The sequence below is a fragment of the Capricornis sumatraensis genome, chromosome 9 (genome assembly GCF_032405125.1).
Source record: "Capricornis sumatraensis isolate serow.1 chromosome 9, serow.2, whole genome shotgun sequence".
Lineage (NCBI taxonomy): Eukaryota > Metazoa > Chordata > Mammalia > Artiodactyla > Bovidae > Capricornis > Capricornis sumatraensis.
The window spans coordinates 58,210,827-58,355,005 of record NC_091077.1 but is presented as its reverse complement, the minus strand read 5'-3'; the positions used below and the strand labels follow the sequence as shown (position 1 = coordinate 58,355,005).

The 144,179-nt window shown below is 43.3% G+C and overlaps 1 protein-coding gene across 1 annotated transcript; it reads left to right on the top strand.

The window, feature by feature from the left end:
* The first annotated feature begins 31,262 nt into the window (after positions 1–31,262).
* DPYSL3 (dihydropyrimidinase like 3) lies at positions 31,263–142,716 on the top strand. Its single transcript, XM_068980010.1, has 14 exons — positions 31,263–31,643; positions 106,378–106,466; positions 111,557–111,741; positions 114,399–114,563; positions 116,523–116,584; positions 117,649–117,729; positions 124,314–124,382; positions 128,835–128,955; positions 132,790–132,946; positions 133,645–133,786; positions 135,522–135,692; positions 137,080–137,259; positions 140,833–140,995; positions 142,287–142,716. Exons 1-14 carry the CDS (start codon positions 31,263–31,265, stop codon positions 142,373–142,375), a joined length of 2,055 nt encoding a protein of 684 aa, XP_068836111.1. The 3' UTR covers positions 142,376–142,716.
* The last annotated feature ends 1,463 nt before the right edge of the window (positions 142,717–144,179 follow it).

Genomic DNA, 144,179 nt, shown 5'->3' with positions numbered 1-144,179 from the left:
TGGCTGATGGGAAGTGAGGCATGTGCTCTGTAAGGGCTGGTGGCTGATGGGAAGTGAGGCATGTGCTCTGTAAGGGCTGGTGGCTGGTGGGAAGTGAGACATATGCTCTGTAAGGGCTGGTGGCTGATGGGAAGTGAGGCATGTGCTCTGTAAGTGCCAGTGGCTGATGGAATTCTCTCTCCCTCATTCTTTCTGTTCCAACCACATTGGATAGATTAGTTCCCACAATGAACTGCATCATTCAGTTTCAACCATAAAACTTCACAGATTCCCTGGAAGCTTCAGGAAGCTCTAGTCCTTCACCTTACCAAATCTCATCATCCTTCCAGCCTCAGTTATTGGAGAACACTCACCCATTCACCTAAACCTTAGGATGGTCATAATATCTTCCTGAACCTTTCTTTTGTCAGGACTGGCACAAAACAAATGATAATTATTTAGTAATATCATTCTCTTTTTTTTGGCTGCTCTGAGTCTTTGTAACTACAGGTGGGCTTTCTCTAGTTGTGAAGAGTAGGGGCCACTCTCTAGTTGTGGTGCGCGGGCTTCTCACTGCAGTTTCTTCTCCTCTTGCTAAGCTCGGGCTCTAGGGTGTGCAGGTTTCAGTAGTTGTAGCACATGGGCTTAGCAGGTCCACGGCATGTGGGATCTTCCCCTGCATTGGCAGACAGATTCTTAACCACTGGACCACCAGGTAAATCTCTGTTTTTGTCATAAATCAAATAAATGGGGTAAAGACAGCTTTACAAAATCATGGACTCTCCCACCTCTTGTTGCAAATAACCAGTTTATAGCAAAAAGTATCATATAGCATTTGCCAAACTTCAGTAATTCTTACACTAACAGCATATTTACCCAGAATTTTCTTGGTTATATTGGTTCACTTTTTGTTCACATTAATTTGTTTTGAGGAAATATTAAATCACAGCCCATAATGAGAAACTAGAATTTGGGAACAACTAGGCTTTCATTGGGAAAAGGTCAGTTTTCATTCCAATCCCAAAGAAAGGCAATGCCAAAGAATGCTCAAACCACCGCACAATTGCACTCATCTCACACACTACTAAAGTAATGCTCAAAATTCTCCAAGCCAGACTTTAGCAATACGTGAACCATGAACTTCCAGATGTTTGGAACTTAGAAATTAGAACTTTCCAGCTTCTAAGCTGGTTTTAGAAAAGGCAGAGGAACCAGAGATCAAATTGCCAACATCTGCTGGATCATCGAAAAAGCAAGAGAGTTCCAGAAAAACATCTATTTCTGCTTTATTGACTATGCCAAAGCCTTTGACTGTGTGGATCACAATAAACTGTGGAAAATTCTGAAAGAGATGGGAATACCAGACCACCTGACCTGTCTCTTGAGAAACCTATATGCAGGTCAGGAAGCAACAGTTAGAACTGGACATGGAACAACAGACTGGTTCCAAATAGGAAAAGGAGTACATCAAGGCTGTATATTGTCACCCTGCTTATTTAACTTATATGCAGAGTACATCATGAGAAACGCTGGGCTGGAAGAAGCACAAGCTGGAATCAAGATTGCTGGGAGAAATATCAATAACCTCAGATATGCAGATGACACCACCCTTATGGCAGAAAGTGAAGAAGAACTAAAGAGCCTCTTGATGAAAGTGAAAGAGGAGAGTGAAAAAGTTGGCTTCAAGCTCAACATTCAGAAAACAAAGATCATGGCATCTGGTCCCATCACTTCATGGGAAATAGATAGGGAAACAGTGGAAATAGAGTCAGACTTTATTTTGGGGGGCTCCAAAATCACTGCAGATGGTGACTGCAGCCATGAGATTAAAAGACGCTTACTCCTTGGAAGGAAAGTTATGACCAACCTAGATAGCATATTAAAAAGCAGAGACATTGCTTTGCCTACAAAGGTCCATCTAGTCAAGGCTATGGTTTTTCCAGTGGTCATGTATGGATGTGAGAGTTGGACTGTGAAGAAAGCTGAGCACCGAAGAATTGATGCTTTTGAACTGTGGTGTTGGAGAAGACTCTTGAGAGCCCCTTGGACTGCAAAGAGATCCAACCAGTCCATTCTAAAGGAGATCAGCCCTGGGTGTCCTTTGGAAGGACTGATGCTAAAGCTGAAACTCCAGTACTTTGGCCACCTCATGCGAAGAGTTGACTCATTGGAAAAGACTCTGATGCTGGGAGGGATTAGGGGCAGGAGGATAAGGGGACAACAGAGAATGAGATGGCTAGATGGCATCACCTACTCGATGGACATGAGTTTGAGTGAACTCCGGGAGTTGGTGATGGACAGGGAGGCCTGGTGTGCTGCAGTTCATGGGGTTGCAAAGAGTTGGACATGACTGAGCGACTGAACTGAACTGAGTCTTTCATCTCATTCCTGTTCCAGGAAACTGAGGCCTGGGGAAGGGCAAGAACTTTCCTGCGGTCTTTTACGAAGTATGTGTCAATGGCTTATCAGTGAAGATAGCTCAGAGTTCACACTTTTAGCCTGCATCCATCCTCTAGAGTAGGAGTGGAGGTAGGTTGGGCGAGGTTAGATTCAAACCTCCAGAATCTAATGCCTGATGATCTGAGGTGGAGCTGATGTATTAATAATTGAAATAAAATGCACATACATGTATTGTGCTTGACTCATCCTGAAACCAGCCACCACCCCCAGTCTGTGTAAACTGTCTTCCCTGAAACTGGTCCCCAGTGCTGAAAAGTTTGGGGACTGCTGTTCTAGAATATTCCACACTGTCTCATGTGAGTTTCATTCCAGAAGGTCCTGTGTTAGTTTGGTTGACACATTTAGAAGGGACTGAGAATAATCTATGCTTATTTTTGATAATTTACAAAGCTAACTAAAGAACACACTGGCTAACATAAAATAATGCCCTAATTCAAAGAAGTAATTTATGTTTCAGAAGCCATGACTGACTGGTGATTTCCTTCCTTATCTCTTAAGATCCACTCCAGTAGCTTCTACCTACTTTAGAAAAGAAAGAAAGAAAGTGAAGGCACTCAGTCGTGTCCGACTCTTTTGCAACCCCATGAACTGCAGCCTACCAGGCTCCTCCATCCATGGGATTTTCCAGGCAAGAGTACTGGGTTGGGTTGCCTTACAAACAAATAAAAACAATATAATTAGAACAAATTTCATTATTGCAATGACAGTGTTATAATGGAAAAGCTGCTGCTTGTTTATAAAAAGTTTTATTGAGATTAATTCACATTTCATATAATTAAAGTGTACTATTCAATGTTTTTCAGATAGTCACATGGTTATGCAACCATCACCGCAATATAATTATAAAGCAATTTTCCTCCTAAAAGAAACCAGTTTCCACTACCAGAAAATCTCCATCACCCTTCCTTCCCGCTCCTAGTCCCCTTAGCACTAAGTGATCACTAATCTACCTAACCTACTTTCTGTCTCCAGGACTTTCCCTGGTGCCACATCATACAATATGTGGTCTTTTGTGACTGGCTTCTTTCACATAGCAGAATGTTTTCAAAGTTAATCATGTTGTTGCTTCTCTCAGTACTTTTTTTTTTTTGGCTGCAAAAAGCTCTATTGTTTCCATATTGTCCAAGGCTTGGGAGAGGGCTTCAGGGGCGTTAAAAAACTGCCTAGTGGTTGGAGAGAGAGGTTTCGGGCAGAAGCAATGACACCAGAGGGGCCCCTCAAAAGCCAGTAGGGGGGCTTCCCTGGTAGTCCAATAGTTAAGAACGACCTTGCAATGCAGGGGACACTAGTTCAACCCCTGGTCCGGGAAGATCCCCTGTGAGCCACAGCTTGTGAGCCACAGCTTCTGAGCCCGTGCTCTAGGGCCACCAGCTGCAACCACTGGACCCGTGTGCCTGGAGCTCGTGCCCTGCAGCAAGAGGGGCCCCTGCAATAGGAAGCCCACACAGCAGGCCTGGAGAGCGGCCCCCCGCGCAGCAGTGGAGACCCAGACAGCCAGTCAGTACTACTGATATGCGCATGGCCGAGCGAGTGGGCTTTGAAAGGTCACAGTTTACTACCACTAGCTGTGCTGAAGTATGAGGCTTTAGAAGAGATACTTGCACAGCCCTGCCTGGGGGCCAGCCAGCCTGTGGAGATCGGTTACCTGGTTGCCGTCTCCTCGATGAGTTTCACCTCTCCTCTAGGAAGTGGCTCTCCCGGAAGACACAGAGCGGGCAGACCCATGGGACATGGAGACCCAAAGGGGCCTGCTTCAAGTTCTCTCCCACCAGAAGGGTGGCTTCACTAGTGTCCTAGGTTTTACCCCACCCGTCTTGAGATGACATCTGCGCATCCTAGAAGAGGGCGCTGCCACCGAGCTGGATTGGCATTTTTCAAAAGACGCTGGGTGCCCTCACACTTCTCCTCAGCCAATTTGAAGAAAAAGTGATGTGGTCAAAATAGAAGTCCCGAGAAAGGTAGGTGTAGGAGGCCTGCAGATGCAGGTTGACCAGGTGGTTGACAGAATAATTCTGACAAATTTGGGAGTTCATGGTTGCTCTGTAATAAGTCACTCAGTTATGTCACTCAGTTATGTCTGACTCTTTGTGACCCCATGGGCTATAGCCCACCAGACTCCTCAGTCCTTGGAATTCTCCAGGCAAGAATACTGGAGTGGGTTGCCATTCCCTTCTCTAGGGGATCTTCCTGACCCAGGAATCAAACCCAGGTCTCCCGCATTGTAGGCAGATTCTTTACCACGTGAACTACCAGGGAAGCTGTAGGAGCTGAGCTCAAAAACCAGTGTCAGCTGGTCCTGGATGCGAAGACAGCCGAGTGGCTGATTCAGAAGGTTGAGACTGGAGAAGAGGTTGGGTGGTGGTTGGAGGCTTGGAACCAGGGGCACCCCTGGGTCTGCTCCGTCAAAGGCTGATGAAGAAAGAGACAGACCCGTGGGGACTGCCTTGCGCACTGTTGTCCTTTTCTGTTTGTAGCTGAATAATATTCTGTTATATGAATATATATTCATTAGTTGGTGGACTTTTGGGCTTCCCACTTTACAGTTATTACAAAGTACTACAAAGATCTAGGCAAAAGTTTTATGTGGATGTATGTTATTATTGCTCTTGGGTATAGAATCACTGAGTTATGTGGTAATTCTATGTAAAGCTATGGTTTGCCTTTCCCAAACACTTGACTCTTCCCTTTTGTAACAGTCCTTTCCACTTTCCATTTTGCTGTATAATATCTCCCACCTTGGCTACAGTTTTGGTGGAACTGTCAATCAACTCATCAAGACTGAGCCGCCTCCGCCAAGAGGTGAGCTTGTGATCCAAGTTCTGTCAATTAGATGCCCTCTCCCTGGAATTTGATTCCTTGGCAGAGCAACAGTGAGGCTGAAGGGAGAAGGAACTCATTCATCACTGTCTTTTTACTTTCTATCATCTCTTTCTATCACAGAGCTGTACTCATACATCAAGTATTTTTCTTCAAGTATTGAGTTATACTGAATCTTTCCAATAAATCCCCTGATTTTTCTTTTCCTTAAGCAGGTCGGTGGTAGCTTTGTTGTCTGCATCCGCCTGTAGCCATATCTTGAATACCTTCTTTGGTTAAATAAAAAGACATTCCTATTTCTTGCCCCAAACTAGTCTTTCTCTTCATGCTACTTTAGTCAGCTCAAATCTTCCCCCAACCCCAGTCCATCATCCAAGAGGGAAAGAAAAAACACTCTCCACTATTTGCTTTAATCCCCCAAATGAGGAATTCACACAAGTCCCTGAATTCACCCTGTGTCCCAAAGACAAACAATACATATGCCAACACTGCCAGCAATGGTGTCTTCTTTCTCGGTCACGTTATACTCTGAGGGTTTCACAGCAGGTCCCTGTTTCTTGTGTATAAGGAGGATGCAATTGAAACAAATTAAAGGTTTGTATGCCTTCATCCTGTATTAAACCACAGACCCGCAGGAGGGTTCTTCAGATCCAGAGATAGATTCTGAATTCTTCTTTCCCTCTGTGAAAGACAAAATGTACAGGACAATTAAAGAGATGATTTTATTCAAGCTGTTGCAATAAGGAAAATGTTCATTCATGAGCAGCATCTCAGAGGAAAGGACAGGGACCTGTGGTTTACAGAGGGAAGCAGACAAGGAATCCAGAGGCAGAGTGGAGGCGGATCTTAGTGAGTCATCTGGGAAGGGTGGCCCTTATGGTTAGCTCTGCCCCAAAACAGCGAAGTGTGAAAGACAATTAGATAAGGTTCAATGTAGTCCTTTCCTTCCATCCCTCTTTCCTTCCCTCCTCCATTCAATCTCCACTTTCTCCCTCCCTCCCTTCCTACCCTCCTTCTTTTTCTTTCCATATTTTTGTTCACTCAGAAAATATGTACATATCCACCATCTACTTTCATGCTGGGACTACAGCTCTGGGCTGAAGGTAGAGGATCCTGCTGGCAGGTCCTTGAGAAAGAAAGCAGGTAAGCAGGTGCCGTGATCTGCATACGCTGGAGAGGCACTGGGCTCTGAGGCACACTCTTCCTCTTACTGCCTCTCTCTTATCATTCCCCTCCCCATGTCACCCCCCCCCTTCTCAGTTTCCGTGTCTTGGATCAAACCAGGGCTCTGTAACAACCTAGAGGTGTGGGATGGGGGGGGTGGGAAGGAGGTTCCAGAGGAAGCGGACATAGGTAACTATCTATGGCTGATTCATGTTGATGTCTGGGAGAAACCAACACAATATTGTAGAGGAATTATCCTTCAAGTAAAAATAATTTTTACAAAATGTTGAGGTTTGACAGAAAACACCAAAATTCTGTAAAGCAATTATCATTCAATTAAAAAAATGAATGAATTAAAAAACTTATCAAAATGTAAAAACAAAACAAAACAAAACCTTTTTGTCTGGTTATCACCATTTTTGTACTTCTTCCCAGGTCAAACTAACTACCTTTTTCACCAAGGAATTTTTTTCTAAATTTCAAATGAAGTCCATGAAATGGCTTTAATGGCTCCTACCAAGCCCCGTGGAACTCTGTAACAGAAATGATGTCCTTTTTTGTACTTTTATGTAAATGGTATCTAAAAGCAGCATTAGGAGAGCCTCCAGTCCCCTCTTCCAACTAGACTGCCTTTCCTAAATGCCTCACATAGAAATTGTAAAAGGTTCTCAGAGCTGAATGAATCTCTCCTTCCCTTATTTACATTTAACAATCTGCCTTGTTGAAAGCATTTATGAATGTCTGCTCTGGTAGTTTGTAAGTCATTTTTTATTCATATGTCTGTCTCCCAAAATGCCTTTTATACCTGTCAGTTGTAAATCTTCCTGGGTTTGAGGCCCAAGTGTGAAATGTACTTATTGTAGGAAAAAAAAAAAACCCTGTACTTCAGTGGAAAACCACACATTGGCTATAGCACATCCTTCCAATGTTACTTTACTCTGATTCTATGGGAGTCAAAATTCTGTAAGCTGTACATAACTGAGAGTGAAGTGAAGTCACTCAGTCATGTCTGACTCTTTGCCACCCCATGGACTCTAGCCTACCAGGCTCCTTTGTCCATGGGATTTTCCAGGCAAGAGTACTGGAGTGAGTTGCCATTTAGCAAGGTAGAATAAGTCTCTCCACAGATGTAGATTCCACCCAGTGGAGGAAGTCCAACTGACTTCCGGCTCCCATTGTGGAAGAGTCCTGCTTCACCCCCATTTCAGGTTCATTTCAATATTCCTGATCTATAAATGTGTCTCTTTTTTTAGTGTTGCTTTTAATGCATACTTAGTTTTCTCATTAATGACTTAGTAAAACCTCTGACATGTGTTCATATTTATATCTATAGGAGAGTCATAATTTAACCTCTTTTTGAAAATTATACTTTGCCAAGATTGAGTTGCATTAAATTGCTGTCATCAAGGTTCACTGAGCTGATGGGTTCAGGGGAAGGAGAGTGCAGTAGTTAAGAGTACAGGATTTGCAGTGAGACTTCCTGGGTTCAACCTCTACCCAGATATACCGCTTTCCCCCCCTAAGCCATCTGACATTAGGCATACTATTTAACCTCTTGGTGCCTCAGCAGAGATAACAGAACTGATTTTACAGGACTGTTGTAAGGACTACAAGAGCTTTTCAGACAATGTGTGGCATATAGTGCGTGCTCAGTCATTTCAGTCGTATTTGACTCTTTGCGACCCTATGGACTGTAGCCTCCCAGGCTCCTCTGTCCATGGGATTCTCCCAGCATGAATACTGCAGTGGGCTGCCATGCCCTCCTCCAGGGGATCTTCCCGACCCAGGGATCAAACCCATGTCCCTTACATCTCCTGCATTGGCAGGTGGGTTCTTTACCACTTCATGCCACCTAGGAACCCGATATATTAGGGTTCAATAAATCCCAGCTATTGATATTATTACTTAATTAATTAGGAGACTTATAAGTAAATTCTGGGTCCCAATAAATCTAAGCGGGTTAAAGACAGCAAAATTTTTCCAGCCAGGTCTTAAGTAGTCACTGTCACAATTCCATGTGTAGGAAGACAAGCAGAGGTGACAGAAAGAGGTAGACTGGAATTCACTTGAGCTATTGTTCTGCAATCCTGTCTCACTTTGCAAATAAATCGTCAAGCTGTGAGTCCTGGGATTTTCAAAACAAAACCTCTTACTTGACAGACAATAGGCCCTTCCTGTTTCTCTCTTTTAGACCACCTCCCACACCCTCACTCTCCCAGGATTTCTTAACAAATCTCTTCTCAGACTGAAAATAGAAAATGGGCAGAGGCTGCAATTATCAGGGCTATTTTGGTCTCAGGAGACCCATTTTCAAGGTACCAGTTTAGAAACCTTTTCTCGCCAATTCCTGCTAATGTATTTTCTGAGACATTTTTGGGTCCTCCTGTGACCTTACATTTCACCATCTCTCTTTTTGGCCAGATGATAACAGAGCTCCTTCATGAGTATCTCTGATGGAGTGTCAGGAAGACAAAGGCAAAAAGAAGATAAAGAACCCAGAAACAGTAGGGTAGAGAGAGGAAGTGTCAGATTGAACTGGAAAGCCAGCTTGAGAGAAGCAGTCTTTATATGCACACACATGGCAATTTGCGAACTTCACTCAGGAGGAGGAAATTATATCTCAGGGAAGCAAACACAGTACTTAGGTTGTTGTTGCTCTTTTTATTTTTAGGAGGAAAGGTTTTTGTTTGTTTTGTTTTTGAAGCATAGATTGGCTTGAAACCTGGTTTTCTACTATGTGCTTGTTCATCTGCATAGGTAAAAGATGAAAGCCACAGTTACTTTTTTCTTACAGTGCCAAGTTTCTTAATTATGAATTCATGGACCCTTAAGAGGTTAAGATAGGTGAACATTCAAAGCATATATGCTTTAATACATTCTTCTGGGAGCCTTACTTTTATTAGCTACTTAAAAGTTCTGACGATTAACCCAAATCGAAGACTTACTGCTTTAGAGGATTTTAAAAGAATGGAATCATTTTATCATTCCTTCCAGTCAGTATGCAATGGGGACATGCCCATGAAGAAGAGGTTTTAACTTGGTCTTTGTTCCAACTCTGCCAAGGCCCAGCACTTTGCGTGAGTGTAATTCAGGGAGGAAGAGAGGGATTGCAAGAAGCTACAGAGTGTGTAATCATTGCAATTTCACAGACTAGCAAGGGACGACTTTTCAAAATTCTTGTCTCTTCCATGCCACAAAAACAAGAAAGCAAAGTGGGTTCATCTTTCCTTTGCAGAACTAAGCCTTCAAGGTCAACTGGTTAAGTGATGTGACCAAGTTCAGTCCAATAGTAAATAATGTTCTGATTATTTAGAATGTTTGAAGGGGTTTGTTCTCTAATGAGACTGAAAAATCACCACATTAAGGCTATCAGTGACTCATCTCAGAGGTCAGGGGGGGAAGATCTACCCCATGCCCTCAGCACAGCATAAATGGCTGAATTCATTCTCCCAGCTTTCAACCTGCTTCTGAAACATCCTGAACTGGATAAAGCAGAGGGGCATGGGAGGAGGAGGGGAAAGTCCACTGATTGTTCAGCTTCCTTCCTCAGTAGGCAGCACATATTTAAATTTTTTTAATCATGTATTTAGCAAGACTTAACAAAAGAGGCTGCTTTTGACCAACAAATTTCACTTTTAGGAATCGTTTACCTCTGAACAGCTCCGTAACATCTCTAGAAGTAGACCCTGACCATCGTTAGTTTAAAAAAGTTCTCGAAGTGATTTTAATGTGAAGCCAGAACTGAGAATCATTGGTTAGAGTCATAAAACTCTGGATTTTTAAATGCCATTTTACAATAAATCACTTCAAACTCAAAGCCTGTTTCCTTATCTGTAAAGTGGGGATATGCAACAAATATTATATAGTAGCCTTCAATGAATATGGAAAAAGGAAAAAAAGGGAGCCCACTCTTAAAATTATGTTAATCCTTTTCCATCCTACAATAGGCACTATCCCCCACAAAGAATTATAAAAGTGACAAATGTCTCATTACCATATTCAAATGTGATGAATCTAAAATAGCCGGGTTTTTTAAGGTGATTAATTCTGACCAAGCACTTTTTCCCTCTTTGCTGGGTGCATAATAATAATTAATTTACAGTAAGCAGGTGATTCACATTCTACTCACACTCCAGAGATTTCCTGACTAGAGCTAGTGTGGAAGATCAAGCCATCTTGGCTGTCTGCCTATTCATCCATGGGATTATTCTTTACAACAGACCTAGCCACAGCAAGATGGATTTATGCCCAGTGGACACAGTTGTCCTTATCACCATGTATCTTCTGGGAATGTTCTCCAATCACTGCCACATGTCCTTTGCCTCCTTTTGTAATAATCAAGCAGCCGCTTTTGAGTGCTGTCTCTGTGTCAATTTGTGCTAATTATTTTACATATAGTATTGCATTTAACCCTCACAACAGCTTTGTAAATGAAGTATATTATCTCCATTTTGCAGATGAGGAAATAGGCTTAGAGAGGTTAAAAACCTGCCCATGGGCACAGAGCTAATATTTAACACCTGAATTGGAATTCAAGTCTGTCTGGCTATTGACCACTACACTAAATTTCTGTTTGGCCTGCCCAGATTCTGTCCTTTGTTCTAGCTCAAATCAGAGAACAAATAAGGTATCCATCACAGAAAACAGCTGCTTTGTAGTTTTATTTCTCTAATAACTGACATTTTTGAGGGCTTACCAGGCACCAGATACTTTTAATGCCTTCTTCTTTCCTTTGAGCCACCTCTTCTAGAGTATCTACATGTATTTTAAAAATTTTAAACTAATGAACTTTGACAGTGAGGTACAGGTACTTATATACATAGATAATGTTTACTCCTTTTAGTACTCATACTCTCTGCTCCTCCCCCTCTGCTCACAGGAAGCTACTTGCAGCTCTAAGTACCAGCTGCACTATCTCTTACTTCTGGTCTTTTGCTTATAATCTTCTTCTGCAAGGTGCTCCTTTAAGTTCATTCTCCTTCTCCTTACTCATTCTTCAGAACTCGGTTTCCCACACCATCTGAAGATGGCTTTACCTGGCCCATGTCTCAGCTGATCTACTTGGTAGCACAAAATATATTTGTCTCCTCTGTGTTGCTGGGAGTTCCTGTACCACAGTGACTGAACTGCATCAGCATCTCACATATGGTAGACCTTTAGGGAAAAAAGTTTGTTAATAATGGGATTCATTCCGATTTTTGTAATCCATATTAAACCACCTAGGCAGCACCATAGGCCATATTTCAAATCACTGCCTTGCTAGCTTTGAAGAAGGGAACCAAAAGCTACTTATAGCAGGAATATGTAGAACTGTTTTACTTGCTCAATCGCTTTCTCTTTTCTTTTTTCAGTTAGTTTTTCCTGGGCCATTCTCAGATTTTGCATTTTGATAAATATTAGCTGAAATCAGTCTGCTGCAGATTTAGAAAGAGGACTAAGGAACAATTAGATTAATTAAATTGATAGTCTCAGTCCAGATTTTTTTGTTTGTTTTTCTTGATACCTGAAATATAATTTTTACTCTTTGGAATTAATGTTAAAATTTAAAGCAAAGTGTTACGGTTTAAAAAAAAAAAAGTGCAAACAGGATGGTGTGGTATAAGGCGCAAGATCTTTTTCCTGACTGTGAAACTGTAAGTCTTTGACTCCTGATAGAAGGTCAAAGCACCCTTTAAAAAAAAAAAAATCTTAGGTCATTCAGTCATGTCAGATTTTTTGTGACCCCATAGACTGTAGCCCACTAGGCTCCTCTGTCCAAGGGATTTGCCAGGCCAGAATACTGGAGTGGGTGGCAATTCCCTTCTCCAGGGGATCTTCCCTATCCAGGGATGAAACCCCTTGTCTCCTGCATGGCAGACAGATTCTTTACTGATGAGCCACCAGGGAAGCCCAATCAGTATGAGCTATTGCCGTTTAATCTAGGGAATCCTGAGAGTTCTGAGGATTTGCTCTTTGAAAGATCAATCAGTTTCGCGCTGCATTCAGGTGTGTGAATGGCCTTTGACAGGACCTATGAGGTGTGGTGCTGAAAGAACAGTTCCTAGGGAAGCTCCTTCACCTACACCAGCACAGACAGGAAAGTGGGATCTGGCATTCTCCAAGTTAGGAAGCATCAGTAATGTGAAGCAGAAAGAGTTCCAGGGACATGGTATTCAGTTAGACATAACAGAGAACACTGTTTCTCAGAATGTGCCCTGATTCATAACCACTTGCAGCAGAAATAAGTGGAAGATAATGCAGATTTCTTGAATATACTGGGACTCTTGCTTAGCGATTGTCAAACTGCCTTTTAAAAGTGATGCACCTACAAACATTCCCAGAAGTGATGAGAACATATCTTGCTTTACATTCACCAGCCTGAACCCACCATAGATCAAGGGTTGGCAAACTCTTACAGTGAAAGGCCAGAGAACAAATATTTTCAGTTTTGTGAACTGTGCAGTCTCTGTTACAGTTTTTCAGCTCTGTAGTTGCAGTGCAAAAGCTATACAACACAGGCTATAGGTAAATAAATGAGTAGGACTGTTTTCCAATAAAACTTTATCTATAATGGGGAGGGAGGTGGGAGGGGGGTTCATGTTTGGGAACGCATGTACACCCATGGTGGATTCATGTCAGTGTATGGGAAAACCAATACAGTATTGTAAAGTAAAATAAAGTAAAAATAAAAATTTAAAAGAAATAAATAAAAATAAAAATGTCAAAAAAAGACTTTATCTATAGACATTGAAAATTGAGTCTATAATTTTCACAGCATAAAATGTTTTCTGATTTTTTTGCTATTTTATTTTTATTGATTAAAAAATCACATAACATAAAATTCATCATTTTAATCATTTTAAAGTTTATAATTCAGTAATTTTAGTATATTCACAATGGTGTGCCACTATTACCATTCTTTGAAAATATTCCTTTTTTAAAAAAAATTGAGGTATAATTGACATTTAACATTATATTAGTTTCAGGTGCACAAGATGTCATATTTGTGTGCATTGTATAGTGACCATCATAATAGGTCTAGTTACTAATATCCATCATCATATATGGTTACAATTTTTTTTCCTTTTTTTCTTGTATTGAGGACTTTTTAAGATCAACTCTTTTAGTTTTTTTCATACTATTTTAAAAATGCCGAAAACATTTTTGTGTGTGTGTGCCACAGAAAAGTAGGCATTGAGCTTGGATTTGGTCTGTAGACTGTAATTTGCTAAATGCCAGATACATGCCACTAAATTAGCTGTGGTAGTAATTAGAGAAATTATTTTGGATTTGCAGTTAACTTTCACAACATGTATAAAAGGTAAAACTCCTAAAACTTTCCCTATGCACTTCCATCATTCTCTTTTAGAGACAGAGGAAGAGAAAAAACTTTTATTTCAACTCAATAGAAAAGGCCCCACAAGGGCATCTCCTGCAGAGGAGCTGGCTGACTTAGCCATGTGCACATAAATTAAGTCCTTAAGTCTCCAACTTTAGACTACTTCTAAGCCTCCTCATGAGGCTTATAAATATCTACATTTGTAAGCATTGAAGTCTTCAGTAATAGGAACAGAGGTCCTAAATATTATTTTCAGACAGCAATGTGAAGACAGGAGAAATCTGGGCAGAGGGTTTATGCAGAAGTAATTGTGACACCTGAAATCAGTTCCAGGAACTCACGGCTGGCTGCATGTGTGTGTGTGTTCATGTGTGTTCAGTCCTGTCCGACTTCATGGACTGTAGCCTGCCAGGCTCCTCTATCCGAGGGGATTTTTCAGTCAATACTGGAGTGGGTTGCCATTTCCTCTTCCAGGGGATCTTCCCGAGCCAGGGATTTAACCTATGTCTCCCGCGCCTCCTGCATCGGCAGGTGTATTCTTTTACCACTGAGCCATCTGGGAAGCCCTGTGGCTGGGCTGGTCCACTTTTACACAGCTTTCCAGAAGGAATAAGAGCATTAGTATGAAATCCTCACCTATTAAAGATTCTGGGATTTGTCTCTTTGGGGCAAGCAGAATTCTAAAGTGGCCTCCAGTAGCCCTACTATGTTTGTTGTATGTATGCTTCTTTCAGTTCTTTTCTGTGCTGTGCTTAGTCGCTCAGTCATGTCCGACTCTTTGTGACCCCATGCACTGTAGACCACCAGGCTCCTCTGTCCATGGGGATTCTCCAGGCAAGAATACTGGAGTGCTTTAATCAAATATTAATCTAAGTGCTACTCTGAAAGGATTTTGCAGATGTAATTAAGGTCATTAACCATTTGAAGTTAGGGAGCTTATCCTGGGTGGGTGTTGTTATTTAGTTGCTAAGTTGTGTCTGACTCTGTTGAGACCCCATGGACTGTAGCACACCAGGCTCCTCTATCCATGGGATTTCCCAGGCAAGAATACTGCAGTGGGTTGCCATTTCCTTCTCTAGGGGATCTTCCTAACCCAGGGATTGAACCCACATTTCCTGAATTGGCAGGTGGATTCTTTACCACTGAGCCACCAGGGAAGCCTGGCCTATCCTGGGTGGACCTTACTTAACCAGGTGAAACTTGAGAAGCAGTCAGAGACTGGAAGCAGCAGAGAGATTCTCCTGCTGCTCATGAAGCAGTTAACAGCCATGCTGTGAACTGCCTAGGGAGGGGAATCACATGGCAAGGACATGAAGGTGGCCTCTGGGAGCTGGGACTGGTCTCTGTGTGACAGGAAGCCAGAATAGGGCTGATGGACTTACAACTGTAAAATGAACTGAGTTCTGCCACCAACCAGTGAGTGTGGAAGAGGAGCCCAAGACTGAGATGAGATCTTGGCTTTAACAGACCCTTTGAGTTCAGCTTGGTGAGATCTGAGCAGAGGACCCAGCTAAACCTGTCCCCAAATTTCTGAACCTTGAAAACTCTGAGATAACAAATGTGTGTTTTTTATGCTGCTTAATTTGTGATAATTTGTCATATAGCAGCAGAATAGTAATACAGTGTCATACAGGGAGAATTAAAACTTTTTTTCAGGTGCCCATGGGTGTTATTTACTCTTATATTTCATCCCCCACCCTGCCTCCCAGTGAGACAGAATTCTGCTCATCTCATCAGTTACAGCTCTAAGCTTTTTGCTTTGCTGTTGAATCACTCTTTATTCCCCTACAACTATTCTCATCCTTTGACAAAAATGTTTAACTCTCTTCTTAAACACACTGCAGACTCATTTAGAAACTGTCCATTTCCATGTTGAAAATTTGCCTTTTAGTTCTAAGCCTTTCTCCAAATACTCCTGCACTTCACACTGAGATTTCATGCTGTAACATTCTGTTCGCCTCCCAGACCTACTCAACGAGGGGTGGGAAATCTCTATGCTGAAAACTGGAGGAATTATCCTTGTCACGAGCATTTCAGTGCTTTTCTGCAAAAGCATTGAAGTCTTCAGTAATCGCAACAGAGGTCCTAAAAATTATTTTCAGATAGAAATGTGAAGACAGGAGAAGTCTGGGCAGAGGGTTTATGCAGAAGTAATTGTGACATCCGAAATCAGTTTCAGGCTGACTTATGTGCATGTGTCTCAGTCATGTCCGACTCTTTGGACTGTAGCCTGACAGGCTCCTCCATCCGTGGGATTTTTCAGGCAGTACTGGAGTGGGTTGCCATTTCCTCTTGTAGCGGATCTTCCGGACCCAGGGATTTAACTAGTGTCTCCTGCACCTCCTGCATTGGCAGGCAGATTCTTTTGCCTCTGAGCTACCTTGGGAAGCCCAGTGGCTGGCTAGGTAAGATTAATACTGCGAAGCAAGTCAGGCCCAGTGCATAATTATTTTCCTAATCAAAAAATTTCTTGCTTCTCATTCAGGGACCCACATTCAAACCCTGTTCAGTCCTCCTAGCCTTACCCATTACCACCATGCAAGCCCTGTGCTTTCCAGCCAAGTGGGACTGCTCACCGTTTCCCCCATCTCTCCCTCTGCCAGAAGTGACCTCACCCATCTTTCTCTGTCAAAATCCCCCTCACCCTTTGTGACTTGCGGTTTGCTTTTCAGAAGGCTTTTGCTGATCTGTAGCTCTCTTTCCCTCTTGTTGACACTTCTTATAATCTAAGCAGCATTATATTTGAAGACTTGTCTTATCTCTTGCATTATAAACTCCTGCAACACCTTGAATATTCCCTGGCACAAAATGAGTACTCAATAAATATGTAATGAGATGAATTGATTAAACAGACTGCTTTTCTTTTGTCACTCCAGAGAGTTCTCCCCACTTAGCTGAGGGAGAGTGGACTTGGCTCAGATAGTGTCTCCTCTGCATTTGAATTATTTCAACAACAAACAGAACTGGTCTCTGGATTAGAAAAAAAGAAGATGAATAGGCTAATTCAAGAATTCACAGTCTTTTACAAGGACAAGTTCCAAAGTGATGTCTTAGACATTATTCAATGTCTTCAAAGGTTTTAAAAAAAAACCAACAAGCAAGCTTGATTTCTGTATCATCAAGTATTCTAGAACTTGGGAAAGAGTACTTAAAGATCTACAGAAACAGTTATATTTCTAATAAAATTGAATCTGCCTTCCCCATGAGGAGTTTTCATTTATGCCTTGTTCTAAGTTAAAAACTTCTCAGGAAAAAAACAAAAACAAAAAACTTCTCAGGATCCAGATGTAAAAAAACACTGGTAAAAATCCAAATGGGAAAATTAATCATCATTATATGATTTAAGATTATATTCTAATTATTGACTATTAAATTTTTAAGTAAGTAGTAGGACTTGCTGGCCAATGTCAAAAATTGTATCCATAACAAAGAATAATCCAGCTAACAATATTACATTCTTATTGTATTTTGTTACAAGGGTAATTGCCAAGTTCTACATCCACTGGAATTATCACAATACTATATACATTTTATAAATCCTATCCAAATCTTGAGTCAGTCATATTTTTTAAATTCTAGAATTAATTTTTATTTAAAATTAGACTATAAATAATTTATTAAAGATAAAATTCTTTACTAGGTAATTAATCTACTAATAATATAATTTTTGCATGGTATTTAACCTCAGAGTTTCTTTTGAAAACCCGCCTAAATTTTATAGTCAATAAATGTACAGTTTCAAGAATTGTAGTTTAGTCCATCTTGATATACTCTAGTTATTCCTAGAACAAGTCAGTCAATCTTATTGCAAAAGACTGCAATGTGTATTTTTGTAGGTATAATTCTATGGCCCCCAAATTCATTCTTCCGGATATATTATACTAATGATTTTGTAGTGTATTATTCGAGTATTATATAAAAATATTATACTCATCCTGAACACTTTTTAAAAGAAATAAACAATGTTATAATTCCTAGTTACCAGCCCACATTAAGAATTATTAAAATAAGTTATTAGCCATCATGTAGTCAATAAGAGTAAATTTTTATATAAGCTCTACTTTAACAATCTTTTAAGGAGTCCCTTGGTCTGCAAGGAGATCCAACCTGTCAATCTTAAAGGAAATCAGTCCTGAATATACATTGGAAGGACTGACGCTGAAGCTGAAACTCTAATACTATGGCCACCTGATGCAAAGAACCGACTCATTGGAAAAGACCCTGATGCTGGGAAAGATTGAAGGCGGGAGGAGAAGGGGACGACAGAGGACGAGATGGTTGGATGGCATCACCGACTCAAGGGACATGAGTTTGAGTAAACTCCAGGAGTTGGCTTTGGACAGGGAGGCCTGGTGTGCTGCAGTCCCTGGGGTCGCAAAGAGTCGGACATGACTGAGCAACTGAACTGGCTAACTGAAAAGCTTCTATCTGTATCTTAGTGTTTTAGTGTATTTTTTTTTTTTTTTTTTGACTGCACTGGGTCTTTGTTGCTGAGTGGGCTTTTCTCCCGCTGCGGTGAGCGGGGGTGGGGAGACTACTCTAGTCGCGGTGTGTGGTCTCGCTGCAGGGGGTTCTCTTGTTGCAGAGCACGGGCTCCAGGGCACTGAGCTTCAGCAGTTGTGGCACATGAGCTCGGTATTCACGGCTCTCGGGCTCTAGAACGCAGGCTTAGTAGTTGTGGCACACGTTAGCTGCTCCACGGCGTGTGGGATCGTCCTGGACCAGGGACAGAACCCGCGTCTCCTGCATTGGCAGAGGACTCTTAACCATTGAGCCACCAGGGAAGCCCAGTGTGTTTTTATATAATAACTTTTACATATACATCTGATTGTATCTCTGGCTGAGTATACCTTTGGAGACAAATGTCTTAAGAGTTTTAGGATTAGAATAGAAGGTAATCTGACTTGGTTTCCCATAATATATTTTCACTTTGGTTATGACAAAGATTGATTAGTAATTATTAGTTATATACTATATACAGTTCTATCTACAATTAAAAACAAAGGTTTCAGATACCATTAATTCAACATGTGTTTATTGTATATCTGTTGAATCACAGAAATTGCTGCCAGGCACTGAAGGAAATCAAGCAACAACATTTATAAAGAGTAGTTTTAGTGTTGGAGAAGGAGTACTGGCGACCCACTCCAGTACTCTTGCCTGGAAAATCCCATGGACAGAGGAGCCTGGTGGGCTGCAGTCCATGGGGTCGCTAAAAGTCGGACACGACTGAGAGACTTCACTTTCACTTTTCACTTTCTTGCACTGGAGAAGGAAATGGCAACCCACTCCAGTGTTCTTGCCTGGAGAATCCCAGGGACGGGGGAGCCTGGTGGGCTGCCATCTATGGGGTCGCACGGAGTCGAACACAACTGAAGTGACTTAGCAGCAGCAGCAGCAGTTTTAGTATACTACACTTCGTGGGGTTTTTTTTTGCCCCCAACACCACAGATTTTTATTCCCATTTTGTTGAGAAGGGAACATAAGTAGTTTATGCAGTTCTCCCAAATTCAGTAAACTAGTGGTGGACGGGTTCCGACTTCAGATCCCACACCTTTCTCAAACATGCCACACTCCACATGAATACTCTGATATTTCTTAATCAGAGATTGGAATTGGGGCTATATAATACATCTAATTCTCTTTCTACATTTTTCTTCATAAAAAAAATCACTATAAAACCCCAAAACATTGAAGGGATCCTGTTTCCTATTGATTCATCTTAATTTTGAAAGAACTGGAAGAATAAAGCATTCTAAGGAACTGCCTAAACAAGGAGTTATTTATTAACAGGAAAAATGAAATGAGACAAAAGCCCTGAGATGTGAAGGCACTGCCAATACACTGATATTTTCTGAATCTATACATAGATATAAAGTTCTCAATGAAAGAATTATTCATCACTTTTCCATTTGGTTCTCCCATATCTCTTAATATCTGTCATTCATACCCTTGCCAGTCAGCTATTTATGTTGGAGCCAGGATGTTTCCTAGTCTTGTGGAGCCAGCAAATTTCTGTCTGGAATGAAAGGAGCTTCTCTTTTTAGATTGTCATTTCTCGGACTACCTTTCTTTGTGCTTTACTTCATTTAGGCTCAAGGGAAAACTGAAATAAATTCATTGTTTTACATATTAAGTGTACATTTCATGGGGTCCTTGAACCACTCAAATTATGATAACAATATTTCCAGTTAGAGTGAAATGGTTGGGTTTTTTAATATAAATTTATTTATTTTAATTGGAGGTTAATTACTTTACAATATCGTATTGGTTTTGCCATACATCAGCATGAATCTACCACAGGTATACATGTGTTCCCCATCTAGAGTTTGAATTGTATATATTCTGCCTTGATGCATGAATTATGATCACCATTGTTTTAGCAAGAAATCTCTAATGTTACTCTTGCAAGTCTTGGCTTTCTAGGAGAGAGGGGCTTCTGCATATTATCTCTAAGTGGTGGTTATTTTTTAAAGCAAATAATTAAACTGGAACAGTAGTTCAATTAATAACAAAAAAGTATAAAAATTTTAATTAAAGGATCAGGTTTCAAAAGATAGCAGGCCCTAGGAGAATATGAGAGATTAATATAGGTTAGTGGTTCATTTTCATTTGAAGAAAGAGAGTAAGAACAGGTAAGGAATACACAGAGCATTTCAACTCTGTTATGTTTTATTGCTTAAAACAGATGTCATTAAAATATGATTAAAAGTTCACATTTATAAAGTCTAGGTGGTGCATTCACAGGCATTTGTTAAACTACCCTCTGATTTTCTGTAGTTTTGAAGTTTTCATCGAAAAGGAAGGAAGGAAGGGAGGGAGGGAAGGAGGGTGAGAGAAACAAATAATTCATTATTGTTATATTTTTCTCTGGCAAAAAGCAAGAGAGAATTATTTTTATTCTAAATAATCAGAGTAAGATTGTTAAATAATGTAAAACCAATGAGAGTAATTTGTAAATGAGCAAGAAAACAGGAAACGTAACTGGAAAAACAGCAAAATAAGTACCATTTTTAAATCCTTGGAAACCTATTATGAACATTGTGGCTTCTAAAGAGGTTGGACAGGTCATAAGTTTTGTTTGTTTTTTTTCTGTTTCATCCTTTAACTCGATTTGTGTCTGGGCCTTACTTAGAGATTTTCATTGAGGAGATTAAGTTGCACCTGTGAATTTACAACAAGGAAATTAGAGCATTGGAGCATTCAACAATCTGTTTTATCATCTTAGTCAGCAACTACTTCAACATTTGTCTCCTTCCCGCTTAAGGCAAAAGAAACTTCTGTAATTGAGAATGACTTTCAAACATTTGAGAACAATAGTGTCAAAGAGAGATGCTTTGTGTATGCAATGGGGAAAGGAACCCCAACAACTCCACAGTAGGAAGGTGATTATGTCTTGTCTTATTAACTAATCCTTTGGTGGAAAGGATTTGCCTCGAGGACACTTTATAAGTCCTCATTTCACACCCTGATTGTAATGAATTTTTTTCTCACTCAGCTGTCCAACTGTTGAGATATTTTGCATGAAATGACAACTTGACTCTGATGAGGAGCCTAATTTCCTTTGTTGTTGTTTTTTTTTTTCATTTTTGATAATAAATCTTCATAATATAGAGGTAACAGCTTCATTCAATAATTCTCCATCAGCAATTTTCAACATGCTCAGTAAATATATTTTGATCTAAGATAACATCTTAGACATGCATTTTAAAAATCATAAGCTTTATAATTATAAAAGTCTAATATACTTATAGAGATTTTGAGATTTTAGGAAATATAGGAATGTTTGAAGTAAAAAACTAAAACTTATTCATAATCCTACAACTCATCCTCTATTAATATTTTAATATATTAATGTATATTCTTATAGTTTTCCCCTATACATGTAGATATTCATGAAAGAGCATGAATTTTTTTCTGTGTACACAACTGAGATTATTAAAATGGCTTTAGCATTGTGCATATGTTTGAAAAATAACCTGTTTTTAGGTTTCTAATGAACACTTTGGTCACCAAATATTGAGCTAAAACTGCTAGTGGCCTGCCAAGAAAATTCTTAGGGTGCGATGCAGGTATGTTGAAAATACTAGTCATTTTAAAATATATATATGAAACATTATTATTGTGTCGATTTTCTCCATAAATTCCTGCAAAACTAAACTTGCAGGATGTGGTCAAGCTCATTATTACAAACTCTGTGTGATAAGTGAAAAGTGAAAGTTAGTGGCTCAGTCATGTCCGACTATTTGCTACCCCATGGACTGTAGCCCTCCAGGCCCCTCTGTCCATGGGATTCTCCAGGCAAGTGGGTTGCCATTCCCTTCTCCACGGGATCTTCTGGACCCAGAGACTGAACCCAGGTTTCCCGCATTGCAAGCAGATTTCTTACTGTCTGAGTCACTATTAATGATATATCTAAATATACTCTGAAAAAATGGGAAACTAATGTTTATTGAGCAAATACTGTGTGTCAGATAGAGTGCTGAGTATTTAGCAAAGATTGTCTCATTCGTATATGACATTTATAGGGTGAAAATAAGGTATTTAATGTCTGTACCCATAAAGTAGGAAAGAGATAATATGGGTTCAAATTCCTGCAGCTCAAGAAAGAAAAAGACAGAGGGTGGGTTTTGATCAGAGATATTTAAATTCACTGTTGAGTCAAAGTAAACTGCATTAAGTTCTCTATTTTCTCCTTGTTTTGAGTATGGAGGCACAGCCTTAGTGACTATTAACATTTTGTCTTCTGTTGGGTAGACTTTTGCTTTATAAGACTAGAGTGCATGACATGTATGCACCACCACGTGTAAAGTAGATAGCTAGTGGGAAGCTGCTGTATAGCGCAGGGAGCTCAGCTTCATGCTCTGAGATGGCCTAGAGGGGTGAATGAAGTGGGGGAGGGAGGCTCAAGACAGGATATAGGTATGTTTATAGCTGGTTCAGTAGCATGTTGGGCACCTACCGACCTGGGGAGTTCATCTTTCAGTGTCCTATCTTTTTGCCTTTTCATACTGTTCATGGGATTCTCAAGGCAGGAACACTGCAGTGGCTTGCCATTCCCTTCTCCAGTGGACCACATTCTGTCAGAACTCTTCACCATGACCCATTTGTCTTCGGTGGCCCTACACGGCATGGTTCATAGTTTCATTGGGTTAGACAAGGCTGTGGTCCATGTGATTAGATTGGTTAGTTTTCTATGATTGTGGTTTCTATCTGTCTGCTCTCTGATGCCCTCCCTCAGTGCCTACTGACTTACTGGGGTTTCTCTGACCTTGAACGTGGGCTATCTCCTCACGGCCCTTCTCCTGACCTTGGACCTGGAGTATCTCCCCTTGGCCTCTTGCCACTCCAGCGCGGCACAGCCACCACTTGCTTCCAGTGCCACGGAACAACCCAATTGTGGATGTGACTGGTGATGGAAGCAAGGTCCAATGCTGTAAAGAGCTATATTGCATAGGAACCTGGAATGTTAGATCCATGAATCAAGGCAAATTGGATGTGGTCAAACAGGAGATGGCAAGGATGAACACTGACATTTTAGGAATCAGTGAACTAAAATGGACTGGAATGGGTGAATGTAACTCAGATGACCATTATATGTACTACTCTGGGCAAGAATCCCTTAGAAGAAATGGAATAGCTATCATAGTCAACAAAAGAGTCTGAAATGCAGTAGTTGGATACAATCTCAAAAATGACAGAATGATCTCTGTTCATTTCCAAAGCAAACTATTCAATATCATGGTAATCCAAGTCTATGCCCTGACCAGTAATGCTGAAGAAGCTGAAATTGAACAGTTCTATGAAGACCTACAGAACCTTCTAGAACTAACACCCAAGAAAGATGTTCTTTCCATTATAGGGAACTGGAATGCAAAAGTAGGAAGTCAAGAAACACCTGGAATAACAGGCAAATTTGGCCTTTGAATACAGAATGAAGCAGGGCAAAGGCTAATAAAGTTTTGCCAAGAGAACACACTGATTACAGAAAACACCCTCTTCCAACAACACAAGAGAAGACTCTACACATGGACATCACCAGATGGTCAACACCGAAATCAGATTGATTATATTCTTTGTAGCCAAAGATGGAGAAGCTCCATGTACTTAGCAAAAAAAAGACCGGGAGCTGACTGTGGCTCAGATCATGAACTACTTATTGCCAAATTCAGACTTAAATTAAAGAAAGTGGGGAAAACCACTAGGCCATTCAGGTATGACTTAATCAAATCCCTTATGATTATACAGTGGAAGTGAGAAATAGATTTAAGGGCTTAGATCTGATAGATAGAGTGCCTGATGAACTATGGATGGAGGTTCATGACATTGTACAGGAGACAGGGAGCAAGACCATCTCAAAGAAAAAGAAATGCAAAAAAAGCAAGATGGCTGTCGGAGAAGGCCTTAAAAATAGCTGTGATTAGAAGAGAAGCAAAAAACAAAGGAGAAAAGGAAAGATATACTCATTTGAACGCAGAGTTCCAAAGAATAGCAAGGAGAGATAAGAAAGCCTTCCTCAGTGATCAGTGCAAAGAAATAGAGGAAAACAACAGAATGGGAAAGACTAGAGATCTCTTCAAGAACATTAGAGATACCAAGGGAACATTTCATGCAAAGATGGGCTCAAAAAGGACAGAAATGGTATGGACCTAAGAGAAGCAGAAAATATTAAGAAGAGGTAGAAGAATACACAGAAGAACTGTACAAAAAAGATCTTCATGACCCAGATGATCACAATGGTATGATCACTCACCTAGAGTCAGATATCCTGGAATGTGAAGTCAAGTGTGCCTTAGGAAGCATCACTATGAACAAAGCTAGTGGAGGTGATAGAATACCAGTTCAGCTATTTCAAATGCTGAAAGATGACCCTGTGAGTGCTGCACTCAATACACCAGCAAACTTGGAAAACTCAGCAGTGGCCACAGGACTGGAAAAGGTTAGTTTTCATTCCAATCCCAAAGAAAGGCAATGCCAAAGAATGCTCAAACTACTCCACAATTGGAGTAGTTTGAGCATCATCTCACATGCAAGTAAAGTAATGCTCAAAATTCTCCAAGCCAGGCTTCAACAATACATGAACCATGAACTTCCAGATGTTCAAGCTGGTTTTAGGAAAGGCAGAGGAACCAGAGATCAAATTGCCAACATCCCCTGGATCAGTGAAAAAGCAAGAGAGTTCTAGGAAAACATCTATTTCTGTTTTATTGACTATGCCAAAGCCTTTGACTGTGTGGATCACAATAAACTGTGGAAAATTCTGAAAGAGATGGGAATACCAGGCCACCTGACCTGCCTCTTGAGAAACCTGTATGCAAGTCAAAGCAACAGTTAGAACTGGACATGGAACAACAGACTGGTTCCGAATCATGAAAGGAGTACGTCAAGACTGTATATTGTCACCCTGCTTATTTAACTTCTATGCAGAGTACATCATGAGAAATGCTGGGCTGGATGAAGCACAAGCTGGAATCAAGATTGCCAGGAGAAATATCAATAACCTCAGATATGCAGATGACACCACCCTTATGGCAGAAAGTGAAGAAGAACTAAAGAGCTTCTTGATGAAAGTGAAAGAGGAGAGTGACAAAGTTGGCTTAAAGCTCAACATTCAGAAAACAAAGATCATGGCATCTGGTCCCATCACTTCATGGCAAATAGATGGGGAAACAGTGTCAGAGTTTATTTTTGGGGGCTCCAAAATCACTGCAAATGGTGACTGCACCCATGAAATTAAAAGATGTTTACTCCTTGAAAAGAAAGTTATGACCAACCTAGATAGCATATTAAAAAACAGAGACATTACTTTGCCAACAAAGGTCCTTCTACTCAAGGCTATGGTTTTTCCAGTAGTCATGTATGGATGTGAGAGTTGGACTATAAAGAACACTAAGCACCAAAGAATTGATGCTTTTGAACTGTGGTGTTGGAGAAGACTCTTGAGACTCCCTTGGTCTGCAAGGAGATACAACAACTCCATTCTAAAGATCAGTCCTGAGTGTTCAATGGAAGGACTGATATTGAAGCTGAAACTCCAATACTTTGGCCACCTGATTGGAAGAACTGACCCATTTGAAAAGACCCTGATGTTGGGAAAGATTGAAGGCAGGAAGAGAAAGGGACGACAGAGAATGAGATGGTTGGATGGCATCACTGACTCAATGGACATGAGTTTGGGTGGACTCTGAGAGTTGGTGATGGACAGAGAGGCCTGGCGTCACAAAGAGTTGGACATGACTGAGCGACTGAACTGAACTGAACTGGTACCTGGTTCATTTTGTTGTTTGGCAGAAACTACTATAACATTGTAGAGCAATTATACTCCATTAAAAAAATTTGATAACACCATTACAAGTTTAGAAAGAAAGAGAAAAATACGCATAACCTAAACACAACTGTTAAAGTTTTTGTTTATCCCTTGTTAATAGTCAACATATTTAACAGTCATATACATGACATATGCCTACTTTACATCCTGCTTCTTCACTTAAACTGCCATTGTTCACATTTTCCCATATTTGTTGAGAGTTTATGACTTTTTTTGAATTGCTGTATAGTATATTTATGGTATTATATTAGTTTCAGGTATACAACATAGTGATTCAAATTTTTTATAGATTATACTTCATTTGTGGTTATTATAAAATATTGCCTATATCCCCCATGCTGTCCAATATATGCTGTGCTGTGCTTAGTCACTCAGTCGTGTTCAACTCTGTGACCCCATGGACTGTAGCCCACCTGGTTCCTCTGTCCATGGAATTCTCCAGGCAAGAATACTGGAGTGGGTTGCCATGCTCTCCTCCAGGGGATCTTCCCAACCCAGGGATCAAACCCAGGTTTCCTGCATTGCAGGCAGATTCTTTACCGGCTGAGCTACCCGGGAAGCTGGTCCAATATATCCTCGTTGTTTGTTTCATACATAGTAGTTTGTATCTGTTAAACCCCATCCCTGTCGTATCCTGCCCCCATCTTTATAAAACTCTCTCTTCCCAAGACAAAACAAACAAAAATGACTGCAGTGCAGTTTATTTCACATCAAAGATGTCCTAGGCAATGCTATATCTGGATTGCTCCACACATTCCATTGCTTACCATCCAGGAGTCTCTGCCTTCCGCTCATCTATAGGTAATAGAAGACGCCGCCGGAATACATTTCCCTGAAGTTATAATCAGATACCCTATGGGCTCACTTCACAGGTCATCTCAATGCAAACTGGCAAGTCATTTACTACAGTTACAGAAAATGCAAATCTGATCAGGTATATGACCAGTGGAAAGCTCCATTTTGTTGCTTGGTTAGGGAAATAGCTTGCTGTTTGTATGTGGTTTTGGATAAATTTTTCACGAGGAAGTGACTTAAGGTGGCCACAGACATAATAGTCCTCTTATGTTTGTGACTGCCCTAAGTAATGTCTCCTCTACCTCCCTAGGGAGAGATGTGACAAGATCACCGTGTGTTCGTGGGGCTGTGTCCTTTGTTAGGTTGGCACTGGTAGGGTGTTTCTTTATGTGAGTGTTTGTCTGATTAAAGTTAACCTCTGCCCTGAAACAGTTGGATATTGTTTAGGTATTATTAGAATAATTTTCTTTGTTAACATCTCACTTTTAGTCTTTCCTTTATTTCTCCCTTTGGATCCTTACATCAGAACTCTGTTGTGAGGTGTTTTTTAAGAGCACAGGCTCTGAGTTAGCTGGTGAAGGATTTGAATTCTAGCTTGCATTGCTAGGTGTGATACTTTGGGCAAGAAATTTAACTTGTCCAGGCCTTGTTTTCTCCACTGGTCAAATGAGAATAATCACACCAAATTTATGGGGTTGTTATGAAGGTTAAGGCCATGCACGTGGAGTTCTCAGCACAATGTCTTACTCAAGGAATGAAGTCCTTAATCATCCTGTTAAGTGGGTGAGGCAAATACAAAGAAGAAAGACATCTAGAAGTTAAGTAAGATGCTTGGCCAGAGGCCACAGAGTTGCAGAACTGGAGTCAGATCAGCCATTCCCATTTCAGTCTTCATTTCAGGACTGCTTGGCTTTCTTAATTAAACACATATGTGTATATGCAGCTGTTGACTCTTAAAGGTGATGTTTCATCAACAAATGTAATTATGGGGCATGTACATTGCAACAGTCATAGTGGTGAGGCAATGTAACTCGAATAATGGAGCATATCTATGCCCACACATGGGAAAACAGACAAGAATGTGCTCCTCTCAAAGGAAACCTTGGACTCTTGGCACATATTTTGCTTCCAGTTACCATTCTGTCATAGCTTGGGCACTTAGGAGCCTCAGCTTCTCTAGTAAAATAATGGCACTTGACTCATAGTGTCATTAAGATTAATCAAGACACAATGGAAATCCTTAGCACTGAACTTAGCACAGAATTCCTGATAAATGTTAGCTGGTATCTTTATTGTTGCTGCTCCTGACAGTGAGGGTGCCGGTAGTGTTTATAGAAAGTCAGAGAGGGAAGACTCCAAGTCTTTCCTGGCTGGCCAATTAAAAAACTGGCTATCTTACTTTCTTCATAATTCTTGTGACTATCTGACTTAATCTTTCTTACTGTCAGTTCCCTGCCGCTAGACTTGTGTTCCACCAGGAAAGGAACCCAGGACAATCCTGGACACATAGGAAGTGTCCTCCTAACAGTCTGAAGATGAATCAATTAAAGGAGGAGAGATGAAAGCAATGGGAAAGGAGAAGAAGGTAAGGTAACCTATAGGAGCAAAGAGGGAGAGAATGGCCTGTTTTATGGATATTTCACATGAATTTCTTTTTTTATATACATTTCTTTAAAAAAATATTGATTTATATTTGGCTGTGCTGGGTCTTCATTGCTGTGTGCAGGCTTTCTCTAGCTGCAGTGCATGGGTTTCACATTGTGGTGGCTTCTCTTTTTGCAGAGCACAGCCTCTAGGGCGCACAGCCTTCAGCAGTTACAGTAGACGGGCTTAGTTGCCCCATAGCATGTGGAATCTTCCTGGACCAGAGATCAAACCCGTGACCCCTGCACTGGCAGATAGATTCTTAACCACTGGGCCACCAGGGAAGTCTCTCACATAAATTTCTGAGTCCAACATCACCAGCATTTGTTAAAAAGGAAGTATAGACAGTTTTGATGGAGTATAGACAGTCTTTAAGGTCCTGTCTCCTCTTTGTGGGGTAGGTATAACTGGTGTCAATGTACTTGTCTTTGATTTGAGTTTATGTCAACTTCTATCCTTCAAACCACCAAGGCTGTTACAGGCCTGCCACTGAGATCCCACTTCCCACAATCCCAATTTCCCCCCAAATTGATGTTCAGAGTTTCAATTCATGAACTTCAGTGTAGATGCCTTTAAAGATCATGTCTATGTGCACAAAGAAATCTTCCGAATGCTTATGGGCACTAAATGAATTAACACATATATGGGAAACAATTACATTAACAAGTGGCACACAGCAACAGTACCAATGAATGTTCCCTACTGTTGTTTTTAATGTTATCATCACCATCCATTCATTCAAAAGAGATTTACGGAGTCCCTTAAGTGCCAACAGATGCTCTCTATGCAAGATATTATTCAAAGGTAGACTAAACAGATCAAATATCTGCCTTCATGGAGCTTATGATGTAGCGGAGAATTCAGACGATGAAGTTGGGCAGGCCAGTGAATGACTGAGCTACCCAGATGGGTGGTTGCAGTCTATACTTTCAATGAGGGCAGGCCCTCATCTGCCTTGTTTTACACTGTCTCTCCAGTACCTTCTGAAGGGCAGAGTGGGCGTGCAGTTCATGTTCAATGACTAAGTAAATGCAAGAGTGAATTTCCAAGAAGGGGTCCAGTCGAAGGTGGGCATTACAGGTTTGGAGCTTAGGCAGGGTGTGCACATATGGTGTGAGCTCTGAGTTTGTGAACTCTGTGTTCAGGGGGCAGTCTGGCATAGAGTGTATGTGGGTGGACGTGGAAGAGGCTGTGGATGTGAGAGTGCGCATATGCATGAGTAATACCTGCGTGTGTGTCCGCTAATAGGAATGGCAAAGTCTTTGGTTCTCAATTTTGAGGTAAATCTGGTCTTGTGTGTGGGGCCAAGTGTAGGGTTCTGGCCTCAGTAAGTGAGGTATCAGCCAGGAAGTTGTCCGATGAGGACAAAGTATTAAGAGTACTTTGCAAGGTTTGTCTGATCAGTAGTGTAATTGTGTGTGATGCAAATCAAGTGTGGATAGGGACTTCCCTGGTGGGCCAGTGGTTAAGACTCTGGGCTTCCACTGCAGGGGGCATGGGCTCCATCCCTAATCAGGGGAACTAAGATCCCTCATGGCTGGAGGTTCGACCAAAAACAAACAAACAAAAAACCCTGACACCTTAAGAAAAAAAAAAGATGCGGTTTTCATCTTTTACCTGTTTAGGTAAGCACATAGTAGAAAACCAGACAATTCAAACCAAATAAATCTTTTAAGTGACTTGCTTGGTGGTCCAGGGACTGAGCCTCCACCTTCCAATGCAGTGGCTGCAGGTTTGATCTGTGGTCTGGGAACTAAGATCCCACATGCCAGCAAGTCATGGCCAAAAGTAAATAAACAAATTAAGGGTGGATACAAAGCAAAATCCAGGGTGAAATATATGAAGTAAGACTAGGTTGAAATGGGAATTCCCTGGTGGTCCAGTGGTTAAGGCTTCCCCTTCCAATGCAGGGGGTGCGGTTGGATCCCTGGTTGGGGGGTGGTCCGCATCAAAGAAAAATTAAAAGAATAAGTTGAAGTGTGTGAATCTGTTACAGGTTTCTTGTGATTGTCAATAAGATGATGTGTCTGTAGGGCTCTGTAAGCCAATAATTCAGGAGTTCATTATGTGAGGGTGCAGGTTTATGAGGCAGAGTCTAGAACAGGGAGCAATTGTGAGACAATTCTAGGATTAGGATGAGACAGAGTCTGGGATTACGGGTAAACAAAGTCTGAGATTGTGAGTCTGGTAAATCTGAGTTTGTGTGTGTGTGTGTGTTGCTGTAAATCAGGAGGAATTTAGAGTTTATGTCAACCCACCTGAGCCAACAAAGTTTCCTCACCTGAGTGGGGCAGAGACTTGTGTTTGGGAGGCCAAATTGGGAATGAGTGTGGGTAAAACGGAGTTTGTGCTCACATGTGAGTGAGGCGAGCTCTTGAGTGTCAACCTGGGGGTTGTTGGGCGAACTGGAGCCGTGCCTGTGTGTGTGCGCGCGCGCCAAGTTGGATTTCTCCTTTGGATGGGCGGCGGGGACGCGTGATCGCGAGGCCACGTTAGTGTCCCGGCGCGCAGGAGGTGCGGCCGGCTGGGCGGGCGAGGCGGGCGAGCGGAACACGCCGCCGCTCCGGCCCAAGCGCTGCGCTCGCTGGCTCGGGGCTCGCAGGGGACTGGCAGGAACCGGAGCAGCACTGCCGCCTCTGGCGCGAAGGCTCAGGCGCCTCCTCCCGCCCCAGTCACTGTGGCTCGGCGCACGCTGCCGGCTGCTGCCCTTTCCGCCTTTGGGGAAGAGAACCCACGGGCCGCTGTCGCGATCCAACCATGGCCTCGGGCCGCAGAGGCTGGGACAGCTCCCATGAAGACGATCTGCCCGTGTACCTGGCCAGGCCGGGCACCACCGACCAGGTCCCGCGGCAGAAGTACGGCGGCATGTTCTGCAACGTGGAGGGCGCCTTCGAGAGCAAGACGCTGGATTTCGATGCCCTGAGCGTGGGGCAGCGCGGCGCGAAGACTCCCCGGAGCAGCCAGGGCAGCGTCCGAAGCTCGGGGAGCCGACCTGGCGCCGAGGGGGATACCCCGCACCGGGGCCAAGGCCGGGAGGAGAGCCGGGAGCCCGCGCCCGCGTCGCCCGCGCCCGCTGGGGTGGAGATCCGGAGCGCCACCGGCAAGGAGGTTTTGCAAAACCTCGGCCCCAAGGACAAGGTAAGGGGGCCCGGGTTTCTCTCCGCCTGTCCTCGCTCCCTTTCCAGCCCCGGGGCGCCTTGGCCCTGGCACAACTTTCTCTCGTTCACTTTGTTGGGGGGGGATGGAGGACTAGGGGGAGGATGCCGAGTGCATCGAGACCTTCCAGCCGGAATCTGGATTATTCACGCGTGTCCCCACTGTAGCATCTTTGTGCGCGCGGGACACGGGGTGCGTGGGTCCCCTCCCCTCCCTGCCGCATCCCCGGGCCATCGGTTCTGAGTGGGTGTGTCAGCCCGGCCAGTGCAGGAAGGCTGAGTGACTTCTAGCCCTTCTCTCGGTCTGAGTACCCACCAGGCACAATTATCTTCTTGATCTCCCTTCGGACTCTAGATTAAATCTCAATCCAGGTCACCAGGGCAGAGGGCAAACTGGTCCCGGGAAAGCGGGGTCATCTCCATAGTACCCGGATGAAAGTACAGGCTGGGCGGTTTCCCCTCTCACTCTTCCAACATCAGCTCTGCTCCTGAAACTTTTCAGTGTGGAGCCACCAGACTAAACACCCGAAACCCCTTGCTTCTCTTCTGCCCTGGGTCGACATTTCACATCTGTGTTTGTTAAGTGTATATTTGTGTAGGTAGCTTGGCGCGAGGCTGGGGAGCCTGGAGGCTGGGGAGCCAGCTGTCTGGGGAAGAGTGGTATTGTATTTTTGAAAATAGGCAAGAGTATTAAGGGCGCATATTAAACTAGTACAGCTGCAAGTTCCCCACTGCTCTTCCATGTGCCAAAACCAGTTTTTTCTGTGTGTATTTTTCAGAAACTCATGTCACACTGAGCTTAAGATATGGCACTTAAGATGTGGCACTGAAACTCGGCTTGCCCTCATTTATTTCATAAAAAAGCAGGACTATAGTTCAGAAAACTCAGGGCCTGGGCGGGAGGGATTGGAGTATTCAGGAGTTCAAACTGACCCTTTTGAGTTGGGGAACAATAGTAATCAGATACCTCACCCTTGTCTAGATAATGGCTGCAAAATCCAGCCTGCATATATTGTATTGGACTAATACGGTTATGAATCATAACCTGAAATGGAAATGTTTGCCTCAGAGCAATTAAAGTTAATGCTAACCCAAGTTTTAGATGTTTTTCCATTAAAATGCAGAGAGCCAGTGAAAGGAGAGAACTTCTCTCTGCTGCTTAATTTTTGGAAGTTTAAAAAAAAAACCTAAGTTTTAAGAATTGATAACAGGAAAGAAAGGGCCAAAATGAGTATGGTTTTAAGGTGCCTTTGGGGAACAACGTCACTGTGTCTTGGAATCACTCATTTGGTTTGTGATTTTCACATCATCCTTAGACTGTGGGATTCCTCTAGGTCCCACTTAAATACCCTTTTAGGAAAAGCTTCTGACCTTTTGAGAAGGGTTTGGCTGATTTTTGAACCTGAAGAATAGCCCTAGGGAAAGATTATTGCCTCTTTTCAGATCTGACTTTGATAAGTGTTGAAATGTCCCCTTCCTGATTTGAAGGGATGGGAGAGGTGATGGAAAAGGTCGGTAACAATTGCTATGAGTCAGAGCCATTCCCTTTGCTGGAACACCCCTGATGTAAGCCAGATAATGTGCCCGGTTTGCAGGATTTAAGAATGGTAACTAGAGAAAGGGAAAATGTTCCTCTTTTAAACCCAACATGTCTTTCTTTTTCTTTCTTTTTGCAAACCCTGTACTTTTGGCTCTTAATTGAAAAATAATAATACAACCAGGATTTGTAGTGCTCTATGCTTATTTCTAAGTTCAGGCTTGCTGTCAGCTTTATCCAGACCATATTATTATCTCTAATTTAGTTGAATCACACTGATCGAAGAGACATCAGAGGTTATCTACTTCTGAACTTATTTCCTCCAGGATGAAGATAGGGTGTTTGATTTATCTTTGTGGCTGAAATGCCTGGTACATTGGAGGTGCTGGATAAAAGTCTGATAAAACCCCCATAATGAAGCCATCTTTTTCGCTATGTAGGTACAAAATCATCATCTGGTCTCTGTTTAAATACTGCCATTTACAGGGAGCTCACTTCTTCACATGAAGCAATTTTGGAGCATTTTACATTAAAAAAAAAAAAGTCCAAGTCTACCTACCTTAGTTTCTACAAACTATTCTTGGCTCTGGGAATATATGAATAACAATGTTTCCTTATGGCAAGATATTTTAATGAGTTTAAGCATGTAGGCTTGTGTATCTGTCAGAAAAGCTGAGATAATGTCACAGTAACAAACAGTCCTCAAATCCCAGTGGCTTAATCGAACAATAATGGTTTGGTTTTTGCTCCTGCTACTTGTCTATCATGGATCTTCAGGACAACTGTTAATCATTGCCCTTCAGAGACCTAGACTGATGGGAGGTTCCATGTCCTCACATCCAAGGTAGGAAAAGCACGTGGTAAATTGCTCATAGACTCTTAAACTCCCACACTAAAGTCATGTATATGACTTATGGCCATATTTCCTGGACCAGAGCAAATCGTCAGTTCATGTTCACCTTCAAAAATATTGAGAAATTAACAGTCTTACTAGGATTCTGTAAAATGGAGATTAGAAATATTTGGGAAATAGCTTTAATCTCTCTCCCAGATCTGGGGGTGGATTAGTGGGATGAAAACTGGCTCAACCATTATAAGTTATGTGGCCATAGATGTGTAACGTATTCTCCGGGCTTCAGTTTTCCTCTTTTGCAAAATGCAGATAACAGTGACTACTTTGCATATGGTACTCAATACATGTTAATTATTATTATCCTTTGCTTTTACTGCCTTTTATACGTTTTAGGGCAATTAGCACATTTGCCCTAAAATTCTCCTTTTTAGCCTTATTATTCCTAGTTTCTTCAGCTCTCCCTTCTATGAGCCTTTCACCACTTGGATTTCCTTTTCAGATACTTTATACATATTCTTTCGAAAATATAGTGCCCAGAACTGAACACAGTGTCCTACATGGGATATGGCCATGCCCAAGTGCATTAGGCTAGTTACTTTCCCTGATTTATATACAACTTATGATTCTATAGTAAAGATTACACATAATAATTCAGTAATCCATGTCCTGCTGTTGTCTCCATAGTAAATTCTATGTCATTCAAGCCTTCAGAAACTTTTCCACATAAGCCAGGATGTTGTTTTTCAGTTGCTAAGTCATATTCAACTCTTTGTGACCCCATGGACTACAGCATTCCAGGCTCCTCAGTCCTACTATCTCCTGGATTTTGCTCAGATGCCTGTCATTGAGTCAGTGATTCTATCTATCCATCTCATCCTCTGTCGTCCCTGCTCCTTTTGCCTTCAATCTTTCCCACCATGAGGGTTTTTTCCAATGAGTCAACTCTTTGCATCAGGTGACCAACCTATTGGAGCTTCAGCTTCAGCATCAGTCCTTCTGATGAATATTCAGGGTTCGTTTCCTGTCGGATTGATTGGTTTGATCTCCTTGAAGTCCAGGGTACTCTCAAGAGTCTTCTCCAGCCCACAATTCGAAAGCATCATCTCTTTGGAGCTCAGCCTTCTTTATGGTCCAACTCTCACATCCGTACATGATTACTGGAAAAACCATAGCTTTGACTATATGAACCTTTGTCAGCAAAGTAATATCTCTTCTTTTGAACAATGCAGTCTAGGTTTGTCATAGCTTTCCTTCCAAGGAGAAAGTGTCCTTTAATTTCATGGCTGCAGTCACTGTTCACAGTGATTTTGGAGCCCAAGAAAAGAAAATTTGTCATTGCTTCTACTTTTCCCCCTTCTATTTGCCATGAAGTGATGGCACTGGATGCCATGATCTTAGTTTTTTGAATGTTGAGTTTCAAGCTAATTTTTTCACTGTCCTCTTTCACCCTCATCAAGAGGCTATTTAGTTCCTCTTTACTTTCTGCCATTAGAGTAGTATTATCTGCATATTCGAAGTTGTTGATATTTCTCCCCACAATCTTGATTCCAGCTTGTGATTCATCCAGCCAGGCCTTTGTCGTGATGTACTCTGCATAGAAGTTAAGTAAGCAGAATGTCAGTGTACAGCCTTGTTGTACTATTTTCCCAATTTTGAATCAGTCCATTGTTCTATGTACAGTTCCAACTGTTGCTTCTTAAAGCCAGGATATCTGCATACTATGTTGCTACAGTTGAACTTAAAACCAAAAGAAAAGAAAAACCCTTTAACTGTAGGATTTTAAGTTTTTCCCCCTCTATAATGTTCATCACCACTTTAGCTTATTTTTCTACTATCAGGATAATTTTGAAGCTTAATTCTATAATAAAATATCCCTTATTCCAGATTTGAACTGTCTATAGATTTGATAATATCTCTTTTTGAACATTTTCTATGTGCCTGACATAGATAGTGGGAAGATCTGCCCTTGCCCTACATTTTGTTTACATGTCAAGAACAGATACACACACACACACACACACACACACCCCACACACACACAGATCTTCCCACTACATGCACCTTAAAAACCATCTACATCTCCCTGCCAGCCCATTATTCAGTATGCTTGGAGCTCAGTTGCTCAATCTTTGAGAACAGTCTTTGCTGCAAAATCCTTATTCTTGCAAGTTAATTCTGCAGCTATCAAAAGAGTTTTTTTAAAAAATACCATGATAAAATTAAAATATGCTTTATTTCTAGCCTATGTAGTTATTAATTCCCACCTGAAGGAAATCAGTTTGGTTAATAAATGAATACCTTATGAAAGGATTAAATAACAAAAGTGTTTTTTCGGAATAAAAACATAAAAAATGTCACTGAATTATCCTCCAAATGCCAAGTTCCAGGTTTGAGATATCTCTGGGTGTTTCTCTTGTGGTTCTGGACCTATTTGTAAACATTTTGTTAAATTGTATATTTACATTTTTCTCATGCTAGGCATTCATATTGCCAAAATTCTGCACACAACATTTTGTTTATAATTTCTGACAGTATAAAAAAGGCAATTCTAAGTGAAAAGAAAATATTTTTCACCATTTGTCAAGATGGTTTCCACATATGCAGAATTTTCTCTAGCAGTGAAGAAATTACTAAAGGGAGGAGAATTATCATATATGGTCTGCCAAGAGCAAATGATTCTGCAAAGACTGTCATCCGTAAAAACAAAGCAATGACATTATGATTACATAGGTCTATTGATAACTCCTTTTTGGGAACTGGGGGTCCTTTCTAGTTCCCAGCTTCTCACATGGGCCACTTTTGTGCACAATGTTTCCTTATGAATTCAGCAGGGCTTTTGGTTCTAGGAGGAGAGAATTTTGAAACAAATGAGATGTGCCTTTTACCTTTTACCGTTTGTGTTTTTGTTTTTGTTTTTTTTTCAATCCTGGGTGATGGTTTTCAAAATGATTCAGAGAAATGAAGTCTTTGTCCTTACCCTCCACAAAGGAAGGCAGCTGGCAATAGAATTCTAGGTCTCTCTGGTCATCCCGTCCACACTCTGTAATGCAAAGGCATTTGCTGCTCTGACAAACTAAAGTATACACTCAGGCTGGGGGAAAGGCTCTTCCTGGCCCTCAGGCCACACTTGAATTGAAGAGTATATTTACTTCGCTAAACCTGGAAGTGTTTGAAACCATTCAAAACTTTAGTTTAGTTTGACAGTAGGCATTTGAGGAACATAAAAACTGTGCCTCCTAAGTAATGCTATGATTGGCAAAGCTCCCTCAAAGTAATGGTCCCTGAAGACAGGGTTTTGCTGACGATGCTTGTTAGTAATGTTTTAGAAGACCAGAGGACTGTCTGTGATGCTTTTCTGTTAGTGATTTCTATAGCTGATTCTCTCTCTGATTAGTTTCCACTGAGCATTATCCCTGCAAATACTGTTCCTGTGAGACAGCAGGTAAAGCTCCCTAGGAAGAGGAAATCTGGCTGAGAAGAGTGCCATCCTTGAGTGCAAGTTCAGCCCTCCTTTTGCAGGACAAGGGAGAAGGTCCATTTGGGTGTGTAAGCACATTTTAAAAATTAAACTTTTAGGAAAATGCTAAAATTTGTCTCACGTGATATTTAAAAAACAGTTCAACTCCGTCAAAATCAGTGAAATGAGGCAGAAATAAAAAGACAACTGGGTAAAGCATTACCTTCCTTTAACCATTAGTTTTCTTCAGCTATACAGTTTAGGTAGGTTGTTAAACTTGCTTCCCAGGTGGCTCAAACAGTAAAGTATCTGCTTGCAATGCAGGAGACCTAGGTTTGAGTCCTAGGTCAGGAAGATCCCCTGGAGAAGGGCATGGTAACCCACTCCAGTATTCTTGCCTGGAGAATCCCATGGACAGAGGAGTCTGGTGGGCTACAGTCCGTGGGATCACAGAGTCGGACACGACTGACTAATAGTTAGGCAAGTTACCTCACTTTTCTGAGTTTTAGTTTCATCTTTTCTAAAATAAAGGGGCTGGACCAGATGGTCTATAACCTTTTCTGATTGTGTACCTTTATGCAGAAAATTTTAGAGCATGCTCTCTTTCTGTGTATATATATATATATATACACACACTCACATATATGTGTACACAGATGTGCATATATATATTACATATATAAATATATTAATATCTTATGGCATTATTAAATTTAAAACTACATATAGATGTTGTTGTTTAGTCACTAAGTCATGTCCAACTCTTCTGTGACTCCATGGATTGTAGCCCACCAGGCTTCTCTGTCCATGGTATTTCCCAGGCAAGAATACTGGAGTGGGTTGCCATTCCCTTCTTGAGGGGATCTTCCCAACCCAGGGGCTGAACTGGTATCTCCTGCTTGGCAGGCCATGCATATATGTAAGTTACATATACAAATAATGTATTAATATCTTATGACATTATTAAATACAAAGGAAAAGTACAAACTAAAAAAGAGATATTGTCAGAGATATAAGTATGTCCTGATATTTTTTTTCTTGTACTCTGGTGGCTTGTCTTGCCCACCCAGTTGGGTGAGTACCTGTAAGTCTGTGGTCTTTGGAACAATGCTGTAGCAGTCAGTGGTTCTAATGTTATAGTCATTAGTGATTCATTGTCAGCCTGAGTTCTTCAGGGACATATCCTCTTTTATGGACTAGCAACTAGAGAAAAGTTCACAGCCCTTGAAGGTTTGTGATGAGGCTGCAGGCCAGGTGCTGGTTAGTGCTCAGTGTACTTTATAAATGTATGTGTGGGGTTGGGCCAGTGGGATATGGATAACAAGGGTCACCATAAATATAATGAAAAGTTCCCAGGTCTCCCTTTATGCATTAATTTTTTGTTTTCTCATTGATTCAAAACCATTTACTAAGCACTAGTTATGTAGGTGCACAATCAAAAACTAGTATTGGAGGAACAAAGATGAATGAAATAGGTAAACATAAAGTGCCTTTCATCATAGTCTCCCAGAAAAAAACTGCCAGTAACAGGAGTCTACTTTCTCCATTTCAAAATACAAGTGGGAACATGCAGCATTATCTGTTTTTAAGCAATTTTTTAAACCACTTTTTGAAGCATTTATTAAACTTTATTTCTGAGAGTAAGTTTAGGTTCATAGCATAATTGGGTGGAAAGTACAGAGATTTCCCATATTTTTCATGCATAACCTCCTCCATTCTTGCATGACCACCTCCATTACCAGCATCAGAGTTTGTTGCAATCGAGAACCTATTGACACATTCTCATCACTTGAAGTCCATGGCTTACATTAGGGTTCACTCTTGGTGGTGCGCATCCTCTGGATTTTGACAAATGTATAATGACATGTATCCATCATTATTGTATCATGCAGAGTATTTTCACTGCCCTAAAAATCCTTCGTGCTGTGTATATTCATCCCTCTCTTTCCTCTAACCCCTGGCAACTACGTTCCTAAAAAACTGTTTCTATAGTTTTGCCTTTTCCAGAATGTCATACAGTTGGAATCATATAATATCCAACCTTTTCAGGTTGTTTTATTTTATCAGTAATATGGATTTAAATTTCCTCCACGTCTTTTCATTTTAGCACTGAATATTCCATTGTCTAGATTTACTACAGTGTACTTACCCATTCACTTACTGAAGGACATCTTGGTTGTGTCCAAGTTTTGGCAGTTAGGATTAAAGCTGTTGTAAACTTTTATTTGAAGCTTTTTGTGTGGACATAAATTTTTACTTTGCTTGAGTAAATTGAGTGTGATTGTTGGATTGTATGATAAGAATATGTTCTGTGTTGTTAAAAAAAAAAAACTCTAAATTGTCTCATAAAGTTTTGTATTCCCACCAGCAATGAATGAGAATTCCTGGTGCCCCACACCGTTGTCAGCATTTGGTATTATCACTATTTTGGATTTTAGCCATTCTAATAGGTATGCATGTGGGGCTTTCCTAGTAGCTCAGACAGTAAAGCATCTGCCTGCTATGCAGGAGACCTGGGTTCGATCCCTGGGTTGGGAAGATTCCCCTGGAGAAGGAAATGGCATGTAGTAGTATCTCATTGTTGCCTTAGTTGCAACTATGTTGCAGCTCCCTAATGACATAACATGCTGACCATGTTTGTATATGCTTACTTGTCATCTTGTATTATTTTCTTCTTGTGAGGTGTCTGTTCGGGTCTTTTGCTCATTTTTAAATTGAGTTGTTCATTTTATTATTGTTTTAAGCATTCTTCTATATTTTGCACAAGGATCCTTTATCATTTGTGTATCTTGCAAGTATTTTCTCCCAGTCTGTGGCTTGTCTTCTGATTCTCTTGTCATTTTGTTGTATGGAGCAGAAGTTTTAAAATTTTAATCAAGTTCACCTTATTCGTTATTTCTTTTGTGAATGTACCTCTGTTGTATCTAAAAAGTCATTGCCATACCCAAAGTCATTAAGATTTTCTTCTATCTTATCTTCTAGGGATTTAGAGTTTTGCACTTACGTTTAGGTTTGTGATCCATTTTGAACTAAATTTTGTAAAGGGTGTAAGATCTGTGTCTAGATTCATTTTCCTCTTGTGGATGTCCAGTTGTTCCAGCACCATTTGTAGAAAGACTGTCTTTGTTCCACTGTATTCCCCTCACTCCTTTGTCCAAGATCAGTTCAGTTCAGTTCAGTCGCTCAGTCGTGTCCGACTCATTGCGACCCCAAGAACTGCAGCACACCAGGCCTCCCTGTCCATCACCAACTCCCGGAGTTCACACAAACTCATGTCCATCGAGTCCGTGATGCCATCCAGCCATCTCATCCTCTGTCATCCCCTTCTCCTCTTGCCCCCAATCCCTCCCAGCATCAGAGTCTTTTCCAATGAGTCAACTCTTCACATGAGGTGGCCAAAGTACTGGAGTTTCAGCTTCAACATCAGTCCTTCCAATGAACACCCAGGACGGATCTCCTTTAGGATGGACTGGTTGGATCTCCTTGCAGTCCAAGGGATTCTCAAGAGTCTTCTCCAACACTACAGTTCAAAAGCATCAATTCTTCGGTGCTCACCTTTCTTCACAGTCCAACTTTCACATCGATACATGACCACTGGAAAAACTATAGCCTTGACTAGAGGGACCTTTGGTGACAAAGTAGTCTCTGCTTTTCAATATGCTATCTAGGTTGGTCATAACTTTCCTTCCAAGATCAGTTGACTGCATTTATATGGATCTATTTCTTGGCAATATCACACTGTCTTGATTACTGTAGCTTTATAGTAAGTATAGAAGTTGAATAATATTGGTTCCTTAGTTTCTTATCATCAAATATTCAGATTGTCCATTTCTTCTCGTGTGAGTTTTAGTGGATTGTGTCTTTCAAGGAATGAGTCCATTTCATCTGGGTTATCAAGTTTGTGGGCATAGAGTTTTTCATAATACTCCTTTATTATCCTTTTAATGTATATGATGATATCCCCCTCTTCTTTTCAGATATATGTAATTTATACATATAATTTATGTCTTCTCTTTTTCTTTAACCTGCCTAGATACTTATCAATTTTATTGATTTTTTTTTTGAAAAATCAAGCTTTTGGTTTTAATTTTCTGTTTTTTTTTTAATTGAATGGATTTGTTCTGTTTTTTATTTTCTTTTCTTCTGCTTAATTTGGATCTAATTTGTCTTTCTTTTCTAGTTTCCCAAGATGAAAACTTAGACTTAATTTTAGATCTTTCTGGCTTTCTAATATATGCATTCAATGTTATACATTTTCCTCTAAGCACTGCTTTAATTTCATTCCATGGAGTTTGGTATGTTGTGGTTTCACTTTTATTTTCTCAAAATATTTTAAAATTTCTTTTGAGATTTCTTCTTTGCCCTGTGTGTTACTTAGAAGGGTGCTATTTAATCTCCAAATATTTGGGGAATATTCTGGCTATCTTCCTCTTATTGATTTGTAGTTTAATTCTACTGTGATCTGAGAATAAATATTATGTGATTTCTATTCTCTTAATTTAGTTAAAGTATGTTTTATAGTCCAAAATGTGGTAGATCTGGGTGAATGTTTTGTGTGAGCTTGAGGAGAATGTAAAGCCTGCTGTAGTTGGATGAAATAGTCTGTAGATATCAGTTATATCTAGTTAATTGATAGTTCTGTTGCATTCAACTACGTCTTTATTGCTTTTCTGCCTACTGGATTTGTCCATTTTTAATAGGGGGGGTATTAAAATCTCTAATGTAATAGTGGATTTATCTTTCTCTTTTTGAAGTTCTATCAGATTTTGCCTGACATACTGTAATGCTCTGTTTTTAAGTACATATACATTTAGAATTGTTATGCCTTCCTGGAGAATTAATCCCTTTATCATTAAATAATACTCTTCTTGATACCTGATGACTCTGTTTCTGATGTCCATTCAATCTCTTCAAACTGTGCAGTGTGTTTGGTTTTTTTTTTTTGCTTTTAGTATGTTTTGTTATTTTTTGTTGAGAGCTAGACACATGTACTAGGTAAAAGAAACTCCAGTAAATAGGCCTTCACTAATGTGGTGGTAAGATGTGAGTGGAGGGGAAGCATTCTGCAGTGCTATGATTAGGTCTCAGTCTTTTGATGAGCCTGTACTTCTGAAATCTGAATGTTAGCAACTTCACAATCCTTCGCTGTCACCCATTAGGTGGGACAGGATGGCTGGAGGGGACTGGAGTTGTGTCCTTTCCTTCTCCCACATGGAAGGCTAGAGGTTGTTAGTACTGGATATTCCCCCCACCCCCCCCCCATCAGGTAGATTAGGCTCTGATCAAACACAGCAAGTTAGGCTCTGGTGAAGTAGTTTCTTCTGAAGTGAAGTGAAGTCGCTCAGTCGTGTCCAACTCTTTGCGACCCCATGGACACCAGGCTCCTCCGTCCATGGGATTTTCTAGGCAAGAGTACTGGCATGGATTGCCATTTCCTTCTCCAGGGAACTTCCTGACCCAGGGATCGAACCCAGGTCTCCCACATTATAGACAGACGCTTTACTGTCTGAGCCACCAGGGAAGTCCTACAGAATGCTCTGGTATAAATAAAAATACTCCTCTCCCAGCAAGAAGCCACAGGGCTTTTTCTCTAATATTCACTCTGAGGATGAGATGGAGGCAGCAGTCAGAGAATGTTCAGGGTTCTCTGATGACTGGATAACTGGGTCCCCTGGCATTTTTAACTCTCCGAGTTGGCCAAGCTGTGCCTCCGGCAATCCATCAATTCCAGGTCGGCTTTTCTTGCCTCAGCAGTGTTTCCTCTGGGAGTGTTCACTCCTGACTTTCTGCTCCGGGAAGGCATGATTCTGCACTCACTCCTCTGTTTTCTCCAGTCTGGGAGGCAGTGGTTTTCTCTGTGTCCTCTCCTTTCTGTTGGATCTAAGAACTGGTACATTTTTTTCAGCTTTTTACTTGTTAGGATGAAGTGGCAACTTCTTAGCTCCTTACATGCTGGATCTGAAATCCAAAACTATATATCTTTTTAAATCTAAGTTATTAAGGTACCTTTACAGAGCATCAAAGATTTTTCCAAAATATAACTTACAATAGCAGTATAGTACTCTGCTGTGAGACATCATGTATTTAATCACTTATTCCTTCTAACTGGACCATTTAAATTTATGTTTTGCTTTCAATTTTGACTTCATTTTTACTTTCCCCTTTTTTACTGTTGTAAATAAGGAAGTGGTAGACCTCCTTCTAGCTAAATCTTTTTGTATATCCGTTTCATTACCATTTGTCTGTGGGAATTTCCTATAAATGGACACTTGTGGTATGGTCATTTTCATGCTGCAGAATTACTGAGCATGGGGTGGTTGCTTCCGATGTGTAACTTCATGGGCAAGATTCTACAGTGTATAAAGCCAGGAAGGTGTTTTGTGTAAATTCTGTAAGAAAGATAGATGCAGTCTAGGCCAAACTGCTCAATAGCAGATGAGATTAAGGGAACACAAAGCCAAGTAAATGCGGACAAAGTAAAAGACATGAGAAGAAGATTTTAAGTCTTAGCTGGAGATAAAAACCAGTGAAGAAAGAAATCTGTAAAGCGCAATCTACCAAAATTCTCCTTGGTAGAGAATTTTTCTCTACCAAAGTAGTTCCTACCCTAATCTATAGTAATTTTACTTTTCCTTGAGTTTAGAGTACAAATATGTGCTTCAAGGTATATTCTAATGAAAAGATCATTTATGGAATACTAACTGATGCAAGATGCTGCTGTTTCTAATCCTCACAATAACTCTACAAAATAGATACTAACAACTCCATAGTCTGGAAGAGAAACTGAATCTCAGAGAGATGATTTGACTTTCTGTAGTCAAACAAAGCTATAAATGAACAAGGTAGAATTTAAGCTCTTAGGTGATCCAATTGCTTTTTATACACCACTTTGCTGTTGCCTTAATATATGTTGGCAGTTAAGAGTTAGTACTAAATAGGGCCCAGCACCTAGAACTGGTTTGGTTAAGAGGATTATCCAAAATAGACTGTCTATTGGTGAGACCTGTGGGAGAGTAAGAGGACTGTACTCCTAGAATCAAAAGAGTTTGGTAGAGTCCAAAAGGTGAACTCAGTGGCTAAAGCTGAAAATATTGGAAGTGAGGTGGCCCTAGAAAGAGACCAGGAGATAGAGCCAGGGAAGAAATGAATAAACAGGGACTCAGATAGTTATCATGAAATGCTACAAATGCCTAATAGTTATTTTTAAAATTTTATTTTATTGAAGTATGGTTTATTTATAATTTCCACTAACTTCTGCTGTATAGTAAAATGATTCAGTTATACATATACATGAAGTGAAGTGAAGTTGCTCAGTCGTGTCTGACTCTTTGTGACCCCATGGACTGTAGCCTACCAGGCTCCTCTGTCCATTGAATTTTCCACGCAAGAATACTGGAGTGGGTTGCCATTTCCTTCTCCAATACATATATACTCTTTTAAATATTATTTTCCATTATAGTTTATCACAGGATATTTAATGCAGTTCCCTGAGCTATGTAATAGGACCTTGTTGTTTATCCATTTTATATGTAATATTGTAGTCTGCATTTGCAAATCCCAAACTCCCAATCCATGCCTCCCCCACCCCATCTCCCCCTTGGCAACCACAGTCTGCTCTTTGTGTCCATGTGTCTGCTTCTGTTTCCTAGGTGAGTTCATTTGTGTCATATTTTAGATTCCACTGTAAGTGATATCATATGGTATTTGTCTCTCTGACTTGGTTCACTTAGTATGAAAATCTCTTAAGTCCATCCATGTTTTTACAAATGGCATTATGTCACTCTTTTTGATGGCATATACTAGCAATAGTGAGTGGTATTTCATTGTATATATGTACCACATTTTCTTTATCCTTTCATCTGTTGATGGACGTTTTGAGTTGTTTCCATGTCTTGGCTGTTGTGAACAGTGCTGTTTTGAACATAAGAGTGCATGCGTTTTTTGAAATACATTTTTGTCTGGGTATACGTCCAGGACTTGGAGTATTGGATCATATGGCAACATTATTTTTTTGTTTTTTGAAGAACCTCTATCCTATTTTCCACAGTGGCTGCACCAATTTACATTCCGACCAAAAATGTAGGAGGGTTCCTTTTTCTCCATACCTTCTCCAGCATTTGTTATTTATAGACATTTTAATGATGGCCATTCTGACTGGTGTGAGATGGTACCTCACTGTAGTTTTGATTTGCATTTCTCTGATAATTAACAATGTTGAGCATCTTTTCATGTGTCTGTTGAGAATCTGGAGAAATGTCCATTTAGGTATAATGCCCATTTTTTAATTGGATTGTCTGGGTTTTTTGGTTGAGTTGTGTGAGGGGGTTGTATATTTTGGAAATTAAGCTCTTGTCAGTCGCATATTTTGCAAATATTTTCTCCCAGTCCGTAAGTTGTCTTTTCATTTTGTTTATGATTTCCTTGCTGTATAGAAGCTTTGAATAAGTTTGAATTGGTCACATTTGTTTGCGTTTGCTTTTGTCTTATAATTATATTCATTGGGTGCTGTGGCTTGCTGGTTGCTTGACCTGGTTTAAAGTTGCTTGCTAAGGGCAGATAGTATTTAAAGGATGGTGGTAAAGATGGAGCTCAGATCCAGGTCTGCAGACTCCAGAGCCCATGCACCACTATTAATGACCGTCTCTTTTGAGAGCAGAATCACTTAGTTTATTTCTAAGAAGCTGGACTATATCCATCCAGAAAAGCTGCAGTCCTTACATGGAGTTGGAAGCGGGCGATGGAGGAGCTGTGTTCCTCTGACTACATCCTGTCACTTAGATAGAAATAAATAAAGTCAGTGAGGTGGAAAGTTGTGTGAGAAATGGATACTGAGAACGAAAAAAATACTGTTGACGAATGGTGGTATCTCACACAATTGGTAGGCAGGGAAAACCTCTCCAGAGATGTAGTTTTCTCCTATATACCAGCAAGGGAGAGTCAGGAAGCCAGTGAGATTACAAGTGGTGAGCAGGGAGGGGGAAATAGGTGGAAGTGATTTGAAATGAAGACAATATCTGGCAATTCTTGTTTTCAGCTAAGTGTCTGAAAATAAAAGGATGAGGTGTCACTGAATTGTCTATAATAAGAGTTTGTAAACTTTATCTGTAAAGGCCCAGGTATTAATAGTAAATATTTTAGGCCTTTCAGGCTGTAAGGTATCTGTCCTAGCTACTAAACTCTATATAGCAAAGCCATCCATAGACAGTGTGTAAATGAATGGATGTGGCTGTGTACCAGTAAATCCTTAGTTGCAAAATCAGCTGGTATGCTGGATTAGACCCAAGAGCAATAGTTTGTCAATCCCTGATCTTGAGTACAATAAAAGCAGCATAGGGGTGTGTGTGTGTGTGTGTGTGTGTGTGTGTGTTGGAATGGCAGAATGAGTCATGGCAATTTGTCAATATGAAAAGATTTAGAAATTTGAAAGAAGTATAGGAACTCTACACGATAATCTAAAAGGCTCAAAAACACCTGTCCACCTTTCAGAATGTCCAAGATTGAGGGAGAATATTAAAAATAAATGTGTATCTGACCATAAAGAGGAAAACAGTGCAAGCTATTTTGAAAAATATTTTATCTACTTATCTATTTATTTTTGGCTGCCCTGGGTCTTCATTGCTGTCTGCAGACTTTCTCTAGTTGTGGTGTGCCAGCTTCTCTTTGTGGCGGTTTTTCTTGTTGTAGAGCACAGACTGTAGCCATGCTGGCTTTAGCAGCTGTAGGGTGTGGGCTTAGCTGCCCTATGGCATGTGTAGTCTTAGTTCCTGGGTCAGGGATTGAACCTGCATTGGCAGGCAGATTCTTAACCGCTGGACCACCAGGGAAGTCCCAATGCAAGGTATGTTAGAGAATGAAATATGAAGTGGAGGCAAGGCTTTGTAAAAAAACAGACAAGAAAAAGAGGGGTAAAGAGGATGACCTGGAAATGACAGTGAGGAAGAAAGAAAGGAAGTCTGAGTGATTAGGAGGAGGAGGAGGTCAAGCTTTGCTGGGGTGCTCGAAATAGGAGAGGTGCGAGGCAGCAAACAGCCTGGAGCTGCAGAGTGGAACGGGGCTGGTGGAAAAGACCTCTTGCCAATTGTGAACAAAACTCAGCAGTACTAAGTGAACAGGGAGGACGCTAGACTCACTCACTCTTTTTTTAAAATTTTCTTCTGCCTACTTGAACCAGTTTAAAAAGAACCACCCTCCTACTCTTAAGACATGTCAACAGATTGAAAATAAGGTGCTTTGGGAGTGGACATAGTGGCTCAGCCAATAGTGTCTTTAGGAATTTTCAGGGAAAGTGTCCTTGGGTGAGTGTTTATTACCTCTTGGAAGATGTGTACTCACCGTTCAGGAAACCTGACTTTGGGGTCAGCTGCAGCCGATTACGCAGGAGGCCTGCTGGCAGAGTCAGTGGTTTTCCACTCCCTCCTTCCTTCGTTGACTCTCTCATCCCTCCGTGCGTCCAACAGATATTTACTGAGAGTCCACCATGAGCCTCTTCTGGATCACCAGCCATCAGGGGTCTGTCAGGTACTTGAAGGGACTGTGTGGAAGAGGTGCTGGCAACTTCAAAAGTGAGTGTCCCAAAGCAGGGAGCAGGTCAGAGGAGGGGAGGGCAGGAAATGGATATTAGCTAAAAGAGTTTTCCATCACTAGACAAATTCATCCAACTAGACTGGAATCTCAGTGCTAGAAGCAGTTTCAAAGATCATTTTGTCTCTTTCACTTTAGAAACAGGAAAATTGAGACCTTGAGAGGGGAATAAGGATGAAAAATAAAATTTATTGAGTGCTTGTTATATGCCAGGCACCATTGTTTAAACAGTGGTAAAATATGACATAAAATGTATCATTTTAAAACATTTTCAGTAAATTTCAGTCATAGTAAGTACATTTACAAGGTTGTACAGTTATTGCCACTCTCTAGTTCCAGAACTTTTCCATCACCCCAAAAGGAAACTCTCCACCCATTAGTCACTCCCCATTCGCCCCTCCCTCCAGCCCTTGGCAACCACTAATCGGCTTTCTGTCTCTGTAGATTTATCTGTAATGGACATTTCATGTAAATGGGATCGTACAATATGAGGCCCTTTTGTGCCTGGCTTCTCGCACATAGCATAATGTTTTCAGGGTTCATCCATGTTATAGCACCCATCAGTACTTCATACCTTTCTTATTTTACCTTTTTCCAATTCTGATGTCCAGAGTGGCCTTTTTCTACCTTCTCCCTCTTGCCTTTACTCTGTAATACTTAAAAATCTAGTAGCTGCATATTTTTAAAAGTAACACTCAATGTGTGAACTTTACAAACGAACCACCCCATCTTATTCCTTTCTGTGGCAGAATAACGTTCCATTGTCAGTTCAGCTCAGTCTCTCAGTTGTGTTCGACTCTTCGTGACCCCATGGACTACAGCATGCCAGGCCTCCCTGTCCAAAACCAGCTCCTGGAGTTTACTCAGACTCATGTCCATTGAGTCAGTGATGCTATCCAACCATCTCATCCTGTGCCGTCCCCTTCTCCTCCCACCTTCAATCTTTCCCAGCATCAGGGTCTTTTCAAATGAGTCAGTTCTTTGCATCAGGTGGCCAAAGTATTAGAGTTTCAGCTTCAGCATCAGTCCTTCTAATGAATATTCAGGACTGATTTCCTTTAGGATGGACTAGTTGGATCTCCTTGCTGTCCAAGGGACTCTCAAGAGTCTTCTCCAACACCACAGTTCAAAAGCATCAATTCTTTGGCACTCAGCTTTCTTTATAGTCCAACTCTCACATCCATACATGACTACTGGAAAAACCATAGCTTTGATTAGACGGACCTTCATTGGCAAATCCATTTATCATGTGTTTTTTTCCATCTACCTGTTGATGAACATTTGGAATGTTACTTCTTTTTTGGCTGTTGTGAATGGTGCTGTGCCAGGCACTTTTAAAAGCATTTTACATTTCTTAATTCTGTTCACAAAACACCCTGGAGAGTATTACACAGATTTTAAAAATGAGAAAAGAGAGATTAGATCACATGTTCAAGTCACACACTTAGAAGAAGGGGGTTGATAGGATGGAGCCAAGACCCAAATTTCCTTTTTCCCTAGGTAGTGCTCTTTCCACTCTGCCCAGTAGCTCAGCTCTAGGAGGGCATGACCTGCCACTTGCTCCTAACTGCTCTTCCTTAAGACCTCCACAGTCACATGTGCTCAGTGTATTTGCTGTAAACCAGGTGAACTGAACCTCTCTAGTGAGTAACATATAGGAAGCAAAGGAAGAGATGGCGCTTCCCTGGTGGCTCAGTGGTAAAGAATCCGCCTGCCAGTGCAACAGATGCAGGTTCGATCCCTGGGTTGGCAGTGTCTCCTGGAGGAGGGAACGGCAACCCACTCCAGTATTCTTTTTTTTTTTCCCACTGCAGTATTCTTGCCAGAAGATTCCCATAGACTGAGAAGCCTGGTGGGCTACAGCCCATGGGGTCACAAAAGAGTCAGATACAACTTAGCAACAAAGGAATGACTAGAGATTATTTATAGGAAGTTACTTTTTATTTTAACATTAAATGTATAGAACGTCTGATTCAATAGCAGGATACTGTAAATTATTTATGACCTATTCATGGGACAGAATACTATGGAGCCATTAAGAACAATGCTATGGAAACACAGTGGGTGAGAAGGTGTTCCTGGGTTAGTTAGGCTCACCGCCCTCTAAAGGAAGCCACCATCAGCAACAGCTCAAGTAGGAAAACTCATTTGCTGCTGCTGCTGCTAAGTCACTTCAGTCGTGTCCAACTCTGTGCGACCCCATAGACGGCAGCCCACCAGGCTCCCCCGTCCCTGGGATTCTCCAGGCAAGAACACTGGAGTGGGTTGCCATTTCCTTCTCCGATGTGTGAAAAGTGAAAGTGAAGTCGCTCAGTCAAGTCCGACCCTCAGCGACCCCATGGACTGCAGCCTTCCAGGCTTCTCCATCCATGAGATTTTCCAGGCAAGAGTGCTGGAGTGGGGTGCCATTGCCTTCTCTGGAGAATACGTTTACAGAGGTTCAATAATCTGCATGAGTGAAGACAACTTGCAAAGCCAGAATTCTGTCTGAATCCCCAAACCCGCACTGTCAGCCACAATAAAAAAATTAAACAGAAATTTAACAAAATCTTAGCAGTGAGATAACTTGTGTTTTCTTCTATTTCTTCAGAACATTTTTCACATTTTTTTTTAATCTTTTGGCTACACTGCATGGATCTCAGCTCCCTAACCAGGGATCAAGCCCATGCTCCCTGTGGTAGAAACACAGTCTTAACCACTGGACAGCCAGAAAAGTCCCAAGAACATTTTTCACATTTTTTTTTTTACAGTGAACTTGCATTGCTTTTGAAATTGAGTAAAAGCATTGCATTTTCTCTTACAAAGAAAAGAATCCTGCTTAAATGAACTTCAAAACATAGTTGAAAAAAAAGATCAAACTTCTCATGGAGGAAAATATGGGCCACAAGGAAAGTAAGGAACAGTGCTGGCAAGAAACCCTCCGTGGGGTCTGGTTTTAGGGTTGCTTTATCGTCTCAACATTTGGGAACTATTAATGGGTGCTGACCACTCCTTTTCCTTAAATAAGCTTTTTTATTTCCCAGTTCCCTTGCAAAGCTCTTCTGATGATTTGAGAGAGTAGTTAACAAACCACACCAAATCAGATGCAGTTGTAGCCTGGCAGAAATTGGACATATTCAGTTACTTAAGTTACATGCTTCAGTTCTCTAACCTATCTAAAATTTTACCTTGCTCTCACTTCTTTTTTTTTAATCAGAACTTTTTCTTAATGATGAAAACTTTGAAGATCTACTGTCTTAGTAATTTTCAAGCATACAATATAGCATTATTAGCTGTAGTTACCATGCTATATATTACATCTCATGACTTATTTTATAGCTAGAAATTTGTACCTTTTGACCCCCTTCACCCAGTTTGCCCTCCCCTGCCTGTGGCAAGAGCCACATGTATCTATGAGGTTTTTTGTTTTTGTTTGTTTGGGGTTTTTTTTGAGTCCACATATAAGTGAGACTCTCATTTCTGGTTGTTGCCAGTGAGCACTGGCTTGGGGCCTGATTTTTATCTTCTCTGTGTCATCTCCACCAGGGATTTGAGAAATAACCCTTCTTCACATTATTAGTATGAGAACAATACTAGTTTGTTATTGTTTCTTACTGTGGGTAGGAACCATATTACGAAAAACAAGCCATTGTCGCTAAGGACTTAGGTTGTTGATATTTATTTCCAGATTTCCCCTTTCAAACCCCGTCTCCTCATTCAATCGGCAGTGATGTGGCTCCACAATAGCTGTAATATTGTCATAATTTCCATAGAAACCGTCGGTAAAGCTGCAAACACAGGATTACACCCTCGCTGCAGGCTGAGGCAGGAAGGCCAGATGGGCTCTGAAGGGGAAAAGGCCCTCAGTGGGACATAAATCACTCGGTGCGGGGGTGGGAGTGGGGAGGGGATGGGGGCGGAGTGGGGAGGAGGTGGGAGTGGGGAGGGGATCGGGTGCAGAGAGGGAGGAAACCACTTCAGGAGAAAACCTGTATTGGTGCAGTCTTTGCCCCAGGGTGAAATTCCCAAATGAAGTGGCCAGCCGTGCAGGCTCCTGTCCAAGGCCAGTGTCTGGGCCTGGTTATTTGTTTGGACCCAGATGCTAAGGAGGCTGGAGACAGATTTCTTCCTGTGTGGGCTGCTGACTTCCTTGGTCTTCAGCCACAGGCAGACAGACAGACATCAGTTCCTGGTCAGCTCCTGTGTATATGAAGATAGGGACAGAAGTAACATGTCATCCCTGTGTGCCAGGCTGGACTGTTCACATGAATATCTCTTTGGACCTTCACAGGATCTCTGAGGGGAGGATATTACTATTGTTTCATTTTTCAGGTGAGGCTAACTGGGTTTCTCTCACTCCCTCTCCTTCAGATCTCAGCTTCATCTGGAGTGTTTCCAGGACCTTTTTCTGGGCCCTCAAAGCCAGATGAGGTGTACCTGTGTACTCACCAGTGTACCTCTTTTAGATACTTATCATTCTTGTATTAGAAATTCTTATTTACCTCTTTCCACTAGCCTGGACCCCACTGAGGGCAGTGCCTTTGCACAGCAGTTAACTCATAGTTACATATATTTGAATGAATGAAGAAGAACTGGTAACTTAATCAAAATTTATCTTTTTCACAGTTGTATTCTTGGCAGTTAACACAATCCCTGGTATAGAATAAGTGAAAGTCACTCAATCATGCCTGACTGTCCGTGGAATTCTCTAGCCCAGAATACTGGAGTGGGTAGCCTTTCCCTTCTCCGGGGGATCTTCCTAACCAGGGATTGAAACCAGGTCTCCCACATTCCAGGCGGATTCTTTACCAGCTAAGCCACAAGGGAAGCCTGGTATATAATAAACCCTCATTAAATACTTACATGAAATAGTGAATAAATGAACATCAGCTAATTCATCACACAGTGTCTCAGGGAGTCATGCCAGGCTATTCTAACTTTTGCGCTGTGTTTCATGAGCTGGTAGGAGGTCATTTTCATGTTTGGCCAGGCAACTCAGAGTGCATGACTTCTTGGTAGTGGATCCAGGGGATCTTCTGGACCCAGGGACCGAACCCGGGTCTCCTACACTGGAGGCAGATTTTGCCCAAATCACTTGGCCTTTATGGGCCTTCGTTTTTCTGTTTTTAAATAAAATTTTAGTTGAGTTAAATCTGAGATTTTCTCAGAGTGTACCTCTCCTTAAAAAAAAAGTCACAAGCAATCTTATCATCACCCTAGTAAAAGTGGAGCTGCTTGCATAGAGGCTTCTCCAACTTTCCTTTCATGCGTCCCACCTCCACTCTGGATATCCTTTGAGAAAGCTCAGTGGGCCCTAGGTCTCTGGTAAACACAGCTGGGGACCCACAAGACTAGCTTGTATTTCGAGCCCCTCTGCTTATAAAGTTCAAGAATTCTAGAAATATGGGCTCTGAGCCCCACAGAAACTGTAGCCAGTCCTGGGCTGAATGTATGTGCCACCTGTCTTTACCAATAGGCTTTGTGCTGGTGAGGACTGGACGTGGGATTTGGGGCATCTTGATTATGATTTTTGGACCCATAACCACCACTTCCCCAAAGGGTATTTTCATTGAGCAAGTTATTTTATGTCTCTGAGCCCTTTTCCTCAACTATGAAAGTGAAAGTGAAGTCGCTCAGTCGTGCCTGACTCTTTGCGACCCCATGGACTGTAGCCTACCAGGCTCCTCTGTCCATGGGATTTTCCAGGCAATAATACTGGAGTGGATTGCCATTTCCTTCTCCAGGGGATCTTCCCAACCCAGGGATTGAACCCAGGTCTCCCGCATTCCAGGAGGATTCTTTACCAGCTGAGCCACAAGGGAAGCCTGGTATACTTATAATAAACCCTCATTAAATACTTACATGAAATAGTGAATAAATGAACATCAGCTAATTCATCACATAGTGTCTCAGGGAGTCATGCCACGCTATTCTAACTTTTGCACTGTGTTTCATGAGCCGGTAGGAGGTCATTTTCATGTTTGGCCAGGCAACTCAGACTGCATGACAGACGCTTTACCGTCTGAGCCACCAGGGAAGTTCCTCAACTATAGATTGGAACAAATATTCCATCATGATTGGGTTTTATGAGACACAGAGTGATAACTACCACTCACTGTGTAATTGCTAAGTAGATACTTGGTATATTTTGTTGGGAGCAGTTATATTGCTTCATGTTCGTGCTGGCTTTGCCCCAAAGGCAAGGCTCTGAACACTCTTGGATCATTTCTCATGGCTATGTTTTCAAGGAGCAAGCTTGAGAGATGAGGTAACGTTTCCCCCAGACAAAGAGTCGTCTTACTTCAGCTTCCTATAAAAGTAGTGAATCCCCCAAGCACAGAATTCCCCCATAACACAACCTACTGTGTGTATAGGCACCCACAGTGGGCTCTTGGTATCATCCGTGTGAGACTTGAGATGTAAGCTCTCCATGAAAACTGACACAAAACTGTCTAATGCTATTGTCCTGAGTAATAACACCCTTTGTCTCTGACTCAGGAATCTCCTATCTTCTACCAGCATGCAGGAAATAGTAACAAGTTAGCTTATTAGGCTGTAAGCAGGATAAAATCTCAGACTCTACACATTGCTTGGCACACATTAATGTCATATATATATGACATTAATTAAATATCACAATAGCCACAGGCGGTAGGTAGTTCAAGTAACCATATTTCATAGATAACAAAAGTTAGTTTCGGAACAAAGTTCAGAAACTTTCCAGAGATCATGCAGCTATTATATGGCAGAACCAAGATATTAAACTAATATCTATCCTACTCCAAAAGTTATACCTTTGATTATATTTTCTTCCTAAAGCATATGAAGTAATGGCTAGGAAATCCCTTCCAAACTCTAAAGCATTATGCACATATGTTATTGTTATTAATGAAAATATAATTATGATGTGAGCTCTAGGAAATTGACTCATGTCAACACATTTGTATTGATTGTCTGCTATGGCCCTAGCTCCCCACGGCAGACAGAGCTGCCTATTTAAACTTCTTTGGAGAACCTGGGCTGCGTAATCTTCATGCTACTGGCTACGTGACGTTGGACAGATAGTTGACATCTTTGTATCAGTCCAGACTCAGTTACGGAAACAGACACCATAATCGGTACTTTGGACAGAAGGAATTTAATCCAGAGAACTGAGGATATACATGTTGGAAGCTGCCAGAGCAAAAAGGAACATGGCAGTTACTTCAGAGATAACTAGAGGAAATACCAGCCATCCAAGGTGGAGGGAACAAAGAGATGGGGCTGCCAGAATTGGCGTGGGGTGGGGTTGGTGTTCTCAGAGGGGCTGCCCTGCAAGATTGGCTCTCAGAGTTCTGAGGAGAGAGCTCCACCTGGCTGCTCCCGCTACCCTTGAGAGGGTGTGACAAAACAGACTACTGTGTATAAAATAAACAAGGACCTACTGCCTAGCACAGGGAACTCTATTCAGTATCTAGTAATAACTTACAATGGAAAAGAATCTGAAAAAAAGTATGTATAACAGAATCACTTTGCAGTACACCTGAACTGTGAGTCAACTATGCTTCAGTAAAACACCTAAACAAACAAACACTGGGAGTGGGGGAGTGGAGATAGGCTGGAGGCTGGAGATGACTGTAGCTGCAGGAGCCGGGGAGCACGGAAGAAACTCTGTTTCCCTTTCTTTGGCTTTCTCTTCTCCATTGTCTGCCTTCTATTTGCTGAATGGGAAACCAGCTGGTTAAGGGTCCCAGGCGATGTAGCTTGCAGACTTCCGGCTGCATAGGGATTAGCGAGCATGCAGGGTGGAAGGGTGGAAGGATGGACGTGGGGCTGAGAAGCGGTAGACATGTAACAGACACAGTTGCTTTGCCTCATCCCCTGTCTGTAAAATGGGGATAATATCTATCTCATTATATTCTTTTGGAGGATTAAATGAAATAATCCGTTGCTTGAGACTGATTGCAAGTGCCCAGTAAATGTAAGCAATTATTACTCTTATGCTAAGCTTGCTTTCTGAATAATCTGCCACCTTTGTCTGAGTTGGGGGAGGAGAGGGAAGCTTGGGTGTTATGCTTGCTTCAGGAATTCTCAGGCCAGCTGGGAAGCTGGTTTTGCTAAGCCCCATGTGGAGAACAGGCTTCAGAACACAGCACTCACCCTCGAGAGTCAAGATGGGAACCCTCTCCCCAGAGATCTTTAATTATCTGGTTGTCGGGATGGTGTTGATAGATGAAATGCCTGTCTGAGATGGACTCTGTGGTTGCTCTGATGTGGGATTCTCAGTTTACTTCATTTGTCATCCTGCTTCCTCTCTTTCTCAACATAAAGGCCCCCTAGCCTTTCACTTCCCTCTCTTGCAATTCTCTCCTCACAGAAGATAAAATGTCCTTGGCAAAGTCAGCCAGATTTGCTTTAACACCCAGCTCCTCAATGCTTCCTTCTGGAGCACCCTCTCCGAGTACACAGCCAGCTTCAGTTAGCCTGATAATTCAGGATGTCGATGGTCAAGTAGAAACAACAGAAGTTCACATCCCTACACCATGTTTTAGTAACTCTGTGACCTTAGGGAAATCACCTCTCTGAGCCTCAGTTTCCTCATCTGTAAAATGAGCATGGGAATTGTATATGTATCATAGGGTTTCTGGGAAAATCAAGGACCCTAATCCATGTAAAACCCTAAACCCAGCATGCCTCACATTTTGTAAACCCTCGATATACAGAAACTATTATGACTGCCTACCTGCACTATGTTTTCCTTACATGAATTCCTGAAATAGAGTTGAAGGTATTAATTTATTTAATCCACAGATGTTTATTGGTCATCTGTGCAAATAATTGGTGAGCCCAAAATGAGCAAGAAGCAAACCTGACTTGGTGAAAACAGAATAGTGTTCCAGCCTTTAAGGTGCTAACAGTTTGGATAGTGGTGGGAAGGAGATTGGTCACATTCACAAACACACTTGTGATATGGTGGGTGTGATCAGTGTTACAGTAGGGGTTGGCACAAGGGGCCACGGGGCTACCAGACAGATAGGAGACTGAAACAGGACCTGAGGGATAGGGAAGCCTTTCCATGGCCCAAGCGTGCATTTGTGTTAGCCTGGCAAAGTGTGCATGTATGTTATGGTAATGGACATTTATGCTGGTGTGTGTCTCTGTGTTGAGAGGGGATGGGAGGTGGGGAGAATGAGGGTGTTTCCAAGCTGGTGATCTGTAAAAGAGAAAGCATGGCATGCTGAAGAATATGGAAATCTACATGGAAATCTATCTGTCTATCTACATGGAAATCCTGTAGATGGTGAGGGCATACATTGGGCAGAAGTCAATAGCAGAGAGGTCAGCCAGGGCCAAGTTATGCAGCGCTTTACAGAGCATGTGCGGGCCACAAGCTTCTGGACCTGTCTCGCATCCTCTCGGCTACCTCCTTCTTTCCAAAGGTGCCATGTGTCTCAGATCACACTTCTATATATTTTATGGCCTTTGTCTAACCAATACTCAACTGTCTCCTAAGACAGCCCTGACTTTGTTGAGGAAGGCGGTGTGCCCAGCTTGAAAAACTCCATTTTCAAGCTTCCCTTACAGAGGGAAATAGGCATAGCTAAATGCCGGTCTTCACTGACACTGATGTGAGGTACAATGACCATAAAAAGTCAGAGTGTGTATTAATAAGATCTGTAACTCACTTCTAAAAGATTAGTTATAACAAACACTTGAAGCTTTGAGAGATGTGTTATCTTATGCAATGGCTAACTCAGGATAAACCCTTTACTGAATGACATTTTTGTAAGAGCAATAATTAAAGAGAGTGTGCAAAATGGTAGGACACAAGAGACTTGAATTCTGGTCCCAGCTCTAAAAAGTCTAATTGTAATTCTGAATGCACGATTAGCTATCAAATCATACAGTTCCCTGGGAAAGTGGAAACAAAGTCTCTACTGTAGTAGTATTGTGAAGATCAAATGAAATATGGTAATAGGAATGACGCTAGGTAATAGTCATCGAGTTTTTCATGTATTCCAGACAGTATTTTAAGCATTTTACATGTATCATTTCACTTAAAACAGAACATGTTATAATAAACTATGAGTGCTACCATTTTATAGATACATGAAAGGAAACAGAGAGACTAATCACTCTGACAAAGTCAGAGCTTCTAGCCAGTTACAGTCTCTGCCATCTAACTCCAGAGCCCAAGGTTACATTAAGACTAATCTTATCATGTAGTAGAGATTTTGAAAAGCTGTACACTACATCCAAAGGGAAAGATTGTTGCCATTTTCACGTGTGACTTGCACGGGCCACTGAGAATCGGAGCAAATAAAATATGCTAAAACATTCACCTTGTTAATGATGCCAGGGTTCAGTCTTTCAAAATCTGATATAGTTTCAGATTTCAAGTTCTTTTGTAGTCATCTTTCTTTCTCTCTGCTTGCCTTTAGCATCTTTGATTTTGAATTCTGCGATTTTAATAAAGATTTTTCATCTCTGAATTCCACATAATTTTGAATCTGAGGATTCATATCTTTTATGAATTATGAACAATTCTGGAAATGTCTTAGCCATTACCTATGGAGAATAATCTCTCTCTATTTCTTTCTGAAATGCTTATTAATTACGATGAACCATCTTACTAATGTCTCAGTTTCTTAACCTCTCTGTTGTATTTTCCATTTCTTTTCATTCTTCACCACAATTAGTTATTTGATCATATTTACATTCCAGCTCACAAACTTTCTCTACAGAAACTTTCTTAATCTGCTTGAGAACTGTCTATTAAGTATTTCATTTCACTGGCTATTTATTTCCAAAAGATATTTTCCCTTCCCCCTTTTTAAAATTTGCATTTTCTGTTTTGATAGTGTCTAATTCTGTTCCTATACTTAAATGTTATTTTTACTGGAGATTTCATCAATTTAAACATACTGATTTTATTGTATCTGACTATTATATGAAGTTTTCAGTTTTCTACTGTACTTGCTGTATCGGCTAAATCTGGCCCATGATATGTTATTTTCTTACATGTTTTGCAATTTCTAATTGTGAATTCATATTAGGTAATATTTTTCTGAAAGAGTCTAATGAACCTGGATCCAGGGTATCTCTTTTTGAGTGGTTTTGCTTTTGCCAGGTACCCCAGTGCTTTCTTAATATCCCATTTTAAGAATTCCTACTGGTTTATAGTAAAATCTAAACTGGTGTGAATATCCTCTCACTGACAAATTCTGAGGAGACTCACCCACAATACCCCATCAAGAGCACAGGCCAAGGTGACAGAACTCCATGTCATCATCCTTCATTAATAAGAAGATTTTTCCTATTTTGTTTTTTTTTCATGGAAGGACCAAAATGTATGTGCGTGTGTGTGTGGGTGTCTGTTCTAATCTCTCTGCCTTTGGTGAGGACCAGATGGCCTCATTTTTTGTCCTCCCAGAGCTTTAAAACCCAGACCCTTGGTTACCAAGATGGGCAACTTCCCATAAGGCAGCCAAGTGCCAGCTTTTTTTCTTCTTACTTCTGTTTTTAGTTACCATGTTTCTGCTCCTAACTATGTGTTTATATTTTCTGTTGGAAAGGTTAGACTATCTAATTTGCCATACTGCTGTCCTCATCATTATAAACATCTATTGTTTTGTAGTCATAGAAATTGTTCTCTGATTGGACCCTTGATAACAGAAAGTTTAGGTTAATTCTAATAAAATCAATTTGTTTCTTCCTTTGTTAGGTGATTGAAGGACTAATTAGCATTATGGAGTAATTTTCTGTGCTAGAAATTATAGGCTAATTCATATTCTTTATTTAATTTTGCATCTTAAAATGGGATTTATGACCATTTGTAGCTATATCGATTTCAGTCTAGGTCCACCACTTACTTGCTATGTGAGTTTGGTCAAGTTTGTTTTGTCATTGTAAAGAGGGCTGTGCTAACAGTATCAATCCCACCAGGCTGTTACGGGAATTATGCAATAGATATACAGCATTCAGGAAAGGTCTTGGGCAGATAGCATTTAACAATTGTACTTCTTATCATTATTATTACTGCCTGTAGACGCAGTATAGTCATCATACATTTATTTCTGAGGATGTGTACATTGGTGCTGCTTTGTGTCCATACTACTTTGTATACATGCTTTTAATCCAAATAAATTATCTTCAGATTTTTTTTCACTATAATTTTCCTGTCTAAAACCTTTAGGAGTGTTTTCAAGAGTTTGAGTCATCTTTCTCATTATGATAACACGTTAAGACGGTCCTTGATGTGGGGTTTCTTCTGTAGTTTCTAATTACTTAGATATTTCCACCCTTCCAAAGGAAGCTTTTACTTATTTTTAAATTGAGCTTATATTTATAAACTAGCTCTGAGGCTCTGCTTTCATCTGTTTGTTCCAGGTGTTCTTTCCGATCCCTCGAATGATTTTCCATTATGAGCAATTTGGTTTGTGATGTAGATCTTTTTGTCAGGTCTTTACATCAGTAACAGTGATGAACGATATACCCATGTTAGTTTTCTGGTCTTGGCATCATACTTCTGTTACATAAGATATGACCATTGACAAAAGCTGAGTCAAGTGTTCAAAGAACTCTCTGTACCATTTTTGCAACTTCCTGTGAACCTGTAATCATTTTAAAACAAAAAGTGAAAATAACCGTGTTTCAAAAGGAAAGTCAATATGAGTTTTAAAGAAGATACCCAGGGACTTCCCTGGAGGTCCAGTTGTTAGGTTTCCTCACTTCCAATCCAGGGGTGCGGGTTCGATCCCTGGTAGGGAATTTAGATTTCACATGCTACACAGTCATGGAATTTAGATTCCACATGCTTCACAGTTGATTATGATATGTATAATTCTATGCAGTTTTATTCCACGCATATTCATATAAGCATGATGCAAAATATAGAATTGTTTCATCACTACAAAGGAACTCCCACATGCTACCACTTTATTGTCCACCTACCTTGGCCCTGTCCCCTGGCAACTACTGATCTGTTTTCCATCTCTAGAGTTTTGTTTTGTTGAAGGTGTTATATAAGTGGGATTGTTATAGTATGTTACCTTGTGAAATTATTTTTGTTTTTAAATGTGATTCCCTTAAGATCCATCCTAGTTTTTCACCTTTTATCTCTAATTTGACCCTTTTTATTGATGGAGTGGTATTGCATCCTGCAAATATACCAGACTTTATTTTTCCACTCCCGTAGTGAAGGAGACTTTGGTTGTTTCCACTTTCTGGCAATTAGAAATAGGACTACTATAGACATTCCTGAACAACTTTTCATGTGAAAGTCAGTTTTCTTTTTTTTTGGATAAGTGCCCCAAAGTACAATTGCTGAGTAGAACAGTTGATACATATTTAGTCTTTTTAAAAAAATTGAAATGTAGCTGACATACATTTATGTTAATATATATTTAGTCTTATAGGAAACAGCCCAGTTATTTTCTGGAGTGACTGTACATTCCTCAACCAACAATGTAAAAGAGAACTGCTATTTTTGATACAATGATATTTTCTCCTTTAAGAAATCTCTGAAAATCCAGATTTTAAAAAATAAAGGACCTGTCTGACAATGAAAACATTCTCCACTTAGATTGTGGTGATGTTTGTATAGCTCTGAATATACTAAAAATCCCACCGAATTGGGTGCTTAAATGGTGAACTTTACGACTTGTGAGTTAAAGCTCAATAAAGATGGTAAAAAAGTAAAAGGATATTACAAGAAGGGATCTAATTATATTACAAAAAAAACCTCATTCCTTCACTAAATCTCTAGTATTAAGAATTGACCATGTGGCAGGCATTACATGGAATGCTTAACAGTATACACATCAACTCCTGACTTATCTATTGACAGCTAGTTGTCATTTAACCATTCTCAACATCTGCATCCTTTCCTGTAGTAAAATTACCTTCCTTTGTGAGGATTAAATGAAATAATGCATATAAAGCCATTTAGAATGCTGTGTCTGCATAGTATCATCATTCTCATATTAAATTCATGAAAAGACATTATCATCTTAGCAGTTCATGACAGTCTGGTAACAGTATTATGAGAAAAAAGAGCCATGTGTATCAATAAAAGATGACATATTTTCCCATTGTATATGCAGGAGGACAAAGGAAGCAGCTGCTGTTTGCTGATCATCTACTATGTACCAGGGACTGTATTTATGAGCCACTCTTCTGCGCCTTTAATACAAACACTGCTCCACTATGGGAGTAGCGGTATCTCCATGTAATGGAAGAGGAAACAAATGCAAAAAGCTTAAGAAAACTTTCCAGTTTCATAAAGCAAGTATTTGATGTAACCAAGGTAGCAAACCAGGTCTGTGTCCCAAGTTCATGTTTTTCTACTTTTCATGGATGAAAGGAACTGCTATAAATTAGACTTTTCTTCAAACACCGCTATTAACTTAGGGTATGTCGTCCTTGTAGCTTTTCTTTCCTATTTATTCAGAAACTAAAACTCAGCATAAATTGTTGATGGTTGGGGTCTGAGATATTTTTAACATTTTTAATTTGGACAAAATTTGTGTATCCTTATGGGAGTTCAGAAAAAGTACCAAGGTTTTGTTCATTTTTGGATTTCCAACTGTTTGGAGCTTGAATCCAGAATTAAAGTGCAAAAAACAGAAGTGCTGGTGGGAAAGCCCATGGCCAGGAGTGCTCGGGAAGAAGTGAAGAGAGAGATCCTGGAGACTGGAAAAAGGCAAAGCACCCCCTGCCAAAATGAATTAAAAAATGAAACAAAAACAAAAACAGAATCCCACGCCAAGAAGAAAAGAAAATTGTTTGCAATAGTATGACAGCGAAGCCATTTCTCAAGTTTATTCACCCGTGGATTAGTCTTGAGTTCTTTCTCTTTCTTCTGTAAATTCCTTTGTCTTCAGAAGCTGCCAAGTGTTGTAATGGAAGCAAAGACAGGACTCTAATGTCAGCCAATTTATTGAGGAAAGACAACAAAGAGAAGCTGTTTCTTTGTAGTGAGCCTCAAAGATTATACCACCCATTCCTCAGGTTTATGGAGGAACTTGGCTGCAGTTTTCTGCTGAAAAGAAACAAGTGCTTGGAATTCCAGTTGGAAAACTTAGATCTTCCTGATTTCTGGATCAACACAGGGGCAAAAATCCCAGTGAGCACTTGCATCAATGTGAGACAGAAGATCTTTGGTTAGGAACCCACTAATTGATTTTAAGGGCTCTAAGTGCCTGGTTTTGTGTGTTGGCATGTTATAACTTATCTTATTTTCCATTATTTTATTTACCGTGAGCAGGAGAAATGAGGTCTGATTCTCATATGATTCAAAAAAACCAAACCAGTCTTGGATTGGGTTAGGAAGTTCTCTAAACCGTGAGAAATGACCTCAAAAGTGGCCAAAAAAACCCAACAAGAATGAAAAATGGCATGCTGCAATGTCCAGGAGGATACTGGAGAGATCGGCTTCAGACGCATTTTATTTTGCATTGTTATTAATGGCTTGGCAAGAGGATGTAAACCTATTATGGCAATTGTAGCTGCAGATGAGGGTAAATAGGATGGTGTTAGAGACACTAGTGAGGAAGAAACATAGTACAGAGCAACCTAGAGAGATTAGAAATATGGGCAGGAAATGAACAAATGAGATCAGCCTGGAAAAGTAGAAACATGCATCTGGAGAAATACGTAATTTGAAAAACAGAGAGGTACTTAAAAGAAGGGTCGTACTTGGAAAGCAACAATGGTAAATGAGCTTTGGAGCGGATATCAATTTGGGATATGTTTGTAACATAATGGAAAAATAATACGAAGGCCTGGTGTTCAGATAGCCTTTTGGAGTGCTTTAAAAAAACAAAAACAAAAACAAGGGCATTTCCATTATCTCATTTGATCATCAGCCCAAAGAAGTTGGAAGCAAATAATTCAGTCTCCATTAAAGAGATAAAGAGAGGTTAAGTGAGTTGCTTAAAATCAAGCAATTTGTTCATAAAATAGACTTGGCTAAAAGGTGGATATCTTGACTCGTTGTTGTATTTTTTCTCTTTTCATGATGACACCTTGTTATTATATCTTAGAGCTCGGAATAGTAATTGTTTCTGGCTTAGCATTTACCCATCTCTTTCTGATATTGTGCATGATTTAATTTCATCTGAGACTGAGCATAATGTTACTAAAGCTTTAGACAGGGCATGAACCCCACCCTCCCCCACACCCCTACCTGTCTTTCCAGGATGAAGTGCTGCAGTGTAGGATGCGCGATGGATCTCTGGCTTAGGAGCCAGAACCCTACACTAATAGTGTAGGTTTCCAGGTGGGCAAACCGTGTGCCTTCTCTACTTGTGTGTGTTTTAACTGGTAGGACTGAGTGGGTTGATTGCTTCTGCAGTCTTATGGAATTGATCTCTTTGAAGCTCTGAAAAAACTGAAAAAAGAATGAAACTAGTGCAAGCAGACAGAGACAGAGAAGCCTGAGAGGTGGCAGGGAGAGGGGGAGAGACCTTGACACAGGTGCATGTGATGTGTGGACTGTGGACAGTTGTTAGCATATGGCAAGCAGGCAAATTTACATTTTCAAGGATCGTCATTGCAAAACCTTCCTCAGGCTCCTCTCTCGTGCTCTTGTCAGTTCTTCTCTTAAAGTTGACTGTCATTTTCTTTTCTTCGGTAATGCAGTGTGAGTTTTGGTACAGCCTCATGTGCCCCTTTTTGTGGATGGCAGGTAGCAATCACTTAACCTTTCTGGGTTCTGCCAAGGTCATGATGGCCTCTATACACATGGGTGGGCTCCTTGCAGCCAAGAAGCTGATTCCTTCATCCCATCTCCTTAGTTGATTAACCTGTAGGGTAATACGTGGTTCAAACAGAGCCAGCTCCTTCCGGCTGGGAATCAGAACCAAGAGAAACTCCTCTGATTCTCTCAGTGTGATTAGAACAAAGAAATATGGAGTGACTGAATGTTTAGAGAAGTGTGGCTGATGTTAACAGTGAATGTCTGTGAGGCCTCAGAAGGGAAAGGAGGTGCTTGCTGACAGATCCTGATTCCAGTCTGGCTGCTTACGCTGAATCTTTTTAATATAGTCTCTCCCCCTGCCCAGCTACCACCACCACTTTAAAAAATTGTTTTATTGAGATTTGCTGTAACTTTTCAACAAGATGTTTTCACTAAGGGTCAACCAAATTAACATTTGTTGTAGGTATGTATGTGTGTGTGCATGGATCCATGTATGCATGTATGTATGTTGGTATGTATCCATCCACGGTGGTCATCTAACAAGTGTCTCATGAGTGCCTTTATGTGCTAGGCACTGTGCCGGCACCAGAACACCGTAATGAATGAACAGAGCCTGACCCTCAAGGATCATGAGGAAGACGGCGAACAAAGCAGATAATCGTCACCCACCCTATAAGCACGGAGCTGCAAGCTGGCAGAGGCTCACGGGAGCACCAGGGGTCACTGGACAGGGGTCAGGGGAACCTTTCTGGAGAAGATAGGGGCTGAGTTCATCTTAAAGGGTTATTTGAAGATTCCCAGTTTAAGAAAGGGATGATTGTTTCAGGCACAAGGTATGACATGGGTCAGCACTTGTAGACAGCCGCATGACATGAGAGGAACTCTGGGTTCTTAGAGTGATGGGAACATAAAGTACAATCAGGACTGAAGAATGATGAAACCCAGAGATGAGCACAGAGGCCAAGGATGGGAAGTTTTGTCTATCATGTTTGGAATCTTAGACTTTAACCTGAGAGGACTGGGGAATGATTGGAGGCTTCCATACAAGTAAGTGAAGAGAGGACATTTAGGTGAGACCAGAATGGTAAGAAGGACCCAAACTGATTGAGGCTGATCAAGCAGAGGGAGCAGGCAGTGCAAAAGCACCCAGGGCTAAGACTCAGGTTTCTGGTTAAAGACTAGGTGAAGTGAGGTATCACTAGCTAGGTCACAAAGCATTGGAGAAAGTGCAGAAGGTTCTGGAACCTACTTGAGACATGAGTGTTTCAGTTTCCCTGGGAATCAGATCATAAGACAAGATTAGCATGAAAGGTTTCTATGGGATGCCCTCGAGATCAACAATAGTGGATGGGAAAGACGAGGAAGGGAAGGAAGCAGAATTGAGTAGAGGGAAAATGCAGCATCAACAGAAACCAGAACTGGCCCTGCCAGGAGGTCTAGAAAGAGGATAAACCTTCACTCTCAGTCAAGCTGGGCTCGGAGAGCCAGGCCTCAACTTCTCATCTCTGTCCTTGGATGTCGGCCACGCCCAAGGCTGTGTCATCTTGGGCAAGGTGGACCGCCTTAGGTGAAGCAACATGCAAAGGTGGCTGACGAGTGAGAACCTCTGCTGGTGGCACCTGTGTAGCTGGGATCATAAGCCCTTTCCTGCTGAAGAAGGATCTGGGTGGTGGGCCGCAGGGCCCACTGCAGGGGTGTGGAGGTTCTGGTGGCTTCTCAGGTAGAGATACCCCTTTTGCTTTTGGATGTTAGAGCTTAAAGCCAAGAAAGGAGGTCTGGCTGGAGAGAAGACTGGGAGGCAGTGTAATCAGTGATGAGAATGCTTGACCTTTGGGGGGTCATATGCAACCTTTTGAGAATCTGAAGAAAACCAGAGACTCACCCTCTCCTGGAAAAAAATGTGCCAAAATATATACCCACAGAATATTTTGGCTTTCTTTGTATCTGTTTCTGTCTTGTATATAAGTTTCATTTGTCATTTCTTTTTATATTCTGCATGTAAGGGATATCATGTGATATTTCTCCTTCTCTGTCTGACTTACTTCATCAGTATGACACTCTCTAGGTTTTTGGCTTTCCTTGGACTGGGTTCACTCAATAACACTCTCTACCCTGAGAAATGTCATGCAGTATTTTAATTAATCAGATTAATCAATCCAGTTTCTTGGAGCAGTCAGAGAATATCAGATACCATCCCTTTATTTCACATAAAATGAAAGTGTTAATTGCTCGGTCATGTTCAGCTCTTAGCGACCCCATGGACTATAGCTTGCCAGGCTCCTCTGTCCATGGAATTCTCCCGGAATTGGAATATTGGAATGGATAGCCATTCCCTTCTCCAAGGAATATTCCCAACCCAGGGACTGAACCCAGATCTCCTGCATTTCAGGCAAGCTCTTAACCATTTGAGCCACCAGAAAAGCCCATTTTATATAATACTCATACCATATAAGTTAACCATATTGCCCCATTTTACAGAGGTGGAAACTGAGTTTAAATAAACTTATCTGGAGGCACCGTTGTTAGCAGGCACCACAGAGCTTAGAATTGCAGTCTATGTCACTAGCATTGTTGGATTCCATTTCTGAGCTCCATAGTTGGCTTTCTGTACATCCCTGGGGACCAGTCTTTAGGTTTATGGACAGACACTACCCTCCAGCAGCTGTTGGGGTGCAGAGACCTGCATTCCTGGGAAGGAGAATCTACTGCTGGCATCAGGCAGATGGCTCCAGAGTGTAGGGGATGGCAGCACTGGCTAAGACTCCCAGGGTGATGTTAGCTTGAAGGTGGTCCAAGGTCATAGGAGTTTGGCAAGGGAGGGGGACCAGCCATTCCCTCACTCTGTCCCTAGTGGTGGGCAATTGGCTGCCTCAGATGTTTTTTTCTTGTATGGATGTTGTGATGGAAAATAGCCCACCTTATGGTCTCAAGTTCACTGGCTAGTTACTTTCTATGTTACTTGAAGAAAAAATGCCATAGAGGTGTCATTAGTTCTGCCCTTACTTCTAAGAGCCTTTACCATCTTTTTATACTAACTAATGAGAAGCCATTTAGCAAGACCATAGCAAATCAGTCATCACAAAGTGAATGAGTCAAACTGGCCTTCTGTGGCAAACATATTGGGTTGGCCAAAAAGTTCATTTAGGTTTTTGTGTTACATCAAGTGGGAAAACCTGAATGAACCTTTATTTGAGTAGGATCTTTTACAGCACTTTGTGATAAAGTAGTTTCCTATGAGAACCTTTCATAGTCCCAAGGTTTTAAGTGAGGAGACCTTGCATTAAAACATTAGAAAAGCTTGAGGATTTAGAGAGAAACTCAACTTGATGCTGATAAAATAGACAGTATGCATTCACCTTAAATTTTATTCTAAATGTATAAAATATTCAGTAATCTTTTCCCTTCAAGATACCCCTATGAGTGATTTGCAGAACTCCTGCTTAGAAAAAGAAAATGGCCCTAATTTTAACTTTAATTTTAATCAAAGCTGAGTCAAGGCTATGTGGGTGTTTATGTACTTGTTTTCCACAGTGGCATTAGCTTAAAACCCTCATCACCACAGATCCATTGTCCCACTGTCCAGCATCTCATTATACATTACTTTCCCTCTTGCTATAGAGAATCCCCATCAAATATATAAAGTAGGCAAGTGTCAATAACAAAATGTCTTTATCCATCTTGTCAGCAATACTTTAGGGTTTTTGGAGGTCACTGGAAATTATTTGTGGCTATGAAATCATGAAAACAGGACTTGGTTACATTTAAAGATATATATTAATTAATTATGCATACCTTGGAAGATGCTCAGTATATAGTACTGTAAGTCCAGACAGTCCTTATCTGTTTTGGTTATGATTACAGCAAAGAAGCAAGAATCGAATTTGGCTGGGGCCTAGGGTAATCAGGGGTTCTCCATTTTTATCCACTCACCAATACAGGGACTCCAAAACCTGTTCTTTTAATCATTCTGTGCCACCATAATGATATGCACCAGCAACTGCTTTTTAATGAATCAACTCATCTTTTTGTTTCATCGGACCTGTTCTTTCATGATTGTGTCAACCTATCCACTCAGCTCTTCTACTGACCCATTTTACAGATGAGGCAAACTTAGAAGATGTTCAGACTCATTCCAAAGTCAACTAATTGGAAATGAATTTGGAAAATCTCAGTTTTTCCTCTGTTTCACTCTCTGGCTCTCACCTCTTATGTTTACTATCTCCAATAAAAAATGAGTGCCTGGATCTTAAAAAATGTCGAGGCACTCTGCCTGGGGCCAGGTCAGCATTTGTCTGGAGTCAGAAATCCAGGATTTCACTTGGGATCAGTGCACACAGGTGACCAGTCCAAGAAGGAAGTGCTCATTCATTGACATACCAGTGGCATGCGAGAGGAGCCTGTTTTCCACTCCACTGTTCCTTTGGGGATTTGCTCAGAGAGACCTGTGACTGCACCCTTGGGCATATGTCTCTACCATTCCTATTTCTCTGAGAAGATAGGGAGCCAGAGGTTGTTGAGGCCCTAGAGCATTTGGTACAGCCAAGTACAGGAAACTGGAGGGAAAAAAAAACACAAAAGACACGCAGCCAAAGTCCCTTCCTGGAGACGGGTGGGAAACCTGGAAAATGCAAGCTGGGGTTGCAGCTTTGCACTTGGGGGTTGGCTTGCTCTTTTGAGCCTCTGTCCAAGAGTGAGTCTCACATCCCTCATCTCGGGTGAGCTGTTGTGCTGGGCCCGGAGAGACCTAAATTCAATCACATATGTTTCCATTCAGCCCAGAGGTGAAACTGATTGCACATAACCAGAGATCCTGCAGCATCAGCCCAGGCTCTCAAACTGACTTTTAGCAGAGGGTCAGGGAGTTCCAGGGAGAAGGCAATGGCACCCTACTCCAGCACTCTTGCCTGGAAAATCCCATGGACACAGGAGCCTGGTAGGCTGCAGTCCATGGGGTCGCTAAGAGTCGGGCACGACTGAGCGACTTCACTTTCACTTTTCCCTTTCATGCGCTGGAGAAGGACATGACAACCCACTCCAGTATTCTTGCCTGGAGAATCCCGTGGATGAAGGAGCCTGGAAGGTACAGTTCATGGGGTTGCACAGAGTTGGACATGACTGAGGAACTACAGGTTTGCACACTACCACAGGTTTGCACACCACCACAGGTTTGCACACCACTACAGGTTTGCACACCTTGCTCATGCTAATAGAAGTTTGATTTGGAATAAGCCCCTGAGAATACTTTTCTTTGGCTATCACGTTTGTTTTTTTTTTTCTTTTTTTGGCTTATGTGTTTCAAGGATAGGATTGTTTGTCAGGTTATTTCTGGGTATTTAATATGTAAACATCTAATAATAGCAGGTGAATCATCGCTTTGATTTTCATTCTGTGACACTGGAAGTAGATGCGTACGGTTTCCTTTGTTTGAAATGTAGGTAAAATTAATGGCCCAGATGACTTAATGGGCAGTTCTGAGATTAAATGTTTATTCACATTAAAATAGCCTGTGTATTTCACAAAAGTCTTGTGTGTGGCTTTTGCCCCTTCACAACTCTTCTCTGTTTTGTGACTATGTTTTTCTTCTTCATCCTTCAAATCAGGACCAGGGGGAATATTTACCCTTAATTATTTAGCAAAATATAAATGTATTTTTTAAAAATAGAATTTTTCAATAGTCAAAACTGTGTGAATTACCAAGCACTTATTTTACATATTTGAGGGATTAAAGGGAAGACAGAATATTCTTGACTTTCCCCTGCATTCAATTAATTTTCCCTCATTGATTCTACTCTTTCAAGCCTTATAGCAGAGTTGGAGACTACAAAGATAAATAAGACATAGTCCCTGACACAAATGTGTTCAGCAAATAGTAACCAGAACATTAAAAAATAACGGTAGGAATGTTGTTGTTGTGCTTAAGTTGCTCAATTGTGTCCGACTCTTTGCAACCCCATGGACTATAGCCCACCAGGCTCCTCCATCCATGGAATTCTCCAGGCAAGAATACTGGAATGGGTTGCCATGCCCTCCTCCAGGGAATCATGCCAACCCAGGGATCGAACCCAGGTCTCCCGCACTACAGCTGGATTCTTTACCATCTGAGCCATCACGGAAGCCAGCTGCCATCTAATTAATTTAGTTTGTGCTAAGAGCTTTGCATGAATAATCTTATTTAATCTTCAATATATCTACTGTCCTTTGGCCACCCCACCCTCCATACTTGTGCCCTGCTTTCTCTCACAACCAGCTTAGATCCCATGCTTTACCCCCAGTTCCCTGAGTTTCCTTCTCACTTCTCAGCACTCATCTAGCAAAACCCTGGTGAAATTCCACAGGCTGCCTGCTGCAGAACTGCATGTATACAGCTGTATATGACTAGAGGCATACTTCCTGGTCTCTCTTGAAATTTATGGTTGCTACCTGGGACGGGGGAGGTCCTTAGTCCTGCCAAGGAATCATACCATATTTCTGTAGTCCCTTTATTCTCCTAATAACTGATTTTATTCCAGCTCCTCACCCCTGTTAACTTTCAGTACCTTTTCTCCCAGACTGTCTTGGCTGATGGCAGAGAAAACAGACACAGTCAGAAGAGAACTGCTATAAACTCCCTCCATGAAATTTACCTAGCTGCCCATCTCTGCGCCAGTGTTCTCTAACCCTCTGGGTACTGGTGGGGGAACAGTCTTTGCTCTTGAGTAAGGGCACACCCTCCATCTGAACACTAGGTGTCACGTGGTGTCCCATTTCTCTCCCGCATAGTGAAGTGACCCCTTCTTTCTGAATCAGCCCCACTGACATTCAACCCTGCTGGGCTATTTCCTTCATACTGGATTCCACTTTCTCTAGTTACTGCTCTGTATCCTTGTCCCTGTTTACAAAATATCCCTTGAAAGTATTGCTTATATTTGGGATATCCCATTTACACTTTGGTTTTTCTCTTGGAAATGCTCTAATCATATGTATATAGTTTTTAAGAACAGTCTTCATTCTTTGTTTTATTTTTTCTTGGGCGGGGGGCTACATTAGGTCTTCGATGTGGCTCACAGGATCTTCCCTATGGCTAACGGGCTCTCCAGCTGTGGTGCTGGCTCAGTATTTGCAGACTTAGTTGCCCTGCAACATGTGGGATCTTAGTTCCCAGACCAGGGATCGAATAGCATCCTCTGCATTGGAAGGCAGATTCTTAGCTCTGGACCACTAGGGAAATCCTTCCAATCAGATTTCATCCCCACAGCTTCGTTAAGACTGCTCTGACAACACACACAAATACATAGTGGATGCACAGTAAATATTACCTGAGGAATTTACTACTTGCTCACACACACTCTCTCACACACACACACGTAAAACACTGTAAGATGGGTATGAAGATACTCATTCTGTAGGTGCTCTGGACAAGGCCCTTGGTGATTTCACACAGTGACAAATTCTCAGCTCGCCTCAGTGCTTGACCTTTCAACAGCACATGAACACTTCTTATTTGAAATAATTTTTATTTCTTGACCTTCACAGCACTGTATTCTCATGGTGTCCAGGCTGTCTCATTGACCTCTGTCCCTGCTGGTTCTTCTGTTAGCCCCAGGGTACTCACTTACCTCAGAGCTCCATTTCTGCTCATGTCCCTGGCCAGCTCATCCAGAGTCGTTACTTTAAATAACACTCAGAGGTTAACCGCTCCCACATTTGTATCTCTGGCCTAGCTCTTCCCTTCGATTTCTGATTTCGAATATCAGCCTGCTTGCTCCCCATCTCACTTAGGTGTTGAATAAGAATGTCACACACGTATTTCTGACTTTCCCTCCCAACCCCATTTCTCCTACAACCCCCCTCATCTTTCCAGTTGCTGCTGCTAAGTCTCTTCAGTCGTGTCCGACTTTATGCGACCCCATAGACACGAGGCTCCCCCGTCCCTGGGATTCTCCAGGCAAGAACACTGGAGTGGGTTGCCATTTCCTTCTCCAATGCAGGAAAGTGAAAAGTTAAAGTGAAGTCGCTCAGTCATGTCCGACTCTTAGTGACCCCATGGACTGCAGCCTACCAGGCTCCTCTGTCCATGGGATTTTCCAGGCAAGAGTACTGGAGTGGGGTGCCATTGCCTTCTCCCATCTTTCCAGTAGCCCAGGCCAATACATTTATTACAACCTTTGATTCCTCTTTTCCTCATACCCCAATCAAATCCAGCAGCAAATGTTATTGGCTTTACCTTGAACTATATCTAATACCTGACCATTTGTCATTGCTTCCACTGTTACTATTTATTCTAAGAGACCAGACCACCATCTCACCTGACCTGTGACCTCTCATGTGGAAAATTCCAGCCTAGCCTCAAGACACCGGAATGACTTTCACATCCCCATCGCTGTCTTATTCCCAGTGTACTTGCTACTATTTTAAACACTATGCTTTTTAAAAAAAACACTGCTGCTGCTGCTCCTGCTAAGTTGCCTCAGTCGTGTCCGACTCTGTGGGACCCCATAGATGGCAGCCCACCAGGCTCCCTCGTCCCTGGGATTCTCCAGGCAAGAACACTGGAGTGGGTTGCCATTTCCTTCTCTAATGCATGAAAGTGAAAAGTAAAAGTGAAGTTGCTCAGTCGTGTCCGACTCTTTGCGACCCCATGGACTGCAGCCTACCATGCTCCTCCGTCTATGGGATTTTCCAGGCAAGAGTACTGGAGTGGGGTGCCACTGCCTTCTATAATTTTTTATTCTTGATTTATCCCTTCCCTAGGATGGAAGCTTCATTAGGGCATCTTGTCTATTTTATTCAAATATTTGTATCCCTAGTGCCTGGAGACCATAATAGGTACTCAATAAGTATTAGTTGAATGAATTAATAAATCATCACAAAAATATTATGTGGTAGGTCATAAGATGCTCATTTAGAGATGAGGTAACCAAGACTCAGAAGGCTGAAATAATCTGCTGAAGATCATAGAAATAGGAACTGGATGACTTGGAATATGGACTGAGGTTCCTCTATTTCCAAGTCCAGATCTTTAAAGCAGTACAACTTCCTGGGTTCTAGTCCATAGTTTTCTTATGAATTCAGTATCAATTTTCAAAAAAGAAATTCTTTAAATTAACATAAGACTTTTGATCTTCTCTTATGCTTTGAGGGCAACTCATTTCAAAGTCACAGCTCTCTAATCACTGTTCAGGTACCAGATCTATTTTATAATCATTCCTTGGCCCATTTATTGCCTTGGATTTAGCAAAATGATTCCTCACCGTCTTGAATTCAGTTGCTCTGAAATCCAGAATCAGGAAACCCTAAGAAGGCTTAGAGGAACAAAAATAGATCTTCTTAAATGCCCTTTAAGGACATTTTAAGAACAGGACACTCTTTAAGAACTTTAAGAACAGGAAAGTTCTTCCATCTATTTACTCTTTCTTCAGACACAATTTGAAACATTTTTACATTCACTCACCTAAGAATTACTGAGCAATTTCTGTGGGCATGGCCCTATTTCACACACTCAGGACCCAGCGGTAAATAAAACACACACATTCCTTGCCCTCAGGGAGTTTACATTCTAGCGACAAGAAGGAAGATAAGCATTAACATATCATGTGAGCAAAAGTACTGTGAAGATAAATAAAGCATAGAAAGGGACTAACAGGTGGCACATTGTGTTCTCTTGAATAAGGGTAGAAAATAAACTCCCTGAGACCCAGGATATTATTATTATCTTTTTTAAAAAAATATTTATTTGGCTACATCAGGTCTTAGTTGTGGCATACGGGACCTCTTCATGGTGGCACACAGACTCTCAGGTTGTGGTGTGGGCTCCAGAGAACACAGGCTCAGCAGTTGTGCATGGGCTTAATGCTCCATGCACGTGGGACCTTAGTTTCCGGACCAGGGATTGAACTGGTGGCCCTTGCGTTGCAAGGCAGACTGTTAACCATTGGGCCACCGGGGAATACTTATCATCATCAGTATTATTATTCATATCTGTAGCATTAGATCCTAGGAAAATAAGTAGTATACACAGGATAAATGCTGAATATTGTGAGAATGAATGAATGCATAACCATGAGGAAGAGAGCCCAGTTAGAAGGTTACTGTGGTAGCTCAGGTGGTAGCTGCTGCTGCTGCTGCTGCTAAGTCGCTTCAGTCATGTCCAACTCTGTGCGACCCCATAGACGGGAGCTGGTGGAGCCTAAACACAGAGGGAAGCTTTGTAGATGGAGAGAAGAGATCATAGTGTGTACATATGTAATAAACCCAATACTATTTCCAACCTTAAAGTTGGACGTAAACTGCAGATTGAATTGTACTGAGGAAGAGAAGTCAAAGTTTGGACAATGCCAATCAAGCTTTGGCCTGAGCAATAAGAATAAAGTAGCCTTGACTGAGGTGTGGAAATCTATGGATGTGGTAAGTTTGGTGGCCAAAATTAAGTTTCTTTGGGACTGCAAATTAAGTCTCTCTGCATCTCCCTCTCATTCTGTCTTTGTTTCCTGAGATACCTAAAGCCAAATACTGCTGTGTATCCAAGGAAAACCATTCAGAGTCATTCTTCTGTGGAAAAGAGCAAAAATCCATGCTGGTTCCACCCCTCACTCTCTTGGCCAGACACAGAGGCATCTTGTGTTGATCGCTGCCTTTCTTCTTACTCCTTGAATAAGAAGGACACAGCCAACAACGGCTTTTCCTTTCAAACTCATCTCAGACACTTGATTTTGATTTAAAAAAGAGAAAGATGATTGAAGGGGATGAAAGGGGAAAAAATAGGGTTTGTTGTACATTTCTGCTCATGGCAACAGCTTGAACCGATTAGCTGGTTATTATGCATTCTTGTGCATGGCTTTTCACAGCAGTCTGATCCAGAGAAACATCTCAAGTCCTTTTCTGCATGGCTTTTTGCAGGCAAACCTGACCTCAAAGAGATTAACCAAGCCTTGTAATTTGAAAGAACAGACACACCCAAAGTCATCAAGTGATCAAAAATATGATATAAATAAATTATTTAGCAGACAGTGTTCTGGATTCTAATGACGGTAACAGAGGAGATAATTACCATGCAAGAAAGGGAAAAAAAAAAAACTTGACAAACCTGCTAAATTAAAAAAAAAAAAGGAAGACAGTGGCATTTCTTTAGGATTGTAAATGTCCCCTACATATATTTTGCTTTTCCTAAGAACTTGCAAGATCCCTTTAAACAAGTTTAGGGCAGTAAAATCAATGGGAAAGATTCGGACCTCTGCAGGGTTGCATAGTATGCAGTTAATTCTCTTTTTACTCTGTTCTAAATATAATCCTGCTCATTTGCATGCCAATCCCCAGAATGCTTTGTAATTTCACAACTCTTGGCTAGTGGTCCCAGCACTTATGCTTTCAGAACAAAGCAAAATGTTTAGGGCGTGTCTTTGGCTTTAGTCTTTTTTTTTCTTTTTTCCCCCCTGTGCTTTGCAAAGAGTACAGAGAGGTGATCTTCTCTTGGCATTCATTCTGCAAGCCAAAGGATCACAGAAATAAAGTGGAGAATGCTGTGGACTTTTCCTGTGAAGACTGCATTCAGTCTAGTTACCCATGAATAACCAGCCACTTGGATTAACTCACTCGAGTGAGTTTCAGGGGGGGTTGGCCTGCTCTTTAATTATGTGACCAGGCTGGTTCATTTTAGGTTTAGGAAAAGCCTAAACCGAAGTATTCTCTCATTCTCCCGATGCTTTATGTAGCTTCTTTATTGCAAAGGAAGCCTTTAACTTAATGAAAAGATGTCCGAAAGTGTGGTTGGTGGCCTGCCTTATAGAAATGTGAATTCAAGTTCCCTAACACAGACCTAGTCATGCTCAATGATAATCTGCGGAATTTCTGTGTGTGTGTGTGTGTGGCGGGGGGGGGGGGGGCGGTGTGGGGGGGTGTGGGGGTGGTTAGGATTCATAAGCGGGTGAAGTGATCATAAGAGACTCGAGAAGGGGACTTTATGATTTTTGCACAGCAAGCCATTGTTGTTGTTATTCAAATAGTGTTTTTGGGTGTGTCTTTTTTTTTTTTTCCTGGAGAGTTTAGAAAGCTCCCCCATCTGACCATCTCTCAGCCCCCAGCCTATTTCCTCCAAACATGCCTTCCTTGGCCGTTTAATTGAAGCATATAGCAAAATAAGAATATATTCCAGCACCGAAAGATCATGTCTTTTGCTCCTAATAACCCACTTACCTTTGTCTCTCAGCCCTACCTAAAGTAAACTCGGGACTGTGACCAGCACACATCGGACGGCTCACAAAAACCGCGGCTGCGCAGTAACGCGCCAGGGCTTCTGCCTTCTCACTACAGGTGTTTTCTGCTCCTTGCTCACGGAGCAGCATTACTGCTGTTTCATCGATTCTGAGAGCCAGACAGTGGAATTCCTTTAAAGCACATTATTTCGAGAATTATGTTTACAATACAGAGAACAGCTTTTGGTAGCCGACACGGGGCCCCCTCGCAACCTTCTGAGAGTGAGGGTTACTTGGCATTTTTTAATCTCCATTTTCATGGTCTCGGGATAGCAGCGGCTGGCCAGGCTGCACAAAGTCGGCGCGGTTCTCGGCTTTCTAAGGGGATCGCGCCGGCTGTTTATACACTCGGCGACCAGCAGAGGCGGCGCCCGGCTTCCGCGGTAACAAAGGCGGCGGCTGAGGCATTCAGCCCGCAGGGTGGCGGAGGAGAGCGGGTGCTCGAAGAGAAGCCCGGAACCGTCTTCTTTCTGAAACGAGGGTGGGGAAGGTGGGAAATCGGATCAGAGTCAGGTCGGAGGCGTGGGCTTGGCCCGCGGGGACGAGAGGGCGACGCTGGTGCTTCTCTGCCGACACTGGGGACTGCAGTATCCCCGCCCCGAACAGTCCCTCGCGCCCCCTGGTGGCAGTGGAGCAGGCTGACTCTGCTGCACTCGCAAGTCACCAGAAGAAAAAAAAGGAAGAAAAAGAAAAAGTGGGTGAGGCAGATGCAAAGAGGAAAATCAATAGGGATAAGAGAGAAGAGGGAGGAGTCGCGGATCAGCCATTCTTGTTTTACGGGGTTCCAGCTAGTACCGCAAAAGAAAAAAAAAAAAAAGCCCGGGCGTGAACGCGAGTGAGGAGAGTGTGTGTGTGTGTGTGTATGTGTGTGTCTGTGGAGCGGGGGGGAGGTCGGGGGTGAAAGGGGGACCAGGGAGATTTACTATTGTCTCTGGCAGCCGCCGCGGGAGCCGGGGAGGGGGGCGGAGGCGAGAGGAGGCGGCGGCCGCGGCCAGCGCACCATTCGCTCCACCTGATCTCGGGGCGCTGTGCGCTGAGGAAGACGCGGGCGAGCAGGAGCAGAAGGAGGAGGGAGGCAGGCAGCTGCTGCAGCCACCGCCGCCGCCACCATGTCCTACCAAGGCAAGAAGAACATCCCGCGCATCACGGTGAGTCGGACGCCACTCCGGCTCGCTCGCTCGCTCGTTCCCGGCTGCTCTGCAGGGGCTTGGATCCTGCCGGCTTCCCCGGGCCAGTCCCCAGGGAGGGACCGGGACCCGGGGTCCGCGGGGGTGGAGAGCGGCGGTCAGTCCAGCCGGCGCGGCGGGGCGCCACCCAGACGGAGCGACCCTGGGGTTTGGGGAAAACCAAACAAAGAGGAAACCCAAACAGTGACAGTGGCGTGGAGAACTTTGGGTTATTTATCTTCCTTTCCCACTGCTGGGTAGTTCCCAAACAACAGGCCCTCCGTCGACCCCCGCGCCACCTGGGTCGTCTGTGTGAGCTGCCCCCGGCGAAACGTGATTTTTTTTGGTAAAAGATTCCTTTTTGGCGGGTTGGAGCGTGGAGAAATGACACCTTTCCCCAGAGGTCTTGGTTAGCCCTGCCGCTCCCGTCTCTGAGCTCCAGCCCCGTGGCTCTGATGGGGTGCCTGACCATCCATCCTCACCTTGGTCACTGCTTGCTTGTATTAACCCCAGTGCATATCTCGGTGCGCCATACTCGGGACTGGACAGCTAACGTGGCTGTAGTGAGAATAACCAACTTTTTTTTTTTTTTTTTTTTTGGCTCGGTGTATTTGCATTTTCCCCTGTAATTTCTCCCCTTCACCCCAAGAAAAGGCTGAGTTTTTAGAGCACATTTTAATTTGCGGTGGCAGGCGCGTGCTGTGTGCATGCCGCGTCCAACTGCCATTGTGTGCAGAGCCGAGCCCCTGCGGCCACCGGGTGTCTGACGCGCTGGGCGAGCCCCTAGGGCGGGGTGGAGCGGGGATGTGCCATTACCAGGTAGAGAAGGCTCATTTTCGTTGGCGTCCAGCAAGCAGCTCTCGCTGCAAAAATACTGCGCCCGGGTCTGGGATTTCTCCAGAATGCGCTGAAATGACGCCCCCCCTGGAAAGGACACACGACAGGCTGGAATGGACAGTTTTTTAAAAGGGCAAGACAAAAGCAACAGAAAACCCACTGGCATTTGTTACTTGAGCACGAAGCAGTGCGGTTGTGCTTTGTCTGTAGCGAGAGAGTTGTGTGTGTGTGTGTGTGTGTGTGTGTGTAGTGTGTAGTAGGGGAACGTGTGGCTACTCCATCTTTGCAAGACGAACAAAGGAAGTGATGAGCTGGCCCCTGGGAGGCTCTGCAGCTGCCCTAGGGCAGTGATGTACCGGCTTCTGTAGTTCATTTGCCCCATCCACTAGGTTTTGCTGTGGGCACCAGTCTGTTTGCACTTGTTCCCGTTAGGCTTGGAACAACCTGATTGCCGTCCAGGACCTTCCCCTCTGCAGGCAGGAGGAAGCTCTTCTTGTAGCGCACTTTATTGTCAGGTGGTTCATTTCTCTTGCAGTATCCTACCTTTTCATGCACCTGAGCTTCACTGGACGCACATATGCCACACCCCTACCTGCTGTCCACCTGGTCCCAGGGGAGGAACACTCTCCAGGGGGATAGAGTTGGGATGGGTAGGGATTCTTTCCCCAGGTAGAGGCACTGGGCTTAAGCCCATCCTCCTTGACCACTACCTGATAGCATTGACTTCACATTATTATAAAAACATGGTGAGTCTTTTACAATTCACAGTATTTTCTCGGTGCCAATTGGCTTTGCAAAAAACTGTGGTGATACTTTTTTTTAAACTGATCAGGACAAAAGCACAATTTTTCTACTTATTTCTCTAACTCTGGAGAGATGAACCACCGCTCTCATGCTATGACATGTGACAGCTATGCTGTAAATATGCCACTTGCTGTATATCCAGTATGCACTTGCCATTTCTGTTTGGGATAAGCAGAGAACAGATTATTTTTTTCTTCCCAGTCTGACCGCAGTGGTTCCTCTTAGATTCAGCCTGTGCCCTGGTATTGAGGGCCACGCCCATTCTTCTAGGTATCACTTAAGCAACCTTTAAGGAAAGATACAGACGTTTACCCCATAGGGTAATAGCCTTACAAGCCCCTGTAAATGTGTTGGTGCCCCAATCCCAGGGACCGGTTTGCAGGGGCTCCCTTTTGTTCCTGCTTGGATACTCTTCCCTGGGGCGCATCCTTCATTTTCTGTGAGGCTTCCATCCTTTCTCTGCTCGTGGGGCGTGGCGCTGCATAGCAGCCTCCACCGCGAAACCCGGGCTGTACCTACGGCAACTGAACGGCAATAGACGGCGGTTGTGAATTTCTTCGAGCCAGCCTGCCTTGCATTCATTGTTGAGAGGGATGTGGGGTGGGGAGAGGCAAAAGGGCAAGACAGGAGGGGGCTTGATCTTTGGGGGAGATAATGCGTTGGTCGATTTTTCTCATACTTTGTGTTTGTATTTCTTAGAACACGGATTCTATTTTAGAAGAAAATGTTGTAATTCTTGTACTCTTGCATGTCCAAAGAAGAGTATGGTTATGTACATACTACCAGAGGCTAACTAGATATAGGTAAAAACATAAAAATACGGACATAGGTCTATATATTCACAGAAAATATGATTAAAGATCTAAGTATAACATATATCCCCTGCTGTCAAGTCTAGTCCAAATTTTAAATGGTAAGATTGTGGAATTTGACTTAATTTCCTATCCTCTATAATTCCTTTCTGTGCAGGCTGCCCCACCCAGTAGCTGAAATGTCACTGTAATCTGAGACCGATGGGGGCAGTCTTTCTTGCCAAGCACCTCTGCTTCTACAGGCACCACCCTCTGCCACAATTTGGGGGACATAGGAAGGTTTTGTTTGTTTGCTTGTTTTCTGTTTTTCCTTCCTTCTTGCTGCCGCCCTGAGAGGAAAGCATTGCTACTACCCTGTGTTTATTGGTTTCCTGGAAGGGGTTATTTCTCTGTTGCTGGTATAATTGGCTGGGGCTTTCCCTGGGAGTAGCTCCAGCCCCAGATCTCATTGTTCTTCTCAGGTCACCCTCCTGTGTGACCTGCATGTACTTATCCCAACACTAGCCCTTGCTTCTAAATGTCAGAGACAGCAGTTTGGGTGGTCCCGCCAGTCAGAGCAGGGACCTGGTATTGTCATCCACCTCCGTCTCTGTCTCACACAGTTCCTGGCATACAGATGCCTAATGAGAATCGGTTAAATCAATACATGAATTAAAAATTGCTCCTACAAAGAACAGCTCATACCTACTTAGTGTTTCTTTGGTTTCAGATGTTGCACCTTACATACATTGTTTCATTTAATCCCTCAAATCAACACTGTCTGAGAGGTACTATCTTTATCTCTGTTTTATAGATTTTTTTTTTCTCTGCCCATGTTCAGAGATATAACAAGTATTCTGGGCAGGACTCAAACCTCCACACCTGACTGAAATCGAAGTGTCTCACTGCCACACTGGTCTTGGTGGCTCCACCCCGACCATCATTCTGAGAAGGTGACAATGGGGCAAATGGTTTAGATCCTATAACATGGTCTCTCATTTTTTACACTGAATAATGTAAACTTGAGAGATGGTAGCTGACTGTCTCGACTCTGCAGGTAGAAAGTTTGCTAGTTACACTCTCTGTTTTCTTCTGAGAGAGGCTGGAGCTTGAAGCTGGCAACAAGAGTGGGTGGAGATCTAATGCTTAAGTTCCAGTGCTTTCCAGGTATTCTCTTATCGGAGTCTCTGCAAAAACCCACTTTAACTTTGAGGAGACTGAGACCTAGAGAGAGGAAGTCAGTTATCCAGAGTCACACACAGAGGATAGGAGGCAATGCTGGAAATCAAACACAGGTCTCATCTGACCTCACAGCCTCAACTGTCTGCCTTGCAGAGGCACCTCAGTGGGGATTTTGAAAGGTGTGGATTAAGAGCTCCAGAATTTCCTCTAGGAGACAAATCACTGAGAAGTGCCTTTTTGCAAATACTAACTGGATTTCCGTAACAACGGCCTTGCAGCTAATGCATTTCTGCTGTATTGGAGATTGGGGTGTATGTGTGTGATGTTTGAGAATTGCTGGAAGGCACATACTCTGTCTGGAGCATGACCTGGAAGGTTTGGCGTCTAGGGTGTGTAGTCAGGGCCCCGTGATCTCATTTGAAAGGTATCATTGTGAGTGTCATGGGAATTTTTCATTTGGGAGGGGAAGTGAAGGAGCTGTGTGAACTGAAGGAATACCTAGATCTTTGCAGCGCTTGAGCTGGGGGCTTTAGGCTAGACTACAACCCAGGGAAGGGGCCAGTGAAACACCATCCCTGGATTTGTTTCTGCCTTTTGCTTCATGAAGTGTCACTTTGGATTGGGAGCAAATATTAGGAGGTGCAGGACAAGAATTTGGGAGACCAAAAGAAGAGATGTCATCCAAAACCAGCTTGATCCGTGTAAGGTGTATTTGAAGGGAAGTTCCAGAGAAAAGACAGGAAAAATATCAAAGACTTAGAAATGGGAAGCATCTTAAATATCTGATCATGAAAAGCCCTGCCTGGGTTGTTCATGTGTTACTCTATTTTTTGGACAGGTTTGTGGGGACTCACAGCCAGGATATTCTTCTTGCTTAAACACTAGTGAAATGCCTCAGGTGGATAAAGAGAGCTCTGACTATGGGTAGCTATGACTGAGCCAGCTGGGCACTTGGGGGAATTCTGGAGAAATAGATTTTCTGAGAGGATTCAAGGCTGTGTAGTCGAATTTACAAATAAAAATCCTCCCTTCTTATCTCACTGGGCTCTTGAAAGGCTCAGATGAAGAAGTGACTGTGGACAATGGTCTCTGAACCCCAGATGTATTCAAGCTGGGAAACATTTATTTTAAAGTCTTAACTACTTTGGAATGGGGAAATTAATAAAGGAAGATTGACAAAGGTCTAGCTTATTAAGAGACTAGTTTAGGAATCAATGTTTCAATAAAAGTTTTCAAAAACAAATGAAAATCAGCACAATGTTTTAAACAAAGTGTGTTTTCTGGTTTAGTTATGTTATGGTGTTTCTCAGAATTATGCTTACCTTTCATTTCTGACAAGCTACTCAAGGCTATTAGACTGCCTTTGGACTTTGATACGGAGATTCTCTGTTAACCTAAAGAAAGGGCATTTTCCTTATTTAGGATGAACTATATTGCTTTCAGTCCTAATCAGCTTCTAGCCTACACTGACATAGGTTATGGATACCCTTTCTAGCAATTTCTTCACAACTCCCGGTTGAATGGCTTCTTCTCTGTCCTATCTCCTTAATTAAGGAAAAAATAGTAAAGTTGAGATAGAACTGAAAAAGTCTTCATGTCCTAAAGGGCTCTCTCTTCTTTACCCATTGACATATTTCCTAGAACTGTTTGTCTGCTTATTATATTTGAAAAAAATCACAAAATGCTTACAACAGTAGGAATGTCTCCCTAGGAGGTAAATGTGCCTCTCTTTGATTAAATCACTGCTTGTAATCATAAACGAAGTGGAAATGTAAATATGCCATCCCCTCTAGGACAGATGATGATCGAAGGACTGGCCTCTCCCTGGTCACTCCCTCTTCAAGTCAGCGCTGTTTACCTGTTCTCCCATTTTCTGTAGCTAGAGGGAAATAAATGAGAATGAGTCTGGACAACCCAGAGAAAGAGGTTCCTCTGTTTTCACTCTTCTACTGTGAAATCCCCCTTTCATCAAATTCAATATGTGTCTATTTCACATATACTCATTGTGAAATAGACGATGATACATATGTAACACACCAAGAGATAGTTTGGTAGAATAAGATGAGCCCTTCAACTTGGCCTCTTCCTTGGCCCTAGTCTGTACGTGGAGTCTAGTACAAAAGCTACTTCTCTGGGGGAACATTTCTCCTGTTAACTAGATTATAGGGGACTTTGTGCTTGGGCTAAGCCCAGTGGAGCTATTATATATTTATCATTACCATTTATTGAGAGCCTTAGCACAAGTGATGTGGATTATCTCATTTGACTCACAACAGCTCCTATAGCTCCAGTGTTAACCCTCATTCTGTGTTCTGGATAGAGGCTCTGAGAGACTAGGTAACTGGACCAAAGTCACACAGCCACAAAAGCAAGATTCTGGGATTGATCCCTCCAGGGTTGAGTCCGTTACTGCAGGAAAGCAGTAATTCCGTATTCACAGAGGACTGTCCCCACCTGCTTGCCACCAGCTAGCCACACCTGTTGGCTCACTAATGGGGGCCAGAGTTCACAGAGTGGAAGGGATGGGGATGGTCAGGCCAAGACCTCTCATATCACCGTTGGAACAACTGAGTCCACGTCCCCCTAGTAGTGATTCGTGCATTGCTCTGCCCGCTGTCTGAGTTAGCTTCTGGCTTTCCCCCAGGAGCATGTGTGAGTGTAGGGTGGAATCTATCTTGCGTAAGTACGGATCTGGGCCCAAGGTTCCTTCTCACTGTCTGTCCCTGTCCTCTTCCCAGAAATAGAAGGAGCCAGGCTCCCTGTTCTCCTTCAGCAGGGCCGGGAACATAGCACACGCCCAGCACTCTAAGCCAGATGGGGAGCTCTGCTTAGGAATGGTCCGGGAACGTAGGGGACATCTGGAATTCAAGGGCACAGTTCCCTTGGCTCAGTTAGCCTTTTTTTTCTGTGGAAGGGCTGGGAAGTGAGCTTTCAAAGATAAAATGAGATTTGATTTTGTAAGAGAGGGGTTCCTCTGATGGATAGAGGGGAGGAACCCTTTTGTTTGGTGACACAGGAAAAGGCAGGAAGCCCCTGATGAAGTGTCGGCACATTGTGGTTCAGGCTGCCCTTACCTCTGACTTCTCTGTGACTCTGGGAAAACCTTATTATCCCTCCCAGACTCTGCGTCAGTCAGATGAGGGCATCGAACTAGATGGTCCTTGAGTCCCTGCCAGTGCAGATGACCCTGTGAGCCTTTATTTTGTCTTCTGTTTTCTCCTGAGATTATGGTCAGCCATCTCTGCTGTGTTCTAAATTGGAAGAGAGGAGTTCTGATCCCTCCCCAGAAGGGAAGAGAGAGCAGTGAGAAAGTAAATGAGGGCAGTAGTCGTTGGCTTAAATTTAGTGGGAGCAGCCAGCATCTGTGCTGGATAGAAGGGTCTTTGGTTGCTTTTTCTCCTTAAAACCTTAGCCTGTTTCTCATTCAGAGAGTGAACTTGGTTAATAGACTGGGTGCAAGAGAGTAATGGAATGATGATGACTGATAGGTCCTTTCCTTAGCAGAGCTTTAGTACTCATTCCAATGAGTATTATTAAAATGATACCATGATTCATTTGCTGGCATGTACGGTGTCTCTTCTGGATAAGGCTGCCATTGATAAGGGTACAAAGGTGCCAGTTGCCCCCAAACTAGACTGGTCAGATAAACAAGCAAACCAACAGGGAACAGCTCCCAGTCTATAGGTGCTCTGCAAGCTCTTTTCACTTGCTCCCGCCAGTATCTGAAATGAGGTGGCTCCCGTCCAATGGAAATAGCCTCCCACCCAAAGGCCAAATAGTGTCCTGGATGTGCCTTCAGGTAGGGGTGGGTTTTAGTTTCATTGTCACTGAATTTCTATCACTTTTCCTTTGGCTGGCACATTTTAAGCCCTCTGTAAACATTTATTGAATGAGTGGGTACATTTATTTAACATTTACTTTGCAGGAATAATGTCAAGTGAGCAGATGATCAGAACGTGTGTACATTTGTGATTCTACATCATCTTCTCTTTCACTGACGACTTTGTAGAATATTAACTTTTATTTATCTATTGGCTGCATTGACAGGTGGGATCTTTGTTGCAGCATTAGAGATCTTTTTTGTTTCAATGCACGGGCTTCTCTCTAGTTGTGATTTGTGGGCTTAGTTGCCCTGAGGCATGTAGGATTTTAATTCCGTAACCAGGGCTTGAATCTGCAACCCTTGCATTGGAAGGTGGATTCTTAACCACTGGACCATGAGGGACGTCCCTTTCCACTTCCTTATATTTCTGTTATTAGCTTTTATTATAAAATTCATTTTTGGTTTGAGGGGTGGGGACGGTTAAAACACATTTTTCCGAGCTTATCTCTGGCTGTAAGTCATACAATCGATAGTCTCAATGATCTAAGTGTAATTATAATCATTAGATCCTTTAAAGGGGAGCATCTATAAGGGAAGGTAGAAGGGGAGAATTAAAGTATATTCAGATAATCTAAAATGCTGCATTTGAAGTACCATGTGTATGAAGATGTGTCATATATAGTTAATCAGGTATGATAATACCTTTTCCTTTTTCGAATGAATATTTTGCCGACGATCATCTCTTTGCTTAGCAATGTGATGCTTGTCACAGGAGCATCTGAAAATAATAAGAATTAGCATTTATTTATCCTGTATTACGGCTTCCCTGGTGGCTCAGCGGTAAAGACTCTGCCTCTTATGCAGGTGCCTCGGGTTGGATCCCTGGGTTGGGAAGATCTGGAGAATGAAAAGGCAACCCGCAACCCACTCCAGTGTTCTTGCCTGGGGAATGTCCATGGGGTAGCAAGAATTGGACATAACTTAGCGAGTAAACTAACATCACCACATTCTGTATTAGGTGCTTTTTATATTTTATCTCATGCAGTCGTCAAAACCACTCCGTTAGGTAGACGGCTTTCCAACTAGGTCTTCCCATGTTATTGGGAGGAAACTTTGAGAGATCAGGCAATTGGCCTAAGATCACAGAAGCCTTTCAGTGGTGGAACCAAAATTCATACTGACTCAGAACCACATTCTTAACCCCATTCTACAGCACTGCGTTAAATTCTGCCTTCTTTTATCTTCTTGTACCTATGGGGTCATGACACATCTGTCCAAATAGGAGTTTGTTACCGAAGGCGTGGTTAAGTCCTTCTCCACACCTCTTTCCTGAGGGGCAGGTTATGAGAGATCGGAAGCATAGTCAGTTGGTCCCCTTCTCTGCATGGGTTTGGATGTCGGAACGGAGCCCTGTCTGGTTCCGTAAGCTCCCCTGCCTTCCCCTCAGAGCAGCCTCGCTTCCAGGCTTGTTAGGAGCCAGCTTTCCAGGGAGGTGCCCGCACTCTAGGCTGCTGTGCATTGAATTAGCAAAGGATACCCATAAGGGGGCTCCTCTTCAGGTGGACTTGAATGCCTCCTTCTCATTCTGTGTCCCATGCTGTGGCCCCCCACCCCAGCTTCTTTAATAAATCTTAAGCAAGATTCCGCCAAAGTGTTGACTTAATGGGGCTCTGTAAAACTCAAGAGAATCAGAAGATCCTAAGAGAATGTTTCAGTCTAGTCTCCCCTTATAGATGAGGAAACTGAAACCCAAGTCTCAATTTGAGACTGAATTAGAGCTTTTTATACTCTCTGGTTTACTGTAGGGCACTGAAATTTACAAAATGAGTAGTTTTTTCCCCCTAGTTGTGACCAAAAAAGCCATGATGTTTGTAGAAAAATTTACCAAAAAAAAAAAATGAGGACAATAAAAATAAGTGAAATTATAAAGTCTGAGTATACCCATTTAAAGTGTTTTCTTCATACAGTGTATACTGTTTATTAAAATAGCACAGCATCTTATTCATCCTATTTTATGTCCTGCTCTTCATTCTACAGTGTATTATGACATGATATCTTTCCATGTTTTAAACATTCTTCCATGCCATAATTTTATTCTTTTTTTAAAATTGAAGCATAGTGGTGTTGTAACGTTGTGTTAATTTCTGCTGTACAGCAAAGTGATTCAGTTATACGTAGATGTAGGCATGTATATATATCTCTTTTTAATATTCTTTTCCATTATAGTTTATCACTGGTTACTGAATATAGTTTCCTCTGCTGTACAGTAGGACCTTGTTGTTAATCCATCCTATATATAGTCGTTTGCATCTGCTAATTCCAAACTCCTAATCTCTCCCTCCCTCCACTTCTCCTCCCCCTCCGCCTTCTCAACCACAAGTTTGTTCTCTATGTCTGTGAGTCTGTTACTGTTTGTAAATAGGATCGATTGTGTCATATTTTAGATTGCACATATAAGCACATGGTATTTGTCTTTCTCTTTCTGACTTACTGTGATCATCTCTAAATCCATCCATGTTGCTGCAGATGGCACACTTTCTTTCTTTCTATGGCTGAGTAATATTTCTTCGTATATATGTACCACACCTTCCACATCCATTCATCTGTCAGTGGACATTTAGGCTGTTTACGTGTCTTGGTTACTGTGATTAGTGCTGCTATGAACAATGGGGGTGCATGTGTCTTCTTGAATTACAGTTTTGTCCAAATATATGCCTGAGAATGGGATTGCTGCATCACATGGCAACTCTGTTTTTACATAGTTTCAAATATCTACATATTGTTCCCAGTGCTTCAGTCAATTCTGTTTTGTTTGAATTTTCGATTATTTCTGAGATCTTGTATTCAACAGCGAAAAAATGAAATGGTGGGTGTGTTTTCAGTTGCTGTTTTTTAGCTGGAGTTAAAAGTTACCCCCATACCAAGCTGAGTACCTTGCCCGCAGCTGCTCAGCTCGTGTTAGATTCTGATTTGAGTCCCAGCATCTTTGATGTTCGTCTTATATTCTTGTCATCACTCTACTTGATCCAGCAGTTTTGCCATTTTCAGGGGGAAAACTCTACTGTCCCTCTCTATTTTCTCCTGCTCTCCCCCCATGGGCACGTGTTTGTCCCTTCACCACCACCCGTGCTTACCTCCCTGTCCAGCTGAGGCTGCTGACAGCTGTAGAGATACACCGTGTCTCAGGACCAAAAGCTACGCAGCTGGAGAGGAAGTATGCCTGTTCGCCTTTCCCTTTCTCCTTAATGGCTTAACCTATAAGCTTGGAAGCTGGTTTTAATTCTACGTTTTCTGTGTATATGTGTGTTTGTTTTCAAAAAATTTTCCCCTTAATTCTTTCAAGGAGAACTTTATTTGAAATTATACTCTCTTTCCCCCCCCAAGCCAATCTGTGTCCCATATCTTGATGTGATTACTTTGTTTGGGGAGATTGATAAATTCAGAATGGAGTTTCTGGTTTATCCAACCAAGTTGGTTTAAATTATGGCCTTAGAAAGGGCTTGAAACAACCTAAAACATTTTAGAACAGTTGAATGTAATCCTCTTCTGCTTCTAGAAAAATCCATCCTTCTTCCACAAAGAAGGTATGTTTTCGTTTTGCGGTGTTGTCATTCCAGGTATTTCATTGCATGCTCTATCTCAGATTCTTTGCTGTGAGAAATCAGCTTAGCTTTGCTTGGTTAAGGCCAGGAAGAGGAATAAGAGATGCATTATTCCAGCCCTCTTATTTTAACGATTAAGAAAATGTGGACCAAAGAGGGAAGATAACTTGCCAGAGGTCATGCAGAGAAATAGTTTTTGAAAACATGAGGCAAAGGACTCTTTTCCTTTGCTCTGGTTCAGTGCTTGTCTCACAGTTTTTTTTCAGGGGTGAAATGTGAAGGGTGTGTTATGAGCAGATTTGTATCCACTTAAAATTCATGTGTCAAAGTTCCCACCCCCTGCTGCTGCTGCTGCTGCTCCTGCTAAGTCGCTTCAGTTGTGTCCGACTCCATGCGACCCCATAGACGGCAGCCCACCAGGCTCCCCTGTGCCTGGGATTCTCCAGGCAAGAACACTGGAGTGGGTTGCCATTTCCTTCTCCATAGTACCTCAAAATGTGACTGTGTTTGGAGATAGGGTCTTTAAAAGAATAATTAAGTGAAATGAATTCGTCAGAGTGGGCTCTGATCTGGTGTGATGGGTGTCTTACAAGAACAGATTAGGACATGGACACCCAGAGAAGGACACAGGGAGGAGAAACTGGGCAAGCCAAGGAGGGTGGCCTCAGAAGGAACTAACCCTGCTGACACCTTGACCTTGGACTTGTAGCCTGCAGAACTGTGAGAAAATAAATGTGTGTTGTTTAAGACAACCATTCTGTGGCACTTCGTTGTGGCAGCAGCAAAGTAATATGGAGGGAAGTTAAGAACAATGACATTTCAAATTCAAAATTTCAGATTTGTAAAGCTCTTAGTGAACAGGAAAGGGAAACCCAGGTAATTAGTTTTTTAAGGAAATAATGCCATGCCAAAGCCCATACTAACTTGATTTTCAATCACATTACTAGCTCTACCTTATAGATGAGGAAACTGAGGCTCAGACATTTAACTTATTATCTAAGTGAAAGTGAAGTCGCTCAGTCGTGTCCGACTCTTTGCGACCCTGTGGACTGTAGCCCACCAGTCTCCTGTGTCCATGGGATTCTCCAGGCAAGAATACTGGAGTGGGTTGCCATTTCCTTCTTCAGGGGATCTTCCTGACCCAGGGATCGCACCCAGGTCTCCTGCATTGCAGGCAGACGCTTTAATCTCTGAGCCACCAGGGAAGCCTTAACTTATCTAAAGGTATGTATTTATTGACTAAGTGGTGAAGGTTCGTCCAAATTCATCTCCTCTCCTGACTTTAAAACCTTCATCCATTATATTGAAGTTGACCTGAGCTATTTAGTAACCATTGTTAGGAAGTTGCTTAAAGATAGGAAGGGGAAAATTTCAGTCACCTGGAATCTACTTGATCGATTGATCAGGAAATATTTGGCCATTGATTTTAGGAAAAAAATGGAGATCAGGGAAATTTTAAGATAACATATTTGAGTATCACTGCACTCTTCCCTGTGGGTTCACACGTCAAAATGAAAACCACATTCTCCATGTAATGAAAAATTCATGTTCACAGTGATGGACCCTAGGCCCTAAAGAAACCTGACCCATCAGAAAAGAATCAGTTACCCACGCTGGGTCACATTTGCTAAGGCAGGAAACTAGACCCATACATACATCTGTAACATGAGGGGGCATGGAAACAGTCTATGCCAGAGTTTTGCCACTGCATATTTCACTTTTATTTTATTTTTTATTATTTACTTGCTTATTTTGGTATTTCACCTAGGGTCCTAGCTCCCTAGCCAGGAATCAAACCTGCATCCCCTGCAGTGGAAGTGTGGAGTCTTAACCACCGGTCCTCCAGGTCTTATTGCTGAAAAAAGACCTGATAAATGTGTAATCAACCAAAAAAATCAAATGAACTTGAGCTGCTGGTAAAATCACTCGTTAGGATATGGGAAATAGAAGGTGCTTTAACTATTGAATGTTGACAACTCTGTTGCAGCAGTGTCATCCCTGTTTTAAGGTAGTGTGGTCTATCATTCTTAAACATATGGGTTAAACTTATTTTCATGTCCCCCTGGCAACTCAGATAGGTTAAGAATCTGTCTGCAACTTGAGAGGCCTGGGTTCGATCCCTGATCGAGAAGATCTCCTGGAGAAGGGAATGGCAACCCACTCCAGTATTTTTGCCTAGAGAATCCTACGGACAGAGGAGCCTGGCGGGCTACAGTCCATGGGGTCGCAAAAAGTTGGACATGACTGAGCGACTAACACTTTCAAACCTACTTGGACTTTATCAGTAAGAAGATACAAGCAAGTTGAGAGGTGGCTGGGCTTTGCTTACAGCAGATCCTGGGGATAAGGCCCAGCCCAGCTATATACCCGCTGTGTAACTTATTGGGCTCTATCTTTCGAAGAGACTCTTGATCCAGCCACTTTTCCCCATTTTTTCATCCTTGCCACCACCACCTTGCTAGAGCTTCCATCGCATTACTGCACAAACCCACCACTGGTCTTAGTGCCCCCACGTTGCTAGCCATCAGGTCATTTCTTCATGCGTGAGCGAAGTGATCCTTTGAATTGTAAATCAGATCAAGTCATTCTCCAGGTCAAAAATTTGTTTCGGAGACTTCCCTGGTGGTCCAGTGGTTAAGAATTTGACTTCCAGTGCAGGGGACATGGGTTCGATTCCTGGTCAGGGAATTAAGATCCCCTGTGCCTCAGGGCAGCTAACCCCACGTAATGCAGTGAAGACCCAACATAACCAAAACAAACTGTTGCTCTTGGAATAGCACCCAGACGATGGCGCTCAAGGTTCCATGCGGACTGGCCCCTGCTATCTCCACTGCCTCTGGGGTCTTGGCATCAGCCATCTTCCCCTCTCTCTCTCTCTCTCTCTCTCTCTCACCCTCACCTAATATGTGCAGCTCAGAGCTCCTGAACTCTTTGCACCCTTGGAGAGGGGAGCAGTCTTTTCTAGGAGTCTTTATATGTGAAGCTCAGTTCTGCAGACAGCTTCTTAGATGTGCCTTTTCTTGAAAACCTAGTCAGAAGCAGTCCCAGACCATTCCAAGCCTCCACAATTCCCACCACCTTCTTTCTAAATGTCACTTATCACTGTTGAAATTACACTACTTAGTTAGTAGCTGACTTAATCTTTGCTGTTTCAACTGCTGCAGTTGTAATGTCAGGGATTTAATTTTGGTCACTCGTGTGTCCCTAGTACTGTGAATGGGAGGCATTTACAAACATTACATGAAGGAATGAATGGATAAATAAATGAATGAATGAAAAGGCACACTGTTCCTTTACCTTAAACTTGTGTGCTTTTCCTCAGTAAGCAGTCTGGGGAGGACAGGTGTCCAGGAAACAGGGTTCTCAGAAGACAACTATGTCTGTGAATCTGCTTCTGTTTTTATATAGATGCATTTGTATTATTTTTTAGGTTCTATAAGTGATATCATCTAATATTTATCTTTTTCTGACTTATTTCACTAAGCATAATATTTTCTAGGTCCATCCATGTTGCTCCAAATGACAATATTTCATTTCTTTAAGGCTGACTAATATTCCATTGAATAAATGTACCACATCTTTAAAAAAAACTTTAATTTGTGTATAGTTGCACATTATATTGTGTTGTTTTCTGCTGTGTAGCAAAGTGAATCACTTATGCTGCATGCCCAAAACTAACTCAATGTTTTGAATCAATTATACTTCAATTAAAAAATTAAAAATTAAAAAAAAAGACAGCTAAACTATCTGTCTCATGGTCTAGTCTCAAGTAAATGAAGTGATCAATGAAAGATGAAAAGACTTGGGATAATGGACACAAGTCCTAGCGTAGATGAAAACCTGCTGCTTCTGAGATGACTTGTAAAGACTCACAAAAGTTGTAACTTATGCTACTTTTTAGACACAATTTAATACATGTCACAATGTACCTCTTACTCTAGTATGCAGAAGATACCTGCAACTGTAAAGTTCAGCAGCCCAGGCACTTTTGGAAACATTCCTGAGCAGAGACATGTCATAGAAGAATGGATTAGTGTGGAACTATTCCAAAGAAGGCTGTTCTCTGGTGTTAGAATCACAGAATGTGAGCTAGTGACCACTGGGAAGAGAAGCTTGTAACTCATGGCTTCGCAGGTAGGGATGAAGTTGGTGGCCCCCCAGGCACAGAGAATCAGTTCTGGTAATGTCAGCATGGCATTTCCAAATAGAAAGCAGTCTTGAGTATATTCCAGGAGGTTCCTTTGGGGTAAGCCTTGGATCTACCTTGAAGGTGAAGAATCCTTTTTTTATAGTATTAACTGCCTACTCATCTCATTTTTGAGTTCTGGTCATTTTCAAGTGGTGCCTCAGTTGTATTTATTTCAAAGTTTCATTTCATTCAAGGTCTGCCTGATCTCTTGAAGTCTTTGTTTTCAGGAGTGTCTGCAGTTTTCTCTGTCAATAGAACTTGGAGAAGTTTGGGGCTTCAAAAATAGTCAAAGAGTCAAAAATAGTGCTTAACCTCCTATTGATCAAATGAAAGCAGAGCTGTGGGTTTGCAGGTTCCTAGGCAGTCAGAAGGCACGACCCAGAGAGTCAGTCATCACCATTGTCATCTTCTTGTGTCAAGAAAGAGCCAGGAAAAAAGAGACAGTGCCTCATCCCCCTGGTTTCCCACACTTCTAAGGAAGTGTGTTTGGGTTCTGATAGGAAGGTAGTTAAGACATATATGTTAACTAAAAAGAGGTGGAAAGTCAGGCTACTTTTCAAAGATAGAGACAAAAGTGGGTAGTCATCCAGCTGAGAGACATTGACCTGAGATCTGAGTTCATCTTTTAAAGAAACGTGCATTTCCTGAGCACCTACTATGCACTGGGATTTGGGCTAGACTCCTGACCTTCGTCCTTTGGGACAGATATCATTACCCTCATTTTACAGCCAGGGCTGTGACTCCAAAGCTCTTCTCATTTTCATCGTTCCATTGAGCTGCCCTGGCACTGACTCACCACCTGGACTTCACGACAGAGCAAACTGGGAGCATCTCAGCTCTTTGAAACAACTCCTCCCTCCCACACTCTCTCTCCAAGGGCCCTTTCCACAGCAGCGTGGTGTGAGCTACAACACGGTAGCTGTACATTCTTGACACATCCGCCTCGGGCCAGTTTTACAAAGCTGCAGAAGCCAGTGGTTGTGTGCTGGCAACCCAATCACCAGGCAGCCCCCACCAGTTTTAGAAGTACAGGGTCAGACCTGGAGGAGAATCCCCGTAGCCTCCACAAATAGATGGGGAACAATTGCCTGTCATTTGCAGGTGCTGCTCACACATTCCAAGACCCAAGCATGATTGCTCCTCTTGGAATTGCATTTTGGCTGGCTTTCAGCTTTACTGAAAGAGGTTTTTGTTTCTGAGAAGCAATAGGGTGGGGATTCACTAGGCTTCCCTGTCAGTCCAAAGACCCAGTCAAAGCCGGCTGCCAGATGCCCGTGATCAAAGTGGAGAGAGAACTGCTTCTAAAAGAGGGAAATGGGTCCCATTCAGCGGACAGCAGCCCTCAGAGGCTAAGTGCTTTGCTCAGCGTCGCAGAACTGGGGCCAGAATCCAGGTCCTGACTCCCATTTCAGGAGCCTGGACTGCCCTTCATTCCCATTCAGTTTGTATTAGCCATCTTAGTGTGGAGTTAACTCAATTCCAGCCATCAGCTTCTGACCAGTCTCTTAAATCCCAGGTCCTTTTTCCTACCTATTTGGTGTGTGACTGACAGCGCCTCAAAGTTATTCTTCATGTTCTTGCACCCCAACTTCATGACTCTCCTTTCAGTTCTCCATTTTTATTAATTGGTTCTTTCTGACGAACTTGCCTTGACGGGTCCTTCACCTTTGGCACATCACTTCCTATTTGCTTATCTGTCTGTCTATCAAAATGTAGTAAATTTACAATGTTGTGTTAGTTGTAGGTATCAGTAAAGTGATTCAGACACACCCGCATACACACACACACACACACACACACACATATTATTTTTCAGATTATTTTCCATTATAGTTTATTACAAGATATTGAGTATAGTTCCCTGTGTTGTCCATTAAGACCTTGTTGTTTATCTATTGTATATACAGTAGTTGTATCTGCTAATCCCAAACTCCCATCTGTCCCCCACCCCTTTCTCCTTTCGTAACAATGAGCTTGTTCTCTATGTCTGTGAGTATGTGTCTGTTTTGTAAATAAGTTCATTTATGTCATTTTTTTAGATTCCACATATGAGTGATATCATATGGTATTTGTCTTTCTCTGCCTTTACTTCAGTTAGTATGACAGTCTCTAGGTCCATCCATGATGTTGCAAATGGCATTATTTCATTCTTTTTGATAACTGAATGTTGTTCCGTTGTATATATACGTACCACATCTTCTTTATCCATTCATCTGTCAGTGGGCATTTAGGTTGCTTCCTGGCTGCTGTAAATAGTGGCGCATCACTTTCTATTACCCTTCCTTGCTAAGCAGATTCCAGCTTTTCTCCGAAGTGTACCATATGTGTTCTGAACGATGCTCTTCCTGTCACCTGGAGCACAGCAAACTCCTTGTTCTCTTTTCTTTTGTATAATTTTCTGTATTAAATCACTTTTGAAAGTTATAAAATGACATATGTATTGTGCAACTAGTGAAATAATGTATAAATAGAGGAAAAAGAGAGAAAAAACTTTTCTCTACCTTCGCCCTTTGACTCCCTGTCTCTTGATTCCTAATGTCGAAGATTTGATGTGCATCCCTCCAGACCTTTCTGCTGCTCACATAGAAACATAATAAACATATTTACATGTAGTATATTTGTTTGCTTTTGCAAGAACAGTATCGTATTTCACACAATTGAAATGTACTTATGTTAGATATTGCTTCAGTTCAGGATTAAATTTAACCTGTTAAAAAGTATCTGCGTCATAATCCACAGTGTGACTGTGTTCAGTTTATTAAATCGTGTCCCATGGTTGGCTATTCAGGGGCTGGACTGGATGTTTTCTGTCTGCCTCTCCAGCTGCCTCTCCGGGATTTTCTGTCTTGCTCCATGCCCTGGACCTGTCTGGGCTGCACCAGTAGGTCCTTTGCCCTTGGGCTCCAGGTTGGATTTAGTTCACGTGGTGCCACTCGGTGTTGAGGGAGGGTGGACAGTGAAGTCAGGGTATTTCGCCCTGACTCCATGCTGCTTGGTTACTGTGGAGTGGCGGTGTGCCCCTGCTGCAGGTCACATCTCCTGGCAGCGCCCTCTCCGTATATCTGCCCCCACTTTGACTCCGGTGATCACTCCTCTGGCCTCATTGGGCCTGGGGATGGTGTGACTCCCTGCGGTTGGTGGGCCCTGGGGGCTGCCCATCCATTTAATCTCCCTAAAGCCTGCCCATGCTTTGTTAAATAATCCCTTTGTTAAACGCTCTGTAATAATCCACTCTGAGTCTTCCATCTCTGTCCTGGCATCCTGAGCAATAAAGATCTTCCTTTTCTTCCCCGTTGTCATTTGCTATTACTTTCTAACTAGTTCCTTCCTTTATCTCCGGCATGTTCATTCGGTCAGATTTTCTTTCAAACTCTGGGGTTGTATTTCACTCGTTTTCTCAAACTCCTTCCTGAGCTCCCCAGGACCCATGGGATAAAGGTGAAACCCAGAGCCAGTCGTTGTTTGCATCGCTTTGATATGAAGTATCAAGGACGCCACCCATTTCTACAGTTTCCTCCCTGAAATGCGTTTCTTGCATTGATATATTTGGTGCTCACGGTGACTGGTTCTGTGACACCAGACCCTGCGCCATTCCTCCCCCGCCCCAGGATGCCGTGTGTTCAACTCAGTGGGGAGAAGAGCAGATAATTCATTTCATGGAGGAGTAAGTGAACAAAATGTACATAAAGCTTGTAAGAGTTTCTGGCATGTTGGAACTTTTCAGTAAATGCTGGTTACAAATTACACTTCACCCGCCCTGATCAGAATTGCCCTTCCGCACATCTAATGCAACATCTTCACACCCAGTAGTCACACAAGTGTACATTTCAAGAATGAATTATTAAAACTGCTTATCCCTAGAATCAAGGCCTGGTTGAAATTTCAGGCCCTCCTTCCTGATGAACGAGGCATTTGGCTCTCGCACAGGCTGTTGGCCGAGGGGACACAGTCTGCTGTTTGAACGTAGCTGGACCCCGGTTTTCTAGTCTCAATATGGATATGGAGCTTTCCTCCATAGCTCGTGGATTTGAGGCCTCAAAGAACAATGCCGCACAAATGAAACAAACAGGAAAAAACCCACATAGCAAACAAAACACAAAACTCTCATATAAATCCAGACCAAACTTGGCCAGGAATTAAGTCTCTAAACTATTGACTTTTTGTCAATCTCTGTCCTGAGCAGCGCAATGTGTTTCTCAGGTGCTTTATATCTAATAGTAGTAGCAACCTTACATTTGTACTGCAATTTAGATTTGCCTTTAATTGGACATGTCCATAATCAGAGCAATAAAATAGAGGTGGTAGCACAATAGAGAAATTAGTAGAAATATTTGTAATGCCTGCCACTCATGGAGCCTTTTCTATAAGTGCCCAACACTACATCATCATATTTAATTCTCACAGTAGCCTTGGGAGGTAGGCAGTTACCTGTATTTTACAAATATACAAATGGACCTTTCACTTATCCAGAGATGCTGAGGCCCAGAGATGCATCCATTGAGTCACTTGCCTAAAATCACACAGTGAGTCAGTAGCAGAGATGCCAACACAGCTTTGGCTTCCAGACTCACTTGGTCACTGATGCAGTTCTGGATGGCTCCGAGAACTGCTATTAGGGCTGGTTTCCATCCATACGGCAGCCTTTCTGTTTTCCTCTCCCCTAAGCCCAGCTGAGGATGGACCAGCTTGTGCCCAGACTTGGCACATCCTATTTTCTGATGAGGTACGCTTCTCCTCACTTCAGATTTACTCTACCCTGCCCCTCTCCCTCCTCCTCCCTAACCTTTTGACCCAGTGAGCCTCCCTAATCCCCAGTACCCTCCTCCCTCTGCTCTGCTGCCCAAGATCTGGGACATCCCTGTGACTCTGCTTCAGGCACTGCTCTTACTTCTGACAAACCAACCCATGGTGACCCATGTAGCTCGTTGTTTCAAGAGCAGGGATGGTAGTCCTGCAGTTATATTACGTCATTTTAGGTGATTCTGAAAGAGGGCATTCAATAACATTGAACCACATAGAGAGAAATTTTGTCTCCTTTCTAATTCTTTTCCCAACCTTCTGAGCAGATGAAGGGAAAAGTCTTCAGGTAGAGCTGATTTGTCTTGAACACCCTCCCTGCCACCCCAACTCTGGGTAATCTACCTTTTAACAGAGGTCACAGATCTGAAGCTCATCCTTCAAAATCCTTTTGAGGACGGCAGAATGTAGCCAAAATTTCATGAGGTTTTTATTGTGTTCATTCCTAGGTTTACTATTTTTGGTAAGTGATACTAGCTTAGAATTTATGGGAGTGAGACAGTGTTTACTTTTAAAATACATTTATTTCAGGATAATATTAAGTAAATAACAGTACAGTTTGTACCAGGATCTGTCCAGTGTCTTGAAAATACACAGTGGCAACTGAGGTTTGGGCTTCACAAGCCCAGCTGACCTTCCTGCTTGAGGGTAGGATGACTTTGTGGCTCCTTCTGTTCATCGCTGGGTCATCCCTCCCCTTGTCGTCCTCTGGTTCCTGGCCAGGTTTTCCACTCGTGCTTATCCGTGTCTGGGACCCTGTTCAAGATTGGGAGAGCGTTATCGGGGGCTGGGATTAAGATGCCATCCACAGTTCATTCCGCCCTCCAGTCTGAGCCAGGCAGCCCCATCACTTGTCTGGCCCTTTGATAACCGTGTCTTCAAAATGGCGAACGTGGCCTTGTAGGGGGAGTAGTGCTCACAGCTGGCTTTGATGTTCCGGTTCAGAAGACGGGGCCGCCACCCTGCCCCGGTTAACCCTGCCCTTGGCCGCTGCTTCCTCCACCTTATGGTTGGCCCTCCAGGGCCAAACTGAACGCTTTAAAGAAAGTGAAAACAGTGCTTGCTGTTCATTATGCATTATGTGTACTGGGCTGTGTTCTGAAGGGGATGCCCCCTCTCAGCTTCCATGGTGCACACTTGGTCATAAGTATATTTGGGTGATGAGAGAAAGGAGGTATTTCTTTTTCTTTTTTTTTTTTGGCAATGCCATGTGGCATGTGGGATCTTGGTTCCCTGACCTGGGATTGAACCCATGTCCCCTGCTCTGGAATCGCAGAGTCTTAACCACTGGACCACCAGTGATGTCCTGGAGGAATGTTCTTGAGATTCACCTGTAGCAGTTCAGAGTTTTGGAAGAGCCAGCCCTGTATAACTGCCCCCAGCTTCAGTAAAGACTCAGCCAAGAGGCTGCATTGCCCTCCAGGAAGTCTTCTTTTCTCCCTGGCCTCACTCTGTCTCTCTGTCTCCATGGCATGTTTGTCACTGAGGGGCCTGGAAACTGATCCATGCACTGGGCACGGAGAGTGAGTTTGGGGGCAGGTTTCAGACCTCGCCACCCACTCTGCATTCTTGAAGGAGGAGGGCATGAAGATTGTTATCTGCTCACGGAGCCTTATTTCCAAAGGAAGAATGACCTGGAGGGGCCGTGGGAACCTGCCCTTTGCGGGTGGGTGTAAACAGAGACGTTTTGGCTGACCTTGGCTGCTGGTGGCAGGAGCTGAGAACAGTTGCTGGGGGTTGGCTGGGGACTGGCGTCTCTGGAATTCCCTTTATGGAAAGGCCTGTTAGGTTTTGATGAACAGAGTGTTGGTTTAGTTCTTCTAGAGTGTTTGTGAGCGGGGCACTGTACGGCAGCCATTATGATTGGAAGAAAGAATAACCATGATAGCAACTCCCATGTACTAAGATCCATACCTTGCCAAGCAGAGACTCACCATCATCCTAACCAGCACCCTCAGAGAAAGTGGTCATTGTCTCCCATTTCACAGATGAGGTAACTAAAGCCTAGAGAGGTGAAGTCACGCATCCAAACACAGGTAGTGTTTCTTTGAGAAGTCAAACTCCTCACCCAAGGTTGCATATTCAACAACAGAGGTGGGTTGAGAAGGCTGCTCTCCTGGGAGCCTTGTCAGTACCTTTTTCTGAATCCCACAGTGAGCCAACCAGGACTGTCTTAGAAAGCCTTCACTCTGTCTTCTTTAAATGATGCTGCTTTATAAAGAAAAGCAACAAGATTTCATCTGTGTAGTCTATCCATCCTGTTTATTCTTAAGAGTGGGAGTGTTTTTAGGGAGTCAAATCTAATTATCCAGATGGGATTTTATTTTAAATAACCACCTGTGCCTTCATCTGGACTTAAAAGGATCTTGAGTCCCCACTGAGGGTCGGAGTCTATGCTTTGTGATTTGAACACAGGTAATAAAAGATTTGACTGTAGAAGATTCCATCTCCAGTTTATATCCTCTCTTTTTCTCTCTCCTTCCTCTGACTAGAGTTTTTATTCTGAGCTGCTGGAATGTCTGCAGAGTAGAGAACAGATGTGTCCTAAGTACTGTTCCGGGGCTGACTTTATTGCCTGGGAAGAAATCCATGGAGGGCTCTGGTTTCTCTGGGAAACATATTCATATTAGCTCAGATGGAGGTGGTAATTTAAGTCCTTCAAGTTGAATACTAGGTGAGGAATACTGAAATGGGGGCCAGCATCCCCAGCCAGCTTGAGTTCAAGATTCTGTCCTTGCATTCTCTAGTCTAGTTGGAATCATGGCCATTGTTAACAGCATTTGCTTGTGGGTTTTCTTTCTCCTCCCTTCCATCTCTTTCTCCCCCTTCCTCCCTCTGCACCACTGTCTTTCTCTCTCCCTTCCTTCTCCTTTTTTCTCTCTGTCTCTCTTCTCTCCTTTTTTTCTCACAAACTCTTAATTTTTTATAGTTGATTTTTCTAATCGTAAAAAGTTGGACTTTAGCAAATGTCAAGGGCCTCTGCTATCCTGGATAGTAAATCAGGTGTCTCTGTGAAATGCATTAATTGGGAGATTGGGATTGACATATATACACTAGTGATACTGTGTATAATATAGATAACAGCTTCCCTGGTAGCTCAGCTGGCAAAGAATCTGCCTGCAATGCAGGAGCCCACAGTTCAGTTCCTGGGTTGAGAAGTTCCCCTGGAGAAGGGATAGGCTAACCCATTCCAGTATTCTTGGGCTTCTCTGGTGGTTTAGACAGTAAAGAATCTGCCCGCAGTGCAGGAGACCTGGGTTCGATCCCGGGTTGGGAAGATCCCCTAGAGAAGGGCATGGCAACCCACTCCAGTATTCTTGCCCGGAGAATCCCATGGACAGAGGAGCCTGGTAGGCTACAGTCCATGGGGTTGCAAAGAGCCAGACACGACTGAGCGACTAAGCACAGTACATAATATAGGTAACTAATGAGAACCTACTATATAGCACAGGGAACTCTATGCAATGCTCTGTGGTAACCGGAATGGAATAAAATCAAAAAAAGAGAGGATGTATGTATATGTATGGCTGATTTACTTTGCTGTACACACACACCTTTAAGCCATAAGGAACAGGTCTGATGCGCTGATTTTATAAGGAGTGGCTTACAAGTGATTTGATTCCTGAAGTTTCCTATCACAAAGAAAGTGTTCCTGCACGGGACCTGTCACATTCAGTATCAGAGAGGACAGGCCTGTCAGAAAGAGCCACTTGGCATAAGGTTTACGGATTATTGGTGCAGTAGCCTCAGGTGGAAAGCAGTCAGGAGCCACGAGATGGAAGACCTGGATTTGCTTCCAGCTGCAACTAATCAGCTCTGTCACTTGGAGAAAGTCATCTATCTCTCTGGGTAGATCTTCCATTTAGAAAATGGGAACAATAGTCCCTCCCCCGTAAGTTTCTTAATTCAAAGCATTTTATTAAAATTTAAAGTACTGTGAATAATGAGTAGAATAAACGGAACTAGTATTTGCAGGTATTTACTACGTGTTAGCATGTTAGATATTTTATTTATACTTGTACACACACACACTTTTCCCCCTTCATACCATTTATTGCATGCTGGCAGCCACGCTGTGAGGTGAGCCTGGTGTTATTAATATTACCACTGTGAGCTAATACAACTGGGGTGCTGAGAGGTTAAGTGCTAACTCAAGATCACAAACCTGGTTAGGTAGTCAGCCTGATTCTCCCAGTCCTGGGAGAACCCCACAGAGCCCAAGCTTGGCAGCTGGCACACCTGGAACCTGGCTGGGCTATAAGAGTGGGCTGCATTGAGTCCTGGTGGCCGTGTGGCACCTGAGGCAGCCACAGCGTTTGGTGCTTCAGTCTCTAATTAGCTTCATCTTGGGTTCCAAACACCCTCCAGGTTATTCCCATGTGCTCAAGAAGGGCCGTCATTCCTTATAGGTGTTAACGCATGAGAAACATTGGCTTGCTCCCGCCTGCCAATGCAGGAGACATAAGAGAAGCAGGTTCGATCCCTAGGTCAGGAAGATCCCCTGGAGAAGGTTCTGGCAACCCACTCCAGTATTCTTGTCTGGAGAATCCCATGGACAGAGGAGCCTGGTGGGGTACAGTTCATAGGGTCGCAACGAGTCAGACACAACTGAAGTGACTTAGCACACATGCACGCATGCATTAACCACTTTAATAAAAGTTTGGGGGACAAGCTGAGGACCCCAGGAACAGCATTTGCTTGAGCTCTGTGAGTTGTGGTTTTGATACTTCTGCTCTCCATGATAAAAAACAAATAATAATACTATACTAAATAAAGCAGGGGTTTTATTATTCCCATATCTGAAACCTGTGCAAGGTCCCCACTTCATTTTGTGCTCATTTAGATTTTTGATGATTAGGTCAAAATTATTTCAATAGCATTTGAACAGTTTTGAATGATGCCATCTCAGTGATGTTAATTCCACTTGGGTCACCTCTCCCTATCCCCTCTGATGTACAAGGTGCCTGGGATAGCTTTTGCCCCCTTGTTGAGATTTGATGCTTACTGAAAGAAGTGATGATCCCCAGTGGCTCAGGACTGGATGTCCCCAGGCAGGAGAGGATGGTCATATTTCATGACAGGGCTTAGTTTAGGCAGTAACTGGCTCCTTTCCCCCAACCAGCTTATTTCAGCTCCTTGCTAGAAAGATAAAGAATATCAGAAAAGCACTGAGCTGTGAGAGGGAACTCTTAAAGTTACCAAGATTATTGTTAGTGTGAAACTCCTGCTGGAGAAGCTTCTGTCACCTTCACAGACACAGAAACTGTGTCTGGGGTGTGACTTGGTACTGGGCTGGCTGATGGCTGCCTAAGAGCCATTTATAGAGCTTATCAAATACAGATTTGTTGACCTAGAGCAGGACCTGGAAATCTATATTTTTCTAATGTGCACCCTCCTTTGGGAAGCACAGTCGTAGGAGTGCCTCATATAATTTTGCAGTTACTGTTAAAACAGTAGATTACAATAGCCTTCAATTAAAATGTTTTTCCTTAAAAGCCCAATTTTCTGACCATTTCACATAATTTTCTGACTCCTCCTATGTCCCATCCTTCATCCATTTATTTGACCAGCGTTTAACAGCTGTCTAAGATGGGTCCCAGCTGTCTAAGATAGGGTCACAAAGAGTCAGACATGACTTAGTGAGTGAACAACAAGAGATGGGCCCCAGGAAATGAGCTAAAAAGATCAAAAGACACATAGTTCTAAGCCCACAGGAGCTTGTGGCGTAGCCAGGAGACCATTAAACAGTAAACCAATTCTTGTGGAATAATATCATTGTTTCAGCTGCAGTGGGAACCCCTAAAATTTGCTGGAAAGTCAGGTATTACATCCTGGGGAAAAAACCCTTTGAGGCTTAACAGAAGAGAGGATGGTTGCCAATGGCAGGTGAACATGGGAGACGGCAGAGAGAACTGCTTTGCAAAGGCTTAGTGGCCAGAGAGCCCTCGGTGGCAAGAACTGCACATGCTTTGATTTGCCGCCGTATAGGCAGAGCTAGTGGAAAAGAATCCGCCTGCCAATTCGGGGGACACCAGAGATGAGGGTATGATCCCTGGGTCAGGAAGATCCCCTGGAGGAGGGCATGGCAACCCACTCCAGTGTTCTTGCCTAGAGAATCCCGGAGCCTGGCGGGCTACAATCCATGGGGCTGCAAAGAGTTGGACACGACTGAGCAACTAACACGCACACACACGTTGATAAAACACGTGATAGAAACGAGGGTGGACGTACTGACAGAGGGCAGCTCAGGAGGGGCTTGGAGACTGTGTGGTGGGAGTTTGTATTTGACCTCATTAGTTCATTTTCTTTGCCACATGTGTCAGTTTTTTCTCAACATCTCATTGATATGTATCTTTTAAAAAAAGTCCTTCTCCCAACAGTACAGCATGATGAAATTGCTTCTTCTCACGCAGTACCTTGGAAGCAGGAGAGACTCAGCAATAATTGGCTACATCCCCAGTGGAGCCCTAGCTTCAGTTCTCATCTTCTGGCCCTGTTCATAGTCTTTGATTTTGGAAGCCAGAAGTCAGCCTGTTTGTGGGGTGTCCTCCATAAAGCCTAGATCCCTTTTGAAAGCCCTGTCTCACCAGTGTCATCTCCTGTCCTCATCAGGTCCCTCCTTGATCCCTGAGTTCCCTCCACACTGATCTATTTCAGGTTTTCAAAGAAACACAACTTTTCTCCCACCGCAGGGCCTTTGCACACACAGTTCCCTGTCTGCAGTTCTCCTCCATTCCTAGCCTCTGTTTTAAAACGCCCTGTGCCGTGCTGTGCTAAGTCATTTCAGTTGTGTCCGACTCTGTGTGACCCTATGGACTGTGACCAGCCAGGCTCCTCTATCCATGGGATTCCCCAAGAATACTGGAGTGGGTTGCCATTCGCTTCTCCAGGGAATCTTCCCCACCCAGGGATCCAACTGGTGTCTCTTAGGTCTAACCTGCAGTGGCAAGTGGGTTCTTTACCACTGGCACCACTTGGGAAGCCCAAAAAATGGGGACAGGGGTGACAGCAAAGGTGGTCAAAAAAAAAGCCCCATTCCCCTTTATTTGTGATGCTTGACACAATTTTACATTGTTTTACTTATTCTGGTGACTTTATTGCCGGACTTCTGCTTTAAGTTCCATCAAGCCAGGGACCTGGTGTGGCTCATTCCCTGCCACATCCTTACTACCTATTTAATGAAAAAAGGTTAGATACCTATTTGCTGAGTGAGTGGATGTGTGAACGATGAGTGGATGAATGGATGGATGGATGAGTGTAGCTGAACTCTGTATGTTGAATTTGTAACAAACTACAGCCCGCCATTGTTTTTCAGGCTGCAGTTCCCCTCAGCCAGGTTCCTAAGAATTCTCTTCTCCCACATGAACCCAGCAAAGCTATGTCCATCCTTCATGCTGTGATCTAAGCTCCATTCATTTAATGGAATCTGTGATCTCTAAAGCTGACAGTGATCTGTTTCTCTCCTGTCTTAGACATAAAATATATGTTTGTGTTTTGTTAATTACCACGCAATGTCTGTGCTTTGTTTCCAGTTGGATCACTTACCCAGCTTTCATTTAGTTATGACTTTTAAAAGACTTTTCTCATACGAAAAGCAATAAAGAAATATATTTCAGAGAATGTGAGAAATACTGAGTGTAGTGTACTCAGTATACTGAGTGTACTCAGTTCATAATCCCGCATAATTTCTCCTCCTTGAGTTATACATTCCACAATTTGTGTGCATATGTGTGCACATATAAGCCTCCCAAATTTTAAACATAACATGATCCCCCTATCATAAAGACTTTTCAGGGCTATTTCATTGTATGCCTGACCCTAAGTTCCATTTTTGCGACTTACTGTTGAGTGCCAACAGAACATCAGATGTGATGCTAGACACCGAGGTAAATGTTATCCTATTTAGTGTTATTTAGTGCTTTCAGGAAAAGGATAATATAAAGAGTAGCTACGTTTCTATGTGGCTGTGATAGGTTGCAGAAGAAAGAAGTGAAACTCAGAATAATTTGAGTTATGGTTAAACAAGAAAGATTGGATCCCCAAGAGACACAGCCACTCAAATACTGAGTGCACTGAACTCACAGGCGTCTTAAGACAGTGGTTCCTGCTGAAACAAGGACCTCTGAAACAAGGACTTGGGAGAACCTTGGGAGACCACTCTTCTCTGAAATCCTAGCTGTAAGAATGACTCCTGTTTTCCTTCTTTTCTAGAGCGACCGTCTTCTGATCAAGGGAGGCAGAATCGTCAACGATGATCAATCCTTTTATGCTGATATTTACATGGAAGATGGCTTAATAAAGTATGTATATAGGACCCTTTGCTTCATCTTTTGAACTTTCTTCACTAGAGACTCAGAAAGCAACTTGCTTCTTTTGCTTAGTAGACCAGCGCTTCTGTGTATTTCATTTCTCCTTCTCCTTAAAAATGAATCTTTCATTTAGCCCTTCTGTCTGGATAATCCCTTTAAAATTGGATTTTAAACTAGCCGTAGTTCACTTGGGTCGCATGGATGAAGTGACAGGTCTGAATTCAGTCACCCAAATGATGCTACAGGCCCCTTTGGGCAAGCTGCACTGATGGGCGCTCTATGTGTTGTGGAGAAGTGGCTGATGTGACCACTGTCCTTAAGATCATTGAAAAAGTCCATAAATTACAGTACCCTAAAAATATAAGGCCTAGTATAATAGGTCCATTCCCTTCTTTAGGGGGTCTTCCTGATCTAGGGATTGAACCCAGGTCTCCTGCATGCTGGCAGATTCTTTATCTGAGCTACCATGGAAGCCCCATAATAAATACCAAAAGAATTCAGGTAAAAATAAGTAATTTAGAAGTGCACGAATGGAGAAATCCTTTCAGAGGAAGGCTTTGAGGTGAAGAGAGCATTTAAATTGAACCTTGACTTAGGAGGGACTTCGAAGGTTTTGAGGTGGAGACGGCATTTAAACCGGACCTTGACTTAGGTAGGACTTGGTTGGGCAGTGCACAGATGGGACAAACATGTCAGGCCAGGTTTCCCAGTAGACACTTTAGGGATGTGTAATTACTTTACAGAATGGTTTGCTATTGGATGCTTGAAAGCAGCATAGCCAGATAACCTTTATGTGCAACTTCCTTACATAGTGATCTTTTAAAAAGGATTTGACCTATACATAGCCTTTCATCACATAAAGCAGGCTGCTTCCCCACACGGATAAGACATAGTTTAGAACTAGTGTATCCAGCCCACCAAATGAGCCATCCCTGGCCTCATACAGTTTTATTTTTATATTATTCAGCTTCATTGGCTAGCTTTAAGATTCTGGTTATAGATCACTTACTTATCTTTGAAAACTTGGCTTAGATAAAACTTTCTGTGGGCGGACATTCCTTACCAGCCCCTAAATCTAGGCTAGTTTTCCCTTTGATGACTTTTTTTTAAGATTTTTTTTTTTTTAATGTGGGGCATTTTTAAAAGTCTGTATTGAATTTGTTATGGTATTGCTTCTGTTTTATGTTTTGGTTTTTTGGCTCTCAGGCATGTGGATCTTAGCTCCCCAATGAGGGATTAAACCCACACCACCTGCATTGGAAGGCAAAATCTTAACCACTGGATCACCAGGGAAGTCCCTTGATAAGCTTTTAAAATACTCCATGATTTTATCCATCATAGCAATTCTGACACTATTAGGCCCCCTTGAGAGCAAGCACTGTATTGGGTTCTTCAATGTATCTACTGCATCTAACCCAGTACTTGATACATAGAGACTTTTGTAAGAGCTGCCTTTTATTGAGTATATATCATAGTGTGTGCCAGGCATTAGAGTAAATGTTTTACAGGTCTGATCTCATTTAATCTGCCAGCAATTCTATGAAGTAAGTACTCTTATTACCCTCTTTTTCAGAGGATAGAGAAGAAAGAGGAACGGAGAGAGTAAATAATTTGCTAAAGATCAACATATTAATTCATTGAATGAATGAACAAATGCAAGAATGAAGATGTTCATACTTAGTAGCTTTGCTGATTTGCATACATTTTCATAATAGAAGTGGGGAAATTGGTGTTATTAGACAAGTCAACTGATGGTAAAAAATACTTTCTTCAAGATATAAGCCACAATTAATTTTATATTTTTTTCTTACTAAAAAATTATTATCTGTAGTCTGCTCTCTTTGGAGCAAATGTGTTCCCTCATTTAGACATTTTCAGAGTTAGAAAAAAAGATTCAGTGCCTCATGCTTCTTCTTCATTCCAGAGCTCATTAATTGATCATGGAACTTTTCGTGGTTGACCCTTAAACACAGGTCCTGAATCCTTCTTTGTGCAGTGATTCAGGCATCTACTACCATAGTTGAATATATCAACTGAATCTTCTTTGTCTTCACTATTAAAATAGACCGGAAGGCCACTTGCCAAGGACATTATGGAAGGAATTTAACCATCCAACGTGTGTGTTGGTGGTGGAGAGAAGGGTGTATAAACATGATTTTCATCTTATCCTATGATTTGATATGTCTTCAGCAACTTTCTTAACCCACAGGACTTTGAAACAGAAATAATTCCTTCAGTTTTTACAGAGTTGTGTGCCTGTGAGGGTTGATGAGTGCCTGCTGTGTGCAAAGCAGCTGTCTCAGGCCATGGACCTGTACTGTACATGCCATGGAGGATGTCATTGGAAACCAAATCAACTTGCTTCCCCCAGGGACCTGACAGTCTGTTAGGGGAAATGATATGTCTGTCCCTACAAAGCATATGACGTTACCCAATAATATCAGTGTCTGTGTGTCCCCAGTCACTCAGTCATATCCAACTCTTCATGACCCCATGGACTGTAGCCCGCCAGGCTCCTCTGTCCGTGGGATTTCCCAGGCAAGAATACTGGAGTGGTTTGCCATTTCCTCCTCCAGGGAATCTTCCCAATTGAGGGATGGAACCCACATCTCCAGCATTGGCAGGTGGATTCTTTACCACTGAGCTACCGGAGAAGCGAATATCAATATCATGCATTAAATTAGTGGAATAGATGAGATCCAGAGGAACAAGAGGACTGTGTGAGATTGGAACATTATAACTATAATGTTATAACTTTATGACAGCTGATATTTATTGAATTTTTATGTGCTTTACAGGGTTCTATGGGCTTAACACAGATTAACATTTAATCTATACAATAGACCTATAAAGAAGGCTTTTTTAAAAAATTACGTCTTACAGATGAAGGAATTGAGACATGGTGAGGTTAAGTTACTTGGCCTAAATCATAAAGTGAGCATTAGCAGAACCATGATGGTGAATCCAGGGGAACCCACATGCAGGGCAGAGCCACACTCTTCAGTACTAGACCTGGCTATCAGTAGAAACTTGACCGAGGAGGGGAGATGGAAGCTAAGCCTTCAAGGATTAATATGACCTTGATTGGCTCAGTGGAGAAAAGTGGGGGAAAGCATTTCTCTTTGAGACTAGGTATTATACCAGTTGTCAAAAGTGGGTGGAAACGTGCCTACATAGACACACCCAAAAGAGGCAACTCTTCCTGCTCTTGGTTCTCAGTTCCCTGAGAGGTGAATCAGTGAGGGAGGGAAATGGGAACACACTGGCCAGTATCTGGACTAGAATGGAATTACCAGCAAGGCTGCATTTTTTCCACAGTGTGTTTTGAATTGTGGTGACTCTGGAATGGCCCAGTGGTGATGTGGTAAGAGTGAAATCTTAGGGATGTCGGAAAGCTTAATTTTAGTTGTAGAACTTACATTTTGTCAAACCAGTGGAAGACTCTTACCACCCCAAGAGAATGTCTTTCTTGGCTGGGTATAAACAAAAGCAGAAAGTGTTCATGCCACTGGCAGTGGGTACATGTGTTGCAAGGTAGGAGATGGTTCATAATAATGGAGATCCTCATGAGCCTTAAGTCTGCCTGGAATTAACTGGATGTTTATATCAAGGATGTGAGCTGAACACCATTGGTCTATGAGGTTACATTGTGCTAAGGGTAGTTGTATTTGTCATGTGTCTTGTATAGTGTCCACTTGGCCTGCTCATTGGCTTCCTCCCCACCCCAGTTTCCCCCTCTCTGCCTCCCTGAGATGCTCTGAAGCTTCTTGGGTGAAGCTGTGTCTGGTGGAGGTTATCACAGTCCACTTGCTTGGCTTGAAGCTTCTCCTGAGCTGCTGACCACACAGAAGCAGCTGGTGTAGGCATTTGCATCTTTGGCATCCTCTTTGAGAATCTGCCATCGGTTGTGATTGATAGATGAGCTATCAGGGAAGGATGGACTTGGGAGTGGGAAGGAACTTGGGAATGCCCTAGACATATTCCATTTGTCCTTAGGAGCACAGACGAACCCATTTAGATAGCACAGTTCATGCACTTGTTTTTAAAATGATTCTTTACCACCTCCTTCAATCTCTTCTAACAGTTCATTATTTTACAGCTGTTCAATCCTTCTGCAAATGTTCTTCCTGACTCTTAAATAAAGAGCTAAATGAAAATAAAAACACTGGGCTTCCCTGGTAGCTCAGCTAGTAAAGAATCTACCTGCAATACAGGAGGCCCTGGTTTGATTCCTGGGTCGGGAAGATCTCCTAGAGAAGGGATAGGCTACCCACTCCAGTATTCTTGGGCTTTCTTGTGGTTCAGATGGTAAAAAATCTGCCTGCAATGTGGGAGACCTGGGTTTGATCCCTGGGTTGAGAAGATCCCCTGGAGGAGGGCATGGCAATCCACTCCAGTACTCTTGCCTGGAGAATCCCCATGGATAGAGGAGCCTGGTGTGCTGCAGTACATGGTGCTGGAAAGAGTTAGACTTGACTGAGTGACTAAGCACACAATAAACACATTTATTAAAATATTTATTACACCCCCTATATTCCAGCCACAGTCAAACCCTTGGGGTGACAGTACTAAGCCAGGACACATGGTCTCACCAAACACCATACTGGGTTGTTTTATGTCTATAAAAATTGTTTTCTGGATGGAGCTAGAGATTATCATACTAAGCAAAGTAAGTCAGACAGAGAAAGACAAATACCATATGATATCACTTGTATGTGGAATCTAAAAAATGATTCAAATGAACTTATTTGCAGAACAGAATCTGACTCACAGAAAGATAACAAACTTATGGTTACCAAAGGGGAAAGAGGGAAAGGGATAAATTACGAATTGGGGTTAACAGATACACACTACTATGTATACAATAGAAAAACAACAAGGTCCTGCTGGTTAATGCATATTCATTGTCTTATAATAAAGAATGTTTTATTATTTGTTTCTAGATTGCTCAGCTGGAAAGCTTAATGACTTGGAAAGACTACTTTGATAAACATAGGTTACAACTTTTAAAATCCTTACAATACCATGTTTGTCTTGGAAGTCCTTCTTTTAAATTGCTGGTTGTTTCCCTGTCTCACCAGGCAAATTGGAGACAATCTGATAGTCCCTGGAGGAGTGAAGACTATCGAGGCCAATGGGAAGATGGTGATCCCTGGAGGCATCGATGTCCACACTCACTTCCAGATGCCATACAAAGGCATGACCACAGTGGATGACTTCTTCCAAGGGACCAAGGCTGCCTTAGCAGGGGGCACCACCATGATCAGTAAGTCCCACAAATTTACACACTCTTGCAAAGTGTGCTAGGGTTCCTAAGAGTTTAACTAAAGTGTTAACCGCAGTGCTCTCTGGTGGTAATTCATATACTTTCCTCAATTCAGCAAATAGTCTTTCTGCCTGACAAGACCTGAGAAAAGCTGGTTATAGAGAGGACACCAGCTTCTGTAACCGCTTAAAGAGATGCAGGAGGCTCATCACCTTGAAAGCAGTATACTCTCTGTCTTCCTTAGAGGAGGGGCTGAGTATGCCATGGGTGGGGAGTCAGCACTTAGCATCTCTGGGCCAGACCCTGGGGAAAGTGGACTTGAAAAGCTGTGGGCCTTGGGCAAAAGGTGATCTCAGAACTTCCCGCTTGGGTGTGAGGCAGGACGGGCAGAGGGCATGAGCAGAGCAGTGCAAACACAGCTGAGAAGTATCCCAGAGAGAATGACAGTGAGACGGGCAGTTCTTGAGAACTTAGGAGGCTTCAGTGGTGGTTAGTGTTATTTGGTCTGTGCTGTATTGTGACCAATTCATAGCTTTAAGATTGGGCAAGCTGGGGAATTGTTTCCCTTACTTTGTTTTTCTGGCAACTTTTGCAATTCCAAAGAAACCTAGGAAGTTGCATGCCATTGGATTACTGAAGAGATAGCACTCCAGGGCACTCCTTCCTGAACCAAAGAAATTCCAGTGAACTGGCCCCAGCCCAGCCCTGGCCCCCAACTTGGTCAGCAAGAGCACTGTTACCACCCAAGAAATATGCATCCACCCAAGAAATCAGAATAGCCTGAGTCGTAGACTTAATCATTGTCTTTTGCTTCCTTTCTACTGGAGCAGTAGTAGGGTTCAGCTTCAGCTAGGGGTGTGGAAACCCAGGAAAATGGCATCAGGGCCATAAAAGGTGCATTTCTGGGAGCCTGAAGCCTTTGTCCAGCCAGAAGAAAGAAGCCAGCCGAGTTCTCAGCAGCTGCCTGCCTACAAAGGCTCTGGTGCGGGTCCAGACACAATAACACAGCTCCAGGCCTCTGCTTTCAGATAAGTGCACTTGGGCTGCCTGTGCTAGAAGGCTGAGGAAATGAGTGATCTCGGCCTGGCTTGCTGCCATCTGGCCGAGGAGCTGGACCTGTTCAGAGCCCTAGACATATGCATTAGGCTTGGGCTTCTGCGTTAGGCAGGGAGCAGGAGGAGAGTCAGTGCTCCACATGAAAAGAGAGGAAGGCATGTGAGAATCACAGAAGTGTCTGGGTCCTTTCTGAGATAATTAAACACCCTAGGTATGCAAACACACACACACACACAAATCTCACCTCACTGTCACAGTTTGGCTGTATTAGTTTTTCTGTTTAACAAAAATAAGGTTGTCTTCTGTTCACTAGTTAATATGTCATGGATGTCTTTCCATTCATTTATTTTTATTCTACTGAATTTTAAATGGACTTATGACATCCATTTTATGAAGGTATCACGATTTATGTATTTAAGCTTCCCTATTGTAAAACTTTGTTTCTAGCTTTTCACTTGCATAAATATGTGAATAGTGGCAAATATCCTGAGGCCCCAGATTTTGTGTTCAGGCACATTTATCTCCTGAAGGATAATTTTTAGGCAGAGGAATAATTGTTGAGTTTAAGGTATGAAAAACGTCAAGGATTTTGAAACACATTTCAAAATTGTTCTTAGCAAAGTTGTTCCAGGTCACACTTTCTCTCAACTGACATGGGGAGCAATTAAAGAGTAACATTTGTCTTACCCTTACCAGTGTTACTGGTGTAAATGTTATTCTTTTTAAAAATATTGTCCACTATGGCAGGTACTGCAAGAGTAGGTTTGGGCCTCAGAGAAACCGTATTCTTTTTATTTATTTGTTTATTCAGCTTAGTTAGGCATCTGGTACCTTCCTTGCGGCACACAGACTCTACTGGTGGCTTGCGGGCTCACTAGTTGCAGTGTGTGGGCTTCGTTGCCCTATGGCATGTTGCTCTTAGTTCCCCAACCAAGGATCAAACCCGTGTCCCCTGCATTGAGAGATGGATTCTTAACCCACTAGACCACCAGGGAAGTCCCAGAAACCATATCTTTGATGAGAAGTTTGCATGAAAATAAGATCTGTGGGCTAAGTATCAGGTTCACTTACCTGACACCAGCTCTTTCCTACAGCAGTAGGCATGAAAATATCACTGTCTTGTGACCTGACATAACTTTAAAGACCGTTCTTCTGCCCTTAGAAAGAAGAGTCCAACTTTGATCACCATCAGTAACTCCCAGTTACTGGTAATAATGGCACATAGTAGGAGCTCATCAGTTGATAGCTAGCATTTATCGAGCACTTATATGTGCCAGGCATCATGTGAAGCCCTTTCCATGCTTTTTCCCATTTAATCTCTTCACAAACTTAGAGGCAGTGGTATCCCCGTCCCCACTCCACATTGAAGGATGAGAAAAAACAGTTTAGAGAAGCTAGTCATTTGCCCAGGATCACATAGCTACGTAACGGTTGACTCATCAGCATCCACCACTGAAACCACCCAGGACCCCTTTCTGAGGTTAACCCTATACTCAAGAGATAGAGACATGCCGTCGTAGCTAAGCAAACAGGACAGACCTGTACAGAGGGGACCAAAGGCTGTGTTGGTGAGTCGTCCATGTGGGGCCTCTCTTGTCCAGTTGACCATGTGGTGCCCGAGCCCGAGTCCAGCCTGACGGAGGCTTATGAGAAGTGGAGGGAGTGGGCCGATGGCAAGAGCTGCTGCGACTACTCCTTACATGTGGACATCACCCACTGGAACGACAGCGTCAAGCAGGAGGTGCAGGGCCTCATCAAGGACAAAGGTGAGTGTGGACACACCCTCCTCCTTCCTCCCATGTCTGTCTTTCTCATGCTCTCCACTCACTAGGTTGCAGGGAACCTTGAGCGTGAATGCTGGATGGAGTGGTGCCTCTGTGAACCAGGCACTTTATGCCATCCTATTCTTCCTTACAGGATCCCCATGAGATAGGAATCATTATCTTTACAGATGGAGAGCCTGGGGTCCAGAATAAGTAGCCCAGGATCATAGAGCTAGTAGGCAGTAATCTCCCCAAAGTCCATTCTCTGATTCCCCATGCAATACTGTCCAGTGTTCAGATGGAGAAACTGAGATCAGGAGAGGTCACAGCTTGTACATATGTACTTAGAAACTGAGAAATTTTTAATGTCTATCATTTTTAGTCCAAATATCCAAATGTTACTCTTATACAACAAAAGCATCCTCAGAAAAGGCTAAGACATTTCTGGGAACAAAGATGTGTTCATAGAAGCTTAAATCGTGTGTGTGTGTGTGTGTGTGTGTGTGTGTGTGTGTGTGTGTGTTCATGTCCTCTCTGTGAGTACACGATGTAGGCACCCATTGTCTTTTTACACTCCTCTGTGTTCTGCTGGTCAGCTGTTTCACACACGCACCAACCCCCGTAGTGCACACAGACATGCAATGTACTGGGCATCCTAAGCGGGGCTGGAGGACCTGCGGGAGTAGGAGGAATGGCCTCTGCTGAATAGCCAGGGCAGAAGGAGGCAGACCTGTGCAGAGTGATAGAATAAGTGCCACAGGATGCAGACGATTGTCGTAACAATAATGGATAATAATAATTATAATATATCTTAGTGCTAAGTCCTTGTACTATGATACTGGTACTAATACTAAAGTTACAAAAAACACTAATTTTATAATAGTTATCAGCGAGCAGTCTGGATGCAAAGGCCAGGAGTGCAGTGGAAGGCAGTGTACTGGGGTGAGGGGAAGGTATGACCTCTCAAGGAAGGAGCTCTCCTTCCACTTTCCCCTCCTACCCTCAAACTCTGCCCAGTCCTAGCTGATTCAGAGGGTGAGGTTAACCTCTTCCCACTCTTGTGTCTCCTTCCACACTGTGCATCTCAACTAGGGTAGAAAAGTGAATGGATTTAATACTCCTGAGGCTTGTGAGAAGGGTCATGTTGGGAAAACTGCCCTGAGTTGCACTCCTCTGGGTGGGGAAGTCCTCAGATTATGTCTGCTTTTGGCCTGGAGCACTGTGGGCTGAAGTGACCCTCATGGTTGGAGACCAAAGTTACTCTCCTTTCCTCAGAATGACTCTCTATTCCCCAGTCCTACCTATGTCTGTAAAATAATCTATGAATAATGTATTTGGAGGGAGAAATTAAATGGCTCTTTCCTTTTAACCCTGATGCCTTGGGTATTTAAGCCCAGGTTGAACCTCGATTTCTGCACATTAGCTCTGTTAGCTCCCTGGGGACTGGCTCTAGATCTCAGCTCTGTCTCAGACCCAACACCCTGCCCAGGCCTGGTGGAGAGCTGACATTCACAAAGAGCAAAATCAACTGATCCCAGGAGTTCAACCATATGCCAGTGCTAAGAGCTCTGCATGTGTTATCTCTTTTAAAGTTTCCAACCCCCTTATGAAGCAGGATGGTGCTTCATAATAATGGAAATTATTTTTCCATTTTACAGACAAGGAAACCGAAGCTCAAGAGGCTGCCCTGAGCAGTGTTCAGGCTTGTTGATCCTTTGGGCTGGGAACAGTGTAGGGGGAGGCAGAAAAGAGGTACAGAAGAAGAGACCAGACTGCTATGACGTCATAGGAATTGTCAGTTTTTCAGAGTAGAGGACATGGAGAAATGCTCTTGGAAGATGGGACATGTCCACTCTGCACTGGGTGGGGGCCTGTGGTGCTCTCAGGGCGGGAAGCGCAGGATCCAACGAGATGATGACCACAATGTCCTCCTCCTGTCTCCCCTCCCCTCCTCTCTTGCAGGGGTGAACTCCTTCATGGTTTACATGGCCTACAAGGATTGGTATCAAGTGTCCAACACGGAGGTAACAACCCACTGTGTGTGGTTTGGGGTCTCTGGATGGGTTTCCTGTGGTGGCCGGTGACCTTGGCTATTGGCACGTGAGTCACTGTGGTTCATGTGGGAGAACGCTGGGCAAGACAGCATCTTGAAGTCCTCACAGTCCATGCTACATTTGCAGTAAGGTAGCCGGCAGGGGGCCAGGGGCAAGGCAGACTGGGAGCTAGAATTTCCACTGGGAGCAACTTTCTCCAAAGGACAATAGGAAGGGTGTGTCTAAACCTCCATCTACCTGACAAATTCTGTGCCTCTCGGGAATTCAGGGGAAGTATAAATGCTCAGCCTTGCAGGATAAAGGAGGGCCATCTGCTCTTTGGGCTCATCATACCAGCTTGCCTTTGACTTTCTTCCTATGAAATGCATGGGGTGTGCTTGTTTTAGACAAACCTTAACTTCTCAGAAGAAATGCAAAACATGAATTCCCATACTTCCCAGCAAGGAGATGAAGTGTGGTCTGCCCTGAGAGGCTAAGAGATAGAGATTTCAGCTTTTGAGTTTGCTTCTGGCTGGCTGCAGTGCCTGTAGGGAGTGTTAAGGATTTTGAAGCACTGTCTGAACTTAATGGGAAATAATTCCATTTAAATGGAGACAGTGGTGGGGTTAGTATCGCTTTGTTAGGTGTTCTCCCTGTCTGCCTAGGAGACGTGACGGGTTTTCCTTCCGTAGGCAGTTTCCGAGAGTTCCTAAAGTTCCTCTGGACTAGCTCTCCTCCTTGGCCTCTTTGGTGATGCATCTTTTAGTCTGTATGTCTGCCCTGGTCACTTATTTCCTTTGGTTGATCCCATTTATTTTTTTCTTTCAATTATTTACTTATTTTGGCTGCACTGGGTCTTAGTTGTGGGATCTAGTTCCCTGACCAGGGATGGAACTCAGGTCCTCTTCATTAAAGTGTGGAGGCTTACCTACTGGACCACCAGGGAGGTCCCAACCCCATTTATTTTAGCTCCCACCCTAGTCATGGGCTCGTGCACATGGTTAACTAAAAGCATGGTGTCCTAGGAAGGTGACAAAGCCTCATTTCTGTTTCAGCTGTATGAGATCTTCACGTGTCTGGGAGAGCTGGGGGCCATCGCTCAGGTGCACGCTGAGAACGGGGACATCATTGCCCAGGTAACACGGCACAGCTCCCTGCAGTGCAGGGGCCCCTCAGGCGAGCATCTATCTCCCATTTATTTTCTCATTTCTTCAGTGTTGCCGGAGCTCTCAAGCTCTAAACCCTTCTAAGCACTGTGCTAAAAACAGAACCTGGCCTCAAGGACCTCACAGTCTAGGAGGAGGAAGTATGACGGCAAATAGACAAGCAAGGGACAAGTATCAATCGAAGATGCTATTAAAGCATTCTGGGAGCCAGGGCAGACATCCTGGCAGAGGAGGTTCTCACATTGGGTCATTTGGTGGGAGAGCATCGCTGATTCTGTTTTGAAAGTGAGTCCAAGCTACATGACACGCTCTGTCCTAAAGAAAAACTCTTAAGACAGCATTTCTCAGAAGCCGGAAATCTGATCCAGGACTGCGTAACTCCTGGCCTTAGATAATGAAGAATTTGCGTCTTGTAGGGATCAGACGTCCCACTGGTTTCCTAGAAATCATATTAAGCAACCCGAGGAAAGAGTGATGAAAGCAAGACCCCAAGGCCCAAACTGATCGTTTGTAAGGAAGTAGAGAGCACTTCTGTCTCCATCTCCTGGGGTGCTTAATGGGCTCAACGCACAGATGTGTCTTCGCCAGGGTCTGTTTATCTCAGAAGTGTTCAGGGTTGGCTTCCGCTGGGAGGAGGCAGCCAGCAAGGAGTGCCAGCTCTCTCAGTCCATTTGATAACATTAACAGCAAGAGCGCTTTATTCATTCTTCCCGAGAGTGCTCCCGAGTACTCTGTGCCAGGCACTAGGCTCTAGAGGGAGTCAGCACAGAGGCAGGCCAGTGCTCTTGAGAGCTCAGGCTGTGCTGTAGAGGTTGTCCAGGACGTGGCGACGTGGTCAGGAGGGGTGTGGGGGCACATTGAGAAGCACCCTCATCTCAGCTTCTGCCATAGGTCCCATTGGACAGCACTTACTGCTGTGTGCTGGGCCCTGGTCAGGGTTCTCATATGTTCCCATCCAGGTCGTCACCCAACCCTTTCAGGATGGCACCAGCCTCCCCCTGCTTTTACAGATGAGAACACTGAGGCTCTGAAGGGTGAGGTCACTGGCCTAGGGACCACAGCTAGTAAGTGGGAGAACTTAGTCTTAGCCTCTCAGGGGGTGTCCCTGCATGGGCATCTCTACCCAGAGATGGAGAGAAGGCACCCTCTCTACCCATCCAGCCGCAGGCTCCTGAAGAGACCAGCACCCGAGCTGTGCAGGCTGCAGCTGTCAGGCTTTCAGACTCTGAGTGCTGTCTCTCCAGGGGAGGAGGTGAGCTCAGAGTGCAGTCTCCACTCCCTTATGACCAACGAGGCTAATTAGTTGGGCCCCTGACAGCCCTCTCCCATGCCCCCCACACACCCAGATAATGAAGTCACTTTCCAAGGAGGCTCCAAATGCCTTGCTCCCATGGGAGGCATCCCAGAGGTGTCGGAGCTGTCACTTCTCTCCTCCCCATCCTCCAAGGTTTCAGGGGAGCGGCCAGATGCCCCAGCCCTCCCTCCAGATTCCCTCGCAGCCAGACTCCCTGCTTCTTCATGCTTGACTCTGTGGAGGCAGACGGGTTCCAATTCTCAGCCCCTTTCCAGCTTTCTCTGTGGCTTCTGAGCACAGAACTGGCTCTGGTGTTCCCCGCCCACACGCTTCCCCCACCTTGGGCAGATCTGTTCTCCTTAGGAAAAGAATAAGGGTATTTCCCCCCCAGTTGGAATGAGTTTCTCATGTGTGTTTATTAAATTCAGCTCGAGCTGAAAGATTTTATCACCTTGTTTAAATGGAGGCAGCTGCTGTGCTCAGAGCTTCTTGCTGCACTTTATGCAAAGTGACTAATGAGCGAGAAGAAATATTTCCTATGGGTACCAATAAGAGACATTTTCAAAAGTTTCAGTAGCATCTTTAGCCAATCATCCAACAAATACCTACTGAATGCCTACTATGTGCCAAGCCTTGGAGAGGGAAGGTGAAAAAGACAGGGTCCCTTTCTACATGGAGCAACCAAAACTGTGATGTAATTATAGCAGTGATGAGTACCTCAAAGAGGCCACACGTCCCCCACCCACATCAGGCAACATCCATGGGCCTTTACAGGCTATTCTTAACCATCGGGTTGTAGGGACCCCATGGTTTTGGGAATAGGTCATCCCAGTGAGAACAGTGCTCTAGAATCAGCTATGGAGCTTAAAGAATGATCTCTGGGATTCTCTGAGCTCCAGAGATCCTGATTGGGGAGGTCCAAGTAGAACTCGGTCAAGTGTATCCTGGGAAAATTGGCTTGGTGATGGGAGTGCTCAGAGACCATTGCTTGAGCACGTTTCATCCCGTGCATTGTCCTAACACTTTTGGACAAGGCAGGAGTGAGAATGTTGCGTGAGACAGAAGATCCTTAGTTGAACATCTCATCCCTTGCGTGGCTTCACGAAGCAGTTCAGAGTCAAAACCCACCAGAGTTGGGAAGAAGAAATTGCGTTCAGTCCAAGCTTTGATGGGAGGGGAAGAATGAAAAGTGGAGGTGCTCTGCTGGCAGTGTCAGCCTCTGACCTTTTGTCAAATTCTGTAGAGCTGGAAGCAGTGACCATTTTACTTCTCGTGGCTGCCTATAGTAAATGCACCTTCCTTCCTCCAACTCCCAAAAATATTTAAGTGAATAAAAACATAAAAAAATAGAAAGTGTTTTTTTCCAGGGAGAAGGAATCCCTTCCTTTCTAAGCATCTCATAGTTTCTGGATGAGATACAGCCTTGTTCAGCTCACTCCTTCCTTTATCGCCTGTGTCACCAGAACAAGTTTCCTAGGAACTGGCCTCAGTGCTTAAGCATGAATGTCTGCAAAAATGCAGCTCTGCTGCTGAGGACTGGTGCCAGCTCCAATTAACCTAGCCACCTGCTTCTTCCAGAAAGCCAGCCAAGTCTGAGGAATTTAGCCATCAGTGACAAGGGGTAGAGAGATCCACAACCTAGTTAAATATAATTTGACCAAAAGGCTAAATCAGGTAATGCTGTATTTAGAGGCATTATTTTGTCTGATTAAATGCTGAATCTGCTTATTGTAACCATCCATTTAAAGCATGAGAGTCTGAGGGGCTTATTAAAATGCAGAATCCTAGACTCTAACTCATATATTCTGATTTGAGAGACCTGGGTAGAGCAGACATCTGCACTTTTACAAAAGCAACTCAGGAGATTCTGATGCAGGCGGTGGGTGGACCATCTTTAGATTAGACTATTCCAGCATCACTTTTTCAAGCCTCAGTTCAGTTCAGTCCAGCTCTTTGTGACTTCATGGATTGCAGCGCACCAGGCTTCCTTGTCCATCACCAGCTCCCAGAGCTTGCTCAACCTCATGTCCATTGAGTCGGTGTTGCCATCCAACCATCTCATCCTCTGCCATCCCCTTTGCCTCCTGTCTTCAATCTTTCCCAGCATCAGGGTCTTTTCCAGTGAGTCAATTCTCCCCATCATGTGGCCAAAGTTTCAGCTTTAGCATCAGTCCTGCCAGTGAATATTCAGGACTGATTTCCTTTAGGATGGACTGGTTTGAATTCCTTGCAGTCCAAAGGACTCTCAAGAGTCTTCTCCAACACTACAGTTCAAAGGCATCAATTCTTAAGCACTCAGCTTTCTTTATAGTTCAACTCTCACATCCATACATGACTACTGGAAAAACCGCAGCTTTGACTAGATGGAACTTTGTTGGCAAAGTAATGTCTCTGTTTTTTACTATGCTGTCTAGGTTGCTCATAGCTTTTCTTCCAAGGAGTAAGCATCTTTTAATTTCATGGCTGCAGTCACCATCTGCAGTGATTTTGGAGCCCCTCAAAATAAAGTCTGTCACTGTTTCCATTGTTTGCCCATCTATTTGCCATGAAGTGATGGTACCAAATGCCATGATCTTAATTTTCTGAATGTTGAGCTTTAAGCCAACGTTTTCTCTCCTCTCTTTCATTCTCATCAAGAGGCTTTTTAGTTCTTCACTTCTGCCATAAGGGTGGTGTCATCTGCATATCTGAGGTTATTGCTATTTCTCCCGGCAATCTTGATTCCAGCTTGTGCTTTATCCAGTCCATCATTTCTCCTGATGTACTCTACGTATAAGTTAAATAAGCAGGGTGACAATATACAGCCTTGATGTACTCCTTTTCCTATTTGGAACCAGTCTGTTGTTCCATGTCCAGTTCTAACTGTTGCTTCCTGACCTGCATACAGATTTCTCAAGAGACAGGTCAAGTGGCCTGGTATCCCCATCTCTCTTAGAATTTTCCACAGTTTATTGTGATCCACACAGTCAAAGGTTTTGGCATAGTCAATAAAGCAGAAATAGATGTTTTTCTGGAACTGTCTTGCTTTTTCGATTTTCCAACAGATGTCAGTAGTTTGATCTCTGGTTCCTCTGCCTTTTCTAAAACCAGCTTGAACATCTGGAAGTTCATGGTTCACATACTGTTGAAGCCTAACTTGGAGAATTTTGGGCATTACTTTGCTAGCGTGTGAGATGAGTGCAGCTGTGTGGTAGTTTGAGAATTCTCTGGCATTGCCTTTCTTTGGGATTGGAATGAAAACTGACCTTTTCCTGTCCTGTGGCCATTGCTGAGTTTTTCAAATATGCTGGCATATTGAGTGCAGCACTTTCACACCATCATCTTTCAGGATTTGAAACAGCTCAACTGGAATTCCATCACCTCCACTAGCTTTGTTCGTAGTGATGCTTCCTAAGGCCCACTTGACTTCTCATTCTAGGATGTCTGGTTCTAGGTGAGTAATCACATCATCGTGGTTATCTGGGTCATGAAGATCTTTTTTGTATAGTTCTTCCATGTTTTCTTGCCACCTCTTCTTAATATCTTCTGCTTCTGTTAGGTCCATACCATTTCTGTCCTTTATTGTGCCCATATTTGCATGAAATGTTCCCTCACACATCATCGTCAGTTGTATCTGACTCTGTGTGACCCCACAGACGGCAGCCCACCAGGCTCCCCCGTTCCTGGGATTCTCCAGGCAAGAACACCGGAGAGGGTTACCATTTCCTTCTCCAATGCATGAAAGTGAAAAGTGAAAGTGAAGTCGCTCAGTCGTGTCCGACTCTTAGCGACTCCATGGACTGCAGCCTACCAGGCTCCTCCGTCCATGGGAGTTTCCAGGCAAGAGTACTGGAGTAGGGTGCCATTGCCTTCTCCGAAATGTTCCCTTGGTATCTCTAATTTTCTTGAAGAGACCTCTAGTCTTTCCCATACTATTGTTTTCCTCTATTTCTTTGCATTGATCCCTGAGGAAGGCTTTTTTACCTCTCCTTGCTATTCTTTGGAACTCTGCATTAAAATGGGTTTATCTTTCCTTTTCTTCTTTGCCTTTTGCTTCTCTTCTTTTCACAAATGCTTGTAAGGCCTCCTCAGACAACCATTTTGCCTTTTTGCATTTCTTTTTTCTTGGGGATGGTCTTGATCACTGCCTCCCGGACAATGTCACAAACCTCTGTCCATAGTTCATCAGGCACTCTGTCTATCAGATCTAATCCCTTGAATCTATTTCTGACTTCTACTGTATAATCATAAGGGATTTGATTAAGTCATACCTGAATGGTCTAGTGGTTTTCCCTACTTGCTACAATTTATGTCTGAATTTTTCCATAAGGAATTCATGATCTGAGCCACAGTCAGCTCCCAGTCTTGTTTTTGCTGACTGTATAGAGCTTCTCCATCTTTGGCTGCAAAGAATATAATCAATCTGATTTTGGTATTGACCATCTGGTAATGTCCTTGTGTAGAGTCTCCTCTTGTGTTGTTGGAAGGTGTGTGCTATGACCAGTGTGTTCTCTTGGCAGAACTCTGTTAGCCTTTGCCCTGCTTCATTCTGTAATCCAAGGCCAAATTTGCCTGTTATTCTTGACTTCCTGCTTTTGCATTCCAATCCCCTATAAAGAAAAGGCATCTTTTTTGGATGTTAGTTCTAGAAGGTCTTGTAGGTCTTCATAGAACAGTTCAACTTCAGCTTCTTCAGCATTACTGATTGGGGCATAGTCTTGAATTGCTGTGATAATGAATGGTTTGCCTTGGGAATGAACAGAAATCATTCTGTCATTTTTGAGATTGCATCCAAATACTGCCTTTCGGACTCTTCTGTTGACTATGCTGGCTACTCCATTTCTTCTCAGGGATTCTTGCCCAGAGTAGTAGATATAATGGTCATCTGAGTTAAATTCACCCATTTCAGTCCATTTTAGTTCCCTGTTTCCTATAATGTCAATGTTCACTCTTGCCCTCTCCTGTTTGACCACTTCCAAATTTCCTTGATCTATGGACCTAACATTCCAGGTTCCTATGCAATATTGCTCTTTACAGCATCAGACTTTACTTCCATCACCAGTCATATTCACAACTGGGTATTGTTTTTGCTTTGGCTCCATCTCTTTATTCTTTCTGGAGTTATTTTTCCACTGGTCTCCAGTAGCATATTGGGCACCTACTGATCTGGGGAGTTCATCTTTCAGTGTCCTATCTTTTTGCCTTTTCATACTGTTTCATACTGTTTCAGGCCTCAGTTGAGCTTATATAAAAATTGTTCTCTATTCTTTTCTCATTCTAGGAGCAAACCCGGATGTTGGAAATGGGGATAACTGGCCCAGAAGGCCATGTACTGAGCAGACCAGAGGAGGTAATTTTCAGGAGCATGGGGGTGGGGAGGTTGGGGGGGCAGGGAGAGAAGTAGGAGCAATGGAGGCTCTTTGTCTTTTTCTTTTTTTATTAGCAGTGTCTTCCAGGAGACTCCTGTTATCACAGCAGCCTGGTTTATGGCCTGCTGCCTGTTTTATTTTAATTTTTTAAAACTTTATTTTACATTGGAGTATAGCTGATTAACAACATTGTGATAGTATCAGGTGGACAGCAAAGGGACTCAGCCGTACATATACATGTATCCATTCTGCCCCAGACTGCCCCCAGTCCGTGCTGCCACACAACATTGAGTAGACCTCCCTGTGCTGTATGGTAGGACCTTGTTAGCCATTTAAGTGTCCTGCTGCCAATTTTATATTGTAATGTTGGCATCTAGCCCCTCCTTCAGCACACATACATAAGGTGTGTGAACAAACTCTTTGAAAGGTGCTGGGACTCTGTAAAGGCCAGACAGACCTGGGATGTTTCTTCCAAAGACCATGTCTGATTGACCCAACTCAAGGCCCCTGAGAAAATTAGAAAGGAATGGAAGGAAAATACTTATTTCTGACCCCTGACTTCTCTAAAGAGAACACAAGTCAGAGGGCACTCCACAGTACCTCAGTAGGATTATATTTAAATAGCGGTAAATGTTTAGATCCATTCTTAATCAATGTGAAGCCCAGAGACGTTTCCACTTCTTCTTTTACTCCATATTCTATTTTGGGTCCTGCACAATATCAGCCATATTGATAGTGGGCTGAGTGGGTTTTTCATAGGCATGGTATCTGTTGATTTGCATATGGTGACAAGGACATCCAGGTACACGTTTCCCACATGTAAGATGCGTGCTGATTAGCATCACTGCCTAAGAGCTGAAGAGTGAATGAATGGTTACTAGTGGCTGATTGGACATGTCTGGGCTGTCAGCAACTTCAGTGGCTGGCACAGGCCAAGAGCTGGGAACTGGCTACTATGCCTGAGAGCACATTGGCTTTCAGAGACCAGCCTGGCACCTGGAGGGAATTCCAGGCCCTCTGTGTCAGTGAAGTGAACCCTTTCCTGTTCTATCATTCCAAGCCTGGCATCCTGCAACAGGTAGGAGATGGATAAAGAAACAGTGGTACATATATACAATGGTACATATATACAATGGAATATTACTCAGTCATAAGAAAGAAGGAATTTGAGTGAGTTCTAGTGAACTCACTAGTTGAACGCATGAATCTAGAGCCTGTTATACAGAGTGAAGCAAGTCAAAAAGAGAAAGACAAATATCATATATTAATCATATATTAATATACGGGTTTTAGAAAAAATGGTATTGATGAACCTATTTGCAGGGAAGGAATGGAGATGCAGAGGTAGAGAACGAACTTGTGGACATGGCAGGAAGGAGAGGGTGGGGCAAATGGAAAACATAGCATCGACGTATGCTCACCATCATGTGTAAAATAGATAGCTGGGGAGAAGTTACTGTGTAACACTGGGAGCCCAGCCTGGCATTCTGTGATGACCTTGAGGGGTGGGATGGGGGGAGGAGAAGGAGGGGATGTGTATATAGTTATGGCTAATTCACGTTGTACAGCAGAAATGCACACAACATTATAAAGCAATTTTATTTCAATTAAATTTTTTTTTTTAAAGAGAGATAGGAGAAGGAACCACAACCAGAAATCACAATATTCCCATTGTTCATCTCTGTTAGGATCTTTTTAGAGAAAGAAAATGTAGCGCACGTAGAGAAAAGTATTCCTGTCCTAAAGGTGCAATGGATTTCCCCAAACTGAACACATGCAGTCACACAGCTACCACCCAGCTGGAGAAACAGAACATTATCAGCACCCTAGAAACTCCTTGTTTGTAATGCTGTTTTTGTTGTTGGTTGAAATAATGTGTAATTTTGTGATCAAGGCTTTGGTCAAAGTGTTCCTGAAAAGTCTGTCTCCTGCATACCAAGTCCCTTCTCCGGGATACTTGCTTGTAGCTAGTGTTACAGTCATTGCATATAACAGAGATCAATGTCCTTTCCCTGGTCTGAGTACTGGCTATTACTAATATGTAAAGAAGCTCAAGAGAGATGAAACCACTGGCCATCATGCTCGAAGGACTGGAAAACACCCAGTGTGAGCAGGCCAGGGTGATCAGCAGTTTGTGCAACTTTTCTTAAATGCTGGTCACTGTGGAGATGTGCTGGCAAGACAGAGTCCTACAGCAGCAGCCAGGGGATTTCTGAGCAAAGTCTATTTTTGTTCCTTGGTTTGTTTTTCCACCCCCCCCATCCCACCCTTCCTCCCTGTTCCTGTCTCCTTTTTAGTAAAAAGCCTCTCAGCCATAGATCTCCACAGCCCTGGAAGCCCTTGTGGGTGAAGCTGAAGGGTGATGTAACCTTCCAAAGATAGTCGTGTTGTCAAGGTGCTGAAAACCCTGCAGTGCTCAGGGTGGCGGGGGTGGGTGGGGGGCGGATGAGATCAAAAAGGCTGGGGCCGTGGTCATGGGGGAGCTGGAGTGGTCAGCATAGGCACGAAGAAGGAGGCCTAGGCATATGAGGAGCAGCCCCTCTTGAGTTCAAAGCACACCTGGAGAGCATCTTGAGTGATGCTGTTCAGAGAGCTGAAGCCAAAGCTCAGAGATAGCTCCTGTGATGTCTGGGTGCTTCAGGAAGGTGGCCACAGTCACTTGTGCTGCGGGCTCCAGGATCTTGATCTTGCCACATGGAACAGAAAGCAGCCTGGAGGAGGCTAGCTGGACCAGCCAAGTGCTTAGAGTCTGTTTGCTAAGCCGCACCCACCAAGGGCAGTGACTGGTTTGCATTATAAAAATATTAGGCATCTACCTGCAAGCTATTTTGATATTTTTTAAAGTGTTGGACTGCATGGCTAACCAGAGTGTCATATTTATAAAAAAAAAAAACTGTTGCCGATTGAAAGGAAAAATGCCAGCATGTCTGCTTTGGGCTGAATTGGACTAATTCGGGTTTTCGGTAGTAACGCAGGCTCTCTCCCTCTGGTCAGAAGCTGTCATCGGCCATACAGCCAAATAGCCAGCCTTCAGGGAACACTTGCCTTGTTCCAGGATTGGGCCTTACAGGATTGCCTTACAAGGATGAACTATTTTAGTCCTCTCAATAGCTCTGTATGTCAGGTCCTATTATTATCCCCACTTAACAGACGAGGAAACTGAGCCTTTGGGAGGTTGTGTAACATTCCTGAGGTTACCCAGCTTCTAAATGGCAGACTCAGGACTTGGACCCAACTCATGAGAAGAGGCCAAGCTCTAAGATCCTGCTTTGTTAATAGAACAGGGGAAGATTCATTATTTTGTACTTATTACAGTCAGTTATGTTGGTTGGCATGTTCAAAAACATGACTTCTACATTAGGGTGGGCTGGAGGAGATCAGTAATAAAAAAAATCTTGGAGTTGAGAAGCCTGGGGATGATTAGTATAAGAAATGCCTGCAGGAACTGACCCATTGCTGACCATCCAGGAAAGGATTTAATATCTAGTAGCCTTCAATGGGGAGAAGGCAATGGCACCCCACTCCAGTACTCTTGCCTGGAAAATCCCATGGATGAAGGAGCCTGGTAGGCTGCAGTCCATGAGGTCGCTAGGAGTCAGACACGACTAAGCGACTTCACTTTGACTTTTCGCTTTCATGCATTGGAGAAGGAAATGGCAACCCACTCCAGTGTTCTTGCCTGGAGAATCCCAGGGACAGGGGAGCCTGGCTGGTTTCTGTCTATGGGGTTGCACAGAGTCGGACACGACTGAAGTGACTTAGCAGCAGCAGCCTTCACTGGGGGCTTCCCAGGTGGTGCTGGTGGTAAAGAACCCAGCTGCCAGTGCAGGAGATGTAAGAGATGAGGGTTTGATCCCTGGGTTGGGAAGATCCCCTGGAGGAGGGCATGGCAACCTACTCCAGTATTCTTGCCTGGAGAGAATTCCTTGGACAGAGGAGCCCGGCAGGCTACAATCCATAGGGTTGCAAAGAATTGGACATGACTGAAGCAACTTAGCATGCACATAGGCAGCCTTCGCTGGTTATTTATACATACTGCTGTTGGGGTTATGTTTTGCCCAGGGATTCTGTCCTGGGCACATTGGGGAGCAAAGACTTCCATTACGTGTGGCCCTTGTGATAATCACAGGAAGAGGAGAGAAGAGGCCACTGATGCAGTGCCCACTCTGGCCAGGCACTGCTCTCACCTAACAATCCCTGGCTTACACACCCTGCTGATCTCCACTTCCCAGGAGAGGGGCGGGGTCTGAGATGCCCAGTGAAGGGACAGAGTTGGAAGCCACAGATCTGAGGTTTGGATCCAGGGTTGTGGAGCTCCAGGTCCTCAAGGCTTATAACCTCTGTTTGGCACTGCATTCTCAGTCTGTGGAGGCTGGGGGTGGTGCTTGGAGACAGCCCTGGTCCCTTTGACTCCCAGGGATTGTTTCTTGCAGCTGGAAGCTGAGGCTGTGTTCCGCGCCATCACCATTGCTAGCCAAACCAACTGTCCTCTCTACATCACGAAGGTCATGAGCAAGAGTGCGGCCGACCTCATCTCGCAAGCCAGGAAAAAAGGTGATTTGGGCTCCAGAGATCTCAGAACCCTGAAAGAGCCATGTGACTCCTTCCTCCCAGCTGTCCTGTATCAGCGGTGCCTGTTTGGCTCATTGCCCTGCTCTCTGGGAAGCCCCTCATCCTTGTTAGTCCGTTGGATCCTTTCTGCATCCTGTGTGGATGGCAGGATCTCAGGGTTTCTTCTGCTTGGCAGATGAGTAAACTGAGGCTCAGGAAGGGTAAGTAGTCTGCCCAAGATGATACAGCTTGAATCTGTTCTTTGGAGAGTTGCTACATCTTTTTTCTCCCTGTGATCTTTCACTGTCAGTTCGTATTATCTGAACTTTATAAATGGACATATTAGTCAGGATTATATTGAGTGCAGCAGTCAGAATCCCAGCCAAACGGACTTAAACAATTATTGGCTGAAGGTGTTTTAGGCGTGGCTGGATCAAGGGATTTAAAAAATTCTATTATGGCTCTGTCACTCTTACGCCTTTCTGGACTCTGCTTTCTTCTCTTTTGGCTTTATCTTCAGTATGAACAGTGACGAGAATTAATGCTAAAAGCTGCTGTTGTCCTCCACAGTAGGTGGGGGCATGATGAAGGAGTGGAGAATGTCTTTTCCAACAGCTCAAGCAAAAGTCCCCAGAAAGACTGCCGTTGCCTTGGCTTGGGGCGTGGGTTCATCTCTGAACTGGTATCTGATGGTGTAATTGGCCAGGGTTGAGGGGAGGGAGTGCAGGGGTGCCCAGCCCCTGAGCCATGCAGGTCAGCACAGGTTATTTCAGAGCAGCAGGTGTTGAATGGGTCTCCGTATGATATCCAGCTACGGTGTGGCTGTCATGACCCCAAGCTCTGTAATCCAGACCTTCTGACGCCTGCTTTCTTCCTCCATGGCTGTTAACTTCGCTTCCTGTGCTCACCTTGTGCCAAGCTCAAGTTCATCTTCATTTCAAAGCTTGGTTTCTTGCTCTCTGTTGTTCTTCTCAGTGGCACCTTAATGGGCCCACTAGTGAACAGAGTGGGTTGAGACCTAGGGGCCGTAGGGGCTTGTGTTTAGTTGCAAGGGAGGATTTCCTAGGCCCGGCTATATGATCATGCCTGCCGTGTGCCGGTCGGGAGACCCACGATGAGTGACTCATTTCCCAAACTCAGAACTGGTCTGTGAAACTCCACATGTGAGTGTCTGAGGGGGATAAAAATAGTCCCAGCTGACTGACGGCCGAGTGTGTGGCTGCCCGGCCTTCCGGCCCAGGAGACCCTTTTCTTCCGGGAGGCGAAGCTTCCTAATTGCTCCGACAGCCTTTCTAGCTGGCTGATTCTGGGGCACCGCCTGCCTTACTCTGCTCACAGGAAGCCTGCTGGTTCTCCCTCGGCTTCTAAGTGTCTCCATATGATACGGCGTGGTTGCTTCGCTGGGTATGAGTCATCGGGACAGAACCAGGAGAGCAGTCCAGTGGTCTCCACCCAGTCTTCAAGAAGGGAAAAGAAGGGAAAAGGAGAAGGGACCCCTGGCAGTGGGGGCTACTGTTCTTCCAGTGCAGGGGGAACCAGTTCTATCCCCAGTCGGGGAACTAAGATCCCACCTGCCATGGAGCCAAAAAGAGAAAGGAAACGGAAAGTTCATGGAGGACACCCCCACACCTCTCCCTGGCCACCTACCATCCTCACCCTCTTGTGCCTTCTGCTGGTGGCTACATCCAGCCAGGGACCCATTCTTGGATGACCTGGGGGCTTCAACGGCAGCGTGTTTCAGTTGTATGCTGAGTCTTATTTTAAATTTCATGTAGAAAAATTCTTCACCCTTAGCCTTTTGGATCATGACTCTAGCAAGGAGACCTGGTACAGCTTGGTCTCCAAGGTGGAAGGAAGGCATCATTTTAGTGATGAAAGACTGGCTGCTGAGATCGAAGCCAGTAAACATGTCATGAACTGTCATCCTCAGGGAAAGTCAGGAGCATTCAGAGCGAGAAGACAGAGTATGGCAGGATTCATTCTTCCCTCTGGGCCAGAGGAGTTTAAGTCCTAGGGTGTTTAATCCCCAAGTGCTCTATAGCATGTCTGCCTGCCTGCTCAGAATCAACATTAGGAATTTCAGTTTAGTGAGGGCCAACGCTCTGCCTTGCACTGAGAGAACCACTTCAAATGTATTGTCACGTAGAACTCACAAAGGACCCTGAGAATTTGGCATTTGTTGTCACCGTTTTTCCAGTGAGGAAATTGAAGCCCTTCTTGTCCAGAATCTCCCAGCCAGGAGGGGTAGACTCCAAAGCCAGTTGTAAATTATAATCTTTGCTTATTCTAGTCTTCTGTCTAAAGATAGTCCAAAGGGAGAGGTGTCCACATTTAAGTTTTTATTTCTTTTAATAGTATTTGAGGGCTTACTTTTCATTTTTTCATTTCTTTGTTGCTTTAGTTCAGTAAATATTTTTGGAGAGCCCTTGAAGTTCTCATTGGTCCTGTGTGGATCCTTCTTACTGCCATCCCAAGGAGCAGGAATATCTTGTGGAAATCATTGCTGTTGCTTCCTTATTTTGCACGTGGCAGACATTGCAAGTCAATCATGAGTGTTCTCTAGTGAGACCAGAGCATATTTAGAATTCTTCCCAATACAGGCAACCAAAACCATTTGATTAGAGTTGAAGCAAGGCAAAACCTGTAGTCTTGGCCATAGAGCTTTCTTAGATGTCCATTTTGTGGTGAATCTGAATGTGGAAGATGGAGGACCAAACTTAAAGAAGCCGAGGGCCACACCAGCATCTTTGTGCCAGATTCTTGGGTGCTCAGACACTTGGTACTAACCCACCCTCTGTGAGATGGCATTTCCCTTCTGTATCACCATCCCTTCTTTAAGAAGCTCAGCTTAGGTCAGTATGTGTTCCAGTATCTTTCCTCCTGTCTTCTGGTTTGGGCATTTCAGCCCAATATTCCAAAAACAGGGTCCTAGAAGCCCGCCTCATCTTTGCTGTGTTCCAGGTTGTTGGGTGCCCTTGAGCAAATTCCCTTGTTGCCATAGGTTAAGGAGTAACAAACAGGATGGAAAAAAGATCATGAGGCCTGTCATCCTTGGGAATGGGTTTTACTTTGTGGAGCCAAAGCGTGTCCATGCAGCAGCAGAATCTAGCAATTCCCACTGACGTGGGCACATATGGGGCTTACAGTGGAAAGGAGTATGAGGCGTAAAGAAATCAGTTTTCCTTAGCATCTCCCAAGTGCCAGACACTCTGTATGCCAAACCCTTCAATTTCACAAGGCTGGGAAGTAGACATTGTCTTATGTGATCAATTCCAGGACTGATTTATTCCACATTTTCACATTCCTGAAATGGGGATGAATCTTATAGTTAATGTATATATTTTTTTCTTTTGCTTCAAATTTTAATTTGCCTCAAAATTTGAGAAGAAATGCTGCATTTTGTGGGGCCTCCCAGGTGGCTCCATGGTAAAGAATCTGCCCGCCAATGCAGGAAACATGGGTTCAATCCCTGGGTCAGAAAGGTTTCCCTGGAGAAGGAAATGGCAGTACACTCCAGTTTTCTAGCCTGGAAAATCCCATGGACAGAGGGGCCTGGTGGGCTACAGTCCGTGGGGTCGCAAAGAGTCGGACACGCCTGAGCCATTGAGCAGGAGTGCATGCTGCATCTTGCAACCAGTGGCTTCTACCAAATACAAATGGTTCCCATTTAGAAGATAGAAAAGCAAAGGCTTAGGAAATCTGGGAATGTGTGCTTGAACCCCACCTGCCTGACTTCAGAGCCTTGAGAAGGCTGAGTAGGGGCCATGATTATCTTAGCCAGTCCCAGGGCAGCACATACATTATGCAAACCCATTGCCTCTCACCCACCCCTTCCAGGAAACGTGGTCTTTGGTGAGCCCATCACTGCCAGCCTGGGCACGGATGGGACCCATTACTGGAGCAAGAACTGGGCCAAGGCGGCTGCATTTGTGACATCCCCACCTCTGAGTCCTGACCCGACCACTCCAGACTATATCAACTCCTTGCTGGCCAGGTTGGTGCAGAATGACAAGCAGTGGGTATTGCGTGGAGACGTCTTAGGGCCAGTGGAATGGAGACCAGGGCCACCCATCCATCAGCTAGACTAGAGTCTGCAGTAAGAAAAGCACATTGGGAATTCCCCTGCAGTGCTGAGCACAGACAATGGGCTCTCTGCCATGGTATTTTAAAAGATACTCTAGTAATCATTTTAGTAATGGTAACAGCAGTTAATACACATTGTATGCCAAGCACTAGGGTGAGATTACACATGTGATCTCAACGTTCCTTACAACAAACATCACCCTGAGTGAGGAACTATCATCACTGTTTTACAGATTGAGCAACTGGAGGTCCAGGAAACAAAAAATCACTTCCCTACTTTTAACAGCTAGTCATGAGGACCACCAAACCAAAATTATAGGGAGACTTGTTTGCTGCTGCCCTCTATGGATAAGTCCCATCACTCGTCTGGGTCCCTTTTTTACTGTTACATAAGAAGTGATCTAATCCACTCCCCTCATTTTCCGGATGGGTTGGATAACTGAGTCCCAGGGAGTGAAAGAAATCACCCAAGTTCACAGTTGGCAAGAGGGAGGGGAAGGATTCCAAACTCGATGCACAGCACTCCACATCCTTACCCTAGACCCTTGTTTCTGGGCCCCTGGGGAGCCTCTAGTCTCCTTGTTCACATGGATCTCTTTCCTTGGCCAGTGGAGACCTACAGCTCTCCGGGAGTGCCCACTGCACCTTCAGCACTGCCCAGAAAGCCATTGGGAAGGACAACTTCACCGCCATTCCCGAGGGCACCAACGGTGTGGAGGAGCGCATGTCTGTCATCTGGGACAAGGCTGTGGTGAGGATGGAGGTCACAGGAGGGCAGCTGAGGCCAGATCAGAGTGTCTGCTCCTTGCTCCTGTCCACCCCTGGGGGCACTGGGTGTGCAGATGAGGCCTCGTACCTGCCCAGGTATCTCTGGAACCAGGTGGTTTGTGAATGTCCCTTCTAGAGTGATGAGTCCCGAGTCCTGGGTTCTGAGGAGGCCTCCTAGATTGTGAAGGACTACGAATCAGTGGTGCTAGTGGTAAAGAATCAGCCTGTCAACACAGGAGACGTAAGAGATGGTTCGATCCCTGGGTTGGGACGGCAACTTAGCATGCATGCACGTGAACCAGAAACACATCCTTCATCTGATGGTATGAATAAAGGATTGGCTGTAATCCTTTGACATGATAGGCGAGGGGTCTATGACCAAAACTCAAGTCATTTGCTCACCAAGAATGGCCTGCGCTGGGCTGTGTGGTCATCCAGAGTGTATAGGTAATTGTCAAAGTCTTCTGGCAAAGTGGTGTGGTTTTACTTTCCTTGTTAACATCACAGAAGCTGACAAAAAACATAGCCATGCAAATGAAGTCACTTCCTAAGATTTGACTGACCTTTATAAAACTCATTATTAAGTTGATCACTTTCCTCTGTTTTATTTAAAAAATCCTAGACACTCATTTCAGAGCCAAATAAAATACACATCTACACCATGTAATCCAAGTTTCCTTTTTTTCTTTTCCCCTCTCTTGGTTCCCAAGAAGGTCAAAACTAGATTTTAAACTAAATTCTTCTTTCCTTACCCAAGCTTTCTGTTTTGAAAAGGGGGAAAGTATAAATATTTTTGTCTCTTCTCATATAAACTTAGGTTTTTTTCATCTTTTCTTATATTTTTATGTATTTATGAGTGTATGTGTATATATATTTATTTTGGCACTATCTGGAACTGCTAAAAGGTAATACATATCTTAAAATTACTCACATGATACCTGCTGAATAAAGAACACTTGGAAACCACAGAAAAGTTCACACATTAAAAAAAAAATCACTCAGAATTCTATAACCCAGGGATAACCATTGTTTTCATTTGGGCAAGGTTCTTCCATATTTATTGGGTGCCTATGCAAATAGAAATATCCAAAATATGGGCTCACAGTTACATTTGCTTTTACTTTGAAATCTCTATAATCCCTTTTGGACTTAGAAGGGATAAATAAGTAAGTAAATGTATGTACATATCTGGAAAATACATGCATACTTCCAGAGCAGTAAATTCCATCCTAAGCCATGCAGCCATGCATTTGTCCATTTTGTCTGGGTGATCCTGACAGCCCAGAGCTACAGCTGATTCTTCTGTAGCTGGGGTGGACTTCTGGGCTCACCACTTCTGAAGCCCCTCTCTGTATTTCTGGGCCTAAGCCCACCCAGTGAGCTACAGAATCATTGGAAGGACTGATGTTGAAGCTGAAACTCTTAATACTTTGGCCACCTGATGTGAAGAGCTGACTCATTTGAAAAGACCCTGATGCTGGGAAAGGAGGGCAGGAGGAGAAGATGAGATGGTTGGATGGCATCACTGACTCAATGGACATGAGTTTGAGTAAACTCTGGGAATTGGTGATGGACAGGGAGGCCTGGCGTGCTGCAGTCCTTGGGGTCGCAAAGAGTCGGACATGACTGAGGGACTAAACTGAACTGAATTGTGGTCACCCTGCTCTGAACTCAGAAGCCCTGGAAGGACTATTTTGTGTGTGTGTGTATTTTTACAGGCCACGGGGAAGATGGATGAAAACCAGTTTGTGGCCGTGACAAGCACAAATGCTGCCAAGATTTTCAATCTGTATCCTCGCAAGGGAAGAATATCCGTGGGCTCTGACAGCGACCTGGTGATCTGGGATCCAGATGCTGTCAAGATCGTCTCTGCCAAGAACCATCAGTCGGTATGGCCTGAGTGGGTGGGCGTGGAGTAGAGTCGGGAACATGGGTGGGGAACAGGGACAGGAGAGATGTGAGTTTGTGGTGATTCAGGGTCACTGGGCGAGGATGTGTTACAATAACCAATCATCCTGAATTCCCAGGGATATAAAAGCTCAGCAGTTTATTTCTCACTTCTGCTTTGCAAAATAGGTGGGCAAAGAGGGGCTCTGCCCATCACAGTCACTCAGGGCAGGGGCCAGTATAGGCACCCTCTCTACCTTGCGCTATATGACTGCTGAGCCCAGGGACCGGGACGTGGCCCTGAAAGCTTTCCCCCCAGCACTGGCCAAAGCCAGGCCTGTGGGCATACCTCCCTCCAGGAGGGCCAGCAGTGCAACGATACCTGGTGCCCAGAAGGAGAAAGCACAGGAAAAAAATCAGTCAACAGCTCTGATAACTTCCTCGTGAGCAATTTCATGTGAAAGATAATAGTTAAAGCCTAGTACCCTTGTGGCTCAGTGGATAAGAGTCCTCTTGCAAAGCAGAAGATGTGGGTTTGATCCCTGGGTCGGGAAGATTCCCCTGGAGAAGGAAATGGCAACCCACTCCAGTATTCTTGCCTGGAGAATCCCATGGACAGAGCCTGTTGGGCTACAGTCCATGGGGTCACAAGAGACAGACGTGACATACCACCACCACCTGACAGAACGGGGCATAAAAATATTTGTTAGGAAAATGTATTTTCAAGCACTTATGTTTCAGGCACTATGTTTTTAGTTTGTTGATTTTTTGTAACACTCTTGTCCAGGTGGCGCTCTTATTATCCCCACTTTTTAGATAAGGAGAGATGCAGAGAGATTAAATAATGCAGCAAGTAAATGTGAAGCTAGGATTCAAACCCAGATAACTTGACTCCAAACTGATATCCTTAACCACTTTGCAACAGTGCCTTGCACTAACTGCATAAATGAGGAAGGTAGGGGAAATGCCCACTTTGGGTGGTAGTGGCCTTTGCTTAAACATTGTGTCAAATCACATTATTAAATGTTGAGCTAGTAGCGACATAAGGGTTGTATAACCCATCCATCCAGTACAAGACAGCATATACACCATTGCTGCCAGTTACCTTCTCTTTGAACACTGCCAGTGACAAAAATTTACTTCCATGTGAGGACCCTACAAAAGACTGGATGCTTCTCTTCACCAGGAAGCCCACTCTTAGCAAGCATTTGTCTCCCGAGGTCTCTGCCTACTGAAAGGTTGCAGACAGTTTGTAAGCTGTTCCCAGCTTACCTGTTGAATCAGTTCCTAGGGATGCTAAAGGTGGGATCCCAAGCCCAGGAGAACTGTGCTTCTCTTTCTCTCTCCACTATACCCATAATCAAGGCTTCGTCCCTTGCCCGTCTCTAGGCTGCAGAGTACAACATCTTTGAAGGCATGGAGCTGCGTGGGGCTCCTCTGGTGGTTATCTGCCAGGGCAAGATCATGCTGGAAGATGGCAACCTGCACGTGACCCAGGGGGCTGGCCGCTTCATCCCCTGCAGCCCCTTCTCGGACTACGTCTACAAGCGCATTAAAGCCCGGAGGAAGGTGAGAAGCAGGTGGAGCCCAGAGGTGGGGGCAAAGGGCTCTGTGACCCATTCCGCACAGGTGTAGGAACCACTAGATGGGGAGGGGTTTGTGTGCTCTGCTGCTGCTAAGTCGCTTCAGTCGTGTCCGACTCTGTGCGACCCCATAGATGGAAGCCCACCAGGCTCCCCCTTCCCTAGTATTCTCCAGGCAAGAACACTGGAGTGGGTTGCCATTTCCTTCTCCAACGCATGCAAGTGAAAAGTGAAAGGGAAGTCGCTCAGTCCTGTCCGACTCTCAGCGACCGCATGGACTGCAGCCTACCAGGCTCTGCCGTCCATGGAATTTTCCAGGCAAGAGTACCGGAGTGGGGTGCCATTGCCTTCTCCGCTGTGTGCTCTAAATCCTCCCAGAGAGATTCACAGCAAAGGTCTCTTCCCAAAGGACAATTGTACAGATTTAATGGACTGAAATCCATTTTATAAAAGGGGGTTTGAAAAACTTTTTTAGCTAAAGAGAGCTTTTTTCCAACGATTTCTCCTCATCTTTAGAGTGCTTTTTCTAAAAGTAGTATTGAAATATTTTAATAATTCAAAATAATTCTGTATATATTTTTAAGAAATAGTTTACTCTTTAAGGCTTACAACAAGAACCAGCAGACCACGCCCACCCCTCCATGTCCCATCTTGTATCTACCTGGTGTTGAACCATCCATCGGGGCAAATGTTTGTAACTCTTTTAGCAAGTTCTGTAGTTCAAATAAAATCTTACGTATGCCCCTGATTTCACAGATAAATAGGTAGGTAGATACACAATAGGTAGGCAGATACGCTCACGTGTACATGTTTATGTATATATCTACTTGCCCCCTACCTTCCTACACATTACAGACAGGGTAGCTCTGGCTGATGGAGGGATGAGGCCCAGAACTCTGTTCGGCTCCCTTTCCTATCCCCGCACCATCCTCGAGGTCACCTTCCTGTAGGGAAGCCTTAGGGCTCTGGGATTGTGAAATCTGAGCCCTAGTCCTGACGACCTTGCCTTATAAAAGGGATAAAGTCATCTGTGCACACGGTGTGTGTGTGTGGTGGGGGAGATGGTTGGGGGGAGCAGGAGGCAGGGGGTTCACTTTGTAAATCAGTGTGGGCCAGGCTGGACCCAAACGCACTTCCATGCCTGGACCCAGGCAGGGGTCTTCAACCTACCTGCAGAGCACATGGCCTGGGAAACAGGCTCTGAGAGGGAGGTTGGGTATTGCTTTTGGTTCACACCTTGTGACGGCGTAAACAAAGCAGGACAGGACAGAGGGATGCCGGAATGCAGTTATAAGCAAGGCCTCAGCTGGACCGGTCTTGAAAGGGATCTGGGCCTCATAATCACTCCCTTTGTTCCCTCACCTTCCCACCCCGGCCCCAGCCAGAGGGTGAGGTTTTGGGCCAAGCGGCTCTCTTCATCTGAGGGCACTTCTTGGGTGCTAGTCCAGTGAGACCTTCCTGTTGCCAGCACCCCCAGCAGCTGGCAGAAGGTGGGGTGGGGCTTGGGGACAGGAAGTGAGTGCCCTTCGTGATATCATTAGAGAGAAGCTCCCAGAAACTCGGTATGTCAGTGTCCTGCCCGACTCCTAGACGCCAGTGAATACAGTAATCGGTCATCTAGCCTTGTGTGGATGTTTGCAGCACCAGGGGCCTCCCCATCTCATGAGGCAGCTGGCCAGCCTTGTCTGTGAGAACCGATTTCTTTTTTTTCCTGTTTTTATTTTTACATGTAATATTTTATTGGAAGGTGAACCAATAATCCAACCAGTTATAAAAGCAAAAGTAGAGGATTCTAGAATGATGGAGATATAAGCATATATTAAATAAATCAGAATTCTGAGAAGCTAGCTACTTTTGTGCAGATAGCCCCACCATGATATTAGTTGTCCAGTTATTGAGCTCAGATTTGGGGAGTTCCTTCTAGTTTCAGACACAGAGTTACTGAGGCAGTCACTGAGTAGAAGCCAGAGAGAATCCATTTTTCCAGAGCCCCACGGGTGGTAGCAGCCTTATCCGTAGCCTCCATAGGAACCTGCTGGGCTCAAGTCTGCCTCCCTGAAGCTCACTTCTGCTCCAGGCACCTGCAGAGAATGAGTTGAACCCACCTCTGAGCATCTCTGTGTTCCCAAAGTCATCTGCTCTTCATTCTAAATATCCCTGCAGCCTTTCACTATTCATTAATGATAGTGCTCTCAGGCCCTTTCCCATCCTTCTCTATGAGTGATCGTTTTGAAGGTAGGTAACATGGAGTAGAACTCTATAGTCCATTTCTGGCCTAACAGAAAAGAGAAAGACCCTCAAACATCTTGTATATCAGCTTTGTATTTCCATGAAAATGACTTTGCCTCTGGACCCCAAGAAATGTTGATGAAATACAGTTATTGGTCAAGGTTTTGAAGGAGTACAGATGTAGTCATCCTCTTACCGGAACACTGAGCATCTGCAGATTTGATGAGCCTTGCCTCTGCACTGCACCTGAGTCACGGATGGCTCTGTGTGACTTGGAGTCTTACAGTGGGCCGTCCTATGCCGTCAGGCTCTCTGGAGGCCTGTCCTCATTGCCTCACCTCTGGCCAATGATAAGAAATAGGTAAAGGTTGCATGCTGGCTGTTATGCTGCCTTGGGTGGTCTTGCAGTGTTTGCATAATAGACTGTGAGCGCCTTTGGGGGAGGCACTCCGTTTCATGTGAGACCATGAGCCCTCGTCACACCATGCCCGGCACAGAGCCTGAAGTTGGGTGGTGTTGTTGATGGGCTCCATGGTCCCAGGCCAAGTGCACAGCCACAGCCAGAGGCCAGTGGGTCAGACCCCATAAGCTGCCGCTTCTGATCTGTGCTGAGGCACATGAGGATGAAGCCCCCACGAGGACACATCCCTGCCAGCAAGGACCTCATCTCAAACTGCTTCCCTTCCCACCCGCTCTGCTCCACCACCCAGGTGGTTCTTCTGTTCATCAATGTTTGCACTGTCGGTTTCCTCTGCTGAGAAGTCTGCCATCGGGCGCCACCCTGCCTCCCCAGCCTCCTCCCTTTAAGGTCCCACACAAGCACCTTTGAACCTTTAGGTGGAACCTTTAGCTAGAATCTTAGTTAGAAGCGGCCTTCACCCACCACCTCCGTCGTCACTCTATCACAACACCCACTTTGTTTTATATTTCTTCTCTTTTCCTTAAAATAACCTTTTAATTTTTCCCCAGTTTCATTCAGATATCATTGACATGCAGCACAAATGTTAAGTTTGAGGTGTACAGCATAATGATTTGACTTACATAGAATGATTCCCACACTAAGTTTAGTGAACACCATCATCTCATACAGATACAAAGGAATAGAAAAACAGTTTCCTCTCTTAGGATTTACATTCTTAACAACTTTGATTTTTAATGGACAGCAGTGTTAAATACCTTTATCATGTACACTGCATGCCTCGTATTGGAAAATAATTTGATTATTTTCTAGCTCTCACTACACACACTTGATTCACTGCCTCATCTGTGCTGCCTGGAACAGACCCTTGGCTGTTGAGAGACTAAAGGGTGCCTTCTCTCTCTGCTGCAGATGGCGGACCTGCACGCCGTGCCAAGGGGCATGTACGATGGGCCGGTGTTCGACCTGACCACCACGCCCAAGGCGGGCACCCCCGCCGGCTCTACCCGGGGCTCTCCCACGCGGCCCAACCCGCCGGTGAGGAACCTGCATCAGTCCGGATTTAGCCTGTCAGGTGAGTCGGGACAAGTTGATGGTTTGCTGAGCCAAAGAGAAGTCCTGGCGGGAAAGGAAGCCAAGGTTCAGCCAGATACAACATCAGGATTAAAAGATGACCAGTTCTGCTTAGAGAGCACGCCTGCTGGGGGCGGGGCGAGGGCGGGGCGAGGGCAGGGCAAGGGCAGGGCCTGACGGCATGGTTTCCTAATGAACTGGGTATGACTCTGCCTTAGATTGGGTGAGCTCCGCAGTATGTTTTGTTTCCATTGCCCAGGTTAATAGATAATTTTTATGCTCAAATTGCAATAGCTTCTTCCAGCCTAGGATTTTATTTATCTTCTCCCTTTCCTTGTCATAATAATAATGCTAGTAACAGCTACCACTAACTGAACATTTACCACGGCTTAGCTATATAATGAAACTTTAAGAACTCTCTGATATTCTTAGAAAATGTTCAACTGCTCCATAACCAGTAGTGTAGATAACCAGTAAGTGTAGATTTGCATCTCTCTGATGAAAACTTTCAAGTGAGGGAAGTGAGATAATAAGAGAAAGACACATGTAAAGGGACGATAATTGTGTGGGGAAGAAGTGGGAGAAATGGGTAAACAGGGAGGAAAGGCTACAAGGGGAGCGGGGGGCAGAGGGGAGGAAGACAGGAAAAATGCTAAAACTTGAGGTGACAGGATCAGAGATCACATATGCTAGTCGCCTGAAATTTTTCAGTGTTTTTGCTATGTTTCATTGCTCCCTGACTACTGTCATGCCTAAGCTTTTTTTTTTTTTTTTTTTTGGCTCCTTTCTGAAAAGGAGTGCGTATCAGTGTTTCATTTTAGCTGTATCCCCAGGTCAGACCATCTCCACTCCAAGTTGTGAGACCCTCACAGGCAAGTTGCCTGATCTTGCACAGCCTCAGTCACCTCTTCTGTAAAATGGGGTAATAACAGTACCCCCTTCCAGGATGGTGATGAGGACTGAATGAGATGATCTGAGAAGCACTTCAGAGTTGCTTATCACAGTGCACATGAGCAGGTGTTTTTCATATCACTCCTGTTGTTCTTTTTGCTGTCATTGTTATGATGCAGAGGGTCCGACGAAATCCGATAAGAATCTGGCTTCTCCTGCAAAGGGTTGTTTTCAGGAGAGTGGGTATGGAAAGTCTGGACTACCTGACAGACTGAAATCGAAGTTTCTTGGGAGATGAGGAGGGCGTTTAATATCTTACGGTCTACAAATTAATCCATTTTCTCTTTTGTCCACACCCCCACCTCCCTTTTTATTCCCTGGGAATTTCTTGTCACCTGCAGGCACCCAAGTGGATGAGGGGGTCCGCTCGGCCAGCAAGCGCATCGTAGCGCCCCCTGGAGGGCGTTCTAACATCACATCCCTGAGTTAAGCGACCCCTCCCCCAAAGAGAGGGGCAGAAGCAAGAAGAGATTCTTTTGAAGCCAAAATGGTACACCAATATTTAAGAAGGAAAGCGAATCCAAACAGTTTCGATCTAAAGAATCAATAAGCCTCAAGCCTTATGTTTCTCCAATGTTAACGCTCGCTTGCCTAGCTTTACGAATATTGCTTTGATTTCTGTTGATGCATAGCCTGGATTTGTTTGACGCCCCTCCCCCATTTACATGCATGCAATCGGGCCACTAAGGCAAAGCGTCTGCTATATAGTGTTGAGAGCGTGTGTAGTGCTGCATCTAATGACAAGGGGACAGGAAAGCGGGGACGGCAGGAAAATGAACAAAAGGGACGCCAGTTAATTGGGTGAGTGGGTGGTGGGAACCCAGAGCAAGGCGGAGGGCTCAGAGGGGCTGGGGTAGGGTGTGGACGGGGGAGGCGGGTGGGTGAACATAGGGGGTCTTGTGTATTGTGTTGATGAAGTATGTTAATTTCCACGAAAGATGGCCGCTCGGGGCAGCCGGTACTCCACCACCGGCCCCTGGGGTCCGCGGACAAGGAAGGCGATCTTCGAGTTCGGGACTCTGTCATGTCCTCTCCTAGTAGATTTTATCCCTTGGAACATTTTATTAAAACACAAAACCCAACCATTGCTTCCACCTTTTTGGTCGTGCCAGTGTTTGGTCGGGCCTCTTTCTCAGTGTTGCTTTCAAATTCTTCTCTTTCCTGGGTTGGGAACCAGGAGGAGAGAGAAGCAATGACCTTTCTCTTCCTCTTGCCCTCCCTGCCTCTTTGGTGCTCTTAAAAGGCAGCAGCTGGGAGCACAGCGCCGGCCCGTGGGATAGGGCTGCCGCACGTAAGTAACGCCTCCCTCTAAACACCTGGCAATCACCTCTCTAGCTCATTAAATGGAGACACGCAGGTGGCTTCTCAAGTTAGGCCTGGAGCTGAGATGGACTTCTCTTGCCAGGGGTGAGTGATTCTCTTGCTCTCCTAAGATCCAGGCACATCTTTTATTGAATATGATTTTTTTTTTTGTTATTGTTGGAAATTTGTTTTCTTAGGTGTTCCCCAACTTTTATTACTAACAGAGAATCTCGGCTTATACGAGAGGCAGCAGAGTTGTGAGAAAGGCAGTCTGAAGCAAAAGGAACACGTTCTGTTGCCGTGGTTCTGTTTGTCAGTTCTGAACCATCTCTTGCCTTTTCCCTTAGCATATCCCATGGGGGAACTTCTTGTTTCAGTACCAGTGTCTCCCAGTGAGTGGAAGTGACATGACATATAAAGGAAATTAGCCTAGTGTTAGCATCAGCCTTGTCGGTCAGACCTGAATGTCCAATTCCCTATCGTTCTACTTCTGAAAATTCAGTTGTAGAGCAAGTTTGGTGATCCCGCTGAGGTCCATATTGCAGGGAAAACATGTTCAACCCAGTATCAGACTTCTGTGCTTAGGGGATCCAGCTGGTAGGTCCTGCAACCCCGTGAACTAAGTACTTTCAAGAAAAGAGCAAACACCTTTCAAGTGCTTAGGAGAAGCCATTATCTCTGCAGGTTTTAGTAAGTTGAAGACCAGAGAAGAGGGGGTACATGGCTAAAAAGGAGTTTGGAAATAGCCAAGGAAGAGGATTTCCCTATCAGTGTACTTTTCTGTTCTAATCATGAAAAAGATTATTTCCTTTCATAAAAGGAGTCTTGCTGTTTTTAAGGCTTTTTTCATGGTGCCTTTATCTTAAGGGAAACTTAAGCGAAGGGGAGGTTGCAGCTCTTGATTTATATACTCAGAGGTTTGGGGGCCTTTG

Coding starts and splice junctions, on each gene's coding strand:
- DPYSL3 (XM_068980010.1), top strand. CDS start 31,263: ATGGCCTCGGGCCGCAGAGGCTGGGACAGCTCCCATGAAGACGATCTG. Junction 106,467..111,556: donor ATGGAAGATGGCTTAATAAA/GTATGTATATAG, acceptor CTGTCTCACCAG/GCAAATTGGAGACAATCTGA. Junction 132,947..133,644: donor ATCAACTCCTTGCTGGCCAG/GTTGGTGCAGAA, acceptor TTCCTTGGCCAG/TGGAGACCTACAGCTCTCCG.